Raw genomic sequence first — 104,775 nt, 5'->3', positions numbered from 1 at the left:
GTATTCTCCAGCACCACGATTCAAAAGCATCAATTCTTCTGCACTCAGCTTTCTTTATAGTCCAACTCTCACATCCATACATAACTACTGGAAAAACAACAGCCTTGACTAGATGGACCTTTGTTGACAAAGTAATGTCTCTGCTTTTTAGTATGCTGTCTAAGTTGGTCGTAACTTTGCTTCTAAGGAGTAAGCGTCTTTTAATTTCATGGCTGCAATCACCATCTGCAGTGATTTTGGAGCCCCCCAAAATAAAGTAAACCACCATTTCCACTGATTCCCCATCTATTTCCCATGAAGTGATGGGACCAGATGCCATGATCTTCGTTTTCTGAATGTTGAGCTTTAAGCCAACTTTTTCACTCTCCTCTTTCACTTTCATCAAGGGTGCTTTAGTTCTTCTTCACTTTCTGCCATAAGGATGGTGTCATCTGCATATCTGAGGTTATTGATATTTCTCCTGGCAATCTTGATTCCAGCTTGTGCTTCTTCCAGCCCAGCATTTCTCATGATGTACTCTGCATATAAATTAAATAAGCAGGGTGACAATATATAGCCTTGACGTACTCCTTTTCCTATTTGGAACCAGTCTGTTGTTCCATGTCCAGTTCTAACTGTTGCTTCCTGACCTGCATATAGGTTTCTCAAGAGGCAGGTCAGGTGGTCTGGTATTCCCATCTCTTTTAGAATTTTCCGCAGTTTATTGTGATCCACACAGTCAAAGCCTTAGAAGCTAAAGCAGAGGATATGGGGAAGGCCTGTCCTGGGAAGGCCCCACAGGGTCCAGCTCAGTTATAAGTCTTTAATTAAGAGGGATCCGTGTGGTCAAGCACACATTTTGGCAGAGGTTTACTGCTAGTCAGAAGGAGCTGGTGTCTCTATTAATGATGTTAGTGCTTTTCTAGATTTAAGAAGATTCAAGGATTTGTATCCTAAAAAATATTTAACTGTCTGAAGACCAGATTTTCCCAGAGCACAAAGTGCCTCATTCCTGAGCTCTGCCTTGAACTCCTTTCAGGGTGTGTTGAAAGTCACTGACTGCAGTGGCTCATGAATTCACCCATGTAAACACAGAAGGCAAGTGACAATTTTTAGTTGGCTTTGAGTACCTGCCACCCTCCTAGGATGTAAGGTCTGTAGGGGTGGAGATTTGTCATTGCTCACTGTTGTCCCAGAGTCTGGAAGGGTAGCATATTATGTTCTAGGAATGTTGGCTGAATAAATGAGGAAACAGCTTAGTTAAGTGTTTGGCCCAGTGCTGCACAGAGTAAATGGCAGAGCTACACCTTGACTCAGGTATAGTTTGGAATCTTTTACTATTTGCTGAGAAGATGAAACTGAGAAATGGAATATTTCCTGGCATATAAGTAAACAAGGGTGTCACAGTCATGATTGACTGCAGCCCTCCAGCATGAGTTTGTGAGCCCTAAGGGCACTGGGGGAGGGAGAAGAATACCTGAGATCTGACAGCTATTGAGCTGCAGCCATTCCTTATGGTAAACCCCCAGGGAGCCGGGGATGTGAGAAACACAGTATACTGGCCCAGGATAGCTGACAGGCAAATGAAAGGAATGATTTCCATGATCCCAGACTCTCCCATCTTTCCATACATAGAAAAACACAGAATTCCTTAACTTGGGATATCTGGTTTTCTTTAATTAATAATAATCTCTTCATGTTTGGACTACCTGCCCTTTGTTGTAAAACTTCTATATAACCTGACTCCTTCCCTCACCTCCTCAGAGCAGTTCTCTCAGGATTACTTGAGATGCTGTCGCCGGGGCTTGAAGTCCTAAATATTCCCACTGAATGAAGCATAACTCTCAACTTTTAGGTTGTGGATACATATTTTTTTTCAGTTGACAAAACCAACACAGAAGAAAGGAGGTCTGCAATGACTGTAGAGATGAAAATGAAGCCGGATGACATTAGCATCTAGCTTCAGACAACTAGGCTAGACTTTGCAGTCAGTTAAGCTGATAAATTTCTTTCTTTTTAAAAAAAAATTTTTATTTTCTGGTTGCACCATGGAATCTTAGTTCCATGACCAGGGATCGAACCCACACTTCCTGCTTTGGAAACACAATTTTAATCACTGGACTAGCAAGGAAGTCTTCTTTCTGTAATTTTTTTCCTTTCGTTTATTTGTCAAGTCAGGTGGCTGTGATTTTCACCCCAAAGAATCCCTACGTGGTAGACCTTCAAAAACCTGAGTTGAATAAGAAATATCTTATCCAACTATTTTTAGCAAAGGGTATGTCTGTTTCAGGTGTTGGCCTGTCCTTTCAGCTGAAGTGGGACCCAGCCAGCTTTACTCTCACCTCCGCCCTCTCCTGTCCTTAATTCATTTCAGCACATGTTGACCTGAAACAGGAAATCCACACATGACCTTCATGTTCTTTTAGACCTTTTTTTTTTCTTACTTGGGCACTTGGGATTATATTTTCAAAAAACCTCAGCAGAAGTTGAATGTCAAGGGACTTTCCTGGTGATCCAGTGGTTAAGACTCTGTGCTCCCAATGTAGGGGCCCAGATGCAATCCCTGGCCAGGGAACTAAGATCCCACATGCCACTCAATGACGTTAAAAAAAAAAAGGTGGAGTGCCAAATAATGATGAGACTGGCTTCCAAGAAAGTTATATATCATATCTAAAGTACAGCTGCAAATGTATATTTTCACCTACATTTACTGCAGGGAAGCAGCTGTCTTCTGTACTATCTGTCCCTTTCTGTTGTTAATCAAGTTTGCATTTTTCATTTTTCTCAAACAGAAATATGTTTATACTCCTGTGTCCTGGGACAGGGTGAAATTTAGCTTCATCGACATTCTAATTTTAAAACCATCAACTTGACAAATTTTACTGTCCATCAGTTTGAGTACATCTACTTCAAGCACTTTGAAAATCACCTCTTTTTTTGTTTGTTTGTTTGATGACGCTAGTCACAATTCTACTTCACAGAAGAATGTCCCTGGTGGGTTGGGGGTGGTCTGTATAAAAGAACCTTCTCTTTTGCATGCTGCTGCTAAGTCGATTCAGTTGTGTCTGACTCTGTGCGACCCCAGAGACGGCAGCCCACCAGGCTCCCCCGTCCCTGGGATCCTCCAGGCAAGAACACTGGAGTGGGTTGCTATTTCCTTCTCCAATGAAGGAAAGTGAAAAGTGAAAAGTGAAAGTGAAGTCACTCAGCCGTGTCCGACTCTTAGCGACCCCATGGACTGCAGCCCACCAGGCTCCTCTGTCCATGGGATTAGTGATCTTTAAAAGTTTGTGTTAAGACTCAGGAACTAACTCCTACAACTAGTAAACCATTTGGAACCTGTCACTAAACACGTACTTTCAGTCAACAGGAAACAAACCTTCTCCTCTTCCCCTACCTCCAGTACAACACTAATCTCCTCTCCCCCTATCTCCAGTACACCACGAAACACACTATGTTCCGCATCTACAGACTTGCCTAATCTGGGCATTTCATGCAAGTGGACTCATACAATATGTTTTTATTTATTTATCTTTGGACTAACTTCTCTCCCTTATATACATAAAGGAGACATGCTTATGTTCACCTGCAGGCCTGTACAAAATCATTCATTCCAGAATCATTCTGAGTAACCACCGTGGGAAACGACATGGGTTATAGTACGCAAGACTCAGAGGAGCTAAACTTATTTTGCTTATTTGTACCATGTTTTATACTGAGCCAGCAATTCAAAATAAACTCTTGCTCTCATAACAACCTCAATGAATTCAAATACTATTCAGACGTAATATTCAGCCAAACACAAAGGAGTTCAGACTTGTGTTTCCATTTATTTGATGTCAAAAGCAGAAAAATATAAAATACGGTGATCATAGTCAGAATGGTGGGTTTCTATTGGGGGGTTACTGACTGGAAAATGGTGAAAACCATCCTGTCTACGTGTTTCAGAAGTTCTGTATATTGATTTAGATGTTGGCCATACACACGTTGAGGCTTCCATGACAGCTCAGTTGGTAAAAAATCTGCCTGCAATGCAGGAGACCCTGGTTCAATTCCTGGGTCAGGAAGATCCACTGGAGAAGGGATAGGCTACGCACTCCAGTATTCTTGGGCTTCCTTTGTGGCTCAGCTGGTAAAGAATCTGCCTGCAATTCGGGAGACCTGGGTTCAACCCCTAGGTTGGGAAGATTCCCTAGAGAAGGGAAAGGCTACCACCCCAGTATTCTAGCCTAGGGAATTCCATGGATGATATAGTCCATGGGATCACAAAGAGTCAGACACGACTCAGAGACGTTCACTTTCACTTTTCATATACACATTTATATATACAAGAAGTCAAGTCGTATACTTAATATCTATGTACTCTATAATATGTAAAGCAATCATCAGATGAAAAACAAACGCCAAGAATATTTTTCTCACAAAGCAAACTTCTGGCCCTGGTGTTTCCCCCCTGAATACTTACAAATATTTAAGACAGAAATGATGCCAATCTCCAACATATTCCTCAAGAGAACAGATTTAGGGGGACTACCCCCACCCTGTTTTTATCAGTTTTGATACCATCTTCACAATAGACATTATAGGAAAAGGGCAATCACAGGCCAAACTCTTCTGGATGGTGATGCCAAAACCCAATACTAATCATTGGCAGTCTAGATTCAGAGTTTGAGTTGTTTGTTTGTTTTTCATTTTTTGGCTGCCAAATGTGGCCTCACCATGGATTGAACCTGTGCCCCCTGAAACTGGGAGCACAGAGTTTTAACCAGTGGATGGCCAGGGGCGTCCCATATTCAGAGATTTTTAGAAAGAAATTGGGATTTAATGGCAGGATTTCCATCAGGATCACTGGCTGTTTGGAGGATGCCTTGGGGAGTGGTGGTGCAGTGGTAAAGAATCCACCTTCCAATTCAGGACACGCAGGAGACACTGGTTTGATCTATGTGTCGGGAAGATCCCCTGGAGAAGGAAATGGCAACCCACTCCAGTATTCTTGCCTGGAGAGTCCCATGGACAGAGGAGCCTGTTGGGCTACAGTCCATGGGGTTGCAGAGTCAGGGACAACTGAACATGCATGCTTACGCTTACTTACTTGATGATTGGAGAGAAGGGACAAAGCCATTGGGATTAGTGAAATAAACATTTGGTGACAGAAGTTAGAAGGGCCTGGGTCATCCTCAGGGATAGTCCTGGGGTGAGGCCTCGAGGGTGGGGCTATGGATGGGTCCCTCTCAGAGGAGGAGATGGGAGTCTGTCCTCTGCTTCTACAAGGTCTAGGAATGGAGGAGAAACCTGCAGGGCCTGGATTCTGGTGAGAAAGGATGAACAGGGAGGGTGAGCCATCAGAGCCAGTGCAGGCCAGGGCCCGTCCTCAGCCTAGGCTGCTCAGACAGTGGCTTACATCAGTAGTCAGTGAGAGACTTCCCTGGTGTCTGAATAGCAAAGAATCCACCTGCCAATGCAGGAGGCAGGGGTTTGATCCCTGATCTGGGAATATACTACATGCCTTGGAGCAACTAAGCCCATTCACCACAAATACTGGGCCTGTACACTAGAGCCCACATGTCACAACTACTGAAGCCCGCCTGCCCCAGAGCCTGCTCCACAGCAAGAGAAGCCACTGCAAGGAGGAGCCCCTCACCACAACTGGAGGGGAGCCCCTGCTCTCCACAACTGGAGAAAAGCCCATGCAGCAGTGGAGACCCAGCACGGCCAAAAATAAATGAATAAATTAAAAAAATTTTTAAGTCAGTAAGACATTGAGGGTCACAAACTTCATTAAATTCCCAGGGTACCAGCCTAGATGGCTACTTTCCCAATTAAATTTGTATGAACTCCTTCTCATCCAAGGCTGGTCCATTGAAGGGAAGTTAAATCTTGGCAGAGCCATCATGTGACAGTTGGTTTGGAATGTCCTAAGTTCGGAGCCAGCTTAGGGGTCAAACAGACCGCTGGTTACGTGGGGTGGTCACCTGGTCATCGGGAAAGCTCAGCGTGAGACAGCTGACAGTGTGAAGATGCTGGGGGAGGATGAACACATGGTTGTACTTCCCCTGGGCCTTCAGAGGGGCTTCCTTCGGAGAAATCTGTCATGTCTGGGGTCAGGGATTAAGTCCTAGAGGTGGGGGGCTGGGTCAGGGTTTGAGCCATTCTTTTGGCCCAAGACTTCCTCTGGGGTATCAACTCTCTCCTCGCAGAAACCCTGGGCCAGGATATTTTGAAAAAGAGGGGGAGAGGAGCCCTTGGTTCATGAATAGGGCATCATCGGGAAGTCTTAGGGATTCAGGGATCTCTGTCCTCAAGGAACCAACTACATTCCTGTCTCAGTTCCATCATGCATCGTATGACTCTGGACGAGGCACTTAAAATCGCTAAATTTCAATGCTGTGAACTAGCAACCCACACCAGTACTCTTGCCTGGGAAATCCCATAGACAGAACTGGCGGGCTACAGCACACAGGGTCACAAAGAGTCAGACACAATGACTAAATAACAACAACACGATGTGGGCTACAGCCACTGCACTGTCCCCTCCACAGGGCTGACATAGGAGTCATGGGAAAGATTGAGATACATTCTCCACGAGCCGCAAAAGCACCCTTCCCATGTACAGGATGAAAAGAAAACATCCACCCTTCCCTGTCCTATAGCCATCCAAGTCCTCTTTCTGGAGGCAAGCCTACCCAGTTTCTAGCTTTTTCTTCTGCACAGTTATTGAGCAAGCACTTAAAGAGGACTTCTGAAGTACCCATTCTTAATTTTTCCTTGTATTTAACCATTTTAAGCCTCATACCACGATACTATAGGTTCTATTTAAGAACAGTGCAGAGAACTGTGGGGAGAGGTCAGTCCATCATCTTCCTAGGTTCATGCTGCTTCTAGAGGGATTTGAACCAGTGCCCATGTTCTCAGTTTATATTGTGCTGCCTTCCTATGTTGCCTCATCTACATAAAGGTATCTGGTGGACTTCCAAGGTGGTCCAGTGGTTAAGACTCTGTGCTTTCAATGCAGGGGCGTGGGTTCGATCCCTGGTCAGGGAACTAAGATCCCACATGCCACATGGTGAGGCCAAAAGAAAAAATTAAAGGTATTTACCCACATAATCTCTCCCTTGAGTGTTTTAAGTGCACCCCAAACTGTAAGATCTTCTTAAAGCCTAACTTTGATTCAGGAGGCTCTGCTAGGCAGCTGGTCGGATAAGGGGATCAAAGGTTTAAAGTGTGAATAAGTTATCACTGACTTTCCTGTGCTCTTCTGCCAGCAAGATGCCAACAGCTCTCTTTGTTATGAATGTATTTCCTAGGATCTGGTCTGATGGAGACAAAAAGGAAACTTGCTCCTCAGTTAAGAAGATACACACCTCACCCCCAGCAGTGGGTCAGAAAAGTGGGCATCCTGCCACACCCCAGGGTGCACCCTACAAACCAGTCAATTGAAGGTACTTTGGAAATTCAGTCTTTAAATAGACTGTAGAATAATGATAGAAGTTTATTTAGTATACTGTGTGTAAGAGAAAACTATAAAAATATTAAGCCATATTCCTTTTTTTCCATGTATGAAAATTTAAATTTGCCAAGTTATTTGTGCCATGACCAGAAAAGTGAAGGTGTATTTACAACTCAGGTTTGTGTACATGTAATAGTCAACAATGTCTGGATATTAATGTTTTAATGTTAGCTGATGGCTGAATATTAGCAGAAGTAGGTCTCTCCGTGAAACGGTGCAGTCAGGTTATTTTTTTTAAATTAATGGATGTTAGTATTTAGGACAGGTTTTTTGGGGGAAGGGTTGTTTTATTTTTCATTTGGCTGTGCCAGCTCTTAGTTGCAGCGTGTGGGATCTAGTTCCCTGACCAGGGATCGAACCTGGACCCCCTGCATTGGGAGCATGGAGTCTTATCCACTGGACCACCAGGGAAGTCCAGTCGTGGTTAAACAGTAGGATATCAGTATTTTCAAAACTTCTATAATTGATTATATTTATGATGAAATGTTAGTCAAATGAATAAAATAAATTATTTTGTCTCGAATTCAATCCAGTGCCCTAATAAAAGTGTGCTTGTAATCACCTACAAAATTCTAAACAACAGATGATCAGTGTGGTAGCAGCCTATGTGAATTCACAGAGGCCAGCGTGGCTTTGACAGATGTTAAAAATAGAGCAGCGGGCACTTGCCTGGGAGTCCAGAGGTTGAGATTTTGCCTTCCAGTCCAGGAGGTGTGAGTTCCATCCCTGCTCTAGGAGCTAAGATCCCGCATGCCTGGCAGCCAAATAAAAACAAAATGTAAAACAAAAGCAATATTGTAACAAATTCAATAGGCTTCAAACAGACTTTAAAATCAGTCCACATTAAAAAAAAATATATAGCAATTTAGCTGGACTTCAAAATGGGCAGGATGAGTGATGGGACTCTGTCATTGAATCATAACATGGGAGTTTAGTACCATTTGTAGATTGAATATTTCACAATGATACAGGTTGCCTTCAGCTGAAAAGCCAAGGGCTCTGTCTCACTTCTTTTCTGCTCCTCTCCTTTGCCTTCCCTTGTGCACCAAGGCAGATGGCCCAGCAGCAGCTGAGTCATGCTTGTTTTACCCACCACATCCATGCAGCCTATCTCCTTGCCCAAGGCAACAAAACCTCACCGAGCAATTCCTGAGCAACACCACCAGTGACTGACAGTCACTCTGTGTCCCCACCCCCGCCTGCCAGACTCCCCTGAGGACCTTTTGGAGGAGCTCCCTCATGACAGAGCAGAGGAAGAAACCCTATCTAACGCCAAGGTAAGGTCGCTTGTCTTTGTCTGAGACGGATATGTTGCTTTGTTCGTTTATTTCATGTCAATTGAATTCACCTGTGAAAATCTGGATTATCAATGGTTTACACAGTTTCCGTGATGGGGAGGGTGCCCCTCACAGATCTCTAACCAACTGATAGCTGATACAAAGGGGTATTCAAGGGACTTCCCTGGTGGTCCAGTGGTTAAGAAGCTGCCTTTCGATGCAGGGGCTGCAGGTTCAGTCCCTGATTGGGGAACTAAGATCCTACACGCCGCAGAGCAACTAAGCCTGTGTGCCACAACTGGAAAGTCCAGTGCACTGTGACAAAAGATCCCGAGTGCTCCAACTAAGACCCGATGCAGTCAAATACATATCAATAAAATAAAATAAAAAGAGGGCAATCAAAAATGGCAGCATCTGTCCTACTGGACAAGCATTTCCACCAGCAGGCATTTCTCCTCCTTGGACAAGGATTCTGTGATTGCCAACCAAATCGGACTTAGGGACACATCCTCTAGGAAAAGCCAGTCAGTACCTTTTGGCATGAGTAGGTTTGGCCCCTTTTGCTTTTGGGTGCCCTTGAGTCAACTGCTGTTTCCCATTTGGTTTTCTAGATTCACCAAGAGGACAAAAGACATGTGCAGGTGAGGAAAGGAAATTCAAACTCCTTAAAAAAAAAAAAAACAAAAAACCTGGTCTTACCCTCATAGTATCTTCTTTTCTATTTGTATCTGCAGGTGGTCTCAAGAACCAATGAAAAGGGTATGTGTTTTAGAATTACTCACTCAATGAGGAAAAGGGAGGTGGGGCTTTCTTGCTGGTCTTAGGTCTGGAAAGTTATCCTGTTTCTAGTTTCCTGCTGGGGATGAGGACTGGAGGTAGCTCTGCACCCCCTGGGAATAGCTGTGTTCTGTTGAGGGGGTGTGGATCTGCATACATGGGGCTTTAGAAGTGGGTGTGTGGGGAGGATCTATGTGAAGTGATTGTGAATGTGTGGGCAATGTGTACAGTTAAAAACACGTGTTTCCCAGGACTTCCCTGGTAATCCAGTGACTAAGACTCCGTGCTCCCAATGCAGTGAACCCAGGTTTGATTCCTGGCATGCCTCAACAAGACCCAGAGCAGCCAAATAAATAAATTAAAAAAAAAAATACGTTTCCCCCGTAGATACGTCCCACTTACACATCACAATTGCCAGCATCACATTTCCCAAAAAGTGCCATCAGCCCTGAATACTTTATGTACATTATCTCGTTCAACCCTCCCCACTGTGCCTGGGCAATGACCCACTATCCCCACTTCTCAGAGAGAGAAACAGAGGCGCAGAGATGATTGACCCATGCTCAGGAGCTCCTATGTAGAAGAGCCAACATGTGAATTCAAATGTGTGGCCAAGAAGCTAAACAGCTGACTTTCAGTTACCACTCAACCATGGGGTCATTTGTCTTAGGGCAAGACAGTCTGGGCATCAGTGTACAGAGGCCACAGACACCGCCCATCATCAGAAGGGGCCTCAGTGGTCCCAGAACCCAGAGCAACTATGAAAGTGAAAGTTGAGTTGTGTCTGACTCTTTGCAACCCCACGGACTGTAGCCTGCCAGGCTCCTCTGTCCATGGAATTCTTCAGGCAAGAATACTGGAGTGTTTTGCCATTCCCTTCTCCAGGGATCTTCCCAACCCAGGGATCGAATGAACCCGAGTCTCCCACACTGTGGGCAGATTACCGTCTGAGCCACCAGGGATGCCAGGGCAGCTATAGGTACATTTAAAGCCAACTTTGGCATCGATGTGAGTGTGAATGCCCATCAGAAGCCACATGCTCCTGGTCAGTCCACAGAGTCTGAGACTCTGTGTAGACAATGCAGGTTGATATCTACCAGTGCTAGGGTCACTTCTCAGCCTCTGGCCCTAACCATATAAAAATCAGGGAGAGAGCTTCCGTGGTGACTTAGTGGTAAAGAATCCACCTGCCAATGCAGGGGACACAGGTTCCATCCCTGATCTGGGAAGGTCCCACACACCATGCGGCAGCTAAGCCTCTTCTCCACAACTACTGAGCCTGAGCTCTAGAGCCCTCAAGCCGCAACCGCTGAGCCCGTGTGCCTACAGTCTGCACTCTGCAACAAGAGAAGCCACTGCAATGAAAAACCCTCACACCAAAATTAGAGAGTAGCCCTTGCTCGCCACAGCTAGAGAGAAAGCCCTTGTGCAGTAATAAAGACCCATTGCAGCCAAAAGATAAATAAAATTTTTAAAAATTGTTAAGACTTGTTTTTTAGAAAAAAAATCAGGGAGATATTTTAGTGTATTTAATAGTATTATGACCACAAGCTCTGCAACTCATGTGAGCTTCATCCCCCAGAACCGTGATAGATAAGAACCCCGGATTTGGCTTTGTTGTTAGCCTGAACACCCTGCTTCTCATTTCTTTCCCGTTCCTCTCCTTTGCCTTTCTTTGCCCACCAAGGAGGGTGGCCCCTAATTCTCAGTGCTTGCTTGTTAACTGATCGCGGCCACAGACTCTCGCCCGCGGTCCACATCGAGCAGACCTCTCTGAGTGATTCCTGAGCAGCGTCACCAAAGGCTGACAGTTGCTCTGTGTCTTTCCAGCTCCCCCCGAGGGCCTGGTGGAGGAGCTGCCCATGCACAGGGCAGAGGAAGAGAGCCCGTCCAACACCAAGGTAAGCTCAACCATCTTTTAATTCATTAATAAACTTAAAATTTGGCTGCACCGGGTCTTGGTTGCTGCGCACGGGCTCTCTCTAGCTGTGGCAAGCAGGGGCTGCTCTTCACTGCGGTGTACAGGCTTTCCACGGCAGTGGCTCCTCTTGTTGCAGAACACAGGCTCTAGGGCGCACAGGCTCAGTAGCTGTGGCGCACGGGCTTAGTTGCTCCTGGGCATGTGGGATCTTCCCAGATCGGGGAGCAAATCCGCATCCCCTGTATTGGCAGGTGGATTCTTTACCACTGGACCACCAGGGAAGTCCAAGTTCACCCATCTTTGTCTGAGATGAGAGTGCTGCTTTTTGGGTTTCTTTCTTTCATTTCTAATTCATTTGAATTCACGTAGGAAAATTCGAGCGTGTTCATTAGAGGTGGGGTTTACAATTTCCTCAAAGGAGAACATTGAGTCTCTCACCTATGACCCGTGATTCCAGAAAAGAAAGGGAAGGTGTTAGTCGGTCAGTTGTGTCTGACTCTTTTGCGACCCCATGGACTTTAGCCCACCAGGCTCCTCTGTCCGTGGAATTCTCCAGGCAAGAATACTGGAGTGGTTGGCCATTCTCTTCTCCAGGGGATCTTCCAAACTCAGGGATGGAATCCGGGTCTCCTGCACTGTGGGCAGATTCTTTACCGTCTGAGCCACCAGGGTGCCCTAGGCCATTCACACAGGCAGCATGGGTTTAGAGATCACGCAGGGACCTTTCCTCATCAGAAATGCTTCCTCAGTGGAGTAAGAATTTTGCAATGGGCGGACCAGTATGGACTTGAAAGATCCATGGTGCAGGAAAAGCTTGTCCCTTTTTCACCAGTGTTGTCTTCTACACTATCTTTTGGGACCTTTGACTGGACAGTTTTCCCACCTGTTTTTCTAAAGTCCCCTATAGGATCAAAGACCCACATTGACAGTGCACAGCATGATCTGATACCCATAGCTGTTTTCTCTTCTGTCATGGCAGGTGACCTCAGGGCTAACTGAAAATGGTACGTACCCTGGAATTACTCATTTGCTTCGTGGCGGGGCCCGGGGACGGGGGATGCGGAGAATGCGGATAATGAGAAAGATGGGCTGTGTTGGCAGGCTTTCATCTGGATCAGATCAGATCAGATCAGTCGCTCAATCATGTCCGACTCTTTGCAACCCCATGAATCGCAGCACACCAGGCCTCCTTGTCCATCACCAACTCCCGGAGTTCACTCAGACTCACGTCCATTGAGTCAGTGATGCCATCCAGCCATCTCATCCTCTGTCGTCCCCTTCTCCTCCTGCCCCCAATCCCTCCCAGCATCAGAGTCTTTTCCAATGAGTCTACTCTTCCCATGAGGTGGCCAAAGTACTGGAGTTTCAGCTTCAGCATCATTCCTTCCAAAGAAATCCCAGGGCTGATCTCCTTCAGAATGGACTGGTTGGATCTCCTTGCAGTCCAAGGGACTCTCAAGAGTCTTCTCCAACACCACAGTTCAAAAGCATAAATTCTTCGGCGCTCAGCCTTCTTCACAGTCCAACTCTCACATCCATACATGACCACAGGAAAAACCATAGCCTTGACTAGACAGACCTTTGTTGGCAAAGTAATGTCTCTGCTTTTGAATATGCTATCTAGGTTGGTCATAACTTTCCTTCCAAGGAGTAAGCGTCTTTTAATTTCATGGCTGCAGTCACCATCTGTAGTGATTTTGGAGCCCAGAAAATTAAAGCCTGACACTGTTTCCACTGTTTCCCCCTCTATTTCCCATGAAGTGGTGGGACCGGATGCCATGATCTTCGTTTTCTGAATGTTGAGCTTTAAGCCAACTTTTTCACTCTCCACTTTCACTTTCATCAAGAGGCTTTTGAGTTCCTCTTCACTTTCTGCCATAAGGATGGTATCATCTGCATATCTGAGGTGATTGATATTTCTCCCGGCAATCTTGATTCCAGCTTGTGTTTCATCCAGTCCAGCATTTCTCATGATGTACTCTGCATATAAGTTAAATAAACAGGGTGACAATATACAGCCTTGACGAACTCCTTTTCCTATTTGGAACCAGTCTGTTGTTCCATGTCCAGTTCTAACTGTTGCTTCCTGACCTGCATACAAATTTCTCAAGAGGCATGTCAGGTGGTCTGGTATTCCCATCTCTTTCAGAATTTTCCACAGTTTATTATGATCCACACAGTCAAAGGCTTTGGCATAGTCAATAAAGCAGAAATAGATGTTTTTCTGGAACTCTCTTGCTTTTTTGATGATCCAGCAGATGTTGGCAATTTGGTCTCTGGTTTCTCTGCCTTTTCTAAAACCAGCTTGAACATCAGGAAGTTCACGGTTCACATATTGCTGAAGCCTGGCTTGGAGAATTTTGAGCATTACTTGACTAGCGTGTGAGATGAGTGCAATTGTGCGGTAGTTTGAGCATTCTTTGGCATTACCTTTCTTTGGGATTGGAATGAAAACTGACCTTTTCCAGTCCTGTGGCCACTGCTGAGTTTTCCAAATTTGCTGGCATGTTGAGTGCAGCACTTTCACAGCATCATCCTTCAGGATTTGGAATAGCTCAACTGGAATTCCATTACCTCCACTAGCTTTGTTCATAGTGATGCTTTCTAAGGCCCACTTGACTTCACATTCCAGGATGTCTGGCTCTAGGTCAGTGATCACACCATCGTGATTATCTGGGTCATGAAGATCTTTTTATACAGTTCTTCTGTGTATTCTTGCCATCTCTTCTTAATATCTTCCGCGTCTGTTAAGTCCATACCATTTCTGTCCTTTATCAAGCTCATCTTTGCATGAAATGTTCCTTTGGTATCTCTGATTTTCTTGAAGAGATCCCTAGTCTTTCCCATTCTATTGTTTTCCTCTATTTCTTTGCATTGATCGCTGAAGAAGGCTTTCTTATCTCTTCTTGCTATTCTTTGGAACTCTGCATTCAGATGTATATATATTTCCTTTTCTCCTTTGCTTTTCACTTCTCTTCTTTTCACAGCTATTTGTAAGGCCTCCCCAGACAGCCATTTTGCTTTTTTGCATTTCTTTTCTATGGGAATGGTCTTGATCCCTGTCTCCTGTACAATGTCATGAACCTCATTCCGCAGTTCATCAGGCACTCTATCTATCAGATCTAGGCCCTTAAATCTGTTTCTCACTTCCACTGTATAATCATAAGCGATTGGATTTAGGTCATACCTGAATGGTCTAGTGGTTTTCCCTACTTTCTTCAATTTAAGTCTGAATTTGGCAATAAGGAGTTCATGGTCTGAGCCACAGTCAGCTCCTGGTCTTGTTTTTGCTGTCTGTATAGAGCTTCTCCATCTTTGGTTGCAAAGAATATAATCAATCTGATTTTGGTGTTGACCATCTGGTGATGTCCATGTATAGAGTCTTCTCTTGTGTTGTTGGAAGAGGGTGTTTGTTATGACCAGTGCATTTTCTTGGCAAAACTCTATTAGTCTTTGCCCTGCTTCATTCTGTATTCCAAGGCCAAATTTGCCTGTTACTCCAGGTGTTTCTTGACTTCCTACTTTTGCATTCCAGTCCCCTATAATGAAAAGGACATCTTTTTTGGGTGTTAGTTCTAAAAGGTCTTGTAGGTCTTCATAGACCTGTTCAACTTCAGCTTCTTCAGCGTTACTGGTTGGGGCATAGAGTTGGATTACTGTGATATTGAATGGTTTGCCTTGGAAACGTTTTTGAGATTGCATCCAAGTACTGCATTTCAGACTCTTTTGTTGATCATGATGGCCACTCCATTTCTTCTGAGGGATTCCTGCCCGCAGTAGTAGATATAATGGTCATCTGAGTTAAATTCACCCATTCCAGTCCATTTCAGCTCGCTGATTCCTAGAATGTCGACATTCACTCTTGCCATCTCTTGTTTGACCACTTCCAATTTGCCTTGATTCATGGACCTGACATTCCAGGTTCCTATGCAATATTGCTCTTTACAGCATCAGACCTTGCTTCTATCACCAGTCACATCCACAACTGGGTATTGTTTTTGCTTTGGCTCCATCCCTTCATTCTTTCTGGAGTTATTTCTTCACTGATCTCCAGTAGCATATTGGGCACCTACTGACCTGGGGAGTTTCTCTTTCAGTACCCTATCATTTTGCCTTTTCATACTGTTCACGGGGTTCTCAAGGCAAGAATACTGAAGTGGTTTGCCATTGCCTTCTCCAGTGGACCACATTCTGTCAAATCTCTCCACCATGACCCGCCTGTCTTGGGTTGTCCCACGGGCATGGCTTAGTTTCATTGAGTTAGACAAGGCTGTGGTCCTAGTGTGATTAGATTGACTAGTTTTCTGTGAATATGGTTTCAGTGTGTTTGCCCTCTGATGCCCTCTTGCAACACCTACCGTCTTCGAGCCTCCCCAATTCTGAATTCCTGCTGGGAACAGGGGCTGAGGATGGGGTGAGAGAAGCTGATTTCCCAGGCAAAGAACCATGGCTGTTTTTCTTTTCTAAATACTTGTTTACTTACGGCTCACTGGGTCTTCATTGCTGCACCTGGGCTTTCTCTAGTTGCAGCGAGCAGGGGCTACTCTCTGGTCGCCGTGCGCAGGCTTCTCATGGCGGTGGCTTCTCGTTGTGGAGCACGGGCTGTAGGGCTCTCGGGCTTCAGTAGTTGTGGCACATGGATTCAGTAAGTTTCGGCTCCTGGGCTCTAGAGCACAGGCTCAGCAGTTGTGGCTCGAGGGCTCAGTTGCTCTGAGGCAGGTGGAATCTTCCTGGATCAGGGATCCAACCCGTGTCTCTTGGGTGGGCAGGTGGATCCTTTAGCACAGGGTCACCAGGGATGCCCCCATGGCAGTTTCATTGCCTTTAAATTTTGTTTATTTTTGGCTGCATTGGGTGTTCAATTTTTTTAATTTTTTAAATTTAGATTGCCTTCAGGTGGTGACCCCGTATGTGTGTGTGTGTGTGTGTACTTCCCTAGGTTGATGTTGCTTCCAACAACACAACTGCCAGCGTCAACTTCTTTTTTTTTAATATTTTGATTTATTTATTTGACTGCACCAGGTCTTAGTTGCAGCACATGGGATCTAGTTCCCTGACTAGGGATTGAACCCCAGACCCCCACACTGAGAGCTCTGAGGCTTAGCCACTGGAAATCCCTAGTGTCAAGTTCTAAATGCAAAAGATCCCACTGCTACTGTTTCATATGATTAAATGCATTTAAAATGTCTCAAACCATACACTTAAAATGTGTGCAGTTCATTGTATGGCAGGTAGACCTCAGTAAGCTCAGTGGAAAAATCTTATCACCAGCCTGGCAAATGTCCACAAGGTTCCAAGAAGCACTGTGATTGGGTCAATGACAGCTTCTGTTAGTAATTTTCTCCTCCATCCAACCTTTCATATTCAGTTTGACAGGATGATAAGTGAAGTCATCCCTGTCCTAATTTCTCATGAGAGAAAGCAGAGACTGGGGAAAGTGGATGAGTTCTGGAGAGTCGCACAGACTGTGGGTGTGGAACTGAGGGAGGCCATCCAGACTCTTCCATCCAGAGCCTATGCACTTTCTCCCACACCCCTACTGCCTGGGAGAAGCTCAGCTTCCATGCGTTTGGCATCAGTTATGTGCCGGGGCCTCTTTGTGTAGGATGCTTGCAGGGCCTGAGATGCAGCAACCCCAGCCCTTGCTCCATCAGATATTTTAGTACTAAATGGATATTTCCTCCAAGGATGCTTCATTCCTGCTCCTTCCCTTCTTCCTCAAACCGTTGGATTACAGGAGGTCTCAGCATTAAACCTCCCTCATCTCTGGGGCTCGGGGGCAGAGTTCCTTTATTTTGCAGGAGCCCCAGGGGGAACTTACATGTCCCTCTCAGTTCTGGAAGAATCTGAGAGAGGACAAGTGAACAGACCGCGTCTGAATGTGTCCATAAGAGTTGGAATTTAAGGCTTATCCCTTTGGAGGCTAGAGCCAGAAAGATCTGGTGGAAATGGGGAAGTGAGATATTAAAGGGGGAATCCCCTCTCTCATTTGAGGATTTGCAACTGTGATCAATGTCTGGGTGGAGGGCTCTGGCTCCAGGGAGCCCCGGGAAGTTCTGGGACCTCAGAGGAAAGAGTGATGGCCCCAGCTGGAGTAGAAGAAAGGAGTGAGCTACGCTATTAAGTCATGTTTGTGTCTCTAAAGATTGGATTGTTGACCGAAGATATGACTCAAGTAGCGAGGACGAAGACTCCCCAGGTAGGGAACTGCTCAGGTAGGATTCAAGGGGAAAAGGATCCTGGGAGCAGTTGGGCTATACCTGTTGCTTTAGAGACAGAGGAGGAAGGGTGTAAAATGGGAGAGAAAAAGGAAATCTGTGTCCTTTTTATGATTTCATGACTTAAGAGCTCACTAGGACTTCCCTACAGTCCAGTGGTTAAGACTCTGACTTCCAGTGCGAGGGGTACAGGTTCGATCCCTGGTCAGAGAACTAAGAGCCCACATGCCATGCTGCACAGCCAAGAAAATTTAAAAAAAATTTTTTTAATAAAAGAATAAGAGCTCTCTGTCTCTTGCTTTAGGAACCTTGTTTTTTCGCTTTGGTATTGCAAGCTTGTCTTCCCCTGCGCCCCCACCAAGACCTGCTGTTTCCTGATTCTGCCAGTGCCAAACCCCAAAACCTTTGGTTGGCATCTCTTGGGAATTGAGTGCTAGCATTCTGGGGTTGGGTTTTGGTGTTGATTTACAAGACAGGCCGTCTGGTGAGACACGACTCCCTCACAAACACTTGAACCTGGAGAGAGTCCCTTGTGTGTGCTCCAGACGCTAGCAGACACTCCCTCTGCACGTTCAGGCCTCGTGGCAGCGCCTCCATGCCCTGTCCTCAGGTTTACATGTGCTGATCATGTGCTCTGTTGCTCAGTGGTGTCCAACTCTTTTGTGACCTCATGGACTATATAGCATGCTGCAATCCATGGGGTCGCAAAGAGTTGGACATGGCTGAGCAACTGAACTGAACCGGACTATATAGCAAGGCTCCTCTGTCCGTGGGATTCTCCAGGCAAGAATACTGGAGTGGGTTGCCATGCCCTCCTTCAGAGGATCTTCCCAAACCAGGGATCAATCCCGAGTCTCTGGTATTGATAGGCAGATTCTTAACCTCTGAGCCACGTGGGAAGCCTCAGGTTTAACCCTGGTTTAAGGGCACTCCCAGGGGTGGAAATATTAGAGGGGCAGCCGGGGTTTAAGGAATCACCCCCACCCTAACTCTGTGCTTTCTTTCCCCAAGGCCACTCCATCACCATTACTGCCCTTGTGCACGCAGAGGCCTGTGTTACAGATTCTGACGACTGAGTTACGGGGACCAGCAATCTGCCTGTAATTAATTTCCTACTTATGTCCCTCTTTTTTATTCTGTTTATATTCTATCGGTAGACGCCTCTTCATTGCTCTTCTCTGTTCCTTCTTATGATTTTCATCCTAAAGAACTTGGTCTTGTCCAGACACTTGAGGTCCAGAGATCTTCCATGTCTAGAAAAATTTCTCTCCAGCCCTCCTCCCTCCCTGGCTTTCCCATGGTCATCCTGACGCCTGACACGCAGTCTACACAATTGAGTTGTGCTGAGCAATCCTGAGCGGCCAGCATAGAGGTGGGCTGGGCATCAGAAAAACTGGGTACCCCTCCTATGGGGGTTCTCCTGCACTGGATGGCTCTGGTCATGCACAGCTGTTTTCTGCCTTTCAGCTGTCAAGATTACACAATTTTTTTTTTTAGAAAAAGGTTATTCCATCAGGAATCTAATTCCAGAAATCCTCCTGTCCTGGATTCAAGAGAATGAATCAAGAAAGTAAAAGGAGATGAAAAAGAGCAAGAAGAGGAAATGTGAGTGTTAGAGAGGGTAGGAAGATGTGCAGAAGGCAAATAAGTGCACTTCAGGAAAACCCCCAAACCAGAGGAGCACCCTGGGTTGGCCACCACGGCATGTGACCATGCAGGGGAGATGACTGATGGTTCCCATCAGTGCCAGCAAATGAAGGGTGAACTGACTACATGTCCCAGGGAATGGATACCCAGTCCTTTCCAGGCCCCGAAGAGGGGGCTGTACGTGCCTGCAGGGCCACCATATTCACGACTCTGGGAGGGACAGGTCCTGTTGCATTCTTTGTGGAAAGCGTCCCTGGCATGGTTAAATATCCTGTCCTCCTGACCTTCTCAAGCTGAACAGGGAGCTCCTCAACTGATCAGTGTGGTGACAGTGTGACAGGCCCTTGATGCCCCACCCCCACCCCATTTCAGGTCTCCTTGGACAAGGCTGAGGCGCACAGAGGCGCCAAGGTTCCTGCTCATACAAGCAGGCAGTTCCCTGCGGGCACACAGTCACCCTGTCATCAAGTAGGGGACCCTGCAGGATTCACACCTGGCTGGGATTTGCCCAACCCCTGGGGAACCCCTCAGCCTCTGTGGAGCCCCGTGGAATGGCCTTGGTCACCTCATGGCACCATTTCTCGGCCTGAGGTTCTGCAAACTTTCTAAATACAAAAAAAAAACTCAAAACATAAGAATGTGAAAGAAATTCAATGCAGTGCTACCTTGGGGGTATGTTAAGGAGTTAGGATTCTAAGTTACTTGCATTTCTTTTTATTTCCCAATTTTGTAAATAAAAAACACAAATGCAATTTGTATGCTATTTTCAAAGCAGTGTGTTCTGTGACCTTTTCTTACTGAAATAGACTGAGGCCATAACATTTATGGTTCTATTATTATTAAAGCATTGTGCTATGTGCTTAGTCACTCAGTCAGGTCCAAGTCTTTGCAACCCCGTGGACTGTAGCCCACCAGGCTCCTCTGTCCATGAAATTCTCCGGGCAAGAGTACTGGAGTGGGTTGCCATGCCCTCCTCCAGCGGATCTTCCCAAGCCAGGAATCAAACACCGGTCTCCCACTTTGCATGTGGATTCTTTACTGTCTGAGCCACCAGAAAAGCCCAAGAACACTGGAGTGGGTAGTCTATCATTTCTCCAGGGGATCGTCCCAACCCAGGAATCAAACTGGGGTCTCCTGTCTTGTGGGTGGATTCTTTACCAGCTGAGCTACCAGGGAAGCCCTTAAAGCATTCTAATTTTCTTTTAATTGAGGGGCAAAGTTTGGCTGGGGAATTAGAAAGAAAAATGACTTTTAGGGGACAAGGTGTATTCCAGGTCTCTGCCCATTTCTACTCTGTGGGTCTTATAATGTTGAGCATGATCTGGGAGGACCAGGGTCACCAGTCCCGCCTGTGTTGTTATAGCCACACGTTCCGGGAAACAAACTCACTCAGAAGGACAATGCAGATAGTGGAGCGCAGTTTATTACACCGGCGGGCCCAGGGCAGAGTCTCCTCTTAACCAAGGACCCCGACCAGCATTTGTGAAAATCTTTTATACCCCATGTGTACGTGTCCTAACCCACCACCACAATTTCCTTGAGACTTACATAAAACAAAGGAAGGGTAAATACAATCACAATAACCCCATCATTCATGTGGTATGTGTTCAAACGGTTAATAATAAGTCTTCCGATAGATATAGAAAGAATTTATGACCTGTCCGGAGGCAGGAGTGATTACAGTATGTTTTTTCTTAGGCAATGAGTAACCTGGATGTGATCTTCAAGATTCCCCTGTCCAGAGAGGGTCTTATCCTTCTATTGTAGTTTCCATAGGCACTAAACACAGAGTTCAGAGTCTGTTGGAGAGGTGGCCGAGCACGATCAGCATGAACTGGCCTAAGGTGGAGTCCAGCTCTGTCTGTTTCCTCCTTCAGTGTCAGCAGACCTCCTGCTCCTCGCAGAGCCCAGGTGGGTGGGACTCAACCCTTTGATCCTGAAGTTACTTACAATATTTTTCCCAATTGGAGATTTGCACAGAGAGGTGATTGCCCACCTTCCCCTGGATCAGTGGTAAAGCCTTTCCTTGCCCACTATCCTTGGCAGTTCTAGACTTTCAAAGTCTCCTATCTTTGGTCTTCCCTGGTAGTCCAGTGGTTAAGACTCCATGCTTCCAATGCAGGGGACATGGGTTCAGTCCCTACTTGGGGAACTACGTGACTTGAGGCACCAAAATCATTTTAAAAATAAGTAAAATAACAATAAAAGCCTATGTTTGATTGGAATCCATGTTTCAAGATCTTACTCAGCAGGAGCTAAAATCCCACCTCTTGTTCATGAACATGTGTCCTGGAACCCAGGACACACAGAGGCATGAAACTGATCTGTTCTGATTCCCAGGCTCTGCTCAGTTCAATTCAGTTGCTCAGTCATGTCTGACTCTAAGACCTCATGGACTGTAGCACGCCAGGCATCCCTTCAGTTCAGTTCAGTCGCCCAGTCATGTCTGACTCTTTGAGACTCCATGGACTGCAGCATGCCAGGCCTCACTGTCCATCACCAACTCCCAGAGTCCACCCAAACCCATGTCCATTGAGTCGGTAATGCCATCCAACCATCTCATCCTCTGTCATCCCCTTCTCCTTCTGCCTTCAATCTTTCCCAGCATCAGGGTCTTTTCCAAGGAGTCAGTTCTTCACATCAGGTGGCCAAAGTATTGGAGTTTCAGCTTCAACATCAGTCCTTCCAATGAACACTCAGGACTGATCTCTTGTAGGATGGACTGGTTGGATCTCCTTGCAGTCCAAAGGACTCTCAAGAGTCTTCTCCAACACCACAGTTCAAAAGCATCAATTCTTTGGCACTCAGCTTTCTTTATAGTCCAACTCTCACATCCCTACATGACTACTGGAAAAACCATAGCCTTGACTAGACGGATGGGGTCACGAAGAGTCGGACACAACTGAGTGACTGAACTGAACTGACTAGATGGACCTTTGTTGGCAAAGTAATGTCTCTGCTTTTTAATATGCTGTCTAGGTTGGTTATAACTTTCCTTCCAAGGAGTAAGCGTCTTTTAATTTCATGGCTGCAATCACCATCTGCAGTGATTTTGGAGCCTCCCCCTCCTGCCCCCGCAAAATGAAGTCTGCTGCTGATTCCACTGTTTTCCCATATATCTGCCATGAAGTGATGGGACCAGATCCCATGATCTTAGTTTTCTGAATGTTGAGCTTTAAGCCAACTTTTTCACTCGCCTCTTTCACTTTCATCAAGAGGCTCTTTGGTTCTTCTTCACTTTCTGCCATAAGGGTGGTGTTATCTGCATATCTGAGGTTACTGATATTTCTCTTGGCAATCTTGATTCCAGCTTGTGCTTCTTCCAGCCCAGCATTTCTCATGATGTACTCTGCATATAAGTTAAATAAGCAGGGTGACAATATACAACCTTGACATACTCCTTTCCTGATTTGAAACCAGTCTGTTGTCCCATGTCCAGTTCTAACTATTGCTTCCTGACCTGCATACAGATCTCTTGCTTTTTCAATGATCCAGCGGATGTTGGCAATTTGATTTCTGGTTCCTCTGCCTTTTCTAAAACCAGCTTGAACATCTGGAAGTTCACAGTTCACGTATTGTTGAAGCCTGGCTTGGAGAATTTTGAGCATTACTTTACTAGCATGTGAGATGAGTGCAGTTGTGCGGTAGTTTGAACAGGCTCTGCTAAATGTCCAGCCAAAAGCACTTGATAACTGAGGCTCTACATTTAACTCTTGCATGTATCTGGGTCCTGGTATCTCCCAGACTTGACCGGAAGTGAATCTTTAAGTACTGTAGCCATGGATCGTGTGTCTCCAGTATTCTTAAGTAACTGGAAAATATGGGCTCTTCAGTGACACTGGAAACCGGAACCTCAAGTTTCTTTTTTAATACTACCCGAGTTTTGCATTTGAAAGTTCTTAGAATTCTGAAACTGTAAAGAATATCTACAGACCTGAAGGAAAACTTTGAGTTCATTTATTGTCAATCAGTGCCTGGAAAGAAGAAATCTCTTATTGCTATCATCATGTTTTATGGCATAGGGAAATATTAAGACGTAGGTGTATCAAAAACATGATGAGGCTTATTTTAAATGTTTTTGAGATTCAAAATATGAGGTCATAATGAAAGTTTATAAATTTTACTTAAAAAAAAAAACCTTTATTACTAAACTCTTGAAGAAATTTGAGTTTGTTGATGTTGAACATGCTCCCACATATTTTGGATTTTTTTCTTCAAATATTTTAAACCCTGGACAGGCTTTAATTCTTGAGTGACAGTTGCAGACATATTTGACATTTGATTAATGTTGTTGCTGTTCATCTGCTAAGTCGTTTCTGACTCTTTGCAACCCCATGGACTGCAGCACACCAGGCTTCCCTGTCCTTCACTGTCTCCCAAAGCTTGCTCAAATTCATGTCCATTGAGCCAGTGATGTCCACTGAGTTCATTCATAGTGACAGACTTTATTTTCTTGGGCTCCAAAATCTCCACAGATGGTGACTGCAGCCATGAAATTAAAAGAGACAATTGGAAGAAAAGCTATGACAAACCTAGACAGCATATTAAAAAGCAGAGACATCACTTTACTGACAAAGATCTGAATAATCAAAGCTATGGTTTTTCCAGTAGTCATGTGCAGATGTGAGAGTTGGACCATAAAGAAGGCTGAGTGCCATAGAATTAAAGCTTGTGAAGTGTGGTGCTGAGAGTCCTTTGCACAGCAAGGAGATCAAACCAGTCAATCCTAAAGGAAATCAACCCTGAATATTCATTGGAAGGACTGATGGTGATGCTGAAGCTCACAACACTTTGGCCACATGATGCAAAGAGCCGACTCACTGGGAAAGACCCTGATGCTGGGAAAGACTGAAGGCGGGAGGAGAAGATGACAGATGATGAGATGGTTGGATGTCATCACCAACTCAAGGGACATGATTTTGAGCAAGCTCTGGGAGATAGCGAACGGCAGGGAAGCCTGGTGTGCTGCAGCCCATGGGGTTGCAAAGAGTCAGAAACGACTGAGGGACTGAATATGTCCATTGAGTCAGTAATCATAAAAGGGTCCAGCCGTCTCACAGCAACCCGCTAGGTGGCACTGTGTCAAAGTCAATGAAAGGACCTTGCTTTTCCCTGTTCCAAGCCAGACCTCATTGAGTCAGACAAGGCTATGGTCCCTGTGATCAAACTGACTAGTTTTCTATGATTATGGTTTCAGTGTGTCTGCCCTCTGATGCCCTCTCGCAACACCTACCGTCTTACTTGGGTTTCTCTTGGACGTGGGGTATCTGTTCACGGCTGCTCCAGCAAAGCGTGCTACAGACAGAGGTTCATGACATTGTACAGGAGACAGGGATCAAGACCATTCCCATGGAAAAGAAATGCAAAAAAGCAAAATGGCTGTCTGAGGAGGCCTTACGAATTGCTGTGAAAAGAAGAGAAGCGAAAAGCAAACGAGAAAAGGAAAGATAAAAGCATCTGAATGCAGAGTTCCAAAGAATAGCAAGGAGAAATAAGAAAGCCTTCCTCAGTAATCAATGCAAAGAAATAGAGGAAAACAACAGAATGGGAAAGACTAGAGATCTCTTCAAGAAAATTAGAGATACCAAGGAAATATTTCATGCAAAGATGGGCTTGATAAAGGACAGAAATGGTATGGACCTAACAGAAGCAGAAGATATTAAGAAGAGGTGGCAAGAATACACAGAAGAACTGTACAAAAAAGATCTTCACGACCCAGATAATCACGATGGTGTGATCACTTACTTAGAGCCAGACACCCTGGAATGTGAAGTCAAGTGGGCCTTAGGAAGCATCACTACGAACAAAGCTAGTGGAGGTGATGGAATTCCAGTTGAGCTATTTCAAGTCCTGAAAGATGATGCTGTGAAAGCATATGATGCTCAATATGCCAGCAAATTTGGAAAACTCAGCAGTGGCCACAGGACTGGAAAAGGTCAGTTTTCATTCCAATCCCAAAGAAAGGTAATGCCAAAGAATTCTCAAACTACCGCACAATTGCACTCATCTCACACGCTAGTCAAGTAATGCTCAAAATTCTCCAAGCCAGGCTTCAGCAATACATGAACCGTGAACTTCCAGATATTCAAGCTGGTTTTAGAAAAGGCAGAGGAAGCAGACATCAAATTGCCAACATCTGCTGGATCATCGAAAAAGCAAGAGAGTTCCAGAAAAACATCTATTTCTGCATTATTGACTATGCCAAAGCCTTTGACTGTGTGGATCACAATAAACTGTGGAAAATTCTGAAAGAGATGGGAATACCAGACCACCTGACCTGCCTCTTGAGAAACCTATATGCAGGTCAGGAAGCAACAGTTAGAACTGGACATGGAACAACAGACTGGTTCCAAATAGGAAAAGGAGTTCGTCAAGGCTGTATATCGTCACCCTGCTTATTTAACTTATATGCAGAGTACATCATGAGAAATGCTGGGCTGGATGAAACACAAGCTGGAATCAAGATTGCCGGGAGAAATATCAATAACTTCAGATATGTAGATGACACCACCCTTATGGCAGAAAGTGAAGAGGAACTAAAAAGCCTGTTGATGAAAGTGAAAGAGGAGAGAGAAAAGAGTTGGCTTAAAGCTCAACATTCAGAAAACGAAGATCATGGGAGCTGGTCCCATCACTTCATGGCAGATATATGGAGAAACAGTGGAAAAAGTGTCAGACTTTATTTTGGGGGGCTCCAAAATCACTACAGATGGTGACTGCAGCCATGAAATTAAAAGACGCTCACTCCTTGGAAGGAAAGTTATGACCAACCTAGACAGCATATTGAAAAGCACAGACATTACTTTGCCAACAAAGGTCTGTCTAGTCAAGGCTATGGTTTTTCCAGTGGTCATGTATGGATGTGAGAGTTGGACTGTGAAGAAAGCTGAGCGCCGAAGAATTGATGCTTTTGAACTGTGTTGTTGGAGAAGACTCTTGAGAGTCCCTTGGACTGCAAGAAGATCCAACCAGTTCATCCTAAAGGAGATCAGTCCTGGGTGTTCATTGGAAGGACTGATGCTGAAGCTGAAACTCCAATACTTTGGCCACCTCATGCAAAGAGTTGATTCACTGGAAAAGACCCTGATGCTGGGAGGGATTGGGGGCAGGAGGAGAAGGGGACGACAGAGGACGAGATGGCTGGATGGCATCACCGACTCGATAGACATGAGTTTGAGTGAACTCCGGGAGTTGGTGATGGGCAGGGAGGCCTGGCATGCTATGATTCATGGGGTCACAAAGAGTCGGACACGACTGAGCAACTGAACAGAACTGAAGCCAGACCTCTCACCTCCCTTCCAAGTTCTGAAATATCCACCAGAAGGCAAGGACCCATCTGATCTTATGATTGTTTAGTTTTGTAACTGTTTCTGTCTCTTGATAACTACAATATCCTGACTATCTACTCTTCACAAGATTATTAAAAGTTCAGTTCAGTTCAGTCACTCTGCTGCTGCTAAGTCGCTTCAGTCAGGTCCAACTCTGTGCGACCCCATAGATGGCAGCCCACCAGGCTCTCCTGTCCCTGGGATTCTCCAGGCAAGAACACTGGAGTGGTTGCCATTTCCTTCTCCAATGCATGAAAGTGAAAAGTGAAAGTGAAGTCGCTCAGTTGTGTCCAAATCTTATGACCCCATGGACTGCAGCACGCTAGGCTTCCCTGTCCATCACCAACTCCCAGAACCTGCTCAAACTCATGTCCTTCGAGTCAGTGATGCTATCCAATCATCTCATCCTCTGTCGTCCCCTTCTCCTCCCGCATTCAATCTTTCTCAGCATCAGGGGCCTTTCCAATGAGTCAGTTCTTTGCATCAGGTGGCCAAAGTATTGGAATTTCAGCATCAGCATCAGTCCTACCAATGAATATTCAGGACTGCTTTCCTTTAGGATCAACTGGTTGGGTCTTCTTGCAGTCCAAGAAACTCTCAAGAGTCTTTTCCAATACCACAGTTCAAAAGCATCAATTCTTCAGGACTAAGCTCTCTTAATAGTCCAACTCTTACATCCCTACATGACTACTGGAAAAACCATAGCTTTGACTAGACGGACCTTTGTTGGCAAAGTAATGTCTCTGCTTTTTAATATGCTGTCTAGGTTAGTCATAGCTTTTCTTCCAAGGAGCAAGCATCTTTTAATTTCATGGCTGCAGTCACTATCTGCAGTGATTTTGGAGCCCAAGAATATAATAAAGTCTGTCACTGTTTCCATTGTTTCCCCATCTATTTGCCATGAAGTGATGGGACCGGATGCCATGATCTTAGTTTTCTGAATGTTGAATTTTAAGCCAACTTTTTCACTCTCCTCTTTCATTTTCATCAAGAGGCTCTTTAGTTTTTCTTCGATTTCTGCCATAAGGAGGGTGTCATCTGCGTATCTGAAGTTACTGATATTTCTCCCGGCAATCTTGATTCCAGCTTGTGTTTCATCCAGCCTGGCATTTTGCATGATACACTCTTTATACAAGTTAAATAAGCAGGGTGACAATATTAAAAATTACAGCAGTTTAAATTCATAGGTAAATGTTCAGCTTTCCTTCTTTCTCAAGGTATTTAACCCTGAATGACAGCGAAATTCCACTGCACCCAATGCCCATTGATCAGCTGTTCCTTACTCTAGGAACCATTCCTTTTGTCTCCAGGCAAAACATTGGTTTATGTTGCTCTCCCAGGACAATTTATAAACATTTCTAACAGAATCTGTTACCAGTTTTATTTGGATTGTGCGTGCTAAGCTGCTTTAATCGTGCCTGACTCTTTGAGACCCCATGGACTGTAGCCCGCCAGGCTCCTCTGTCCCTGGGATTCTCCAGGCAAGAATATTGGAGTGGGTTACCATTTCCTTCTCCAGGGGATCTTCCTAACCCAGGGATTGAACCCTGGTCTCCTGAATTGCAGGCGGATCGTTTGCCAACTGAACCACCAGGGAAGCCCATTGGTGTGATCTTAAAAATTCTTTAAAGAGATAAACTTAGTAGAAAGCAGAGTCTGTGGCCTTGATTTTGGAAAAATACAAAGATATCCAGAAAAAAGTAGGCCACAAACACTTACTGTGGGATGATAAACAATTGTGTGTAATAATTTGAGGTACTTTCCTGGTGTTCCAGTGGTTATGACTCTGTGCTTCCAATGCAGGGGTTCGATCCCTGGTGGGGGAACTAGGATCCTGCATGCCTCAAGGCATGGACAAAAAATATTTTTTTAAAAAGTAATGATTTGAAATCAGTCTGACTCCCTTTATATTTTCTCCCAATTTTCATCCTCCCTACACTTTTCTGGTCCTCTGGGTGTCATCTAAAGCAATAAAAGGAGTCAGCTGGCCTCACACCTCCAGACCCTGAGAAAGGAATCCAATTTAGCCAGAATGGATTTCTGACTTACAGAACTGTGTGATAATTAATGGCTATTGTTTTAAGGTGGAAACAATTATGAATTAATAGTGTAATTTTATTCATTGACCAAGTGGGCGGTATTTATTCACTCATACTTATTTTATGACCAAGACGGGTGTACGGTATGTCACTTTGTTTGCTGTTTAATTCATTGAAGACACCTAGAGAAGACAAGACTTGTTTTCAACCTCAACCATGATGCTTCTGTAAAAAATTAATAAACAAAAACCACAGTCAAATAGAGTTGGGAGGCAGAGTGGGAGCTCTCATGTCCTTTGACCATAGCAGAGCGCAACAAGAAGAAGGAAGATTCCTTTTCTTTCCTGGCAAGGTTTCAGCCAATGAAAAGCCATGCCCTCTTTTCTAGAGCCTGCCCAACTTCCTTTCCCCCTCTATAAAAACGTTCTCCTTCCCTTACCCACTGGGGACTTAATACCAAGCTGTTAACACTTAACACCGCAGAGTGAGGGGTGGGGGGTTGGTGGGGGTGAGGGTTAGGGTGGGGAGAAGCTCATGACAACTATAACAAAGAGCGAAGGGTAACAAAATCTATATTGCTGTAAAGCCTCTACATTTTACTGTGGTCAAAGCAAAAATGCACCCAAAACAAGTTAAACAGGGGATTTCCATTGAGGTCTGGTGGTTAAGACACCAGCTCCCACTGCAGGGTTCCAACCCCAGTGGGGAACTAAGAACCTTCATGCCTGGTGTGGCTAAAAAAATAGGAAAAAAAAAAAAAAAGTTAACACTGCCAAGGAAGATGATATTGAAGACTACTGCAGTAATGGAGAAAGGCTAAGACTCAGTCTGAGCTCAGCTGAAACAAAAGGCAGGAGAGTTTCTCAGTGCTGTGGTGGGGTTGACCTATGGGGTGTGTCCAGCCCATTGAGTTATTCCTGAGTTCACAATGGATTTTCTTTGTGATTAGGACATCTCTCTGTGTTATTTAGTACCCATGGAACTTAGACTCCTCTCCCACATGGACTGGGAAATACACAGGAAGTATACGTCCCTCCCACTTGCCCTGGCTGCCATTTCAGTTGTCACCCCAACAGATCTGAGTGGCGTGGGTGCTTCTGTTCTTAGCAGCTCTCTCCAATGTAACCAGGTGACAGGGTAGGAGGACCCGCAGTTCAGTTCAGTTCAGTTCAGTTGCTCAGTGCTGTCTGACTCTTTGCGACCCCATGAATCGCAGCACACCAGGCCTCCCTGTCCATCACCAACTCCCAGGGTTCACTCAGACTCACATCCATCGAGTCAGTGATGCCATCCAGCCATCTCATCCTCTCTCGTCCCCTTCTCCTGCCCCCAATCCCTCCCAGCATCAGTCTTTTCCAATGAGTCAACTCTTCGCATGAGGTGGCCAAAGTACTGGAGTTTCAGCTTTGGCATCATTCCCTCCAAAGAAATCCCAGGGCTGATCTCCTTCGGAGTGGACTGGTTGGATCTCCTTGCAGTCCAAGGGACTCGCAAGAGTCTTCTCCAACACCACAGTTCAAAAGCATCAATTCTTCAATGTTCAGCTTTCTTCACAGTCCAACTCTCACATCCATACATGACCACTGGAAAAACCATAGCCTTGACTAGATGGACCTTTGATGGCAAAGTAATGTCTCTGCTTTTGAATATGCTATCTAGGTTGGTCATAACTTTCCTTCCAAGGAGTAAGTGTCTTTTAATTTCATGGCTGCAGTCACCATCTGCAGTGATTTTGGAGCCCCCCAAAATAAAGTCTGATACTGTTTCCCCATCTATTTCCCATGAAGTGATGGGACCAAGGAAAGATATAAGCATCTGAATGCAGAGTTCCAAAGAATAGCAAGAAGAGATAAGAAAGCCTTCCTCAGCGATCAATGCAAAGAAATAGAGGAAAACAACAGAATGGGAAAGACTAGAGATCTCTTCAAGAAAATTAGAGATACCAAGGAAATATTTCATGCAAAGATGGGCTCGATAAAGGACAGAAATGGTTTGGACTTAACAGAAGCAGAAGATATTAAAAAGAGGTAGCAAGAATACACAGAAGAACTGTACAAAAAATATCTTCATGACCAAGATAATCACGATGGTGTGATCACTCACGTAGAGCCAGACATCCTGGAATGTGAAGTCAAGAGGGCCTTAGAAAGCATCACTACGAACAAAGCTAGTGGAGGTGATGGAATTCCAGTTGAGCTATTTCAAGTCCTGAAAGATGATGCTGTGAAAGTGCTGCACTCAATATGCCAGCAAATTTGGAAAACTCAGCAGTGGCCACAGGACTGGAAAAGGTCAGTTTTCATTCCAATCCCAAAGAAAGGTAATGCCAAAGAATGCTCAAACTACCGCACAATTGCACTCATCTCACACGCTAGTCAAGTAATGCTCAAAATTCTCCAAGCCAGGCTTCAGTAATACGTGAACTGTGAACTTCCAGATGTTCAAGCTGGTTTTAGAAAAGGCAGAGGAACCAGACATCAAATTGCCAATATCTGCTGGATCATAGAAAAAGCAAGAGAGTTCCAGAAAAACATCTATTTCTGCATTATTGACTATGCCAAAGCCTTTGACTGTGTGGATCACAATAAACTGTGGAAAATTCTGGAAGAGGTGGGAATACCAGACCACCTGACCTGCCTCCTGAGAAATCTGTATGCAGGTCAGGAAGCAACAGTTAGAACTGGACATGGAACAACAGACTGGTTCCAAATAGGAAAAAGAGTACATCAAGGCTGTATATTGTCACCCTGCTTATTTAACTTATATGCACATCATGAGAAATGCTGGGCTGGAAGAAGCACAAGCTGGAATCAAGATTGCCAGGAGAAATATCAATAACCTCAGATATGCAGATGACACCACCCTTATGGCAGAAAGTGAAGAGGAACTCAAAAACCTCTTGATGAAAGTGAAAGTGGAGAGTGAAAAAGTTGGCTTAAAGCTCAACATTCAGAAGACGAAGATCATGGAGGACCCGCAGTGCTGATGTCAAAGCTGCCATCCCATGCAGTGGCTGCTGAGCCAGGTACCCTGATCCCCAGTGTCCCCACTCTGCTGGGCAGGGACCGATCCTGTACAATTAGATCTCAGCCCCGGAGAAGGGGTGCCTGTCCTGTCAAGAAGCTCGTCACTTTCAAGGCAAACACATTCAACCCACAGCCCCTGGAGATCTGGAAGCGCCCAAGCTCGGCAGCGCATCCCTATGCCACCCCAGGGACACAAACACACATACACACACTCCCCCGCGCATGCGCCATCCCTCTAGAACCTTCGCGCCCCGCACATGCGTGCCCATTCTTTGCTCACAGGCTCTAGAGCTTTGTCCCAGCAACGCCCCAAGCAGTGCTGGATTCGCCTTTGGCTGACTTGGCAGCTGAACCAGAGCTCTCTGAGCTCAGCTCTCTATCCAAGCGCCGAAAACCCACACGTGCCCTATGGGCAGTTACCTGGGCAGGCCCTTCCGCTCATTCCCACCCCAGGCTCTGGGGGGTCAGCACCTGCCAGGAGGGCTCAACCGCTCCCAGCCCGATCCGCGCACCCGCCGGTTTTCCGTGGCCGGCCCAGGTCACCCAGCTGTCGCCCCGCTGTCCACTTGCAGGCCAGCCCACAAATATCCGGTGACTCTGCATCTGCGCTTTGTCACAGCGTCTCTGAGACGGTGTTCTATGATTCCGCAGACCCTGCGCTCCTTCCTGGGGGTCCTCACCTCCCTCTGCAGGCGACGCCATCAGAGGAAGGCAGTGCTGGGTGCTCGCATCTCCACGATGTGCCGCGGCTCAGCGTCCGCAGTGGGCACGGTCACTGTGTGTGGTGGGCACCAGCAGCAGGTCACCCCCGTGCCGCCCACCACACTGAGGTGTGCCCCGGGCTCCTGCACAGAGAAGATGGTGAGGAGGGCCCTGGGAGACAGCGGGAAGGGCATGGCCCAGCAGGAGGAAGACCCCGCATTCACAGGGAAGGATCATCAGGAAAGGGGCCCCGATGGCTCTCGGGGTGCACGATCAACATTTAGGCCCCTGGGGGCCCAGGGAGACCTCTCTGCCTTCGTGCCCAAGCCTGGGCCTCTGCGGAGAAACCTCCACGCCAAGAGCTCAGTAGACAGATCCACCAAGAAACTCCAGACCTCTTGTGTGAGCTCCTGCCCCCAAGGAAACGCCATCACGAGCTCCTACAGCTCCTCCTGGCGAGGTTTCCCGCCAGGGCGGAGGAGGACGGGCCCCGGCATACCGCGAGGGCTGCCCCGGAGGTCCTCGAGGAAAGCGAGCGAGGGGGGCCTGCCGCCGCCCTGTGCCGCCCCGGTGGCTTCCCAGAGCAACAGCCGGTCTGACGAGGACGCGGAGGCAACCAGGGGGCAGAAACGAACCTGGAAGATAGGCGCCCCTACGTCGGACAGTCCCAGGCCCGGAAGACGCAGGTTTCCTCTGCTGCGGCGCAGGCGAGGGGAGCCGCTGAGGCTGCCCCCACCCCCTGAGCTGGGTTTCCGAGTCACCGCGGAAGACCTGGACGCGGAGAAAGCAGCGGCGTTCCGGCGCATCAGCAGCGCGCTGCGGGATGAGACCCCGGCCCCGCAGCCCTGCGGTCCCTTCCCCGCGCCCGCCGACCCTCCGGCCCCCGGCAGGGCTCCTCGGCCCGAGAGAGACCAGAGGGAGTCGGCCTCCCCAGCGCCAGTGGACACCCGGGCGTCTGCTGGAGGGGCCTCCTCTGCGCATCCCTGGTCAGGAGGGCGGCACCGCTCCCCCGGACCCCTCTCCCCCTGGTCCCAGCCCCTCCCGGGCCCTCCTTCCCACTCACGCCCCCCCGCCCCCGCCCCGTTCACCTTGCCCACCCGCGCTTCCTCCCCAGGATCGGGCAGCGCGGGCCTGTCTACTCGGCCCCCAAGCCCCTCTGCCCCTGCTTCAGCCCCCGCGCCAGGCACGGCGGGTGCGACGGAAAGCCTGGCTCCGGCCCCGGCTGCGGCTTGGCTTCCCGGCTTCCAGCAGAAGCCCGTCTGGGGGCCTCTTACGAACGCGGCAGGAGGAGGAGGCCCTTACCAGCCCCCGGCGTGGGGCCCGGCTGCGGAGGACGCCAGACCGGCCTTCACTGCAGCGCCCGGCTCCTCGAGCATGGGGTCCCCCACACCTCTGTGCCTGGACTCTCCTGTCTTCACCCACCAGAGCCGTCCTCCCGTATCTGACCCTCGATCCTTGCCCCCCACCAGCCAGCTCATCCCGTCTGCTCTCCAAATCAGGCCCTCACCCTGCATATCTGGGGACCTGGCTCCCCACCCCGCTTCTGACGCTGAGGTCACCCCCATGGACACCATTCCACCCTCCCAGTCTCCCCTCTTCGGGTCTCCCCCTGGCTCCAGTGGGAGCCTCTTCCCATCTTCCCAGGCCCTGCAGACACCCCCCAGGGACAGCGCGGCCTCTGTCACAGTCAGCACCAGCCTGCCTGGACTCTTCAGCGGCTCCTCTCACACCGGAGCCCCTGCCCAGCCCATCGCTGGGGCCCCTGATGTGCAGCAGCAGGGAGCCCCCGCCTGGGACCACTCTCCACACTATGGAAACCCGGCAGCTCCAGCCCTAACCAGGGACCCAACCTCTGCTCCAGGCCCCCCAGCTCCACCCACCAACTCCCCCATTGTCACCCATGCCAGCACCCAGCCGGCCTTGGCTGCCACCCCAGCTGCATTCCCATCCGGCCCAGCCCCTGCCCCTGGCTCTGCAGCTGACACCTGCGTGCCCCAGGCCATGCCCAGTGCTGGGCCCAACAGCCGGCCTGGCTGCTCCACGGCTGGTGGATCGAGCACAGCCCCCTGCAGGCCGGGAGTCTCTGCAGAACCTCGGGGCATTGGGAGCAGAGCATCTGTCCTGGATCTGAGCTGCCCCTTTGCAGCTCTCAGTATTTCAATGGAAAGAAGGGGAGCCCGGAGAACCACACACAGCAGAGTGGGAAGAGTGGCCCGCCACACTGGGGCCTTCCTGGCCAGAGCCCCCCCATGGTGACCATGGGGCCCAGGGCTAAGAATAAGCCCAGTGCTAAGAATAAGCCCGGCTTTGGAGGTGCTACTGCCCCCATCTTCAATCACATGCCTGGGGGTGCACCCAGGCAGAGCCCCCATACTTCCAGCCCAGAAGACAGCCCACCCCCAGCCAAGGTTACCTTCAGGGGCGTGTCCACCCCACCATCTACCTCCAGCAGCCCCAGTTCCAGGGGGGTCACAGCCAGGAAACGCCGTGCTGTTAGGGACCCATCACCTGCTGAGAACTTGGCTGGACACAAGACCGTTGGGCCATCAACCAAGTCCTCCTCCTCCAGGGCGAGATCCACTCCTTTGGAGTCTAAGAGGCAGATGAAGACCTGAGCCGAGAACTTTGGGGACAGACAGTGTCTACCTTCCTCCCAGGCTGGGCCTCGTGTGGGCCCTGTTTCCATGTGAAACCCAAGTCTAGCCCTAACCCCTCTAACTCCAGAGCAAACCTGGCGCCTTCCGTTCCCCCGCCTTCCATCTTCCCCTCTCAAAGGTGGGTGGTTCGAGGCTGTTGTCCCATCCCAGTGGTCAGTCCTCAGAACAGCAGACAGAGGCCCTAGTCCTGTTCCCTTCGCTGTCCACCCCCTCCCCCGTTGCCTACAGCTGACTCCTTCCCTCTCCCTGTCTTCCTTCCAGAACCCTCGTGTTAGCTTCATAATGTATAATAAAGTTTTTTCCTCATTACTTTGCACAGTCCTTATGTGTCAGTGATCTGTTGATCAAGTGTGGGAAAGTACCAGCTTGTACAAGTGGTTGGGCTTCCCAGGTAGGGCTAGTGGTAAAGAACCCGATTGCCAATGCGAAGAGACACAGGTTCAGTCCTTGGGTTGAGAGGATCCCCTGAAGAAGGGCATGGCAACCCATTCCAGCATTCTTGCCTGGAGAAGCCCACGGACAGAGGAGCCTGGCAGGCTACAGTCCTGAGGGTCTCAAAGAGTCAGGCGTGGCTGAAGCAGTTGAGCATGCATGTGGTGACATGGAAAGCCAGACCTGTTTATAGTTCCCTGTGGTCATTAATGGGTTGTGGAGAGTGGTACATTGGAATGGCTACAAGCACCAAATATTAAAAGTGTGTTTTGAGTTTAAGTGATGAAGCCCAGGGTGAAATGAGGCCAAGGTAGGGATAAAAGGGTCATTCTTGTCTGTTGGAATTCCTGCTTCTCACCCACATTTCTGGGCTTCCCAGGTGGTGCTAGTAGTAAAGAATCCTCCTGCCAATGCAGGAGACACAGGTTCGATCCCTGATCTGGGAAGATCCCACATGCTGAGGAGCAACTAAGCCCACGCATCGCAACTATTGAGCTTATGCTCTCAAGCCTGGGAGTCACAACTACTGCACCTCTGTGCCCTAAAACCCATGCTCCACACCAATGAGAAGCTCACACATGGCAGCTAGAGAAAAGCCCTCGCAGCAACGAAGACCCAGCACAGCCAAAAATAAAAGTAAATAAAATTATTAATAAAATAAAATGCTGAGAGACTTGGTAGATGTCAGGGATTCTAAAAAAAAAAAAAAGAGAGAAAACCCAAGAAGTAAAAAAATAAAATAAAATCCTTCAGATAGTCTCTTACCACATATAGAATTAAGTTCAAGTTCCTTTGCTTGGCATTCAGGATTCTTGATCATTTACCCCTTGCTGGTCCTGCAGTCATTCTTCATCACTCTCAAAACACATCAGATGTGGCCAAACACTTGTAATTCCAGAACATTTAATGCTGGCTCACAACTCCATGAATTTGAGTCAACTACCCTTTTCCCCCCATGTTATCATCTTTCAGTACTCAAACCTCTAAATCATCGATTCTCAAAAGTAGAGATGGACCCCAAACCAGCAGAATCGGCATCACCATCTCTGTGAACTACAAATTATCAGCAACTATCCCAGACTTACCTGAGTCAGGTCCTCTGGTGGTAGGACTCGCCAGACTGTGTCTTAAGACATCCAAGTAACTCAAGGCACAAATGGAAGTTCTAGGGACTTAACACTGCAGGGGGCAAGCCTTGCCCCCTGGAAAGACAGTAACTAGTGAGTACATACTCCCGTCTTCCACCTCTCAGATAGATAATTTTGATGCATGTTCTACATTGCTCTCTCCAGTGGGATCAAACTGTTGCAGGAAGTGGAACGACTTCCAAGACCCAAAAGTGGGCTCTTGTCTAACACTCAGAAATGAATTGCCCAAGGAGATACATATGCTGACAAAACAAGAGACTTTTTTGGGAAGGGATACCCGGACTGAGAGCAGCAGGGTAAGGGAACCCAGGAGAACTGCTCTGCCACGTGGCTCGAAGTCTCGGGTTTTATGTTGATGGGATTAGTTTCTGGGTTGTCTTTAGCCAATCATTCTGACTCAGAGTCCTTCCTGGTGGTACATGCCTTGTTCAGCCAAGATGGATGCCAACGATAAGGATTCTGGGAAGTGGTCGGACACGTGGTGTCACTTTTTGACCTTTCCTGAGCTCTCCTGCTTGGTGGTGGTTTATTAGCTCCGTGTTCCTTACCAGGACCTCCTGTCAAACAACTCATCCAAATGGTCACCATGGTGCCTGGGCCAGGCACCCTGGGCCAGGGTACAGTCAGTGTGCGTACCCTAACAAAATCTCAGCTGCCCACAATAGTGATCGCTTTTGTGATATTTCTTGGATTGGTTTTCCCTCCTTCTCAGTCCCCCGCACCCATCTCTTGGGATCATTTCCTAAAACAAGTCTTACGCAAATCATTGTCTCAGGGTTTGCATTTAGAGGTATACAAGTGAAAAGAAAACCCTTCTTTATGTATCTTCCTCCTTCCCAAGACCTAGCCCACACCCTTTCTAACCACTATCTCTTCCCTCACCCCCATAGAAACGTGCTCAACTGGGTGGCATTTTGACAAACCATAAAATCAACACACAATCTGAGACAGACTGGGACCTGGAACACTTTGCTCCAGTGCTTGCACCTGGACACACCCCTCCTCAGGCAACAAAATACAACGAAACTGCAGAGGACTAAATATTACTGCCTGTGGGTGCAGTTGGGGCAAACGCTGGACCCAAAAGATAAAGACCCAACTGCCACTTTTGAGGAGCCTGGAGCCAAAAAACAAGGTGTAGGGAGCAAAAACAGGGTACTTCCCATTCCACCCCACTACCCCTGCACACACCACCACCAGAGGGGTGGGCAAAACACCTAAGCCACCCCTCTGGCCTGACCCCTGGACACACCCCTACACTCACCCCATGTAAGGAAGAAACCCGCCCATCCCCCTCGGGGAGGAGTGAGCCAGGGAACCTCCTGGTGTTAATTTGTTCTCCCTCACCACCCCCACCCCGCAGGTTCGATCCCTGGCTTGAGAAGATCCCCTGGAGAAGGAAATGGCTACCCACTCCAGTATTCATGCCTGGAGAATCCCATGGACAGAGGAGCCTGGTGGGCTATATAGTCCATGGGGTCACAAAGAGTGACGTGACTGAGGTGACAACACGCATGCACAAGGACATATCTATTCTATATTTGGGCTCCAAAATCACTGCAGATGGTGATTGCAGCCATGAAATTAAAAGACGCTTGCTCCTTGGAAGGAAAGTTATGACCAACCAAGACAGCATATTCAAAAGCAGAGACATTACTTTGCCAACAAAGGTCCGTCTAGCCAAAGCTATAGTTTTTCCAGTAGTCATGTATGGATGTGAGAGTTGAACTATAAAGAAAGCTGAGCATCGAGGAATTGATGCTTTTGAACTGTGGTGTTGGAGAAGACTCTTGAGCGTCCCTTGGACTGCAAGGAGATCCAACCAGTCCATCCTAAAGGAAATCAACCCTGAATATTCATTGGAAGGACTCATGCTGAAGCTGAAACTCCAATACTTTGGCTATCCAATGTGAAGAACTGACTTATTGGAAAAGCCCCTGATGCTGGGAAAGATTGAAGACAGGAGGACATGGGAACGACAGAGGATGAGATGGTTGGATGGTATCACCAACTCAATGGCCATGAGTTTGAGCAAGCTCCAGGAGTTGGTGATGGACAGGGAAGCTTGGCATGCTTCCATGGGGTCAAAAAGAGTCAGACGTGACTGAGCAACTGAACTGAACTGATATCTATTCTACAGCACAGAAAGTGAAAGTGAAGTCACTTAGTCGTGTCCGACTCTTTGTGACCCTATGGACTGTAGTCTACCAGGCTCCTCTGTCCATTGAATTCTCCAGGCAAGAATTCTGGAGTGGTTTGTCAGGGCCTCCTCCAGGGGATCTTCCCAGCCCAGGGATTGATCCCACATCTCCTCCATCTAACACATTGAAAGTGGATTCTTTACCCTCTGAGTCACCGGGGAAGCCCTTTAAATGGAGTATAATCCGTAAAACTATTGAATCACTTTGTTGTACACCTGAAGCCAATACAGCATTGTAAATCAATTATATTTCCAAAAAAATTTTTTAACTAAGATGTCAAGTCTGAATGTTCACTGCTTGAATAACTTTTCTATTTTGCCTTGAGCCTCATTATCTGTCAGTATAAACATTGGACAAATGTTTAGAATCTCATTTTATTGTTGACTACCCTTTGCAAAACTGCTCTTGTCTTTTAAACCATTGTAATATAGGAATGTTTAAGGACCAAGCACCACCAGACTTGGGAAATCTGGATATGTTAAGAATTTATGTAATTAAAAATGTGATTCTCTCCATTTGGGGTTAGCCAGTTGGAACGTTTACACTGAAATGTGTCATGATTGAGGGTTTTCATTTTATTTGTCCACAAACGGTATTTAAGACACTAAACAGACTTTACCTCACCACTTCGTCCAGTTCACACCCTGTCTTTCTCCATCTTTCACAACAAAGTTCTTGAAACGGTTATCTCCACTCCTGGTGTTCATGCCCTTCACCCAACCTACTACTCAACACACCACCCCCCCCCCCCCCGCCCCCCAGCCTGGCCTCTGCTCCCAGCTCTCCCTACACTTGAACCATCATGATCACCAGCAGCCTCTTGGGTGCATCTCAAGCCTAGATTCCTGAACTCACCAGAAACATTAAGCAATATGGACACCTTTTTGAAGCTCTCTGGCTTAAACAGTTACCCTTCTAGACCTCCCTGCTTTCCATTCCTCCTTGTACCTTCCTCCCTTTGTTTTTGTTTGTTTTTCATTTGGGGTAGAGTTGCTTTACAATATTGTGTTGGTTTCTGCTGTACGACAAAGTGAATCAGCTATGTGTATACATATATCCCTCACTGTTGACTCTCCCTCCCACCCTCCCACCACCCGCGCCCATTCCTCCCATCTAGGTCATCGCAGAGCACAGAGCTGAGCTCCCTGTGTTATTCAGCAGGTTCCTACTAGCTATCTGTTTTACACATGGTAGTGTATGTATAACCCAGTCCAGTACTCTTGCCTGGAAAATCCCATGGACAGAGAAGCCTGGTAGGCTGTAGTCCATGAGGTCACTAAGAGTCGGACATGACTGAGCGACTTCACTTTCACTTTTCCCTTTCATGCATTGGAGAAGGAAATGGCAACCCACTCCAGTGTTCTTGCCTGGAGAATCCCAGGGACGGGGGAGCCTGGTGGGCTGCCGTCTCTGGGGTCGCACAGAGTCGGACACGACTGAAGTGACTTAGCAGCAGCAGCAGTGTATGTATGTCAGGCCCAATCTCCCAATTCATTCCCCTCTTCTACCACTGCCCCCAGCCATGCCCACAGGTCTGTTCTCTACCTCTGGGTCTCTGCTCCTGCCCTGTCTCTATTCCTTCACCCATTACCCAGGTACCCAAACCAAAAGGATGATAGCCATCCTGTCTTCTCCCTCACCTCCTACCGGTAGTCACCAAATCCTGTCCTCCCTTCCTTCAACATAGACCTAGAATGCCATCCCTTCTCCCCCCTCCAGTGCTTCCAGTTGAGTCCAGGACACCTTCCCTAACACCTGGGCCACAGTTGAGCATCCTGACATGTCTATCTACCTTTGCCCCCTGCAACCCACCCTCCCTGCAGAAGCAGCCAGGCCAATCTACCCGGAGTGGTAACCTTTCCTCTGGTCACTCATCTGATTTGCCACTGCCCTCAGGACACAGTCACAGATTTGCCTGACATTTGACCCAGTGGCTCACTTTCTGTTTCCCAGAACAACGTCTCTACTTGGCTATCAAGATACATTCCTGATTTTCCTTCCACCTCCTTCGATACGCCTCATTCTTGTTTGCTGGATGCTTGCATTTCTCCAATCTATTAATATTAGTAAGTGTTTCAGGGCTCAGTCTTTAGTCCTTTTCTCATCTTGTTCTGTACTCACTGCCTTGGTGAAGTCATCCTGACTCATGGCTTTAAATATGTCTTCGCTGTGTGCGTGCGCTTAGTCACTCATTGTGTCCAACTCTTTGCAACGCTATGGACTGTAGCCCGCCAAGCTCCTCCGTCCATGGGATTCTCCTGGCAAGGATACTGGAGTGGATTGCCATTTCCTTCTCCAGGGAATCTTCTCAATCCAGGGATTGAATCTGCATCTCCTGCATTGCAGGCAGATTCTTTACTGACTGAGCCTCCAGGGAAGCCCCTGTGATGTCTGGGATTCACTTCCAAATAATACAAGAGGGGAGATGGGGACATCATTCAAAAAAGACTGTCTCTAGATTGGGACTTCTCTGGAGGCCCAGCAATTAAGACTCTGTGCTTCCACTGCAGAGGTTCTATTCCTGATTGGGAAATTAAGATCCTGCAAGCCACATGGCCACACACACACACACGCACACACACACACACACAAATAGGCAGAAGACCTGAATAAACATTAAAAAATTGTCTATAGGTTGATAATTGTTGAAGGGGTTCCCTGGTGGCTCAGATGGTAAAGTCTGCCTTCAGTGGGGGAGACCCAAGTTCGATCCCCGGGTTGGGAAGATCCCCTGGAGAAGGAAATGGCAACCCACTCCAGTATTCTTGCCTGGAGAACCCCAGGGACAGAGGAGCCTGGAGGGTTACAGCCCATAGGGTCGCAAAGAGTCGAACACAACTGAGCAACTTCACTTTCACTTTGATAATTGTTGAAATGGGAGGTGACACATAGGTATTCATTATATTCTACTTTTGTTCATGTTTGAAATTTTCCATAAGAAAAATAAATAATACCACATCTCCCTCCCTTTCACTGCTAATATTCTGATCCAAGCCACCACATCTCTTGTTTGGACTGTTGCAGTAACTTCTTAATGAATTCCTGCTTCTGCTCTCACCACCTCTCCCACCCTCCACTTTTAATCTAATCCTCCCACCGGGAGCCAATGTGATTCTGTTAAAAGTCCAACCATGTCCCTCTTCTGCTTGGAACTCCTCCATGGTTCCCCATTGCATTCAGTGTGAAAGCTAGTTGCTCAGTCATGTCTGACTCTTTGCCACCCTTTGAACTGTGGCCTGCCAGGTTCCTCTGTCCATGGGATTTCCCAGACAAGAATACAGGAGTGGGTAGCCATTCCCGTCTCCAGGGGATCTTTCTGACCCAGGTATCAAAGCTGGCTCTCCTGCATTACAGGCAGATTCTTTATCATCTGAGCCACCAGGGAAGCCCATTTCATTCAGAGTAAAAGCCAGAGTCTTAGCAGTCTTCAAGATCCTACACAATTTGCCCCCAGCTCTGTACTACTCAAACCTCATCCCCTCCCACTTTCCGCCCTTGATCATCCCATTTCCATCACACAGCTATTCTTCACACCCACTAGGCACACTACTACCACAGGGCCTTTGTACTTGCTGCTCCTTCTCCCATTATTTCCTCCGACGTACATACAGCTCACTCTTTGCCTCCTTCATGTTTTGCTCAAATATTTGCTTTTCAGAACTTCCCTAACCACCTTACTTGAGACTGACCTCCCAAATACCATCACCCCTCACTATCCACACATGTGGAATAGAAGATGGTTTAGTTGCTAAGTCATGTCCGACTCTTGTGATCCCCATGGACTGTAGCCCACCAGGCTCTTCCATCCATGGAATTTCCCAGGCATGAATACTGGAGTGGGTTGCCATTCCTCCTCCAGGGGATCTTCTCAACTCAGAGATCGAACCCATGTCGCCTGCATTTGCAGGCGGGTTCTTTACCATTGAGCCACCTGGGAAGCCTCACTAGATGTATAGTAAATGAATAATAATACTTGCATTTATTTTTTGCTTTTGGCCACGAGGCATGTGGAATCCTAGCTGCCCAGCTAGGGATCAAACCCATGCCCTCTGCATTGGAAGCACAGAGTCTCGACCACTGGACTGCCAGGGAAGTCCAATATGTACATGTACTTAATACTTTCTCTTCTAAATGATCTCAGGCTTAATCCACACACCCTATGGGACAGGTATTATTCCTAAACCCATTTTAAGGATTATTTATGTGAAGGTCAGAGAGGTTAAGAGTCTGACAAAGGGCAGACTGGAGTTCCAGAGTTTGTGCTAGGGACCCTAGAATTCCCACGCTTCAGTTCAACCTAGAGCAAGTCCCTGCTCTTTGTCAGCCTGTTTTGGATGACAACATAGGGGGATGGGATTGGTGGATACCATCCAGCTGGAGGAGTTGCCTCTTCCAGGGCCATCCTCAAGCCAATGTCAGTTTGCAACTTATAAAAAGAAAACTAACAGTTGAGACACGAAACTTGCCACAGGAAGGGTGACTGAAAGCCACACCCATTAAGGCGGCACCTGACCTTCCAGTCATCACTCAGTGTCTGGGGTGCACCAGCCACAGTACACAGCCTCAATAAAGAGGAGCCCCAGGTCAGCCAGACACCCCTGGTTTCCTGTCCACTCTGGTGCTTTATTCCACAGGGTACTGGAGAGGAGTGTCCTTAAAGAAGGGTGAGTGTGCCAGCAGATAGGTAGGTGCATAGCTGCATACCTAGCCGCCAGTGGTACTCTCAAGACAGATGGCAGTATCCCTGGAGCTGTTTGATACCCCAGCTTCTAGGCTGAACTCCTTTGTGGCTCAGTGCCAGCATAACATCAAGGAGTGGAAAGAAGACGTGGTGAAGGCTGTGCAGTCCGTGGAGAAGTTCCTGAAGAAGCAGCGCTTCCGGGGGGACCATGGGCTGGACCAGAAGGTGCTGAAGGTGATCCGGGTGAGACTGGTCCCCTCCATTTCCCAGCCAGGGCTGGGCAAAACCCAACCCGTGGGTCCATGTCTCTGAGGATGCTAGGGACCTCTTGCCTCATTATCCCTAGTCCATGCTACTGACATCTCAAGACACAGCATCCCGACACACTGCTGCCTCGAGCGGAGCAAGTTGAGTAAGGAAGCTAATAATAGTGCACATTTTGGGTGCACGTGCCTAAGCCCTTCACGTGTACTGCCTCTAATTTGTACACCCTCTGAAGTGTGCACTCGTCTTCCCAGTTTACAGATGAGCACAATGCAAACTCAGTGACTTAAGATCTGTAATGGCTAAATGCAATGCAAGGTCTCTGGTTGAATCTTGGTGTGAATGGACCATCCGTAGAATATAATTTGGGAACAACTGGGGAAATTTCAGCATGGCCAGAATATTAGATTTTATATGTATATATATGGGAATTTTTTTTTGAAGTGTAATAGTTTTGTGGTTGTGGGGGCAAATGTTCTCTTTGGTTGGACATAAATGCTAAAGTATTTATGGACAATGGTCCTTAGTTTCTGTAATTTATTTTATTATTATTATTTTTTAAGATTTTTGGATGCGGACCATTTTTAAAGTCTTGAATTTGCTACAATATTGCTTCTGTTTTATGTTTTGGTTTTTTGGTCTCGAGACTTAGTTCCAGACCAGGGATTGAACCTACATGCCCTGTGTTGGAAGGTGATGTCTTAACCACTGGACAGTCAGGGAAGTCCCCGTAAATTACTTTAAAGTGCTTAGTTGAAGCAAACATGGCAAGTTTAGACTTGTTGAATCTGACGGGGCGGAGGTATAAATGTTCTTTGTTTTCTCTTTCTATTTTTATGTTTACAATTTTTGATAAAGGAAAGTTTTTTTTGTTGTTGTTGTTTTTAAATGGAAGATCAGGGAGATGAGGACTCACCGAAGGTCACACAGCTGGTGGTGAAGCTGGGATTTCTTACTCCACTCTGGGCTGCCCCCACTGAGCTTTTTTACCCCCAAACCCTTTCAGGAGCTGCCTCTCGTCACCTCTGGTCCTAACTAGGGTAATACTCCAAGCGGATCAAAACTAGAAAGGTGTGATGAGAAAAATGACTTTTGAAGTGTGATGAGGAAAAACAAAAAAACAATTTTCTTTTTCTGAGTTGCTGCCTAGGCGCCTTACAGTATGATGATCCTGCTAACACCAAAAGTCCAGAGTCTGGACCTTTAGATAAATTTTGGGCACCCTGCAAGTTTATGCTTTGTTTCTCCTGGTGGAACCTTTTAAAATAACCAGTTATTGGGCTTCACCAGTGGTCTGGTGGTTAAGACTCTGAACTCCTACTGCAGGGAACACAGATTCGATTCCTGGTCAGAGAAATTCCATAAGCCACGCAATGCAGCCAAAATAAATAATGAAAAATTTTAAAAGTTTTTTCTAATATAGAGTCAAGATGGATTTTTTAAATTATAAAATAAAATAACCACTTCAAAGTTAAGCCTGCGAAACGTTAGTAACCTCTGCCCCAATCACCTTGTAAGAACTAGGTGCTTTCTACCCTGCTAAATTGTGACCTGGGGAGAAGGCCTGCTCTCTCCCCAGTTCACTGAGTCCCCTTGCTTCTGGGATCTGTAGTAATAAGCCTTTTTTAAAATTAATTTTTAATGAATTTTTATTGGAGTATGGTTGCTTTAGAATGTTAGTTTCCGCTGTACAGCAAAGGGCGCAGTTGTTTGTTTTTCCTCATCACACTTCAAAAGTCGTTTTGAAGACACAGTTTCAGTATACAGTATACTCTACTCAGTGCTTTGTGGTGACCTAAATGGGAAGGAAATATCAAACGGAGTGGAGTAGAGCTCCCTGAGCTGTACAGTAGGTCCTCATTAGTTATCTGTTTGTGTAAGTAATAAATCTTATGACTCCACTTCCTTTGTATGGGTATACTGAAACTGTGTCTTTCCTCCAAATGGCCCCGTGAGTTTCATTACCCTACAGGGGAGCTTGCTGGGGCAGCTACCTGCCCGTATGGATGGCTTGTGCCCCCTCATTCATCAAGTAAAAATCTACATATTCTTAAATTTATTTATCTATTTTATTTTTGGCTGCACTGGGGATTTTGCTATTGCACCAGGGCTTTCTCTAGTTGTGCTGCATGGACCTCTCAACCACAGTGGCCTGTCAGGTTGCAGAGCACAGGCTCTAGGCACTCGGGCTTCAGCAATGGTGGCACAGGGGCTCAGTTGCCCCACTGCATAGGGGATCTTCCTGGACTAGGGATCAAACTGGTGTCCCCTACATTGCAAGGCAGATTCTTAACCACTGGACTACTAGGGAAACCCTGCTGCTGCTGCTGCTGCTGCCAAGTCGCTTCAGTTGTGTCCGACTCTGCGACCCCATAGACTCACAGAGTCTATCCCCCACTAGCTCCCCCGTCCCTGGGATTCTCCAGGCAAGAACACCGGAGTGGGTTGCCATTTCCTTCTCCAATACATGAAAGTGAAAAGTGCAAGTGAAGTCGTTCAGTCGTGTCCGACTCTTAGTGACCCCATGGACTGCAGCCTGCCAGGCTCCTCCGTCCATGGGATTTTCCAGGCAAGAGTACTGGAGTGGGTTGCCATTGCCTTCTCCAAGGGAAACCCTACATGTTCTTAATTCAATCCACCAGCTTCAGCTTCCCAACATGAAAGGTCCTGGAGGCAGACAGTCTCAGCCAATCCTTCCTGTAAACACTAAGGAAACTGAGGCACAGAGAGGGTGAGAAACTTTCCACGTTCACACAGCAAGCTGGTGGTACAGGCAAGACTAGCACTAGGACTCCTGACTCGAAGCTCAGTGCTCTAGTTCTGCCTTTAGGAGCAGTTGCTTAAGGGAAGGATCTAGAAGCTGCAGGCCCATGTTACTTTTTAACTCTCATCCCCAACACCCAGAGCCTGAAGCCGTGCGATTTAGAAATGAGACACCACACATTCTGACACGAGGCGTGGGCTTGACTCTTGGCTTCTTCCCTCACTAGCCGGGTGAACTTAGAGTCACAGTCTTGTCTCTCAAACCCTCCATCTCAGTCTTCTTCTGTGTAATTGGGATGACATTACCAGCATCGCAGTGCAGGTGGGGGGCAAGTGTTCCCCAGTGGCTCAGTGGTAAAGAATCTGCCTGCCAATACAGGAGACTCAGGTTCCATCTCTGGGTCAGGAAGATCCCCTGGAGGAGGAAATGGCAACCCACTCCAGCATTTTTTTTTATATATATAATTTTATTTATTTATTTTTGGCCATGCTCTGTCTGGGTCTTCGTTGCTGCATGGGCTTTCCTCTGGTTGTGGATATCAGGGGCTACTCTCCATTGCAATGTAGTTTTCTCACTGTGGTGTCATCTCTTGTTGCAGAGCACAGGCTGCATGGCACACCAGCTTCAGTAGCTGTGGCACGAGGGCTCGGTAGTTGCAGCTCCCGGGCTGCAGAGCACAGGCTCAACAGTTGTGGCACGTGCGGTTAGTTGCTCTGTGGCATGTGGGATCTTCCCGGACCAGGAATTGAACCTGTGTCTCCTGAATTAGCAGATGGATGCTTTACCACTGGTCCATCAGGGAAAGCCCCCACTCCAGTATTCTTGCCTGGAGAATCTCCATGGACAGAGGAACCTGGTGGGCTGTAGTCTATGGGGTCCTAAAGAGTCGGACACAACTGAGCGACTGAGCACACACCCACACCATCATCATCATCTCTCCCTCGTCAACCAGATAGAATGGTGCAGGCTAAATGATTAGTCAATGTTCAAAAACAAAAGCATTGTTATCAACTTTTGCTCGAGCTTTCTTCTGGGCCTGGAGCACCAGTATGACTCCTCCCAGACCAAAGTCACCCCACCCCACCAACCCTGAGAATGGCATGGGGCAAGTGAGTGCGACGGAAGGATGTCTCAAACATGAGTTTTGACGGCAGGAAGTGGTATTAACCCAGCCCTCAAATCCTGCCTGCAACCTTCTCCAATCTTGAAATTAATAAATAATAGAGACACCCAAAGAGCAACAGCTATTGAGAAATTAGCACTTTATTTGGGCTTTAAACCCTCTTCCCTCCCATGAAAATCTGGTGAGTTGTGCTGGCCCATATGAGTGAATGCTTATCCTTGGGTTGGAATAGGTTTAGACTGGAGCAAATCATACAGCCTGCTCTAGAATGTTCTTCCCTCTCTGCCCGTATCTTCCCACTGGGAAAGGTAGGAAGGGCACAGCCTTCAAGGGGTTGTGGCTTTCTTCGGCACACCGAGTGCCATCCACAATGCTCTTACATGGGGCAGAAAGGCTGACTCTGAATGCAGGTGGAGAAAGAAAAATGGAAAAGGAAAAGGAGGACTTCCCTGGAGGTCCAGTGGTTAAGACTCCCACGCTTCCAATGCAAGGGTTGTGGGTTTGATTCCTGGATTCCTGGATGGGGAACTAAAATCCTGCATGCCACATGGTGAGGCCAAAAACAAAGGAAGAGGAAAATAAAGATGGCAGACTTCTCTTCCACAGAAAGCAGGGCCTGGCACGTAGACTTGGGTCACTGGAAATAAAGAGGCAGAAGAACCACACCCTGTGTTCTGACCCTCTGTCTGACTGTGACCATGACTCCTGGTTATGAGTCCATGGCAAATCAGTTAACCCCCAATTGCCTCCTTTTTTTCATCTGTACAATGGGGATAATTATCCTAGTCCCTCCACCTCAACTGGGCGCTTTCCTGATGGCTCAGCAGGTAAAGACTCCACCTGCAATGCAGGAGACACAGGAGACTTAGGTTTGATCCCTGGGTTGGGACGATATCCTGGGGATGGAAAATGGCAACCCACTCCAGTATTCTTGCCTGGAGAATCCCATGGACAGAGAACTGGGCGGGTTATACAGTCCACAGTGTCCCAAAGGGTCAGACACGACTGCAGTGACTTTGCACACACACACAGAGCACAGAATTATTCAGACCTGCCCCTCCCACCCCCCAGAACCCTCCAACTGCCACCCTGTAGAGGACGATGGTTTCCTTGGAGTGGGGATCACTCTTGCAGATAAGGCTGAGTCTCAGAAGCAAGGCAGTGGAGTAAGTAAGAAACATGGGTTGTGGAGTCCGGCTGCCTGGGTTTGACACATCCACTGTGTGACCCTGGGTGAGCGGCTTGCCGTCTTGACCTCTCCACTTTCCTCCCCTATAAAGAGGTGATGTGGGTACTCCCCACCCATCGGTGAGGCAGGTATCGATGAACGGGATCATCCGTGGAAGAGCCCTAGGGATTCCCTGGTCCCAGCAGTGGCCTTGAGGTGATGGGACTCTGTGTTCCACAGGTGGGCTCCTTCGGGAATGGCACGGTGCTCAGGAACCACGCGGAGGTGGAGCTGGTGATGTTCCTGAGCGGTTTTAGCAGCTTCCAGGAGGAAGCCAGCAACCACAATCACCACGAGCATGTTCTGAGCATGCTCTGTAAAAAGCTCACGGATTTCCCGGATCTGCTTCACCTCCAGCCCCAGAACCTGAGGCTGGTCCACGGAGTCACCTCTGCTGTTGCCTTTACCATTCAGACCTGGGAGATGGAAGAGCAAGTCACTGTCACCATTGTGCCGGCCTACGGGGTCCTGAGTAAGGGAAAGCCCACCTGACTCACACACCTGCCCTCCCCAGGGGGAGGACCCACAGCTCCTTCACCTCTCCTTTGTGGCCACGTGCAGACGCCTGCATGCACCCATTCAACCCACATCCCGTGCTGGGTGCTGGGCGACTGAAATGCCTGGGACTGACTCAGCTCTGGCTATCCTTGTGGTTCAATGGGGCAAACAGATTTATCAAGGAATCATGCAGATAAATATATGATTGGAGAGGAAGGGAGAGTCAAGGAAGGGAAAGCATTAGAGCAACTCCTGGGGTGACTCTGGAACACTTACCCTGGGGGTGGTTGTTTCCCCACGCTACATATAATAGTTTGCGTCGGCTAAACCCGAATTTCCAATCTATCCCTACCCCACCCATCTGTCTCCCTCTTTGGCAACACAGGTCTGTTCTCTATATCTATAAATCTGTTTCTGCAAAACTCACTTTTCATTCTCCAGAAGGACAGTCAAGAAGGCAAGCCTTTAGTCTTTCAAGCTATGTGGTTCCAGGCTTCCCTGGAAAGTGAAAGTGAAGTTGGTCAGTCGTGTCCGACTCTTAGCGACCCCATGGACTACACCCCACCAGGCCCTCCATCCATGGGATTTTCCAGGCAAGAGTACTGGAGTGGGGTGCCATTGCCTTCTCCGTTAACAGCGGCTAGGCATATTATATTTACTTGGAGCTGGTATACTTGGTGACAGCCTTAGTGCCCTCGGACACGGCACGCTTGGCCAGCTCCCCAGGTAGCAGCAAGCGCACGGCGGTCTGGATCTCCCTGGATGTGATAGTCGAGCACTTGTTGTAATGCGCCAGGGACGATGCCTCGCCAGCGATGCGCTCGAAAATGTCGTTGAGGAAGGCATTCATGATTCCCACAGCCTTGGACGAGATGCCGGTGTCCGGATGGACTTGCTTCAGCACCTTGTACACGTACACGGAGTAGCTCTCCTTGCGGCTGCGCTTGCGCTTCTTGCCGTCCTTCTTCTGGGCCTTGGTCACAGCTTTTTTAGAGCCCTTTTTAGGGGCAGGAGCAGACTTAGCCGATTTAGGCATGTCTATAATGACAACACCCAACAACACAGAAAGATTTGAAAGGCTTCCCTGGAGAGATACTCAAATGAATTAGCAGTCTCCTGAGAGCTTCCCCACTGGCTCAGCGGTAAAGAATCCGCCTGCCAATAGAGGAGACGTGAATTCGACCCCTGGGTCAAGAAGATCCCCTGGAGGAGGAAATGGCAATCCACTCCAGTATTCTTGCCTGGGAAATTCCATGGACAGAGGAGCCTGGCAGACTATAGTCTACGGCGTCACTAGAAGTCGGACATGACTTAACGACTAAACAACAAAAACCCTAGAGGACTTATTAGCAACTGGGGCTTTCTAAGCCCTCACTGTTTCCCCTTTGCCTCCTCAGGGCCTTCTGTTCCCAACTTTCAGCCCTCCCCAGAGGTCTATGTGAGACTGATTAAGGCCTGCCGTACTCTTGGATACTTCTCCCCATCCTTCAGCGAGCTGCAGAGAAACTTCGTGAAATACAAGCCAACCAAGCTGAAGAGCCTCCTGCGGCTGGTAAAACATTGGTACCTCGAGGTGAGGAGGCTGCCTGATGGGGGCAAGAGCAGAAGATGGGGGAGGGAGGAGAAGAAAAGGCAGGAACCAGACTTGTCATCGGGGGGATACTGTGAGGAGGGGCAATGGTCGTGGGGAGGGAGAGGATTTAGTTAGTTACCTGTTTTATGACAAGCTACTTTTTAGATTTCACATAGGATGTCTGCATGGTACCAAGGGTATTTCCAAATACCCAGATGAGCAGAGTCATCTCCGCTTATGAAAGGAAGACTCAGAAACAAACAAAAAATGAGAAAGAAAAAAAAAATGATTTCTTATTTTAAAAGAATTGGTAAGAGTCAGAGTTTAGACTGGTTTAACCAAAAAAGAAAAAAATACCAAAAAAGAAAAAAATACCAAAAAAGAAAAAAATAGTATTTAAAGATAAAAATCAAGATACTATGAAAGTTTGTTTACATTAGTATGTGTATGTGGGAAAATAGCATTTCCTTACATAGTTATCACCTCAACAAAGGTTGTGATGTATCTTCAGATATTAGCAACACCGAAGTCAAGAAGGAAATTGGTTTTTTTGGCCAGTCAGTCACTTAAACAGGAAATGATCCAAAGTTTTGTGGATTTGAAGAGATGGAACTCAAAAGAATGATCTGTTTGTTTTGTTTGTTTGGCTAAGTGTACAAAGTGTTTTTTTCCTGAATACGTCATGCACATTTATTGGCAATGTCCACAGAAAAACATACCAGCTTTATTTTCTATAGCCCTTTCTTTGTACAAGTCTCTGCCTCTGAGGGACTTCTCCAGCGGTCCAGTGGTTAAGACTCCACGTTTGCACTGCAGGGGTACTGGGCTCCATCCCTGGTCAGGGAACCACGGTCCCCACACGACCTAAAAACAAACAGCCTAAAAGACTCTGCCTCTAAGACAGGATGTTGGCTGCATATGGTTTTTTGAAAGTTTCTTGACTCAGTATTATTCATTTGATGTTTTCTTTTATTTGAGAATTTTTATTTAACCAAGTGTTACAAGACGTGTTGATCAATCCTCAAGGACACAAAGAGTATATGATACGTTAAACAGAACTAGAGTCCTGTGATGCTAAAAAGGTTGTTAGTTCATTTTTATCTGGAGACTATGTAACATCCCAGGAGTTGTCATTTACAATTATGATTCGAAAGTATTTTTTGATTCTTACCAATTCATCCACTGGAGCCAAGGAATGTGTAAGTTAGATTCTCTGGGTTTTATTTGATTTCACAAAATCTTAACTGTAAGAATATCACTGATCTCAGAGATGTCCAAGTTTGTGCATGCTCACACACAAAATCATTTTTTAAAAAAATTTTTGAGATGTCAGTTGGAATAATTTATCATTTAAGTTTGCACTATGTATAGCCATATACTGAGGGTGAGTGAGTGAGTGAAGTTGCTCAGTCATGTCTGACTCTGTGACCCCATGGACTGTTGCCTACCAGGCTCCTCCATCCATGGGATTTTCCAGGCAAGAATACTGCAGTGTGTTGCCATTTCCTTCTCTAATACTGAGGGTAGGAGATAAAGAAAGAAAGCGTTGTCTCCCCACTGCCACCTCATATAGCCATCAAAAATAGAACATTAACCTGGGTAATTTTTTAGAAATTAGAAGAAATTCTAATTTTTTTCTTTTTGTTTTTTAATTGAGAGTAACAGAAAAACCAATGCTAATGGGCTTAACCAATAAAGAGAATTATCAGCTCATGTGTGAAAACCTACAACAGTGGAGAGAGCTTCAGGCACCGTTTGGTGAAGGCTCCAGCTCTGTTTCTCTGTAATTCTCTTGTGTGTGCGTGTGTGCTAAGTTGCTTCAGTCATATCTGAGTCTTTGCGACCCCATGGACTGTAGCCCACTAGGCTCCTTTGTCCATGGGATTCTCCAAGCAAGAATACTAGAGTGGGTTGCCATTTCCTCCTCCAGGGGATCTTCCCGACCGAGGGATGGAACCGCATCTCTTATGTCTCCTGCATTGGCAGGCAGGTTCTTTACCACTAGCGCCATCTGGAACAGCTTCTCTCAATATTATATGTCAACTTGGTCCCCAAGCTGGTTTCCCTCATGGTGGCAAAATGGCCGCATCTATTCCTGCCCTCACATTCACTTAGACTTCTCTTCTCTCAACCACAGAACAAAAGAACTAGATTTGACTCAAATTGAGCCAGCTTAGATCACCAGGCATCTCTTGAACCAATCACTTGGCAAGGGGAAATAGGTTTATCCTCGTGATCCTGTCCAGTCGGGGCCAACCCTGGAGATGAGGATTGGGCCAATCGCATCCAAACAACATGGCCACTAAACAATGGGGGAGAAAGACATACCTATTAGAGAAGCAACCCCAATGTTCAATACAGATTCTCAGCTATTACCTAGTCCTGGAGGAGCCTGGCAGGCTACAGTCCACGGGGTCGAAAAGAGTCAGACCCGACTTAGCAACTAAACAGCAATGATAACATAGTCGCCCAACACACACACAAACACATTTTTTCCCTCTTTAGCTAAGAAGATTTTTCTTTAAAAGAAATCTCCCGGAAGCCCAAATAGATTAAAATAGAGTTATTTTGTTTGGGGTGCTTGTGACAGAGCCCAACCTGCTGATTCCCTTTTTTCTCTTTTAAGTGTTTATCTGTTTGGCCGCACCAGCTCTTAGTTGCAGCATGTGGCATCTTTTCCCTTCACTGTGGCATGATCTCTAGTTATGGCATGTGGGATCTAGGTGTCCTGACCAGGGATGGAACCTGGGAGCATGGCATCTTAGCTATTGGACCACCAGGAAAGTCCCTGCTCACTCCCTGGGATACTTCTTCATCCCTCCATTCCAGAAGTTATGTCAGGTACAGTTTGAAACCCACTGGACTCACCCAGTTGCTTAATTTTAAGATGGGGAAACCCAGTTAAGGCCAGAGAGGAAAAGTGACTTGGCCAAGAATACACTGCCGGTAGGTAGCAAAGCTGGGACAAGAACTTGGATTTTTCCAGTTTCGGGTCCAATGTCATCCTTCTAAGGAATCTTGGGGTCTCTCTCTCTCTTCCCATGTCTTTCAATAGTATGTGAAAGCCAAGTGCCCTAGGGCGGAGCTGCCCCCAATGTATGCCCTTGAGCTACTGACCATCTATGCCTGGGAAACGGGTACTGAGGAGAAAGAGCGTTTCAGGTTGGACAAAGGCCTGGTCACTGTGCTGCTGCTGCTCACGAAGTATCAGCGTCTCTGCATCTACTGGACCAAGTACTACACATTGCAGAACCCGGTCATTGAGGACTTTGTCAGAAACCAGCTCAAAGAAAAGAGGTACTGGATCGTCGCGTGCCAGCCACATCTCAGAGAAAGAGAATTAAGGGAAAGGTGGTATCGAGTTTCCTGGGTGGGCTTTATTTTATATATAAAATCACTATATATAATATATATATTTAAAGATTTGTCTATTTTACGGTTTGGCTGTGCTGAGTTCTGTTGCCGCACATGCGCTTCTCCCACTTGCGGTGAGCGGGGGCTGCCCTCTAGCTGTGGTTCAGAGGCTTCTCGCTGCAGGGGCTTCTCTTAGTCGTGGAGTACTGGCTCTAGGGTGCACGGGCTTCAGTAGCTGTGGCTACTCTGGGCTTCACTGTATGTAGAATTTTCCTGGACCAGGGATCGACCCTGTGTCCCCTGCATCGCAAGGCGGATTCTTAACCACTGGACCACCAGGGAAGCCTGGGTGGACTTTATTAAATAGAAAAGCAGATATCTCACCCCGACACAGTTGACATCTCAAGGTGATCACCTTTCAAATCGCCAGGGCCTTAGGGGCTATAAGCCTTTTCCTCATTCCTTGAGCTATCACTCCACTCTACGTTAATCCTCTTGCCCTCAGAAGACCATTTCAGTGCTTTTTCCCAGCATGAGAAACTAAAAAGAACCATGGAGATCCAAGTTAAATCCAAGCTCTGCCGTTTTCTCATCTCTGTGAGCCTCCATTCCTCGTCTATAAAACAGGAGTTGTTGTTGTTGTTGTCCAACTCTTTCGAGACCCCATGGACTATAGCTTACCAGGCTCCTCTGTCCATTGGATTTCCAAGGCAAGAATACTGGAGTGTTTTGCCATTTCCTTCCCAGCGGATCTTCCCAATCCAGGGATTGACCCCATCTCCTCCATTGGCAGGCAGATTCTTTACTGATGAGCCACCACAGAAGCCCAAAACAGGAGTAATTGGCACCAGCCATGCAGGACTCTTAGGATAGTCAGAGAAAATATACGTGAAGGGCCACTGTATCTAGTCTATGATAGATGCCAGCTAAATGTTCAGTACTGTAACACATGTTGCTTGTGCCCATTTGTATCCCCTGGGCCTTTACCATTTCAGGGAAGGTTGGTTCAACCTCCAGCTGTCGGCACCTGTGTCCCTCTGCCTGTGGGTTTTCAGCTTCCCTTAGTGACTGGTGGGGATTGGTGTGTAAATACCTCAGCTCCCTGCCATCTCAGATGGAGGGACTCTTTCTGGGTCATGTGTTCTACACTAGTTCTCAGAGTCCAAGCCCCAGCTGCTCACAGGGATAATCACCCTGATGCATATCCTTTATTGGCATCCTTCCTGTCCCTGTCTCACTTTCCCACTTGCTCTTTGGTGCTTCCTGGCACCTCCTTCCAAATAAATGACTTGCACTCAAATCCTCATCTTAGGTTTTGCTCCTGGGAGAACCCGGCCTGAGACAACTCTTTGTACTAGAAGCTTTAGGTCACTGTAAGCAATATCATAAGAATATTTATTGTTCCCTCATGTGAGTGTCCAGAGAAGGCAATGGCACCCCACTCCAGTACTCTTGCCTGGAAAATCCCATGGACGAGGAGCCTGGAAGGCTGCAGTCCATGGAGTCTCGAAGAGTCGGACACAACTGAGCGACTTCACTTTCACTTTTCACTTTTCACTTTCATGCATTGGAGAAGGAAATGGAAACCCACTCCAGTGTTCTTGCCTGGAAAATCCCAGGGACGGGGGAGTCTGGTGGGCTGCCATCTGTGGGGTGGCACAGAGTCGGACACTACTGAAGTGACTTAGCAGCAGCAGCAGCAGCATGTGAGTATCAGGTCTTTTTTTTTTTTTTTTTTTTTTAAACAAGAAAGAGTAACCAGGTCTCCTTATGAAAAGACAATTTATTGTATGGATGCCCAGAATATTGACCTGGGAAAACCATCAGGACCTGAGGCAAACTAGTATAGACTCCTCTTCTCTGTCATTCCCTCTCATGGCCCATGTGCTCCCTACCCTCTCACTGCCTCTGTTTCTCTCTCCATACCTGCCCTGCTCCCCTCTTACCCCAAGGTGATGAGGAACATCCATCATTTCTGGTCCAAACTCCAGAGGGAACTAATTTGATTACTAGGCAGAGGCTCCACATGCCAGCTCACCTGGTGGGTCACTTGGATCAGATGAGTTGAATCCACAGGATGGAGTGGCACTGCTCCCTGACTCCATCAGGCAGGAGCATTTCAGGGAGCCAGGGATGCTGGGGGTTGAAAGCATGGAGCCTAAAGTGTCCAGTTCATGTCACTAGCCTGCTAACACATTCTGTCACTTAGATAAAGTCTCAGCTCATGCCTAAGTCAAAAGCTCCTGGGGTACAAGGGCCAGGTCTTGGGACTTCCCTGGTGATCCAGTAGTTAATGCTCCATGCTCCCAATGCAGGGAGCCTGGGTTTGATCCCTGGTCAGGGAACTAGATCCCACAAGTCACAACTAAAAAGACCCCATGTACCGCAGCCAAGATCCTACGTGCCACAATGAAAACTGGCACACCACAACTAAGACCCAGCTCAGCCAAATAAAACAACAGGAAACCACACAAGCGCTAGGGCTTCATCATGGGCTTGACATCCAAGACCTATGGTCACCCCATGCAACCTCAGTCAGCTATTAGACCCCTTCAAGCCAATAGTCTTTAAAAATCTATTCAACAGTCACCTAGAGGAGAGACACTTGGAAGCTCAACCTCCCCTCCGTTGAGACGGAGGAGATGGATCAGAATCCCATGTTCAGGTTGGGAGAACCTAGGGAGGTCTGTGCCTCAGTTTTCTCATCTGTAAAGTGGGCAGAAATTACCATCATCATCATCACCACCATCACTGTCATACTTTAGAGAATTGTTGCAGGGATTAGAATAGGTTACTCAGAGATTGACCCCGTGCCTCAGGAAACATCAGTAAATGGTACCAGCGGTATTGTTATCCTCCAAAGCAATTCAGAAGCTCTAGGTTTGAACTCATTTACATAGTCTGTTCAGCAAAGTGAAAGCTCTGAACTTAAGAGGCCCACACGCTGGTGTGGTCTGCCTGAGGGACCGCTGTTCTTGTTCCATCATGGCTTTGGGGGTCTCAACCTCTGTACACTTCAAAGATTCCTTACAAACACCTAAAATACTCTCCCCAAGAGAAATTTACTTCAAGTATTTATTCATTTATTTCGACCACACTGGGACTTAGTTGTGGCATTTAGTCAGGATCTTCGATCGTAGTTCCTACCTGTGGGATCTTTACCTGCAGCATGCAAGATCTAGTTCCCTGACTGAGGATCGAACCCAGGCCCCCTGCACTGAGAGTGCAGTCTTAGCCACTGGACCACCAGGGAAGTCCTGAGGAATTCTTGGAAACAGAACCCTCTTCATTCTGTTGCTGCTGCTGCTCAGTCACTCAGGCGAGTCTGACTCTTTGTGACCCCACAGACTGTAGCCCCCTAAGGCTCCTCTGTCCAGGTGATTTCCCAGGTAAGAATATTGGAGTGGGTCGCCATTTCCTCCTCCAGGGGATCTTCCTGACCCAGAGATTGAATCCAGATCTCCTGAGTCTCCTGCATTGGCAGGCGGATTCCTCATCATTGAGCCACCTGGGAAGCCCTCGTCATTCTGTTACTCTCTGGAAATATTTGTGGACCCTCTTGGACTGACAACCCTGGGCTCTGAACACAGCAGATGCTCAGATGATTGCCAAGAAGATTTCTTTCTGGCCTTCAGGCTTCCAAACAAGAAAGAACCTGGGCTCCCTCTCTCTGTGTTTCAGGCCCATCATCTTGGATCCGGCTGACCCCACCTACAATGTGGCAACAGGCTACAGATGGGATATAGTGGCTCAGAGTGCCCGACATTGCCTGAAACAGTCCTGTTGCTATGACAACAATGAGACATGCATCCCCAACTGGAAACTGAAGGTAATGTCTCCTCTCTGGCTGCCAGAGGCTAGAAGTTCAGAATGAGATACTGGTGGCTCAGTGGAAAAGAATCCACCTACCAGTGCAGGAGACACAGGTTTGATCCCTGGGTCCACAAGATCCCCTGGAGAAGGAAATGACAACCCATTCCTGTATTCTTGCCTGGGAAATCCCATGGACAGAGGAGCCTGGTGGGCTTCAATCCATGGGGTCGCAAAGAGTCGAACATGACTTAGCAACCAAACAAAATGTTTGCAGCTGCTGCTGTTGTAAAGACAAGGACAGGTGAAAGGCACTTTTTCTTTTTTAATGTCCATCCACACAACAGAATTTTTTTTAAGATTTTTTTTTAATGTGGACTACTTTTTCAGTCTTTATTGAATGCGTTACAACTGTTGTTTCTGTTTTATGTTTTCAGTTTTTTCTATTACGAGGCATGTGGGATCTTAGTTCCCCAACCAGGGATCGAACCCACACTCCCTGTACTGGAAGGTGAAGTCTTAACCACTGGATCACCAGGGAAATCCCTGAAGGGCACGTTTGTCCTCAGACAGCGGAAGGTGGATTTAACCCCTCTCTGTCCTCTCCCTTCCAGTTTGCATGAGACATCAACGTGACAGTGGAGCAGTGGGGTCGTGTGGATTTCATCATCCAGGTGAACCCCTATGAGTCCATACAGAAGCTTAAAGAGAAGATCCAGTGTAAGCTGGAGTCCTCGGCCCCACAGCGTCTGTCCTTCCAGGAGCCTGGTGGGGAGCGACAGGTCCTCAGGAACATCTCCTCTTTGGCAGATTACAGTATCTTCTCTGACGCTTGCGTCTCTCTGCTGCAGATCGTCTCTCCTGAGATGCAGGTCTTTGTGAAGAATCCCAGCGGTGGGAGCCACACCTTTGCCATTTACTCCAGCAGCTTAGTCCTTGACCTGAAGTGTCAGATTGAAGTGAGGGAGGGGCTACTCAGAAAGAAGCAACAGCTAGAGTTGCAAGGCCAAGTCCTGCAGGATGAGTGGAGTCTGGGTTTCTGTGGTGTCTGAGCCAGCACCAGCCTCATCCTCTCCAAAAAGACAGCTGAATAGGTTCCATTTCCACCCAGTTAGTCTCTTCTGAAACATCTCCCTGTGCGTTTTTGCTGTTTAATCTAGGTCCCATCGATTTCACCTAACCTTGCCAGTAGAGGGATGACGAGGGATATGAGACTAGGTATGCAAACCAACAATATCCAGAGCATGTTTGACAATAGAATTCTGACCCACAAGCTCTGCAGCCAACAGTCTGGAAGCCGAACCATTCTATCAATTAACTGGAAACCATCAGGATTTGGTCAACAACTACTAGCCTCCCTATTCCCTCCCTTCCAATTTAGGACTGATGAAAGAAATCCAAACAAGCTCCCTAACCAATCATATAGGATGCTCTGCTTCTAATTAGCCCACCTCCAGCTTCCCATGCAAACAACCTCAGTCGGGGTATACCTGAAGCCTTCTCTTTATGCCACTATAAAACTGTCTCACTGTCCTCCTTGCCTTGGTGTCTTTGCCAAAGGCGAGGGATGGTGGCTAACTCCCTGGCTATAGCGAGTTGGAAATAAATAAACTTCGTTTGTTCTCTTTTGGGTGGTCTTCGTTTATTTCCACAGGTGCTAAGGCTGTCCTGGGAGTTATAGCCTAAGCATATGAGCCTCTCAACTCTGGAAAGTAAGGACTGTGTGGAAAGTGAGATAGAGATAAGGGAAGTCTGGGAGATGGAGGATGATGTAGTTTTAAAAATCCCCTCAACGTATTTACAAAATAGAAGTAGAGTCATGGATGTAGAAAACAAACTTATGGTTACCAGGGGTGAAGGGGGAAAGGGGAGGGATAAACTGGGAGATTGAGACTGACATATACACACTACATATAAAACAGATAACTAATATGAACCTGCTGTATAGCATGGGGAACTCGACTCAATACTCCGTAATAGCCTATTGTTGTTGCAGTTGTTGAGTCGCTAAGTCAAGTACAACTATTTGCAACCCCATGGACTGTAGCCCATCAGGCTTCTCTGTCCATGGGATTTCCCAGGCAAGAATACTGGAATGGGTTCCCATTTCCTTCTCCTGGGGATCTTACTGACCCAGGGATCAAACCCGTATCTCCTGCATTGGCAGGCGGGTTCTTTACTGCTGAGCCACCAGGGAAGTCCGTATTACCTGGAGATTCTGTTTAAATGCAGGTTCTGATTCAGGTCTAGGCTGAAACCAAGACTATGAATTTCTAACAGGCTCTGGAGTTTGCTGATGCTGCTTGTTCACGGATTATACTGAGAGTAGTAGCAAAGCCCTAGGATATTGAAAGCAATCTGCATTTTAAAAAGTCCCCTACACAACAATGTGAAGCATACAGTTAAATATGGTTAAAATAGTATGTTTTATATTATGTGGTCTTCCCTGGTGTCTCAGCAGTAAAGAATCAACCTGCAATGCAGGAGGCGCAAGTTTGATCCCTGAGTTGGAGAGATCCCCTGGAGAAGAAAATGGCAACTCACTCCAGTATTCTTGCCTGGGGACTTCCATGGACATTGGACCAGGCAGTTTATGGGGTCGAAAGAGTCAGACACGACTTAGTAACTAAACAACAAAATATTATGTGACTTTTACCACAGACGTGCTTGCGTGCTTGCTAAGTCGCTTCAGTTGTGTGCCACTCTATGGACTGTAGCCCACCAGGCTCTTCTGTCCATGGAATTCTCCAGTCAAGAATACTGGAATGGGTTGCCAGGCCCTTCTCCAAGGGATCTTCCTGACCCAGGGATTGAACCTGCGTCTCTTATATCTCCTGCACTGGAAGGCAGGTTCTTTACTACTAGCACCACCTTAGAAGCCCCTTGCCCCCTACCCAACCCCGCCACAGACACAAAGGTCCCTAAGTTACTTCTGATGCCCAAATAGACTTCTGAATTTGTAGAATAAGTGGATAAGAATCAAAGTGCATTGGACCAAAATATGGGAACCGATCCTGACTGTCATTAACCCCTTGTGTGACCTTAGGCAATTCCTGCCTGTCTATAGGTCTAATTTTCCTCATCAAGGATAGATCTGTTGATCTCTTAGGCCCTTCCAGCTCTCACGTTTCAGGAAACCCTTCAGGACAATTTAGGACCAATGACGGCCTGAGTCTAAGAACTACAATCCCCACAATGCCCTGCGTTTTTCAGCTCCCTTTGGGGATCCTAAGAGGACGACCGCGCCTGGAGGCGCTCCCCACAATCCTTTGCGGTGCTTCAAGGTGGCGGCACCCGTGGCACCATGAGCGATCTGGAGAGCAGCAGCAGCAGCAGCAGCGATGAAGAGGAGCTGGAACGGTGCCGCGAGGCAGCGTTGCCGGCTTGGGGCTTGGAGCAGCGCCCGAGGGGTCCAGAGAAGCCAGGAGTCGGTAGGGGACTATATTCGGGGGGTCTGGACGTAGAGCGTATGATCTTCCCCTCAGGCCTGAGAGGATGGACGGTGAAGAGGGTGTCACCGGGATTCGACTTCTTTCCCTGAGGAGGCTCCACGGCTTGGGTAGGGTTTAGAGTAGGATTTAGAGTCAAAATACGGACCAGGGCAGCGGGGCGGGTTGTTCATTATCCCAGTCAGGGAAACCAAGGCACCAGAGTATCTCTTGACTCTGCCTTCTTGGGTCCATCCTAACTGTTGCACCCTGGGCGGCCCGCCACTCATCGGAGATTACTGCGACAGCTGGATTCTTGCATCCAGCCTTTCTTCGGCTCCACTTTGCCAGCGAGCTGCGTCGCACACCTCCTTGACCGTGACTCCCTTTGCTGTTGTTCAGTCGCTCAGTCATGTCAGACTCTGCGACCCCATGGATTGCAGCACGCCAGCCTTCCCCATCCTTCACTATCTTTCTTGTCCTTCACTGATTCCCTAGTGCCCTGGAAATAAATCCCAGACCCCTTAACATAAGGGCGCCCAATGGTGGGTAAAGTGCAGAGGACTTGTGAATATTAATGGGAAAAATATTTCATCTCACTTTCACCAGTCTCTGAAATTTAGCCTGTCTTTCCATCATGTGTGTGAACAACCGCAGTAGTTTTGGCGATACCTGTTACTTTGTCTTAACAAAAGTCTCAGACTTTCAAATCCCATTAGTCTTTCAGATATATCAAAAATATTTTATTCACAATATGTTGGGAAAAAAATCGTTTCCACTCATCCCTGCTTTAAAATTAAAGTAATTTTGGACTTTCCTCGTGGTCCAGAGGTTAAGAATTCACCTGCCCGTGCAGAGCACACTGGTTTCATCCCTGGTCCAGGGAGATCCCCCATGCCACAGGACAACTAAGTCCTGAGCGTTAAAACCACAGAGCTGGTAAGCTCTGGAGTCGGTGCTCTGCAACAAGAGAAGCCAGTTTCTGCAATGAGAAACCGGAGCACAGAAACCAGAGAGTAGCCCCCAGTTGCTTTAACTAGATAAAGCCCTCAGGCAGCAACGGAAACCCAGCGCAGCCAGAAATAAATTAATTAATTTTTTTTAAATTACAGTAATTTTTAGGCCCATCAGTAGATTTTAATACATTAATGAAGAAGCATATGTATTAAAGTATCCCAAATTTTGCTTTTTACTCTTAATGATAACTGAATTTCACTATCACTGGTTTTCTTTGTAATCCTATGTGTTGTATTTTTTGCATCTAAAAGATTATTCTGAGAAGGATCCAGGCTGCCAGAGCAGGCCATGGCAAAGCAAGGTTAACTCCTGCTTTTGTTTTAAAGGACTCACAAGCCCTAGGGACTTCCCTGGTGATCCAGTGGCTAAGACTCCGTGCTCCCAGTGCAGGGGGCCTTTGTTGGATCCCTGGTCAGGGTATTAGACTGCATGTTGCAGCTAAGAAGTTCATAGGCCGCAGCTAAGGATCCAGAGTGCCGAAACTAAGACCCGGCAGAGCTGAGTAAATAAATAATTTCTGTAAAAGTTAAAATAATAACTAAATAAAAGGATTTACAAACCCTTTGGTAATCAATTCCCAGCCTTTGGTAATCAGTTCCCAGCTTGCTTTCCTGCCACACGTTCCACAGCTAGGCTCCAGACCATACTATGTCCTCTCATCTGTGGTCACCATAACTCTGCCATTTTCTTTTTATTTTCTGTGTGCAGAAATGCCTTTCCATCTCCACCACTCACTCAGTTCATTTCAGTTCAGTCACTCAGTCACGTCCAGCTCTTTGCAACCCCCTAGACTAGAGCATGTCTGGCTTCCGTGTCCATCACCAACTCCCGAAACCTACTCAAACTCATGTCCATCACGTCGGTGATGCCATCCAGCTGTCTTATCCTCTGTCGTCCCCTTCTCCTCCTGCCGTCAATCTTTCCCAGCATCAGGGTCTTTTCCAATGAGTTGCTTCTTCCAATCAGGTGGCCAAAGTATTGGAGTTTCAGCTTCAGCATCAGTCCTTCCAGTGAATATTCAGAACTGATTTCCTTTAGGATGAACTGGTTGGAATTCCATGCAGTCCAAGGGACTCTCGAGAGTCTTCTCCAACACCACACTTCAGAAGCATCAGTTCGTTGGCGCTCAGCTTTCTTTATAGTCCAATTCTCACATCCATACATGACTACTGGAAAAACCATAGCTTTGACTAGACGGACCTTTGTTGGCAAAGTAATGTCTCTGCTTTTTAATATGCTGTCTAGGTTGGTCATAGCTTTTCTTCCAAGGAGCAAGCGTCTTTTAATTTCATGGCCGCAGTCACCATCTGCAGTGATTTTGGAGCCCCCAAAAGTAAAGTCCTGCCACCACTCACTAGCAGGAAGAATTTGGGCGGGGTACTTAAGTCTCACTGTATTTAAATTTCCTCATCTGTAATGTGGGGTTAAGGATAGTACCCACCGTTGTAAGGAGTGGAGATGATGTATCTGCAGTGCTTGGCACACATTAAAGGCCCAGTAAAGAGCAGTTATGTGGTTGGTCTCTCGTCATGGACTCATTTCCCCTTCCTGTCTGGCTCCCATTTATCCTTTAATACAGCTGAGACACCATCTCTTCAGGAGGACTGGGTTACATGCCTTCTCTCCACGATCGTCATACTTTATGTGATTCCCTTCATATATAATGCTTTCCTTTCTTCTATAATTGCTTCTTTACTTATCCTGCCTTTTTTCCTTTCACCCCTCCAACCCCAGTACCTAGAGTCAACTGTGGCTCATACTTGCTCCACAAATTTATTGAGTGAGAGGTTGCATGATGTGAACTTCACAAGGGCTGGTGTCTGTTCACCATGGTATCCCCAGGGCCTATACCTTGCTCAGCAAAATGATTTTTAAATGAATGAACTTGCCGGAAAGGGGCCTCTAAGGGGTGAGGAAGCTGAGACCCTAGCAAGACTCCCCGTCCAGTGATCAGCATAACTGAGCCCCCTTCGTTTCTCTCTTCCAGAGCACTTAGCACACAGCTAAGCACACAGTGGGCACTCAATAAATGCTGGAATCAAAGTACACTTAGACGTGCTCATTCAGCATGGTGATGAAGAGGGGCTGTGGAGCCAGACAGCCTGGATCCTCATCCCAGTTCTTGTCGTTTGTTAGCTGTTTGGCTAAGCTATTTAACAGGCTTCCCCAGGGAGGCATGGGTTTGATCCCTGGGTCAGGAAGATCCCCTGGAGAAGGAAATGGCAACATTCTTGCTTGGGAAAGCCCATGGACAGAGGAGCCTGGCAGGCTACAGTCCGTGGGGTTGCAATCAGTCAGTCATGACTTAGCACTGAACAACAACAAGCTATTTTACATCTCCTTGCCTCAGTTTCCTCTTCTGTAAATGGGGGATGGTGACTGCTCCACCTCCACCCCCACCCCCATTAGCCCCATCAGGTTTTTGGAAAGATTCAACAAGTTATAGGCGTAAATGACATAAAATAGTGCCCAGCACACAACAGATGGTGTAGTTGTTTCCTCTGTAAATACCTCAGTGTTCATTATTTCCACAGATGCTACAAATGCTAAGTTGCCAGCCAACCAGCCAAGCCTCAGGTACTGTGCACTTTGTATTCAGATTTCATCTTTTCATTCATTGATGTTGGCCCCTGCCACCTGCCCCCCCCCCACACACACACCCCATGTACTCCCTGCTACACCTGGTATGTCAGGGTGAGCAAGACACATGTCTTCCCCACCCTCTCGGGGGCAGCCTCTGAGCTGGCAGGAGGTGAGGTCCTTGTGTATGTGTTGCAGGCACAAGGTAGATGAGCATGAACAAGACGGCAACGAGCTTCAGACCACCCCCGAATTCCGAGCCCATGTAGCCAAGAAACTGGGAGCCCTGCTGGACAGGTAACAAACACCTACGTTCTCTTTTCCTGCCCTCATTCATTCATTCCAGGAGTCACGGCCCCCGAGGCCTGGGAGCTCAGCAGATGTCAGTTGGCACCGTGGTAAACACAAGGTATCACCCTGCCATGCAGGGCTTGTCGTCATCCTTGTCCTCCAGCTGTGGGAGAAGGCTCCCATCTGTGAGAAGAAGCATGTGCCTGCAGTCACGGAGGAGGGAGCAGAGTGGGCTCAACTCCAGGGCCCTGCTCTTAACTGCTGCGCTCTCCTGCTGCCCCCAGAGGAAGAGGGGACCCCGAGATGCAAGAGCTTATTCCCACCACAAGAGGGCAAGGCACCAGCGGAATTCCTGTTTCTTGAGTGCTTACTGTATGACAGGTGCTGCGAGAATATAACCTGTGAAGATCCAGGTTGGCAGGACTTCCCTGGTGGTCCAGTGGCTAAGACTCCACGATCCCAGTGCAGGAGGCCCAGGTTCAGTCCCTGGTCAGGGAACTAGCTCCCACATGCCACAACTGAAGAAAAAATCACGTGTGTCACTAGTAAGATCTAGCGCAGCCAAAGAAATACTTTAAAAAAAAAAAAAGATCCAGATCAGCATTCCTAAAGTAGGTGCCCAGGAACTCGAGTCCAGAGTGTGGCTCTGGGCACCAGGGTTCCAGCAGCAAAGAGGAGGTGGAGAAATGCTGTACTCTGCATACCCACTGTGCCTTGGGAAGTTAATTAATTTATCTTTATAATTTTATTTATTTACTTTTGGCCGTGCTGGGTCTTCATTGCTGTGCAGGCTTTTCTCTAAGTACACAGGCTTCTCATTGCAGTGGCTTCTCTTGTTATACAGCAGGGGCTCTAGAGCATGTGGGCTCAGTAGTTGTGGCTCCCAGGCTCTAGAGCGCAGGCTCAGTAGTTCTGTTAGTTGGCTTAGTGGGCTTAGTTGCTCTGCGGCATGTGGAATCTTCCTGGATCAGGGATCGAATTCATGTCTCCTGCATTGGCAGGCGGATTCTTTACCACTGAGCCAGCAGGGAAGCCCTGCCCCGGGAGATTTAGATGCTTGGTAGTGTCTTCAAAGCTCTGAGAAGTCCTACAGTAGAGAGTCCTGCGTAAATTTGTGTAGTCCGGCATCTTCCAAGCATGTTTGGCCACAGTGCCTCTGTTCCGAGGATGACCAGTGGCGTGGCATGGGACTCGGTCCCGGGCAGGCTGGGCTAGATCCATTCTCACTTGACAAAGCCCTAGCAGATTTTGAAAGGGAGACTCAGGATGTTTGGGCCATAGTCCTTCAATGTGAAGTAACCATCAAAAAGGACAGATGAGCCCTCCCAAAGTGCACAGCTGCTGCTAATCCAGACAGAACTTTGGGCCAGTCCTCAGCAGCCTGCACCCCCACGGCCTTAGTGCCAGTCCCCAATCTGGGAATGTGCTTAACGTGTTTAGGAAGGTCAGTTGGGCATCTCAGTCTGAGGGAGTGCTTTTTCTCAGTGACCGTTCGGCTTCAGGGTAACCAGGGCCACCTGGCATTGCAGTGACCCGTGACGAGCGCTTCCCAGGTGGAAATCCACCGGGTGTTGGTCACCCACCATCAGGATAGGTCCTGCAGCGTTCTGTGTTTATTCCTCTCCAAAGAAATGACTTAGCACAGCTATCCTGAGCCAGTATCTTGTGTTTTAAGGGCTTCCCAGGTGGTGCTAGCAGTAAAGACCCTGCCTGCCAGTGCAGAAGACATAAGAGATGTGAATTCGATTGGGAAGATCCCCTGGAGAAGGAAATGGCAACCAACTCCAGTATTCTTGCCTGGGGAATCCCATGGACAGAGGAGCCTGATGGGCTATAGTCCATAGGGTCGCACAGAGTCAGACACGACTGAATCAATGTAGCACGCACAGAGAAACGATACCCCAGTTGGTCCCTTGGCACCATGGACATGGTTTGTCCATGGTGGCAACATGGCTTGGCACCATGGTTGTGTGGGGCTGTACTGAGCGCTGTAGGAGGGTTAGCAGCATACTTCGCCTCTACCCACGAGATCCTAGTAACATTGCTCCACCAGCCGTGACAACCAGCTGTGTCTCCAGACATCGCCTAATGTCCCTGCTGACTGACACTGAACCACCAGGTTAGATACCCGGCTCAGGGTCAGGACCCTGTTGGCATCATTTCTGTTCCCTCTCCCCAGACCGTGTCCCGTGCAGGATGAGGCCTCTGGCACCTACACAAGGCAGTTAGGAGAAGCGCCCAGCACATCGTTCTGTTTGCTGCAAGGGCGTTGCTGAGAGCGTTGGTCTCCAGTTGCGAGGTGACTGCCTCGCTAGCACTCCCCGAGACCTGCTTCCTGGTCTCGGCAGTTCTCCCCTCTTTGTCTGTGCTAGAGAAAGGGGTCCTGTGGAGCTCATTGCTTATCTTTTCTTTTCGGCTGTGCCAGGTCCTCATTGCTTTGCTCAGGCTCTCTAGTTGTGGCGAGCGGGGGCTCCTCTTTATTGAGGTACGAGGGGTTCTCACTGCGGTGGCTTCACTGGTTGGGATCACAGGCTCTAGGCTCACGGGCTTCAGTGGTTGTGGCACGTGGGCTCAGTAGTTGCAGTTCGCAGGCCCTAGAGCACAGGCTCAGTAGTCGTGGCTCACGGGTTTAGTTGCCCCATGGCGTGTGGGATCTGCCCGGACCAGGGATTGAACCTGCATTGGTAGGCTTGGTCTTTACCACTGAGCCACCAGGAAACTCTACTGATTGCTTATCTTACAGCAGTAATCATCTTCATCATCGTTATAGCTGGCATTTACTGGCTCACAGCCGGGCTCCATCCTCAGGGATTAGAATTCACTTTCTCATTTGAACCTTGTAACAGCTCTAGGAGGCCGGGAGTCTCATCACTCCCAGTGTTCAGAGGGGTAACACAGGTTCAGAGAGATGGAGTTCCTTGTTAGTAAGTGACAAAAATCAGAACTCAAAACCCAGGTCTGAAGTCTGAGAAAGGTCAGTGGATTGTAACAAAGTCAGTTTCTCAGCTGTGATCATGGATGTTAGTTACACACAGTGTTACCCGAGGGAGAAACCAGGTGGGGAATACATGGGGTCTCCCCATATTATTTCTTGGCACTGAGTGTCAATATATATTAACTCAAGCTTTTTAAATATTAAAAAAAAAGGCAGGTCTGCCTGTTATAGGAGCTGAACCTCTGAAACGTTCTTTTCCTCAACTGGTCATATTTCCCTTTTCGTGCTTGCTACCAGGAAGTTCAGAACCAAATGTGTGCCCTCTGTCTAGCAAGTCTCTCGGGCTTCCTGGCCACACTTCCGGCTCTTTCTGTCCCTCTTGCTCTCATTTTCTCTTTGCCTTATTTGAAGTTGCATTCTGTTATACTATGAGTATCTTCAAAACTTCTTCAGCACTTTGTGGGATAAAGTAGGGTTTGAACCAGTGAGTCACCATTGTTTGAGCTGACAGGGGCTCTTCACCACATTATGGCTGTGACCAGGCATGTTCCCATCAGCTGGGGGCCCTCTGCATCCATGAGTAGCATTGCATTACTCTATCCCCTCCACTTAGCAACAACAAAAAGAAGTTTTAATTAAAAAGAATATTTGTTGTTGTTACCCAAAATCTCATCCTAAATCCACTGTCTCTTCCTGTAGCTCCATTACCATTTCAGAAATCGTGAAGGAGCCAAGAAAGTCCGAGGTGCAGCAAGGCGCCCTGGAGGATGACGGTGAGCAGCTCAACTATTGATAACAGCGTTCCTTTATTAAGCCCCCGCCTGTGAGGCTGGAGCTACGAAATGCCCTTTTGGCATATTATCTTTCTTCATGCCTGCAGGCCCTGTCCAAGGCAGATGTTATGGTGACCGTGTTCACAGGGGGACCCATGAGGGGAGCTGGGGCCAGGAATGTGGCCACTGGCCCGAGGTGACCCTGAGCAGGAGCGCCTGCTGCACCCCACAGCCTCTCGCACACAAGTCTCTGTCCCCTGCCTGACTCACTGACCACTCTGCAAGCTGCCATAGGCAGGTAGCTCAGCTGCTGAGTCCCAGAAGCCTCGGGAGACTTGCTGGCTTGACTTGGTGGCCGGCAACCCCTCAAGCACCCAGTCCCCTCGCTGCAGCAGAAGGAAGCATGCTGCCTCTCATCCTGTGAGGCACCACTCTCTATTAGACAGGAGCGATGCCCTCTGGACCAGGGGCTCCGTGAGGGCAGAGATGGGGCAGCTTCGGCACTTGGGGGCCCCTGGCTGTGCTGACTCTGTCCCCATGGGTTGCAGGCTTCCGCCTTTTCTTCACGTCCATCCCTGGAGGCCCTGAGAAGGAAGCTGCTCCCCAGCCCTGCCGGAAACGGTTGCCTTCCAGCTCCAGGTGAGATGACGCGTCCTTTCCTCAGGTTCCCTCATTTTGGCCAGATCCCCCCCACTTCCACCCACAGATAGCCACATGGACCCCAGTCAGGCCTGGGCCCAGGAGGAGTCCCACCAGGTAGCTGGAGACATAGTAGCTCAGTGGGAGCGGGAGAGTTTCCACTGGGGGCTAGATGTTGACTGCTCTCGGAGCACCTATCTCGTGCCTGACACCACGCTCCTGGGACATCCCTGTGAAGCCTGGGCTCTGTTAAGATCCCCACTTGATAGGTGAAGACCCTGAGGGTTGGAGAGGTTAAGTCACGAAACGAGGTCACACAGCCGGGAAGGAGAGAAGCCTGTGTGGGAACCCAGGTCTGCCCCCCGGCCAAGCCTGAGTTCTCCACGTACCGCCGTCTCTCCCTGGCCTCCGTCTGGTGGCCTGGCCTGGGGCAGGCGCGGCGCCTTTGAGGCCCAGTCCCGAGTCCCACTAACACTCCCCCCACCCTCCCCGGCAGCAGCGATGATGGCGACGAGGAGTTACGGCGCTGCCGGGAGGCGGCTGTGTCCGCTTCTGACATTCTCCAGGAGTCCGCCATCCATGGCCATGTCTCCGTGGAGAAAAAGAAGAAACGGAAGTTGAAAAAGAAAGCCAAGAAGGAGGACAGTGCTGACGTGGCCGCTGCCGCCACCAGCAAGGCCGCAGTCGGGAGGCAGGAAAAGGAGTCTGCCCAGCTCAACGGAGACCAGGCGCCCCCTGGGACCAAAAAGAAGAAACGGAAGAAAAAGACCAAGAAGGCCAGTGAGGCCTCCCCGTCCCCGCCAACAAAGAGCGCTGCTGCCGTTCCCTCGAACTGAGCCCAGCGTGCGGGCCGGGAGCCCACCAGCTCAGGCTTCCCACAGGGACTAGCCTGTCTGAGCCCTGAGTCCCTCTCCAATGTAAGAACTTGGCTGGCGAGTCCAGGCTCTGCCCGTGACTGGGGCCAGCCCAGGCGTAGGGGCCGAGAAGTGGTCATAGGGTGAGCGGGGCCTGCCCTCCTGTGCTCCCCCTGGGCCGTGGCAGACCTGTGGTACCAGAACATTCTGTGACCCCAGGAAGAAGGAGATTCCCAGTCACTCAGGGCTGAAGGCCAAGTAGTCGAGCTCCCGCCGCCTCAGTCTGGTGCAGGAGACGACCTGAAGGAGACAAGGTGGGGTGGGCCCCCGAGGCCCCAGAGCCCCTTGTGTGTCTCCCTCCACACAGGCTTCATAAAACACTGTCTAGAAAAGAGAGAGATCTACTCTGCCCCCACACCCGGTTTTCCAGAATTTTGTCTCCACAATGTGAATATGCCATGCGTGATCGTGTCTCTGAGCCAGCCAGATTATGGAAAATGTCGAGGGAACGCAAATGTAACAAGAGATCTGGGTGCTGCCCCTGATCCCAAGTCAGTGCTGAGCTTGATGAGCATCATGCAGGTGGGGTCCTCCTGCCTACACCCCAGGAAGTGTTCCCACACCCCAGCTTCAAGACTGCAGGGAGTGTCACAGCACTCGTGGCCTGGGACTCCTGGACCCACGTGTCTTGCAAGAAGGAGCAGAAGTTCATGGTGAAGGAGGCATTCCAGCTCGGTGGCCTGGCCGCGGAGATTCGGTGGAGCCAGGAAGACAGAGGTGGGATGTGAGAGTGTGTGTGCCGGCCCCGCCCCTCCTCAGGCCCCGAGCCCCCTTCCGCCTGCCCACCCCACCTACACAACAAGCAAGATATTGGACACGATCCGTGTTTACTTTACTAAAAGTTAAATAAATGTACAGGCTCGCTCTCAGCTGACTGCAGGCTGCGCTGATGCTAGTTCTCTCCTTGCCCTGTCCTCAATCCAGGATGGAGGTGGTCTACGAGGGCCGGGTTATCTGCAGCAGCCCCCCCCCCCCCCCGGGAGATGAGGTCACGTGAGCCCTGGGCTGACATGGCTGCCTTATCACTCAGGACCTCAGCCTCCTCGGCGGTTGCGGGGGGCGGGCTGGGAACCCTCCCCTCAGCTAGCTGGCCCTAGCTCCCAGGTGCAACCCCTCCACTGATCTTGCCTCTCTTCTCCCTCTGGGCCCCTCAGCTCTGCTTCCCCGGCCTTGCTGCTTTCTGAGCTCAGCAGCTTCACTCCCGAAGCCGGGAAGGGTGTTCCGCCCCACAGCCTCGACTTGGCACCAGGCTCTCACCAGGGGCAGGGATGACGCCTAGGCCTGCAGGGGTGGGGGGCTTTCCAGTAGATGCAGGATGCCAGGCTGGCCTCAGAAGGTGTGGTGCTCAGGGGGGACAAAATGTCGAAGAAAACCAGAGGTCACGGGCTGGGGAGAAGTTTGGCTTCGGTGGAAGAAAGCTGGAGAGGCCTGCGTTTCCCCAGGCCCCAGCCCAGAGGAGCCACTCAGGTGAGGCTTAGGAGAGTGGGGACAGGTGGGTCTAAAGGGGCATGCGGTTAATAGCAAGGGGGCTAGGTGGAATGGCCTGATTGGGGCATAGGTGACAGAGTTGGGGCCACATTGACCTATGACCTCTGCCAGCTACACGGGCTGCTGTCCTGAGAAGTGTGGCTGGCAGTTCCCTGCTGGATGCAAGGGCTCCCAGCCTCGGGGGGGTTGTGTTCCAAGCGACAGGATTTACCCTGGGCAGCAGGGACAGTCCCTCCCCGTGACCCACCAGGAACAGGCTCTGCTCTCCAGCTCTCCACTGTCCCCACTTGAGCACTGAAGCAACCCTCCTCTGAAGGCCCCGTTTCTGAAGCTGGCAGGATGGGGATGGGGACTGAGGCGCAGTTTTCCAGGGATGAGCAGCTGCCCGGTGAGCAGTAAAGGTTTGCAGGCTCAGATGTCCTGGTCACCCGTCCAGCAGACTGTGGAGGCTCCAGGGCCCCTGGGAGGCCATGGTTACTGGGAAGAAGAGGCCATCTGCGTGGAGATGAAGGTCTCGGTGACACTGTGGTTGGATGGCAGCAGGTGGCTGTGGCCATTGGTGGAGTCGGAGCTCTGGTACAACACCAGGCTGCTGGAGGGTACTGCGGAGGCAGAGGAGGCAGCTGGTGCCCGCCACGCTGGTCCCGACCCCACGCCCCACCACCACCGTCCCTGAGGGTGTTTGCGATGGGAAAGTAGCACCCCTGCACCTCCTGAGTCTCAGCAGGTTAGAACCCCAAGGTCACACCTCAGCTCTCAGGCCTTATTAACCCAGCCCGGCTCCACGGCCGCCAGGGTGTGGCCCCCACAGCCCCAGCACAGTTCAGCGAGCACGTCAGAGGAGCCCTGGTGAACCGGCGTCATGGTTAGTTTTCATGCCTCAGCTTTGCCTTTTAGTACCCAGTCATGATCCAAAGCCCAGTCCAGACATCGCTGTGTATTTTGCAGTTGTGGTTAACACCTACGTAAGTTGGTGTTAAGTAGTAGAGATTTCCCTTGACAGTGTGGGTGGGCCTCATCCAATCAGTCGAAGCCTTTTGCCCAAAAGCTGAGGCTTCCCAGAGAAGGAGACTGCAGCAGGGCCTCCTGCCCTGCAGCTTTCAGACTTACAGACCCCACGGTTGTATGAACCGATTTCTTAAATACGCACGTGTGTGTGTGTGTATCCCTATTGGTTCTGCATCTCAGGAGAACCCTGACTGATTCACATGGTTAATGAATGGACGTGGAGTTTGGACCTGGGTCTGGGTCCTGGCCCCACCACCTCCAAGTCCCTCTCCTCCTCGGGTGCTTTCTCCTCTGGAAAACAGGGGTGCTGCTGCCCACCTCATGGGTCGAGCACAGAGCCTGGACCGCGGAGCCCTCAGGGACTGTCCCTGCAGCCTCCAGGGCTGGATGGAGGACCCCAAGACTCAGACTTAGCAAGTAGCCGGGTCTCAGAGCCCAGCAGCCTGACTCCACAGTGCCTGCTCGTCACTGTGGTGTTGCGGGCTGCAGACTTGGGTTCTCAGGGAACGAAAATGCAGGGTTTGGGTGGCACATGGTGGGCTCTGTGGTCGCTACGGGGGAACGTGAGTCCTTCTGACTCCCCAGGAGAAGCCAGAAAGGTGTGAAAGCTCTTAATTTTTTAACTGTTGGCAACAGATTCAAAAAACACCAAACGCGGAGCCAGAGGAGCACATCCACGAGTCATCTCCGGCGCCCCCAGCAAGCCCTTCCCACGCCTTCTATTCCGCCCTACTTCAGGTTATCTTCTTCCTCCACCGAGTTAATGGATGTTGCAGTGAGACAGGCCCGCTTCCTGTGGCTTCACACCCCTCTCGTCTCACTTCAGGAGAGCACCCGTGCCCCCTCACATGTCCACCCCTCCCCGCCACCTCCCTCAGCTGTGGGGACAGCGAGAAGGGGTGGGGTGGGGCAAGGGGGCTCACCGGTGGGGCTGGCGCTGAGCCGATGGCTGGGCTGCAGCTGCTGGATGCCAGCAGGGTCCTGGCCGGGGATGTGGATGGTGGTGGTCTGAGACACCGGCGTGTGAAGCCCGGACTCGCTGGAGGCCTCAGCATCTGAGGTGAAGACCTGGCGGAAGAGCAGCTCCTGAGCCGCCCTAGACGGGGGCTGGGGCAGGGCCCATGGAGGGGCGGGGCCTTACCTGCTTGGTGGGCGTGAGGCTGGCCAGGGCGCTCAAGTTGGTGGTGTCGGTGATGAGCATGGTCTGCGGAAGCAGGCCCGTGTGGGTGTACTGGGCCACCTCAGGCTTGTGACTGTAGAGGGCTGGCCAGGAGGGAGGAAAAAGGAGGGTACAGACGTGGCACCTGGGTCCAGCTGGGCTCCTCCCATGAGGGGCCTCAAGGCAGAGGCGTGGGCCTGGTGAGCCCCGCAGTGGGGCAATGGTCGGGGACTCAGGGCTGATTTCTAAAACCTGGGAGCTCCAGGTAGAAGAGATGGGTGCTGCCCCCAACCGCAGGGGCCTGCTCTGCCTGTCTTGTGGGGAGGAGCCTGGGGGAGGCGGGGAGCCCACTCCTGCCGTCACCTGGAGAGCGCAGGTGTGGAAGGGACCCAGAGATGCAGGTGCTGATGGGGTACTCAGTACGGGCCCTGGATGGAAGGGTCAGTGCCCTGGTGAGGGGGGCGCATCTTATCCCCCACCTCCAGGGCCCCTCTCCACAGCGTAACCCAGCATTCCATCTGCAGTCCCAGCCCCCCCAAAACACACATACACCAGCAGAAAAGCGACACAAATCACGTATGGTCACGTGGACTCAGATGAAAACACAGCTACCCACATACACACATAAATGGTGGCCACCACACACACACACGTTCAGGTCCACAAATCCCTCATCCAAGAATCCAAGTTCCAGAAAGGTCTGAAAACCAACAGGTGTTCATCAGGTTGGTACTAGAGCTTGTCTGGTGGCGAAGTCGGTCCTGAGCCTATTAACCCTGCTTCGTGGAATTCTCCCTTTGGCTGCAGAAACCATGGTGTTTGATGAAAGGGTGTCGGACCAAGCCTTGCTGAGAGTGTTGTACGTCCTCATGGTGTATGCACCATATCACCTTTCTAAAAGCTGAGGGGTACACATGGCCCCAAGGGCACATGTGGGTGTGTACACACGACCACATGGATTCACACATTGAAATGTATTCAGCCCATGGATGTGCATCTGAGCACCCCCAGAGCCCCCATCACAGAAGCACTCACACTTCTGTGAGTATCAGACACATAGACCACAGCATCTGCCACACCGCCCCTTCCCCTGGGTTCCCACCACCCCACCCCCCAGCAGGGGGCCAAGGGGTGCTCACCGTGGGGGCTCTGCAGCTGGGCCATGGTGGCCATGAAGGGGCTCTGGGCCACGTGGCTTTGCACAGAAGGCATGAGTGGCTGCTGATAGGAAGGGTGCAGCGGCTGCGAGAACTGGACGGGCTGCAGGGTGGTCAGGCTGCTGCCCATGCTGTTGATGACCGGCACACTCTGTGCCTGCGTGGAGGCCAGGCCTGAAGTGGTGGGAGGGGCAGGGGTCGGCCAGGCCTCCGGCTACCTCCGTGGTGTCCCCAGGCCCAGCCCGGACCCCCAGGGGCACCAGCCCTCCCTCCTAGAGCCCGTGGCTTGGAGGAGGGGACGAGGTAATCCGGAAACAGCCTTGCACTGCATTAAGGCCCAGGCAAGTGACTCCCCCTCTCTGAGCTGCCAGCTTACTATAAGGGCAGGGAGTGTGTCAAAGAGGGTTCCTTGGTGCCCTGGGGTTCTACAGCAGTGCAGAGGCCTTGGGGCTTAACTCTGTACCTCTTCCCCAGCAACTCCCTGTCTGTCATATATTGAGCTTCTGCATAATAGTTCTGTGAATAAACTCTTTCTGAACTTTAAGAAAAAAAAACTAAAACCTAGAAAACGTCAGTGCCCCTTACACTGCTCTGTTTTCCTGTAGCTGTTTCACCATCTTAGGTATTGTGTAACTTGTGTATTATGTTTATCGTCTGCCTCCCCCACTTAGGTGACTGAGTTCTGGGGCTCTTTGGTTCACTTGTGTATCCCTGGTGGAGCATGGCGCAGGCACTCAATAAATCTATGAATGAATGAGTCCCAGTGGCTCTCCCCATTCCTGGATTCAGCGGGAGACCCCATGAGGCCCTCACTCAGATGGCCCCCTTCCAGCCCCACCAGCTTACCAATGACCAGTGTGGAGGCTCCTGTGTTGGTGAACGTGGGGCCCAGGGAGGCAGGCTCTCCAGGCCCAATGGCCATGACCCCAGGAAGCGAGGCCATGATGAGGTTCTGGGGCTGCTGGCTGAGGCCTGGAGATGTCTGCTCCAAGCTGTGCAGTGCTGTCAGGGTGCTGACTGGGGGCAGGGGGCCCCCAGTGGCTGAGACCTTGGAGGGGAAGCCAGACTGAGTCAGGGTGGGGCCCCACCCTGCCTCCCCGGGTACTGCCCCACCCTGCCTCCCCGGGTACTGCCCCAGAATATCCCAGCTGAGGGGAGATGGGGGAGGGTTGGGGGGACACTCACCAGCTTGGCCTCTGTGCTCAGCAGACTGTGACTGGGCTCCAGGCCGGTGGGAGACACTTGATGCAGGGGTGCAGACACTGTCACCAAGGGACCGCCGCTGCTTGAGGGCACTTCCGCCCCCTCACTGGTGGCAGGCTGTCCATAGCGCACGCCTGGAGTGGGAGCAGTGTCCAGCGTCAGCGCCCCAGTTTCCTGCCTGTGCCCACGGCCCCCAACACCCCAAATTGTATTGGCTTGCTCAGGCCACTACACCATCTTTCTCTATGCAGCCAGCAGATTTTGCTGGAGTATCCACTTCCTGCCAGGCCCTGTGCTGGCTGCTTGTTCCACCCCTTGAACACAAGCTTTGTGTTTTATCAGCTCTGTGGCCCCCCACTGCCCAGGGCTACACCGGACATGCAGTCAGTGCTCAATGAAAGACAACAGAGCCAAACTGAACTAGGCTAATGAAATTAAACCGCAGCAAACTTGAATAGAATGAATTGGAATTAGGTGAATGAAACTGATCAAGCTGAATCAAACCCGAAATGAACTGAGATTGAGTTGAATTGGATCAAATCGAATTGGATTGAAATTGAACTCTACGATACGAGATTAACCGAATTTCCTTGAAATACATTTAGTTAAACTGATCAGTTGGGAATGGGATTGGACCAAACTGTATGAAATTTAAATGAAACTCAGATTATAGTGAGTTGAACTGGATTGAGTTGAACTGAGCTGAAAGGGATTAAGTTGGCTTGATCGAGAATGAATTGCAGTAACCGAAATCCAGTGGGGTCGGAGTGAATGTGGTGGACAGAAGAGAGGGCAGTGGCTGGAGCTGAGTGGTCAGAGGAGAGGAGAGGAGAGGGGTGGGGTGGATAGGGTGCGAATGGAGCTGGAGCCATAATGAGGTGCTAAGTGGTTTACCCCATATTCCCTTTGCCCACTGCCCAGTCCCCCTGCCCACATGGCACTCACCGTGGACCTTACTGGGGGAAAGGGCAGGCGGGGGCAGACCAGGGGAGCTGTGGGCGGGCAGCACAGGGCTGGGACCTGGCCCCGGCGGCGGCCCGCTGTACGTGTCCATGGCCAGCTTGTGCCGAAAGGCTTCTTCCTTGCGGCGATTGGCAAACCAGTTGTAGACACGCACCTCTGTGACGAGGTTGGAGCCCAGTCCCTGGGCCTGCGACGGTGACACCCCCCTCTGGATGCACTCCGCCCTGGAGAGACAGGTTCTGTGAGCCTGGGGGAGGTACTGAGAAGCAGGGCTCTCTACCCGAGAGTCCACTGAAGCTGACAGACCTGGCTTCTGAGCCCAGTCTGCTCTGCGATCTTGAGCAAATGGCTTAGCCTCTCTTGAGTCTCTTCATACAGAGGGAGCACAGTAAGCGGAGGGTGAGTGAGACGAGCAGCCCCACTCGGGCGCTTGGGTAGGCAGGGTAGCAGTTCCTAACCGTTTTGGCACCAGGGACCAGTTTCATGGAAGACAGTTTTTTCATGGGCTGGGGTGTGGGGAATGGTTTTTGGGGTGATTCAAATGCATTACATTTATTGTGCACTCTGTTTCTGTTGGGGCTTCCCTCTGCCTGCAATGCCGGAGACCCAGGTTCGATCCCTGGCTCAGGAAGGGAATGGCTACCCATTCCAGTGTTCTTTCCTGGAGAATTCCATGGACAGAGGAGCCTGGCAGGCTACAGTCCATGGGGTCACAAAAAGTCGGACACTACTGAGTGACTAACACTTGTTTCTATTATTATTACATCAGCTCCATATTGTGTCATCAGGCATTAGATTTGGAGGTTGGGGACCCCTGGGTGGGGGGTGGGTGCCAGAAACAGAGCTAGGTTTCAGGCCCTGCATGGGAGCTGAGAACTCCTGGGCCAACAGCTGCTGCTGCTGCTGCTGCTAAGTCGCTTCAGTGGTGTCCGACTCTGTGCGACCCCATAGACGGCAGCCCACCAGGCTCCCCCATCCCTGGGATTCTCCAGGCAAGAACATTGGAGTGGATTGGGGGGCCTCCCTCAGGATCCAGAGCCCTCCTTGCCTTCCCCAGCCCAGACCCAGCCCAGACCCAGCCAGCCCTGCCGACCGCCAACGATTCTACCTGTTGCACTCCTCCACCAGCGCCTCCCGCTCCTCCTTGCTGGGGTTCTTCTGCCTCTCATAGGCCTGGAACAGGATCTGCTGGGAGGCTGGGCCCCATTTGAATCGGTTTCTGCGCCCCTTCTTGGTCGGCAGCTCATCTCCCGCAGGCTCTTCAATCAGCCCACCCTGGCCTGCATGGGTGAATTCTGCGGGCACAGAGAGCTGTGAGCAGGACACTGGCCAGCCCACCTTCCCGCATCAGCCTGAGCATGCCTCTGCTTCTTTCTCATTCCCAGGGTGCTGAGCCAGAGGGGCTTGCAGCTCGAACCCAGAAATTGCCTAATCCAGTGATGACAAACACACAGCACACGTCACCCCTTGCCTAACCTGTGTCCAAGGCAGACATCACTAATCAACCCCTGCACACTCTTCTATTGGGCCGAGATATAATCTCACAGTCCTCAATATAAGGCTCCAGGTAGGCATCACCTTTTATTCACATTGGACACATATGCCATCCCATTTTACAGAAGATGTAACTGAGGCTCAGGGAGGTGAAATATTTTTCCAGGGCCACACAGTAGAGCAGAAACCTGAACTTGTATCTCCTGAGTAGATTCAAGAGTTATTTTCAACATTCTAGCCTTGAAAATCAAGCCTGAAGTACAAGTATTAGCCAGTAGAGAAGATACCCAGCCACTTTCTCAGCTGATTCTTTGGTAGGAGGCCAGTTAATGGCACTTCCAAATAACAGAACAGCTAGCTGCCCTTCAAACAGCAGAGGAAATATAGATGTGTGTATATATATATCTATATATATATAGTGTATGGCTCATGTATGCACGGGGGTCATCCCTGGTGGCTCAGGATTCACCATATTCTTGCCGGGGAAGCCCCATGGACAGAGGAGCCTGGAGGGCTACAGTCCATGGGGTGGCAAAAGTCAGACATGACCAAGTGACTAAATAGCAGCAGTGTTTGCATATAATACCTCTGGAAGGATCTGTATGAGACTAGGAATGCCCGTGGCTGCTTTAGGAGAAGACTCCTAATTTTTATTGTAAAATCTTTCTTCTGTTTTATTAAAACTAAGTATGAGTATTGCCTTAAAAACAAACCTGGATAATTATAAAAGAAACATCAAAACCCATCTTTTTTACACTTAAGCTCAAAAGTGTGGAAGTGCACTTGGGATTCTATAGGGTATGAAGCTCAGGTGGTAAAACCCACCATGCCCTGAATGAGAACATGCCTAGCTCTCCCCAGGTTTGCAGTGGAGGGTTCCCTGAGCATACACCTCGCCTCTGAGCCTTCGTTGCTGCTGTTCCTTCTGCCTGAAACTCCCTTCCCTGCATCTTCAGGGGTCGAAATTCAATTGACACTTCAAGACTTAGTCAAGAGGTCATATTCCTCGTGTGATCACTCCTGATGCCCCTGCCTCCGTGAGGAAGAGGAGCTGCTTCTCTGCAAGCTCAACACTTGGAAACGTTCCCTGTGGTGCCCTGTGCTGGGCCTGGAACGTGGTGCGTGCTCCAGAAACGCTGGCTCTTGTTGGTGTTATCACATTTTAATTCTCATCTCACCGAATCATGCGGATTTGTCCTCTGGCTTCCCCTCTGCACAGGATGCTCTTAGAAGGCAGGGACCCAGTTCATCCATCTCTCGATGCCCAGGATCAACCCTCTTTCCCTCCACCAGAGCGCCTCCCACAGAACAGGTGATACACGCTGGTTGAATTCCCCTCCCCCCCCCACTACCACCCGCTCCTCGACTTTGTCCATCTGCCTATCCAAGGAATGGGGAGGGGGCGAGACTTCCAGCCCCCGCCCTCGAACTGCAGGGAGTCCCAGGCCCTGCCGGGAAGACGGGCTGCTGTCGGTCATTACTTACGCTGGGCCACCTCTCGCTGCTTGCGGACGTACCAGGTGTACAGGGCGGCTCGCTTCTGCGTCTTCATGGGCGTGCCCTTGTTGAGGTGCTGGGACAGGTGGGACTGGTTGAGGCCGGTGGTGTCGACCACCTCCCGCTGCGGGATGTTGTGTTGCTGCAGGTAGGACTTGACCATCTTGGCCACGCGCCACGGGTCCTCCCTGGGGGAAGGACCGTCTGCTGAGCCAGGGGTGGGTGCTGGGAGCCCTGTCCACCCGGGAGGCGGGGATGGTGGATGGAGGCAGGTGTGGAGCCTAGGGGCCTGTGGCCTGACTCAGGGACGGGGAGGTATGGGCACTCATGTCAGGACACAAGGACATGGGGGCAGAGATTCACAGACACACACACGTGGCAGACGTGCAGACAGGCCCCAACCAGCCCTGCACACACAGGAACAGATGAAGGTTTAGAAACACACAGTGATACACGGACACACATGTAGACTTAAACAGGCTCACCCTGGAAGCTACACAGGCCCATGGGGAGGATCCTCCGTTAAAGACCCCTCCTCATTCTACCTAGAAATGTTATTTGTGACTGTGTCTTATCCACTGAGAGACTGTACACACCTGGAGGGCAGGAACTGTCTGGTTCTCAGCACCCAACATAGGCCTGACATAGAGTATGCCCTTGGTGACTGCATGAATGAATGACTGTACGTATATATGGATGGATGCATGCATGCATGGATAGGTAATGTGATGGCCAATGGATTGATGGTGGGTGGTGGGTGAGAGGATGGATGGATAAATGGGTTGGTTGATGGGCAGATGGTAGATAAATGGACGGATAGGTGGGTGTATGGATGGACAGATGGTAGGGTAGACGGGTGGATAATTGGATAAAAGCATGGATGGATGGATCGATAGGTAATGGGATGAACAATGGATTGATGGTGGGTGGCGGGTGAGAGGACGGCTGATGGATAAAGCAATGTGATGGTTGATGGGTAGATGGTAGATGGATGGATGAACAGGTGGTGAGGTAGGTGGATGGATGAGCAGTTGAAAGCATGGATGGATGGATGTGTGGATGGATAGGTGGGTAGGCGGGTGGATGTACAGATGAGAGTGACCTGCTGGAAGAAAAACGTTGGATCTGTCAAGAAGGCGAGAAACATGATTCTCCCACTTGACAGCCAGGGTCACTGAGGCTCAAAGCACTGTGTCACATGTATCTCTTGCCCAGGGTCATGGGGTCAGCCCAGCAGAGTCCCGCCCCAGCTCAAGGGATTTAGTTCTAAGTTGGCTCATCTGATAAAAATTACATAGCGTCAAAATGCCTCCTGAAAGTCTGCACTTAACCCTAGACGATGGCGCGGCCAGTCTCCGCACAGCCCTGAGGCGGATGGCTAGTTTTTCAACAGAGTCCCAGGGTTATGGGCTGGCATCCCAAGAACTTCTTGTAAGAAAAAATGTACGTAGTTCTGTCACTGGAGGGATTCAAGGGACCTGAGGCCACTGTTGCTCAGCCTCCTGCCCTCAGCTCACCGTGGGGAACAGAAAGGGTCAGGCTGCCTGTACCAAATAAGTCCTTCCCTCTCCCTCTCCTGCTGTGTCTCAGCCTTCCTCTCTTCCCTTCATCCTCTCCTGAGCTTCTGCTACATCACGTGGCAGATGCAGCTGTGCTGAGAGAGGCAGAACTGGGATTTGAACCCAGGTCTGTGCAATCCTAAGCCTGTGTTCCCACCGCCTCTTTGCAGCTATTTGCTTTCAGAAATCGGAGGCTTCCAATTCTGGCATGTGTGACAAACGGCGTGTTGCTGCATCACATGTCGCAGCCAAAGATTGGGTACAACCTGAACGCCCAGCAAAAGGATGCCGGTCAACCAGATTGCAGCGCCTCGCTCCAACCCCCTGAGAAAGCTCTGCACAAGCCCAGCTGGAACAGTTCGTCTGGTACATCTGCTGTGTGGGGCCTTCCCTAATGGCCCAGTGGTAAAGGGTCCACCTGCCAACACAGCAGACACAGGTTCCAGCCCTGGTCCTGGAAGGGCCCACATGCCTCAGGGCAACCGAGCCCATCTGCCACAACTGCTGAGCCTGTGCTCTAGAGCCCGGGAGCCACAACTCCCAAGCCCAGGTGCCCAGCTACTGACGACCACATGCCCTAGAGCCCGTGCTCCCCAAGAGAAGCCACCACTATAAGAAGCCCACACACTGCAGCTAGAGAGTAGCCCCTACTCGCTGCAACTAGAGAAAAGCCACACAGCCACAAAGGCCCAGCACAGTCAAAAAAGAAACAAATAAAATTATATATTAAAAAATAAAATGTAAAGTGGGACAGGGTCTTTCCTGGTGGCCCAGGGGTTAAGACTCTGTGCTCCCTAGGCAGGGGGCCCGGGTCAGGGGACTAGATCCTATATGCTTCTGCTAAGAGCCCGCCCGAGGCAACAAAGCTCTTGCATGCCGCAATGAAGACTTGGTACAGCCAAAATTAAAAAAATTTTTTTTTAATTGGGATAAAACATGTCTACATATTTGCTTGTGTTCACATAAAATACCGGAAGGATACAGAAAGAACTGGAGACACTGATTGGATGCTAGGGATGGGGCAGGGTGGGGGCTTTTCTCTGTTACTCTTCTGCGCTTTGTAAATTATATGATACAGGATCATGTGTCATATATATCAATATCATATATTGATAATATACTACATAGATCATGTTTAAAACTGAATTGTGAAAAAAAAAATCTAAAAGCAAATTAACCTCTCTCCCAGCACTCTAAAGCCCACCCCACAGTGCCTCCCCCCCCCCCCCCCCCCCCCCCCCCCGGGCCTTCTCTTTCCTCCAAGAACCAGTCTTGCCTGCCCCACTCTGAGACCCAAGGGCACAGAGACCTTCATCCTCATTGGCCCTCTGACTTCCTCCTTTTTTATCAGCAGGTCGCATAGAGGGAGGGAGGAAGGGAAGATAGGGACAGATGCAGTTAAAACAGTCAGCAGTCAGTAGCTGATTGGCAGCCAGGAGAATGCATGTTTTGGGGTATTCACAGGGAGCCAGGCACTGTGCTAAGGGCTGGTCATTTAAATCTTAACCCTGGAAGCTAGGTGCTACTTGTCGACTCATCTCACAGGTGAGAAAACTGAAGCTCAGAAAGGTGTGTGCTTGTCCAAGGGGACCTCACTGGGGCTCAGGACTATTTCACTCTGCCTGTACCCCTGACATCTCCCTGAGCCCTGTCTGCCTGCTTTCAGGGGCCCTTAGAAGCCTCTCCTCCCTGCCACCACCCCCCTCTACCAGCTCCCCAGACGCCAGTCAGTCCTGGGAGGGAAGGGCAGGACAAAGTCCAGCCTTGTGCTCCACGGCAAACATGTTTATCTGATTCCGGGGCTGGGCTGCCCATGGCCTCCCTCCTCCCCCAACTGCAGTCATCCCTCTCCTGAGAGAGAGGTCCTTCTTCCCTCCGTCTCTTCTCCAGAGAGAAGGAGCCCAGTCTTCCTTCAGCAGCGCCTCTCTGGGCTCAAATTAAAGATCTGCTGTCTCTCCCTGTCCATCTGACCCCGTGTGTCTCTGTCTGTCTGTCACTGTTTCACACACACTCTCTTTCTGTCTCTTTGTCTCTGTTTTCTGCTTTCTCCACCTCCACAAAACACAGACACACACACACACACACACACAGAGTCTCCAAGAACAGGGCTCTTTTCAGGACATTTTCCCCAAGGCAGAATTAAGAGGCCAGGTCTCCAGGCATCTCCTGCTTTCACGCTAATGGGTTTGAGTTAAGCCAATCCCCAGTTTGAATCCCACCTCTGTGACCTCACGCCTGTCATGTACACGCCTCTCATCCGCCCTGTAACAGGATGATGGTTCCACGTCTGCCTCCCAGTTGTCTATTGGGAGAACTGGATGAGTTTCTAGCAGGGGTGAAATGCTGAGGTCAGGGCCAGGCGCACAGTAAGAGCTCAGTAAGTGGAACGATATTGTTACCACCACCACCTCCATCATCACCATCTGCAACTTAGTCCTGGGGCCTCCCAGCCCCACAGCAGAGGGAAGAAGGCTCAGGAATGGTGGATATCTGCCCATATCTCCCTCCTCCCACCTCCTGCCGGTTCTGGAGTCCCTCAGAGGTTTGAGACTTTGGGCCTCTTGGTTACAGGCCCATGGGATTTTGGTGGGTCCAAGGTTGCAGAGCTGGGAGACCAGCCTGAAGAGCCATTTACCTAGAGGGGAGCCGAGTTCTCAGCGTGAACCCCAGTTCTACCACTCACCCTCCAGGTGGCTCTCGGAAGTTGCTTAACTTCCATGTTCCTCAGTTTCCTCAACCATGATAGGGGGCTAATAATATTTCATAGGTTATCAGGAGGAGAAGATGAGTTTCATGCATTTGTAAGCCCTTCATAAGCCCTAGGGGACTTCCCAGGTGGCTCAGTGGTAGGGAATCTGCCTGCCAATGCTGGAGATGCAGGATTGATCCCTGCATCAGGAAGATCCTCTGGATGAAGAAATGGCAACCCACTCCAGTATTCTTGCCTGGGAAATCCCATGGACAGAGGAGGCTGGCAAGCTACAGCCCATAGGATCTCAGAGTCGGACACGACTTAGTGACTGAGCACGCACGCACGCGTCAGCCCTAGAGCACTGCATGGAAATCAGTCAATGGTTAACAGTGAGACTGCTGGAGGAGGGTAAAGAGGGAGATGAACGTGTCAAAGAAAGGCATGTGACCTCAGGGTGCTGTGTCAAGTGTGGAGGACCTGGGTCCAAGTCCTGGCCGTCCTGCTTTGTAAGGCTACCTCGGGCAGGTCACTTTGCCTCTCTGAGCCGTAGTTTGCTCATCTGTAAAATGGGACCATTGATAATAGCAGTTGTTTGTTGCACTTACATGCCGTTTAACCCTGTGGGTAAGCATTATGATCAACTCTGCCTTGCAGAGAACACTGGGGCTCAGAAAACTAAAACTGCCTGCCCCAGCCAAGCTGGGGATCAAGTCCAGGCAGGCTGGCCTCTGTCGGGGTGTCAGATTGTCCCACCTCAGCCCCTGTCGTCCTGCATCTCCGGGCCTTGGTACTGCCCAATGGAGAGGACCAGAGACCCTCGAGTTTGAGCGGCTCAGGGATAGGAGGACCTAGGAGGACACTCAGGAAGGAGCCCTGGGGACAAGCTCCTCCCTTGGCCATAGCAGCAGATGTCCCCAAAGCTCAGAGAAACCTACTTGTCACTCATTCATTCATGAATGTCAGCTACCAGGCTGGAGATCAGGGGTCTGAGTGGTGAACACAGATCTGGAAGAGCTTCGGTAGTCATGGCCCGAGACAGAAAACAGACAAATAAGATGATCATAAGTAATGATACATTTCAGGAGAAAGTCAGCGAAAATAGAGGAAGAGAGTGATGATGCTGGAACCTTCCTTTAGATGGGGTGATCAGGGAGGGCCTCACTGACAAGGTGATATTGGAGCAAAAAGGGGAAGGAATTGGTCATGGGAAGATCTGGAAAGAAGGGTCCAGGGAGAAGGTACAGCACGTGCAAAGGTCCTGAGGTGGGAATCAGTGAAGTCAGTGTAATGTAAGTGGAGGAAAGTGGTGGCGGGGAGAGAGGTACCTGAGGAAGAGGTCAGGGAACCAGGGCAGGGAGTGTGAATTTTACTCATTGTCCTGGTCAGGGAAACCAAGGCAGGATGAGAAGAGACATGTCCAAGTTAACTCTAGGTCACACCTGGCTTCCTGGGAAAGTCCTACCCTTTCGCCATCCTTTCCAGCCTCAACTTCCCCCACCACCCAGGGCTGTCACAGGGGTCCCCCACCCCTCTTCAGCCTATGTCCTGAGGCTCAAGGCCCCACTTTCCCCCCTCGGGGTGTTTTCAGATCCCTTTTGTTACCTGAACAATAAGTAACCCAGGTAGTTAGTTATAAACTCCGCAGGAACAAGGAGCTGGTTGATAATTTATAGCAACATCTCAAATTTAAATGGAAAGTAAATAGCATGCTGTTAGCATTAAAGAAAACCCAATCGGGGCGGGAGGCAAGCACTCCAGCTTCCTCGCAGCTTGGGGCACCTCGCTCTCTCCCCAGCCCCTTCTCCCAGCTACATGTCAGCCCCAGGCCCCTCCTGGCTCCTCCGCTCCACTCTGCTTCTCCAGGTCTCTCTCTCCATCTCCCGAGACTCACCCCCAACCCCCGTCTCTTCCTTCTTGTCTCCTCTCTCTCCCTCCGCCTCCAGGTCTCTGCTGGTCCCCAGGGAGCACTTTGACCCCTGCGTGCTGTGGATCAAGCCTTCCTGTCCACCCATCATCCTGCTGGAGGGGCTACTGGTCAAGAGGCCCCACCCAGCCAGGTAAGGCCTTTGGTACCCCCCCTGCCCCCTACTCCCCGCTGAAAGCCCCCAGGCCCATCTGGGGCCCTGAGCAGTTCTGGCCCAGCCCCACCCTGTCCAGGTTGCCCTCTCCCTGGGTCTGGTGATGCCTGACTCTATGCCCCTCCCCTGCAGCCCAGCAGGGCCCTTTGCCCTCCTCCTCCTGCCAAGTCAGGGGGCCCTGGCTGCTCCCCTGCCCCCTCCCCGGCCCTCAGAAGGCCTGGCAGGCCCTGAGGGCTCCCTGAGGGATGGATCCCGCCCTCCCCCACCCCAGGCTGGGATCCAGACCTTGGACAGAAAAGAGATAGTCTTTAGGAACTCTTCCTCAGCAACCCACCTCCCCCCGACCCCGTCACCCCTAGCTGCCCCCAGCTCCGACCCCAGTCCCAAGAGAGGGGTATGGAGCCCCAGCTGGGCATCCTTAGTCCAGCTCCTTCCCCTCTCTGAGCCCCAGTTTCCTTTCGTCATCCTTCTCTGTATGTAGCTTCCTCCAGAGTTCATCTCAACATTGCCCGAAATGACGCCGGTGAAACCTCAGCCGGGCACCCCTCCCCGGACTGTTAGGAGGGAGGTTACAGAGCCTTGGAGGGGTGCTGTCCCTGCAGCCCCCAGGCTTCCCTTCCTTCACCTCCAACCTCCCCCAACCTCCCCCACCCCCACCTGGGGGGAAGTCAGAAATGGCTCAGGCCTCCCCAGGCCACCAGCCCTACAAGTTAATGATCACAGGCCTTATCAGAGCCTTTCGCCATTTATAAATTTATAAAACAAAAGAGAAATAATAAAGCCCGTGGGTAATTAGTAACCAGCTCAGCTCTGCTGAGGAGAGGGGAGCAGAGAGCTCAGACCCACCCCGTCCTCCAGGAGATGGGGAGAGCCAGCCGGTGGGTTGGGGGTACAGAGCAGGGAGGCTTCTAGCTGTACCCGCTGGTGATGGGGGGCCTGAGGCTGTGCTGGAAAGGGGAGTAGCTCCCCTCCTGAGGCTCCATTTCCCACAGGTAAGAAAGACCTGGGTTCTCCCGGCTGAAAGCTCGAGTTCTGCGGAGGCAAAGGGGGCCCCCCAAAACCCTAGCCAGGGGTGTGCCCTGATGTTTAGCTGGGAAGTTAGGACTGGGGGACTAGAAATGTGCCTGGTAGCTAAAAATTCCCACCACCACCCCTTCCCCAGTTCTCTCCCCGGGTACTCAAATTGTGGATTCTCTGCTCTGTTCCCATCTTGGGGTTCCCCTGCGGGGCATGCCCCACTTCCCAAGCTCTGGGCTGGAAGCCTTGGCTCATGGGGACAGGACCCTGCAGAGGGCCGGATCGGGTGCTGGAGACTGCAACCTCCAAGCCAGAACCCCCCTCCCACCACCTCCAAGCTCTAACGGGCCCTGTCCCCGTCGCAACAACCAGGCTACAGCCCATGGGACTCTGGACTGGGAAGGGCGGGCAGGAGCCGAGGGTGGGTCCCTGTCTCAGGGCTCCTTGGGAGCGGGGGACAAGGGAGGGGTCCTTACTGCAGCAGGGTCTCCACCACGGCCTTCTGGTGAGCCGCCTCTTCTGGGCTGAGGCTCTCCAGCTCCTTGAGGATGGGCGGCGTGAAGTCGTCCCCATCGTCGTCCGTCTCGTCCTCTGAGCCCCTGGTCTCCCCCAGCCCATTGGGCAGCTCGGCCAGCTCCCCTCGGCTGCCGCCACTGCCGCAGGACTCCCCCTTGTCCAGGGGGCCATCTCCAGCCAGCAGGTAGGGACCCGGCTCACCCAGTGCCTGGATCAGCGCCTCTTTGCTCAGGCCTGACTCGAGCAGGGCCGCCAGGAGCTCCGTCTGCAGCTGGCTCAGTTTAGAAACCATGGCTCCACTAGCGCCGGGCCACGCGGCCAGGGGCCACCGGGCCGGCCGCCTCCCCCGACCGCGTGGGCTGGCTCCGTGCTGGCCGGCCCGCAGGCAGGCCCCAGCCAGGCTCCTTGCACCCTCTGCCCCCCCCAAACCCCACTAGCCAAGCCCTGTGGGCACCCCCAACCCCCAACCCTGGCCCCAGTGGCCAGTGAATCAGGGCCCCTGCCCGCTCTGTTTACATTGGAGCTGGGGAAATTCTCCAAGGTTCATATTTATCCGTGTGCTTAGCGAAGGGACTGAACTTTGGACTTCACCCTGCGCAGTGCAGGCCTCATGGCAGTGCAGAGAGTGGTAGAGCCGCGGCCTTCAACGGGAACGGGCAGAGTGGAGGGTGGGGGAGGCGGCGATGGGGGGCCAGACAGCTGGGGCGCAAGGTGCTGGGAGCCGGGGAGGCCTCTGGGTGACCAGCATCCGGCCCCACCCCCGCAGGACCTTGCAGTGGGTCAGGCTGGAGCAAGAGAACCAAACAGCAGGTTACCCTTGGGCACAGAAGCAGCAACGATTTCCAGGCTGTTGGGCCAACTATCCTCAAGGGCAGGGCAAGGTCACATCCACTTGGGGACAACCCCCCACAGCCAGCCAGGGCACCAGGCCTCCCAGGAGGAAAAACGCGTTGACTCACGTCTACTGTGGACTGGGTCTGTAACTCACGTCATTACCTCCATGCAGCCCCCTACAGCCGTGAGTGGGCACAGGGATTATGCCCTTTTTACAGAGGAGGAAATTGAGGCTCTGCGAGGGTAAGCAACTCACCCAAAGTCACGCAGCTAGCAGGGACAGGACCTGCAGGGTGAGGCTAGTCAAGTTCTTGACTAAGGAGCAAATTTTAAGGGGATGATGGAAAAACTCAGTACATCTAGATAAAATAATAGTTTATATAAGGATATTAAAAGTTCTAAATTAATGCAAACCCTAAAAGAATTTAAAAGAAATGTCCACACAAAAACTTGCACATGAATGTTCACAACAGAATAATTCACCATAGCCAAAAAATAAAACAACATACATATCCATCAGTGAAAGAATGGGTAGAAAAAAATCTGGTCTGTCCTTACAATGGCATATTATTTGACCATAAAAAGGAGTGTGGGCTTCTCTGATGTCTCAGCATCCATCTGCCATGCAGGAGACACAGGAGACTCAGGTTCGATCCCTGAGTCAGGAAGATCCCCTGGAGAAGGAAATGGCAACCCCCTCCAGTATTCTTGCCTGGAGAATCCCATGGACAGAGGAGCCTGGCAGGTTGCAGTCCATGGGGTTGCCAAGAGTTGGACACGACTAAGCGACTGAGCACACACAGCAAAAAGGAGTGAAGTCCTGATTCATACTCCAATAGGTGTGAATCTGGAAGACATTATGCTAAGTGAAAAGAAGCCAGACACAAAAGGCCATCTATTGTACGATCCCACGTGTAGGAAACATCCAGAATAGGCAAGTCCATATGGACAGAAAGTGGATTCATGGTCGCCAGGGTTTGGAGGGATGGGGGTCGGGGCAGGGAGTGGCTATTTGGTGGGAATAAGGTTTCTTTGGGGACGACGGAAATGTTCTAATATTGATTGTGTGATGTTATACAACTCTGTGACTTTACTAAAAACCGCTGAATTTTGCACTTTAAATGGACAAATTTTATAATATATGAATAAAACATATTTCTTAATTAATGCCAAAAATCTGATGAACAAAAAATATCAAATTTTAAATAGAGGCAGGTTCCAGCCCTCCCTCACTTCCTACTGATCCAAGCCCTGGACAAAAACTCTTCCTCACACCCCACCAACCCACATCTTCCCTTTTCCAGTAAGAGCCTGGAAAAACTTCCTGCTGTCTGTTCCCTGGGGTGGCCATAAGCCCCCAGAACGAGGGGTGCACACCGTTGCCTGGAGTGGGCGGGGTGGTGCTGAGGAGCCCCTGGGCTGGGGCACCTCTCAGGGGTCTGAGGAACCAGGGTCATGCTTGCCAACAGTGGAGGGGAGAAGGCGTCACGTGGCCAGGAGGCTCTTGCTGCAGACCAGGCCAGGCCAGCAGAGGGAAAAGCGGGCTGGTCAAGTCTTAATTTTTGCACTCACTTGACACATTCAGCAACCGTGAGGCCCATGTGGCCACTGAGCCCCTGAAATGTGGCTGATGCCTCTGGGCGAAACAACAATATTTTAGGTGAAAGCTTTTTTTGTGTGTGTGTATTTAAAAAAAAATTTCTGGCCACGCTCTGTGGCCTATGGAACCCTAGTTCCCCAACCAGGGATCGAACTCATGCCCCCTGCATTGGAAGCATGGAGCCTTAACCACTGGACTGCCAGGGAAGTCCCGAAAGATTTTAATCTTAAAACTACATTTTTAAACATCTTACATTAAAAATTAGAAACCTGAATTTGACCCATTTCTTTGTACTTTTATAATGGTGCCACTGGAAACATTTAAATCACATGCACGGCTCACATCCTATCTTTACTGGACTGTACCTCTCTGTCATTTACTTACACTGCTGTTGTTCAGTCGCTCAGTCATGTCCCATGCTTCGCGACCCCATGGACCGCAGCGTGCCAGGCTTCCCTGTCCTTCACCATCTCCCAGAGTTTGCTCAAATTCATGTCCATTGAGTCGGGATGAGGTTTGGTTTTTTATGGTCTGTCTGCCTCTGCTAGAAAGTCCGCCTCACTCCTCCCAGGGCTGGGCTTTTGTCTGTCTTGCTCACTCCCAGTGCTTAGAATGTTGCCTCATCTGTACTTAGTAGGCACTCAATAAATATTCATGGACTGAATATATTTCATTGCACACCGACCACGTGTACTCAGCTCTGCACTAACCTTTAGTAATGTATGAAATGCTCAGAACCACTCTACGAAGTAGGCGCTGTTATTCCCCCTCTGTGGAGGAGAAAACAGAGGCTCAGAGGGGTGGAACAGCTTGCTCAGAGTCCCCCTAGAGCCTGACAGTCCAACTGCACGGGATGGTGCTGGCAATTGCCCCTTGGGAAAATGGGACCCCCACATTTCTTCCAGTGCTTCCCTTTATCTCTAGCATAAGTAGCCTTGGGGTCAGGCAGCTCACCACTGGGGGCAGATCCTCAAGTCCAGCCGAAGGTCAGGGAGGACGCCATGTGCTGTCCCCTCGTGGCTCTCCCCTTTGTTACCCGCTCCAGGAAGCTGCATGGCACCTGCAGCTGCCCCTCGGAGACTCTCGCCTAGAAGGTGGAGCCGGATTGCGTGGGACCTGGATGCCCAGCACGACTTTTTTTTTTTGCCACACCAAGAGGCCTGTGGGATCTTAGCTCCTCCACCAGGGATCGAACCTGCATCCCCTTCAGTGGAAGCACGATGTTAAACACTGGACCACCAGGGAAGTCCCATGGCACGACTTTTAAAGTCCTTAACTTCTGGGGCCCCTGGCAGCCAGGTGCCTGAGCCAGTGACTTGGGGACGGAAGGTGGATTTAATTGGGAGGGGGACTAAGAGCAGGAGTGGGGAGATCCTGCAGGGTATCTAAGGAAAGAGCCCCACCACCAAGGGCCCAACTTCAGCTCCCACCGCACACAAAGGCTGTTGTCCTGGGCCCCCTGAGTAGGGCTCCCCTCTTGAATGAGAAGGGTGTCAGATATTGATGCTTGGCAAACAGAAAGGGATGGATCCAGGCCCCAATCTGCCCTTCTTCACAATCAGGGGACACATCTGAATGGACATAGAGGTTGGGAGAGGCATTTTGCCTTGTTGAAAACCACATGAGACCTAGTGTGAATTTCACGGACCCCACACACACACACCCCAACCCCAATGGGTGGCCTCAGGCAATGAATTTGCCTTTATTGACTGATGTATAAAACAGAGATATAGATCTCCAACTTTTTACACCTAATGCAAGTATTCCAAACTTTCTTGGGTCTAGGCAACCTCAATGTCTCAGTAATTTCTTTTTTTATGGCAGCCCCTACTTGCCTCCCCACTTCCCTGTGGGGGAAAAAAAAAACAAAACCCAACAGTTACGTTTAGTAAGTAAGTGAGGTCAAAACAATTAAGTATTTACGTCAACTTAGTTGCCACTTGAGTGAAGTGAAAGTCACTCAGTCATGTCTGACTCTTTTCAACCCCATGGACTGTAAAGTTCATGGAATTCTCCAGGCCAGAATATGGAATGGGTAGCCTTTCCTTTCTCCAGGGGATCTTCCCAAACCAGGGATCGAACCCAGGTCTCCCACATTGCAGGCAGATTCTTTATCAGCTAAGCCACAAGGGAAGCCCTTGAAAATGCATGTAAATTGAAAGAAAAATAATATTTTAGCTTCTTCTTCAGTTCAGTTCAGTTGCTCTCAGTCATGTCCAACTCTTTGTGACCCCATGGACTGCAGCACACCAGGCTTCCCTGTCCGTCACCAACTCCCAGAGCTTGCTCAAACTCCTGTCCATCGAGTCAGTGATGCCATCCAGCCATCTCATCCTCTGTCGTCCCCTTCTCCTCCCACCTTCAATCTTTCCCAGCATGAGGGTCTTTTCAAATGAGTCAGTTCTTTGCATCAAGTGGCCAAAGTATTGGAGTTTCAGCTTCAGCATCAGTCCTTCCAATGAATATTCAGGACTGATTTCCTTTAGGATCGACTGGTCTGATCTCCTTGCTGTCCAAGGGACTTTCAAGAGTCTTCTCCAACACCATAGTTCAAAAGCATCAATTCTTCGGCGCTCAGCTTTCTTTAGTCCAACTCTCACATCCATACATGACCACTGGAAAAACCACAGCTTTGACTAGACGCACCTTTGTTGGCAAAGTAGTGTCTCTGCTTTATAACATGCTGTCTAGGTTGGTCATAGCTTTTCCAAGGAGCAAGCGTCTTTTAATTTCATGGCTGCAGTCACCATCTGCAGTGATTTTGGAGCCCAAGAAAAGAAAGTCTGTCACTGTTTCCCCTGTTTCCCCATCTATTTGCCATGAAGTGATGGGACCAGATGCCATGATCTTTGTTTTTTCAATGTTGAGCTTTAAGCCAACTTTTCAGTCTCCTCTTTCACTTTCAGCAAGAGGCTCTTCAGTTCTTCTTTGATTTCTGCCATAAGGGGGTTGACATCTTCATATCTGAGGTTATTGATATTTCTCCCATCAATCTTGATTCCAGCTTGTGCTTCATCCAGCGCAGCATTTCACATTATGTACTCTGCATATAAATTAAATAAACAGGGTGACAATATACAGCCTTGACATAACTCTGTTCCCAATTTGGAACCAGTCAGTTGTTCTATGTCCAGTTTTAACTGTTGCTTCTTAACCTGCATACAGATTTCTCAGGAGGCAAGTAAGGTCGTCTGGTATTGCCATCTCTTTAAGAATTGTCCACAGTTTGTTATGATCCAAAAAGTCAAAGGCTTTGGCATAGTCAATAAAGCAGAAGTAGATATTTTTCTGGAACTCTCTTGCTTTTTCTATGATCCAATGGATGTTAGAAATTTGATCTCTGGTTCTTCTGCCTTTTCTAAATTCAGCTTGAACATCTGGAAGTTCTCGGTTCACGTACTGTTTCTTCTTAAATAATCCTAAGTATGTACTAATGAAATAAGTGGATTTATTGGGCTCTATACAACTGCTCAAACCCGGGAATTAGATTGAACATGAGCCCCTTCATTTCCCGTCCTACAAAAATTTTTACATGAAACTTTTTAAAAAAATCAGAACAACTGCCATAAACCCAGCTTCATAGAGTTAGGACATCTAACATTCAAAATGCAAATTACCTTGACCTGGTAGTTTGAACGTTGGCCGATAGATGTCGCTGTGTTCCTTTCAAAAATCCTCTAAAATATTCTGTGGTGCCCAGGGGCACCTACCTGGAGGCACAACTTGGGAACTGCGGACCTAAGAGATGCTCTCGGACAGACGGTGTTCAGTAAACTGTAGTTGTGAACTTTTATCACCGTTCTCACCTACTGTGTGAGCAGATGTTTGCAACATTCTGGCAAGACATAGGCTTCTACTTAGGAAGCAGCACAAGAGGGGTGCCCTGTCATCCAATCTCAGGGCTCTCTCGGAATTTAGTTACCACCCCCACCAACCCCACCTCAGGACGCATCTGTTTTCATTCTCAGACTATTCTTCCTCCCAGCCCCACTGCCTTTTAACCTTTATTGAACAGTCGCTGCTATATGCAATTTTCATGCTTTTTTCATTTAACCTCTCAGCAGCCTCATGAGGTAGGTACTTTTAGCCTCATCTTACAGGTGAGCAAACTGAGGCTCTAGGAGGCTATATAATCTGCCTGTCTAGTGCTTGGCAGAGCTAACTTTGAACCCAGATCTCCCTGATGTCAGAATCCAACCCCTTGACCACTATTCCATACCACCCTGCCTTTGAGGCAGTTCACGCTTGCTAAATACTTGTTACTATTATTTTGGTTGGTGTCGTCATTGTTTGTTGTTCTGGGTAAGTGTCACTTCCCACTGGCCTTGTCATCTTTGTGCTGGTTTTTACAGATGAAGAGACTAAAGGTGCTGAGGTGGAATAAGGCACAGTGGTTAGGGACTTCTCTGCTGGTCCAGTGGCTGAGTTCACGCTCCCAATGCAGGGGCCCAGCTGTGATCCTTGGTCAGGGAACTAGATCCCACATACCACAACTACGAGTTCCCATGTCCCACCTAAAGATCCTGTGTGCCACAGTGACAGCTGAAGATCTGTGCTGCAACTAAGACTGCACACCAAATAAATACCTAAATACTAAAAAAAAAAAAAAAAAAAGACACAGTGGTTAAAAGCAGAGACTCAAGTCCAACTGCCTGGATTTGAGCCTGGCTCTGTCACTTACACTCGGACATGACTGGGCGACTCAACAACAGCAACAACTGCCGCTTACCAGCTGTGTGACCTTGGGCAACTTACTTCTCTGTGCCTCAGTTGCCTTCTTCCGTAAAATGAGAATGAAAATGCTATCTGTCCCGAGAGCTGTTAGGAGGACTGATGAAGTAATTCACAGAAAGCACCGTGCCTGACCGGAGAAGACAGTGGCACCCCACTCCAGTACTCTTGCCTGGAAAATCCCATGGGCGGAGGAGCTTAGTGGGCTGCAGTCCATGGGGTCGCAAAGAGTCGGACACGACTGAGCGACTTCACTTTCACTTTTCACTTTCCTGCATTGGAGAAGGAAATGGCAACCCACTCCAGTGTTCTTGCCTGGAGAATCCCAGGGACGGGGGAGCCTGGTGTGCTGCCGTCTGTGGGGTCGCACAGAGTCGGACACGACTGAAGCGACTTAGCAGCAGCAGCAGCACCGTGCCTGACACACTACCAGCACTCCCCATGGCTGAATGAGTGGCTGCTCCACTGCCATTGTTTGTTGCTTGTTCAGTCGTTCAGTCGTGCCTGACTCTTTGCAACCCCATGGATTGCAGCATGCCAGGCTCTCCTGTCCTTCACCATCTCCCAGAGTTTGCTCAAATTCATGTCCACTGAGTTGGTGATGCTATCTAACCATCTCATCCTCTGCCTCCCCCTTCTCCTTTGTTTGCAAAAGTTCTCCATATCAGAGTTCCTGCTCCCTGCTTTATTTGATTCTTAAGCCCTGATTCTGGCATCCAAGGCCATCAATACCTCTACCCCACTCTCTATCCAATCACAGAATTTGTCCTCTCCACAGCATACCTGAAACTGTCTCCCATCCAAGGCTTTTGTACACACTGTTTACCTGGAGACCCTCACCTGTGAACCTGTCTTCAGGATCCTCCTGAGTCTCCTCCTGACTCCTTCTGCTGCCCACAGCAACATGAGCCTTCACTAGCCAACCTTCCCTAACTCAAGGGAGCAGAACCAGCAGCCACAGAAAGCCTGGGGTTGGGGATTAGAAGCTCAGATTCCTGACTCCACACTCAAAGGGTTAAGCTCAAAGTGTGCCTGCTCCTTGCATCAAAGGGTAGAAAACTGAATCGTGTTACTCTGCAAATCAACAATAAATGGGGTTGTATGTGTGTGTTTGGGAAAGATGAGAAAGGAGATAATACAAGCTGTCAACATCTTTGACACAGAAGTATGCACAAAGAAAACCAAAAAACAGTAGCGGAAGGAGAGAAAGAGAAATAAATGTAGAAAGAAAGGAAGAAGAATCTGTAACTATATAAGGTAATAGATGTTAACTAAACTTACTGCGGTAGTCATTTCACAATATATGCGGACATAAACCGAGCCGTCACGTTGCACCTTGAACTAATACGATGTTATAAGTCTACTAAATCTCAATTTTAAAAATTGGGGAAATTAGATGATGATGATGGTTGCAGAACTCTGGTTATATACTAAAATCATTAAACTGACTTTGTTTGGCTGTAGGACATGGGAGATTTCAGTTCCCCGACCAGGGATCGAACTCATGCCCCTTGCATTGGAAGTATGGAGTCTTAACCACTGGATGGCCAGGGAAGTCCCTGAGCTGACATTTTAAGTGGATGAGTTATATATATGAATTATATATCAATAAAGATCTTAAGAAAACAAGGAAGGAAGCCTGAATAAAACGCTGCATGTATAATAAAGTGACTGGGTGTACATACGTGCGTCAGTATAAAACACAGTGTGTGTGTGTGTGTGTGTGTGTGTGCGTGCGTGTGTGTGCAGACAAGAATACTGGAGTGGATTGCCATTCCCTTCTCCAGAGGAACTTCCCCACCCAGGGATCAAACCCTGGTCTCCTGCATCACAGGCAGATTCTTTACCATTTGAGCTACAGGGAAGTCCCTAAAACACAGTGCGTCATGTGGAAAGATGGACTTCAAAGGTACATTTGCAAACACTGCTAGGTGGTTAGACTTCAGGGCTTCCCGAATAGCTCAGACAGTAAAGCGTCTGCCTACAATGCGGGAGACCCAGGTTCGATCCCTGGGTCGGGAAGATCCCCTGGAGAAGGAAATGGCAACCCACTCCAGTACTCTTGCTTGGAAAATCCCATGGACTGAGGAGCCTGGTAGGCTACAGTCCATGGGGTTGCAAAGAGTCGGACACGACTGAGCGACTTCACTTCACTTCTTCACTTAGACTTCAGGTGATTTTTACTTTCTTGTTTATCCTTTTCTGTATTATTCAAATAGTTTAGCATGAATATTTATTTTCATAGATATAAAATAGAAAAACAATAAAGGCACTTTTATTTGGGTGGTACCTCCTCTCCAAACCCCACCCCAGGTTCACGAGATGCTCAGAGTTTGGTCCCTCATCTTATGTGTCTGTCCCTGGACCCCCACCAAGCTATAAGCTACAGCTGTAAGAACCACGGTATGTCTATTCCTGGGCGCCAAGGGCTCCCAAGTACTGATACCTACATTCGTGAAGCTCCAAACACAGCGCATACTCAAGAGATACTTGCCGGACGGAGCCCCGTCCACTGCTTCTGAATGAGCTTCTCATGATTTCCTGAAGATGTCTTACGAGTTCAATTCGATTGTAAATTCTGCGAGAACAAGGAGAACCTTGACCTTCCTTTTACTCGCCTTTGCCCCTGCCCAGCTCTGATCTGAGCACACAGTGACCCTGAAGGGTAGAAGAAAAATCGAGGCAGGAGAAACACCTGCTAAAGGAAGGGGCCCGACAACCCCGCAATGGCTGCGTCCGTTTTACTGTCATCCTCTTTACCGATAGCAGAGGGCGCTCTTATTCCACACAGCAGAAATTTCCAACCCTGTCTTTTCTTTAGAACTCCGGGTCAGGGGAGCAGGGGAAAAAAAAAAGACCCAGAAATCCAAGGTCCCGCCCGCATTGTTCCTGAATCAGACTTGCTAGCAAGCCTGCCAGGGAATCCCTCCTTTGAACAAACACCTCAGGAAATTTTCCCTGGATCATGCAAGTGCAAAAACACAGCCCTCCTGGACCTCCCTGATAGCTCAGCCGGTAAAGAATCTCCTGCAATGCAGGAGACACGGGTTTGAAGATCATGGCATCCGGTCCCATCACTTCATGGGAAATAGATGGGGAAACAGTGGAAACAGTGTCAGACTTTATTTTTCTGGGCTCCAAAATCACTGCAGATGGTGAGTGCAGCCATGAAATTAAAAGACGCTTACTCCTTGGAAGGAAAGTTATGACCAACCTAGATAGCATATTCAAAAGCAGAGACATTACTTTGCCAACAAAGGACTGGCTACCCACTCCAATATTCTGGCCTGGAGAATTCTGCAAAGAGTGGGACAGGACTGAGCCACTTTCATTTTCTTCATATAGCCCTCCAGGTGTTTACAAGGTAACTAACCATGATTCCTACAAGCAAACAGCCCAGAAAGACCTTCAGTGGTGTGAATCAAAATGAGGAAACACATTCTTTAGCCAGGTTGTCACACTTCAGCCCCAGGGCTATGTGGTGGCGTTGCCCAGAGGGCAGGCTATTACAAGCTTTCAGTTCAGTTCAGTTGCTCAGTTGTGTCCAACTCATTGTAACACTGTGGACTGAAGCACGCCAGGCTTCCTTGTTCATCGCCAGCTCCCAGAGCTTGCTCAAACTCATGTCCATCAGTCAGTGATGCCATCCAACCACCTCACCCTCTGTTGTCCCCTTCTCCTTCCACCTTCAATCTTTCCCAGCATCAGGGTCTTTTCCAATGAGTCATTTCTTAGCATTAGGTGGCCAAAGTATTGGAGCTTCAGTTTCAGCATCAGTCCTTCTAATGAATATTCAAGATTGATTTCCTTTAGGATTGACTGGTTTGATCTCCTTGCAGTCCGAGGGACTCTCAAAGTCTTCTTCAACACCACAGTTCAAAAGCATCAATTCTTCTGCAGCTCAGCTTTCTTTATGATCCAACTCTCACATCCATACATGGGAAAACCATAGCTTTGACTATAGGGACCTTTGTCGGTAAAGTAATGTCTCTTCCTTTTAATACGCTATCTAGGTTGGTCATAGCTTTTCTTCCAAGGAGCAAGCATCTTTTAATTTCATGGTTGCACTCGCCATTTGCAGTGATTTTGGAGCCCAAGAAAAGAAAGTCTGTCACTGTTTCTATTGTTTCCCCATCTATTTGCCATGAACTGATGGGACTGGATGCCATGATCTTTGTTTTTTGAATGTTGAGCTTTAAGCCAGCCTTTTCATACTCCCCTTTCACTTTCATCAAGGGTTCTGTAGTTCCTCTTCGCTTTCTGCCATTAGGGTGGTGTCATCTGCATATTTGAGGTTATTGATATTTCTCCTGGCAATCTTGATTCCAGCTTGTGCTTCATCCAGCCCGGCATTTTGCATGACGTACTCTGCATATAAGTTAAATAAGGAGGGTGACAATATACAGCCTTGACGTACTCCTTTCCAGATTTGGAACCAGTCTGTTGTTCCATGTCTACTTCTAACTGTTGCTTCTTGACCTGCATACAGATTTCTCAGGAGGCAGGTCAGGTGGTCTGGTATTCCCATCTCTTTCAGAATTTTCCACAGTTTGTTGTGATCCACACAGTCAAAGGCTTTAGAGTACTCAGTGAAGCAGACGTAGATGTCCTTCTGTAACTCTCTTGTTTTTCTATGATCCAACTGACGTTGGCAATTTGATCTCTGGTTCCTCTACCTTTTCTAAATCCAGCTTGAATATCTGGAAGTTCTTGGTTCACGTACTGTTGAAGCCTAGCTTGGCGAATTTTGAGCATTACTTTGCCAGCATGTGGGATAAGTGCAATTGTGCAGTAGACTGAACATTTTTTGGCATTGTCCTTTTGGGGATTGGAATGAAAACTGACCTTTTCCAGTCCTGTGGTCACTGCTGAATTTTCCAATTTGCTGGCATATTGAGTGCAGCACTTTCACAGCATCATCTTTTAGGATTTGAAATAGCTCAGCTGGAATTCCATCACCTCCACTAGCTTTGTTCGTAAGGATGCTTCCTAAGGCCCACTGGACTTCGCACTCCAGGATATCTGGCTCTAGGTGAGTGATCACACAATCATGGTTATCTGGGTCATTAAGATCTTTTTTTGTACAGTTTTTCTGTGTATTCTTGCCACCTCTTAATATCTTCTGCTTCTGTCAGGTCCATATCATTTCTGTCCATCATTGTGCCCATTTTGCATGATATGTTCCCTTGGTATCTCTAATTTTCTTGAAGAGATCTCTAGTCTTTCCCGTTTTGTTTTCCTCTATTTCTTTGCACTGATCACTGAGGAAGGCTTTCTTATCTCTCCTTGCTATTTTTTGGAACTCTGAATTCAGATGGATATCTCTCCTTTTCTCCTTTGCCTTTAGCTTCTCTTCTTTTCTCAGCTATTTGTAAGGCCTCCTTAGACAACCGTTTCGCATTTCTTATACTTGGGATGGTTTTAATCCCTGCCTCCTGTACAATGTCATGAACCTCCATCCATAGTTCTTCAGGCACTCTATCAGATCTAATCCCTTGAATCTATTTGTCACTTTCACTACACAATTGTAAGGGATTTGATTCAGGTCATATGCGAATGGTCTAGTGGTTTTCCCTACTTTCTTTAAGTCTGCATTCTGCAATAAGGAGTTCATGATTTGAGCCACAGTCAGCTCCTGGTCTTGTTTTTGCTGACAGTATAGAGCTTCTCCATCCTTGGCTGCAAAGAATATAATCAGTCTGATTTCAGTATTGACCATCTGGTGATATCCATGTGTAGAGTCGTCTCTTGTGTTTTTAGAAGAGGGTGTTTGTTATGACCAGTGCATTTTGTTGGCAAAACTCTGTTAGCCTTTGCCCTGCTTCATTTTGTGCCTAAGGCCAAACTTGCCTGTTATTCCAGGTATCTCTTGACTTCCTACTTTTACATTCCAGTCCCCTATGATGAAAAGGACATCTTGTTGGGGTGTTATTTCTAGAAGGTCTTGTAGGTCTTCATAGAACTGTTCAACTTCAGCTTCTTCGGCATTAGTGGTTGGGGCATAGACTTGGATTACTGTGATATTGAATGGTTTGCCTTGGAAACAAACAGAGATCATTCTGTTCTTTTTGAGATTCTACTCAAGTACTGCATTTTGTATTCTTTTGTTGACTATGAGGGCTATTACAAGCTTTGCCTTGTACTAACTGTTGATCTGAACGTTCCCATAATCTTTAAACTTGTTTCCTCATCTGTAAAGTAGGGACGAGGTGGACCTGAGAGACTGCCATGAGAATTCAGTGAGATAAACGGCAATTGTATTTATACAGCAAGTAGGCATTTGGTTAAACGTCAGTTGTCATCCTTCTAAAATTGGCTGATTTTTGAGCACCTACTACCAGCCAAGCCCTGCTTCACATTTTACATTCAAACGATGTCCATTTATCTTCTCCTTTTTGTTTTGCCATGCAGTATGTGGCATCTGGAGAGTCCCTTAAACAGCCAAGAAATCAAACCAGTCAATCAACCCTGGTTGATTCAGGGGAAATCAAGCCTGAATATTCATTGGAAGGACTGATGCTGAAGCTGAAGCTCCAATATTTGGCCACCTGATGCAAAGAGCCAACTCACTGGAAAAGACCCTGATGCTGGGCAAGATTGAGGGCAAGAGGAGAAGAAGGTGACAGAGGATGAGATGGTTGAATGGCATAATCGACTCAACAGACATAAGTCTGAGCCAACTCCAGGAGATGGTGAAGGACAGGGAAGCCTGGCGTGCTGCAGTCTATGGGGTCACAAAGAGTTGGACACAACTCAGCAGCAATGTGGGATCTAGTTCTACCACCAGAGATAGAACCTGTGCCTCCTGCCTTGGACTCACAGAGTCTTAACCACTGGACGGCTAGGGAAGCCCCTTATTTGCTCCTTTAAGCCTCGAAACAGCCCTATGAGGTAAGTTCTGTTTTTCTCCCTATTTCACAGATAAGAAAACTGAGGCAAGGAGGTTAAGCAACTGGCCCACTGTTTCCCAGGTAGGAAGTGGCAGAACTGGAATTTGAATTCAAGAAATGTGGCTCCAAGCCCCAGGAGGAACTGACCCCATGGGAACAAAACTAAAACATCATTTAGGAATCCTAATAATTGGGACTTCTCTGATGGTGTAGTGGTTGATTCTGGGCTTCCAGTGCAGGGGCCCAGGTTCGGTCCCTGGTCTGGGAGTTAAATCCCACATACCCCTGTCACAACTGAAATCCTGCATGACCCGGGGTAGCCAAAAAAAAAAAAAAAAAAAAAGTTGCCCTTGGTTTCTTTGGGGAAAAGTATACCACTCAGGTGAGGGAGTCCAAAAATGAGTTGAGGGGCCAAATGCAGGCTGCCAGCCAGGATTCCTCGTCCTAACTAGTTTTCCCGAATTGACTCTTACACACCTGAATTACCAGGAAGGGCTTAGGGTCTTGCTAAAGCCGGTTCCTGTTGGCCCACCTGCCTTGGACTAATGTCCGTTAGTTGCAATCTCAACATCACTTCAGTTCAGTTCAGTCGCTTAGTCATGTCCAACTCTTTGCGACCCCATGAATCGCAGCACGCTAGGCCTCCCTGTCCATCACCAACTACCGGAGTTCACCCAAACTCATGTCCATTGAGTCGGTGATGCCATCCAGCCATCTCATCCTCTGTCATCCCCTTCTCCTCCTGCCCTCAATCCCTCCCAGCATCAGAGTCTTTTCCAGTGAATCAACTCTTTGCATGAGGTGGCCAAAGTACTGGAGTTTCAGCTTGAGTTCTTTGTTCCTTCCAAAGAACACCCAGGGCTGATCTCCTTTAGGATGGACTGGTTGGATCTCCTTGCAGTCCAAGGGACTCTCAAGAGTCTTCTCCAACACCACAGTTCAAAAGCATCAATTCTTCAGCGCTCAGCTTTCTTCACAGTCCAACTTTCACATCCATACATGACCACTGGAAAAACCATAGCCTTGACTGGACGGACCTTTGTTGGCAAAGTAATGTCTCTGCTTTTGAATATGCTATCTAGGTTGGTCATAACTTTCCTTCCAAGGAGTAAGCGTCTTTTAATTTCATGGCTGCAGTCACCATCTGCAGTGATTTTGGAGCCCAGAAAAATAAAGTCTGATACTGTTTCCACTGTTTCTCCATCTATTTGCCATGAAGTGATGGGACCGGATGCCATGATCTTTGTTTTCTGAATGTTGAGCTTTAAGCCAACTTTTTCAGTCTCCTCTTTCACTTTCATCAATAGGCTTTTTAGTTCCTCTTCACTTTCTGCCGTAAGGGTGGTGTCATCTGCATACCTGAGGTTATTGATATTTCTCCTGGCAATCTTGATTCCAGCTTGTGCTTCTTCCAGCCCAGCGTTTCTCATGATGTACTCTGCATAGAAGTTAAATAAGCAGGGTGACAATATACAGCCTTGATGTACTCCTTTTCCTATTTGGAACCAGTCTGTTGTTCCATGTCCACTTCTAACTGTTGCTTCCTGACCTGCATACAGGTTTCTCAAGAGGCAGGTCAGATGTTCTGGTATTCTCATCTCTTTCAGAATCTCAACATAGGACCTGGTTAATTCCAGAAAGCCCTGGTCTGGACTCCGCCCACTGGAAGCAAGGCCTTTGTGTGGACACAAAGGGGCAAGAGGGAAATCGCACTGAACCAGTGTCCTCCCCACATAGCGTTGGGGTCACGTCCACTCACGGGCCTGGCTTGACTCACAAGTTATTGATAATCCCGAACAAGCCAACAGAAACCTCGCAGTCACATTTCTGGATGGAGAGATGCAATGGAGCCTGGGAACACTGTTTCCTGGGGGAGGGGAGCCCAGAGTCCGGAGGACAGGGTGGGACAAAGATTTTGCTTTTGTGCAGCTTCCAGTTTTACACCCAGAGCGAGGTGGTCAGGGTCCTGGCAGGACACAGCTGGCACTTTCTCAAGTGTGTGCATGTGTGCTCAGTCACTTCAGTTATGTCCCACTCTTTACAACCCCAATGGACTGTAGCCCGCCAGGCTCCTCTCTCCAGGGGATTCTCCAGGCAGGAATACTGGAGTGCCATGCCCTACTCCAGGGGATCTTCCCGATCCAGTGAGATGATGCAA

The 104,775-nt window shown here is 49.0% G+C and overlaps 4 protein-coding genes, 1 long non-coding RNA gene and 1 other non-coding gene across 7 annotated transcripts; 4 read left to right on the top strand and 2 right to left on the bottom strand.

Moving 5' to 3' along the window:
• Positions 1-7,824: 7,824 nt before the first annotated feature.
• On the bottom strand, positions 7,825-7,897 carry TRNAW-CCA (transfer RNA tryptophan (anticodon CCA)). The gene has a single exon. It is a non-coding gene; the product is annotated as a tRNA-Trp (tRNA).
• Positions 7,898-32,127: 24,230 nt separating this feature from the next.
• On the top strand, positions 32,128-34,677 carry LOC139176664 (nuclear envelope pore membrane protein POM 121-like). The gene has a single exon (XM_070768933.1). It carries the CDS (start codon positions 32,128-32,130, stop codon positions 34,675-34,677), a length of 2,550 nt encoding a protein of 849 aa, XP_070625034.1.
• Positions 34,678-43,402: 8,725 nt separating this feature from the next.
• On the top strand, positions 43,403-59,782 carry OASL (2'-5'-oligoadenylate synthetase like). The gene is given in 6 exon segments (XM_019978107.2): positions 43,403-43,783; positions 49,100-49,391; positions 50,815-50,990; positions 54,046-54,287; positions 58,026-58,173; positions 58,769-59,782. Coding segments are annotated over 6 exon segments (1,530 nt in total). The 5' UTR covers positions 43,403-43,591; the 3' UTR covers positions 59,249-59,782.
• A 1,641-nt stretch (positions 59,783-61,423) lies between these two features.
• On the top strand, positions 61,424-71,600 carry C17H12orf43 (chromosome 17 C12orf43 homolog). 2 transcript variants are annotated; one of them, XM_019977828.2, is made up of 6 exons: positions 61,424-61,585; positions 65,134-65,176; positions 65,378-65,476; positions 69,105-69,178; positions 69,727-69,817; positions 70,317-71,600. In XM_019977828.2, exons 1-6 carry the CDS (start codon positions 61,459-61,461, stop codon positions 70,651-70,653), a joined length of 771 nt encoding a protein of 256 aa, XP_019833387.2. In that variant the 5' UTR covers positions 61,424-61,458; the 3' UTR covers positions 70,654-71,600. The 2 variants fall into 2 exon arrangements, with proteins under 2 accessions (XP_019833387.2, XP_019833386.2); XM_019977827.2 differs by having other exon boundaries at positions 70,314-71,600.
• Positions 71,542-88,964, bottom strand: HNF1A (HNF1 homeobox A). The gene is made up of 10 exons (XM_070769692.1): positions 88,523-88,964; positions 80,689-80,888; positions 78,818-79,004; positions 77,692-77,933; positions 76,729-76,880; positions 76,390-76,591; positions 75,526-75,717; positions 74,369-74,490; positions 74,151-74,295; positions 71,542-72,821 (listed from the first exon to the last, which is right to left on the bottom strand). The coding sequence occupies exons 1-10, from the start codon at positions 88,852-88,854 to the stop codon at positions 72,694-72,696; spliced, it is 1,902 nt and encodes a 633-aa protein (XP_070625793.1). The 5' UTR covers positions 88,855-88,964; the 3' UTR covers positions 71,542-72,693.
• On the top strand, positions 86,677-91,664 carry LOC109571387 (uncharacterized). The gene is made up of 2 exons (XR_011561199.1): positions 86,677-87,008; positions 87,511-91,664. It is a non-coding gene; the product is annotated as an uncharacterized lncRNA (long non-coding RNA).
• Positions 91,665-104,775: the final 13,111 nt, after the last annotated feature.

This window comes from Bos indicus, chromosome 17 (genome assembly GCF_029378745.1).
Source record: "Bos indicus isolate NIAB-ARS_2022 breed Sahiwal x Tharparkar chromosome 17, NIAB-ARS_B.indTharparkar_mat_pri_1.0, whole genome shotgun sequence".
Classification (NCBI taxonomy): domain Eukaryota; kingdom Metazoa; phylum Chordata; class Mammalia; order Artiodactyla; family Bovidae; genus Bos; species Bos indicus.
This window is presented reverse-complemented; position numbering and strand designations above follow the sequence as displayed.

What these genes read in the sequence shown, in the direction of transcription:
- LOC139176664 (XM_070768933.1), top strand. Translation starts at nt 32,128, where the DNA reads ATGGGCAGTTACCTGGGCAGGCCCTTCCGCTCATTCCCACCCCAGGCT.
- C17H12orf43 (XM_019977827.2), top strand. Translation starts at nt 61,459, where the DNA reads ATGAGCGATCTGGAGAGCAGCAGCAGCAGCAGCAGCGATGAAGAGGAG. An exon ending in GCCAACCAGCCAAGCCTCAG is followed by an intron (nt 65,177 to 65,377) that starts GTACTGTGCACT and finishes TATGTGTTGCAG; the next exon opens with GCACAAGGTAGATGAGCATG. An exon ending in CTGGGAGCCCTGCTGGACAG is followed by an intron (nt 65,477 to 69,104) that starts GTAACAAACACC and finishes CTCTTCCTGTAG; the next exon opens with CTCCATTACCATTTCAGAAA.
- HNF1A (XM_070769692.1), bottom strand. Translation starts at nt 88,854, where the DNA reads ATGGTTTCTAAACTGAGCCAGCTGCAGACGGAGCTCCTGGCGGCCCTG. An exon ending in GCAGCGAGAGGTGGCCCAGC is followed by an intron (nt 79,005 to 80,688) that starts GTAAGTAATGAC and finishes CTGTGCCCGCAG; the next exon opens with AATTCACCCATGCAGGCCAG. An exon ending in GCTCAGCGCCAGCCCCACCG is followed by an intron (nt 72,822 to 74,150) that starts GTGAGCCCCCTT and finishes CTGCCTCCGCAG; the next exon opens with TACCCTCCAGCAGCCTGGTG.